We start from the raw sequence: 144,179 nt of genomic DNA on the forward strand, positions 1-144,179 counted from the left end.
AGATGTATTTATATTGTACTAATACCGTACAGATGTATTTATATTGTACTAATACCGTACAGATGTATTTATATTGTACTAATATCATACAGATGCATTTATATTGTACTAATATCATACAGATGTATTTATATTGTACTAATACTATACAGATGTATTTATATTGTACTAATATCATACAGATGTATTAATATTGTACTAATACCGTACAGATGTATTTATATTGTACTAATACTATACAGATGTATTTATATTGTACTAATATCATACAGATGTATTTATATTGTACTAATACTATACAGATGTATTTATATTGTACTAATACCGTACAGATGTATTTGTATTGTACTAATACTGTACAGATGTATTTGTATTGTACTAATACTATACAGATGTATTTATATTGTAATAACAATATACAGATGTATTTGTATTGTACTAATACTATACAGATGTATTTATATTGTACTAATACTATACAGATGTATTTATATTGTACTAATACTATACAGATGTATTTGTATTGTACTAATACTATACAGATGTATTTATATTGTACTAACAATATACAGATGTATTTGTAGTGTATTAACACCATACAAATGTATTTGTATTGTGATACTAGCCTTACAAGAATAAATTGTAGTTATGGTTTAGTGCTATAATACGAAAGTAAAGTTCACGTATCTATATGACTAACTGTTGCTTTAGAAACACAACGAAATTCCTTACGTATTAGAAAGCAAAGGCCAGTGACAGTGGGTTACTGTACTTCCAAGGGTGAAACATTTTCACAAAGCAACAAACATTTTAAATTAAAGTTGGGAATTGTCAGTAGTTTTGTGACGAACAGTTGTAATGAGATGTCACTTTACCGTTACATCTGAAATTAGGTAATTCATCATTACAAACTCATTAGTATATATACATACTACCAGTCGCGTGGCGCTCGACTCGTAAACTGAGGGTCGTGGATTCGAATCCCCGTCGCACCAAACGTGCTCGCCCTTTTAGCCGTGAGGGCATTATAATGTTACGGTCAGTCCCACTACTCGTTGGTAAAAAAGTAGTCCAAGAGTTGGCGGAGAGTGGTGATGACTAGCTGTCTTCCCTCTGGTTTTAGACCGCTTAATTAGAGATGGCTAACGCAGATAGCCCTCGTGTAGCTTTCCGCGAAATTAAAAACAAACACTTTGGGAAATACACTATAACTCATGAAACGATTATGAATGATAGAATGGAACTAACATAAATATTCTACCCCTTAAAATATTCAGACATAGTTCAGCATTGGAGAAACTTCTGTACAGAATTCTAGATTGGAAACCGTATTTAAGAATGTATTACACTAATTCTGAGAAGTCTCCTTGTTTTTATTATATATTATTGGTTTATTTTGTGAATCGTTAAGAGTTTTTGGAAAACAGGTTTTTTCATTTTAGAGCAAAGCCACGCTGGATCTCCCGCGGGGATAGAACCCAGGATTTTCGTGCGGTAAGCTTACGGATATTTCCTCGGGGAACCCACGTGACTCTAATGCTCTAGTACCAGTAGTTCTATTCTAAATCTAGTAATTCTTTCAGCCGAAACTCACTGCAGCACGTGATGTAACATTTGTTAAGGGACTTGGTCATCATTTCTATTCGTCACCACATCAAAATTCTGGAATGGATCCTCCCCTATCATTTTTAACACCATGTTTTATAAAACATTTATGCAAAAAAACTGCTTGAGGTCTGTGATTCTTTGTTTTGGTTCCTAATAGCATACGAGTTCTTACAAAATCACTAAATAACTTTGGTTTTCTATTTATTTTGATTTTAAAAAGAATGGTTGAATTTATTCAGTTCTAAAAACCCATGAGTAAAAACAAAAGGATACACATATCTGGAGCCGACTAGTGGTACCAGAAATCATCAAGCCTGCTGGGATGCGACAGATGTGGTAGTGTTCCAGGCAACATATTATACATATGTAACCAATTTTTATGAAAACAATAGTTTCGGTGTAAATTTTATTTATAAATAAGCGACATTGTAAAGTTTAGGTCAGTTCTTTAAAATGGGTGTTATTGTAACAGACAGAAGCAAAGTTACTCGATATAACAGAGCCTGTGGATCCCACCGGTTGTAAACGGTGTAAAACAAATTAAGAAGGTAATTTGACGGTTACAAATAACTGATTTAATCTAGAAACTACAGGAGCCACGAATGAGACCTGACACAACCATTGTTCAAGAAAAACGCATCTGCACATAACTGAGGAATTTCGTTCGTACTAAATTATAATAAACATTCCCGGTCTTAAAACTATTAAATATTACTCACTTTTTATTATCGTACGAGTCCCCAGAGAGACAACTCTAATGTCCTGACCAGGCCCCCTCCATCCTCCAAACGGAGAAGGCATAGCTGAGCCGCTCGTGCGCCACGTAGCTGCAAGGACTAGTCATCTTTCCATCCTGGTCATCATTTTTCAAGACTTGATAGAGGAAGTCGATGTATCTAGCTGCTAATTTAAGGGTCTGTATTTTACTCAGTTTATCAGAAGGTAATGTTGGAATGATTTTTCTGAGGGCAGCAAAGGCTTCGTTTAAATTCTGTGTCCTCTGACGTTCTCGAACATTCGCTAGAATCCTTTGGTTTTGTAGTTCCTCGAAATTTTGATACGACCTCTTACGAGGATGCCGCGTGGATTCTCGCGATCCTTGACAAGTAGGGTCACTCTTCTTTCCGGGTCGACGTTTTCCGTGTATCTTTCCGTCACCTCGGTCGTCAGATAATGTAGATATTTTCACTTCTCTGGCGGCTATTAAAGGCCGGGTTTGGAGAGAGTCCTCTATGGGATAAGTGTACAGATGAGACTGTGTCATCTCGTGGTGATCGGTATTTGGGGGTTCGGACTTTATAGGGGCAGACCAAGAAGTGTAAGCTGAAGTTGTGGTGAAAGTTGCGCTTCTATCTGACAAGGGAGAAACCGAAATTTGATCCGTGGAAAAACTGGACTCGGGAGATTTATCTGTGGTCAAAATGTCGTCCATATTTGGAAGGGCGTCATCTCTGCCCGAAGCATTAATTAACCCTTTTGCTCTTTTGTGTTATCCAAATCAGCTCACGCAAGCAGGTCACTTTGATACTAACTGGGTTCAAATGTTAACCAATAGCTTCAGGCCAGTTAAACGCGTCTAGCTACTTGCACGTGCATCACCAGATTTAACGTGAACGCCCTCTTGCTTTACACAGCGTCCCTACTCAACCACGTGACATATTTTCCATCCAGTTGTGAGTCGAGGTTCGAAAGTGAATGAACCAATACGGGGAGTTAGAAACAACAAAGGTATGACAACATTTCCTTAAAGAAATAGGAAGTACTGAACATTGAATTTCAAACTAACAATGTAATATTACACATTTACAATCATAGTTTATATAAACATAAACGTGTTGCCTAGTATTTTATCAACTATTGACCATTAACACTATAAACATTGTAAAACTGTTTAGTTAACTAATGACAATATATACAATAATACTGTTTAGTTAACTGTTGTCTATAAATACTAGAGTATTGTTTAGTTAACTCCTGTCTATGGTTACAACAGTGCTGTTTAGTCACCTATTGTTTATGTCTACTACAGTAATGTTTAGTTAACTATTGTTTATGTCTACTACAGTATTGTTTAGTTAACTATAGTTTGTGACTATTACAGTATTGTTTAGTTAACTATAGTTTGTGACTACTACAGTATTGTTTAGTTAACTATAGTTTGTGACTATTACAGTATTGTTTAGTTAACTATAGTTTATGACTACTACAGTAATGTTTAGTTAACTGTTGTTTATGTATACTACAGTAATGTTTAGTTAACTGTTGTTTATGTATACTGCAGTACTGTTTATTTTACTACTGACCATATATACTACAGTAATGTTTAGGTAACTGTTGTTTATGTATACTATAGTGATGTTTAGTTAACTGTTGTTTATGTCTACTACAGTAATGTTTAGTTAACTGTTGTTTATGTATACTATAGTGATGTTTAGTTAACTGTTGTTTATGTATACTATAGTGATGTTTAGTTAACTGTTGTTTATGTATACTACAGTAATGTTTAGTTAACTATTGTTTATGTATACTGCAGTACTGTTTATTTTACTACTAACCATATATACTACAGTAATGTTTAGTTAACTGTTGTTTATGTATACTATAGTGATGTTTAGTTAACTGTTGTTTATGTATACTACAGTGATGTTCAGTTAACTGTTGTTTATGTATACCACAGTGATGTTTAGTTAACTGTTGTTTATGTATACTATAGTGATGTTCAGTTAACTGTTGTTTATGTATACTATAGTGATGTTTAGTTAACTGTTGTTTATGTCTACTACAGTAATGTTTAGTTAACTGTTGTTTATGTATACTATGGTGATGTTTAGTTAACTGTTGTTTATGTATACTACAGTGATGTTTAGTTAACTGTTGTTTATGTATACTACAGTAATGTTTAGTTAACTGTTGTTTATGTATACTACAGTAATGTTTAGTTAACTGTTGTTTATGTCTACTACAGTAATGTTTAGTTAACTGTTGTTTATGTATACTATAGTGATGTTTAGTTAACTGTTGTTTATGTATACTTCAGTGATGTTCAGTTAACTGTTGTTTATGTATACTACAGTGATATTTAGTTAACTGTTGTTTATGTATACTATAGTGATGTTCAGTTAACTGTTGTTTATGTATACTACAGTGATGTTTAGTTAACTGTTGTTTATGTATACTATAGTGATGTTTAGTTAACTGTTGTTTATGTATACTATAGTGATGTTTAGTTAACTGTTGTTTATGTATACTATAGTGATGTTTAGTTAACTGTTGTTTATGTATACTACAGTGATGTTCAGTTAACTGTTGTTTATGTATACTACAGTGATATTTAGTTAACTGTTGTTTATGTATACTATAGTGATGTTCAGTTAACTGTTGTTTATGTATACTACAGTGATGTTTAGTTAACTGTTGTTTATGTATACTACAGTGATGTTCAGTTAACTGTTGTTTATGTATACTACAGTGATGTTTAGTTAACTGTTGTTTATGTATACTACAGTAATGTTTAGTTAACTGTTGTTTATGTATACTACAGTAATGTTTAGTTAACTGTTGTTTATGTCTACTACAGTAATGTTTAGTTAACTGTTGTTTATGTATACTATAGTGATGTTTAGTTAACTGTTGTTTATGTATACTTCAGTGATGTTCAGTTAACTGTTGTTTATGTATACTACAGTGATATTTAGTTAACTGTTGTTTATGTATACTATAGTGATGTTCAGTTAACTGTTGTTTATGTATACTACAGTGATGTTTAGTTAACTGTTGTTTATGTATACTATAGTGATGTTTAGTTAACTGTTGTTTATGTATACTATAGTGATGTTTAGTTAACTGTTGTTTATGTATACTATAGTGATGTTTAGTTAACTGTTGTTTATGTATACTACAGTGATGTTCAGTTAACTGTTGTTTATGTATACTACAGTGATATTTAGTTAACTGTTGTTTATGTATACTATAGTGATGTTCAGTTAACTGTTGTTTATGTATACTACAGTGATGTTTAGTTAACTGTTGTTTATGTATACTACAGTAATGTTTAGTTAACTGTTGTTTATGTATACTACAGTGATGTTTAGTTAACTGTTGTTTATGTATACTACAGTAATGTTAAGTTAACTGTTGTTTATGTATACTACAGTAATGTTTAGTTAACTGTTGTTTATGTATACTATAGTGATGTTTAGTTAACTGTTGTTTATGTATACTACAGTGATGTTCAGTTAACTGTTGTTTATGTATACTACAGTGATGTTTAGTTAACTGTTGTTTATGTCTACTACAGTAATGTTTAGTTAACTGTTGTTTATGTATACTATAGTGATGTTTAGTTAACTGTTGTTTATGTATACTACAGTGATGTTCAGTTAACTGTTGTTTATGTATACTACAGTGATGTTTAGTTAACTGTTGTTTATGTATACTATAGTGATGTTTAGTTAACTGTTGTTTATGTATACTATAGTGATGTTTAGTTAACTGTTGTTTATGTATACTATAGTGATGTTTAGTTAACTGTTGTTTATGTATACTACAGTAATGTTTAGTTAACTGTTGTTTATGTATACTATATAATTAGTGATGTTGAGAAAACCCACTGGCAGAAAAAATATATATGTAAAAACGGCTCGTTTGGATTGAGAACATTTTAGAACCGACACACAATTTAAAACAGAAATCCACCGAAAAATCACCCATACTGGACTATACATTCCTTGGGACTCAGCACATGAAACAAAACAAAAACTCAACATACTAAGAAACCAAATAAACACAGCCATAAAATTTTGCTCACCAGATAAAATTAACGATGAATTAGACAAAATAAAACAATACTTCATCAACATCAATAAGTTTCCTCCACAAACCGTAGAAAACATTATATGCACACACCCAGACAGAAAGCAAAATCAACCAACTAAAGTAAATACAGCTCACGAATCAAAAAATCACGAAACCATATACTGCTGCAGACCATATGTTCCCGACACAAGGAGAAAAATAACCAACATTTGGCAAAAACTAGTAACAAAATATGACATTCCAGTTAATACCAAATTTATTCAAAAACCAGGCACAAAACTGAGGTCTATACTATGTAAAAACTACACTGACAAACACCACACCAACATTATTTATAAAATACAATGTGATAACTGCCACGACTTCTATATTGGAGAAACAAGTAGAAAAATGGAAACCAGATTCAAAGAACATAAAAAGTCACCTTCACACGTTTTCGAACACTGCAAATCAAATAAACACAACATAACAATAAAAAAACACTCAAATACTAAATAAAGAAACAAACATAAACAAACGCAAAATAAAAGAAGCCTTACTTATACAACAACTTAAACCCAAAATAAACCAATATAAAGGAACACCTTTATACCTATATTTAAAATAATATAATAAAATAAATGATATAAAGTTATATATTCAAACATCTAAGCACGCCCTCCACATTCCGACACTCAGTTACACAACCCCTTTCAAACATGTGGTCAGTTTCCGGTCAGTTACCTCTTCCTTTCTTTGTGAACCTGACGATGACCGAAGAAGGTCGAAACGTTGTTCACTCCTCTAAGTAAAAAACTTTCTCAACCAAAAAGATCCGTTTTTACATATATACAACAGTAATGTTTTGTTATATATCGTTTCTCTGTATTTTAAAATTTTTTTGTTACGTATAAAACACGGATCTTTTCTGTGCTGGAGTTGTTTGTTTTGGACTTCGTGAGCACCTTGTGAACATGTTTAAAATCACACAAAAAATATTCCAATAGTTTAAGGTATTGGTTCGTTACAAAAGTGACAATAAAATCCTCAGTGTAAATAGTGGGTGATAGGGTGCTGATGATGACTGCAGTTAAAATTAGGGACGACGGCCGATAACGTGACTTACTTTACCATAAACACAAATTGTTTATGTTACCTGTTCTTCCTGCGACACTGTCAAGTTATTTACACCAGTGTTCTGTAACGTTTCGTTTCCGCTGCTTCACGTGTTTGTCGTCATGACCGAAACCAAGTGCACTGTAAATGATTTATTTTTGTAAGACTGAAAAATAATAACAATGAATCTATATAATTATAGTAAACCGTTCTTCTCAATCGGTCATTTTCTATATAATAATAATAACAATGAACCTATATAATTATAGTTAACCGTTCTTCTCAATCGGTCATTTTCTATATAATAATAATAACAATGAACCTATATAATTATAGTTAACCTTTCTTCTCAATCGGTCATTTTCTATATAATAATAATAACAATGAATCTATATAATTATAGTTAACCTTTCTTCTCAATCGGTCATTTTCTATATAATAATAATAACAATGAATCTATATAATTATAGTAAACCGTTCTTCTCAATCGGTCATTTTCTATATAATAATAATAACAATGAACCTATATAATTATAGTAAACCGTTCTTCTCAATCGGTCATTTTCTATATAATAATAATAACAATGAACCTATATAATTATAGTTAACCTTTCTTCTCAATCGGTCATTTTCTATATAATAATAATAACAATGAATCTATATAATTATAGTAAACCGTTCTTCTCAATCGGTCATTTTCTATATAATAATAATAACAATGAACCTATATAATTATAGTTAACCTTTCTTCTCAATCAGTCATTTTCTATATAATAATAATAACAATGAATCTATATAATTATAGTAAACCGTTCTTCTCAATCGGTCATTTTCTATATAATAATAATAACAATGAACCTATATAATTATAGTTAACCTTTCTTCTCAATCGGTCATTTTCTATAAATATAATAATAACAATGAATCTATATAATTATAGTAAACCGTTCTTCTCAATCGGTCATTTTCTATATAATAATAATAACAATGAACCTATATAATTATAGTTAACCTTTCTTCTCAATCGGTCATTTTCTATATAATAATAATAACAATGAATCTATATAATTATAGTAAACCGTTCTTCTCAATCGGTCATTTTCTATATAATAATAATAACAATGAACCTATATAATTATAGTTAACCGTTCTTCTCAATCGGTCATTTTCTATATTATAATAATAACAATGAACCTATATAATTATAGTTAACCGTTCTTCTCAATCGGTCATTTTCTATATAATAATAATAACAATGAACCTATATACTTATAGTTAACCGTTCTTCTCAATCGGTCATTTTCTATATAATAATAACAATGAACCTATATACTTATAGTTAACCGTTCTTCTCAATCGGTCATTTTCTATATAATAATAGTAACAATGAACCTATATAATTATAGTTAACCGTTCTTCTCAATCGGTCATTTTCTATATAATAATAATAACAATGAACCTATATAATTATAGTTAACCGTTCTTCTCAATCGGTCATTTTCTATATAATAATAATAACAATGAACCTATATAATTATAGTTAACCGTTCTTCTCAATCGGTCATTTTCTATATAATAATAATAACAATGAACCTATATAATTATAGTTAACCGTTCTTCTCAATCGGTCATTTTCTATATAATAATAATAACAATGAACCTATATACTTATAGTTAACCGTTCTTCTCAATCGGTCATTTTCTATATAATAATAATAACAATGAACCTATATAATTATAGTAAACCGTTCTTCTCGATCGGTCATTTTCTATATAATAATAATAACAATGAACCTATATAATTATAGTAAACCGTTCTTCTCGATCGGTCATTTTCTATATAATAATAATAACAATGAACCTATATAATTATAGTTAACCTTTCTTCTCAATCGGTCATTTTCTATATAATAATAATAACAATGAATCTATATAATTATAGTTAACCTTTCTTCTCAATCGGTCATTTTCTATATAATAATAATAACAATGAATCTATATAATTACAGTAAACCGTTCTTCTCAATCGGTCATTTTCTATATAATAATAAACAATGAACCTATATAATTATAGTTAACCGTTCTTCTCAATCGGTCATTTTCTATATAATAATAATAACAATGAACCTATATAATTATAGTTAACCTTTCTTCTCAATCGGTCATTTTCTATATAATAATAATAACAATGAATCTATATAATTATAGTAAACCGTTCTTCTCAATCGGTCATTTTCTATATAATAATAATAACAATGAACCTATATAATTATAGTTAACCTTTCTTCTCAATCGGTCATTTTCTATATAATAATAATAACAATGAATCTGTATAATTATAGTAAACCGTTCTTCTCAATCGGTCATTTTCTATATAATAATAATAACAATGAACCTATATAATTATAGTTAACCTTTCTTCTCAATCGGTCATTTTCTATATAATAATAATAACAATGAATCTATATAATTATAGTAAACCGTTCTTCTCAATCGGTCATTTTCTATATAATAATAATAACAATGAACCTATATAATTATAGTTAACCTTTCTTCTCAATCGGTCATTTTCTATATAATAATAATAACAATGAATCTATATAATTATAGTAAACCGTTCTTCTCAATCGGTCATTTTCTATATAATAATAATAACAATGAACCTATATAATTATAGTTAACCGTTCTTCTCAATCGGTCATTTTCTATATTATAATAATAACAATGAACCTATATAATTATAGTTAACCGTTCTTCTCAATCGGTCATTTTCTATATAATAATAATAACAATGAACCTATATACTTATAGTTAACCGTTCTTCTCAATCGGTCATTTTCTATATAATAATAATAACAATGAACCTATATACTTATAGTTAACCGTTCTTCTCAATCGGTCATTTTCTATATAATAATAGTAACAATGAACCTATATAATTATAGTTAACCGTTCTTCTCAATCGGTCATTTTCTATATAATAATAATAACAATGAACCTATATAATTATAGTTAACCGTTCTTCTCAATCGGTCATTTTCTATATAATAATAATAACAATGAACCTATATAATTATAGTTAACCGTTCTTCTCAATCGGTCATTTTCTATATAATAATAATAACAATGAACCTATATAATTATAGTTAACCGTTCTTCTCAATCGGTCATTTTCTATATAATAATAATAACAATGAACCTATATACTTATAGTTAACCGTTCTTCTCAATCGGTCATTTTCTATATAATAATAATAACAATGAACCTATATAATTATAGTAAACCGTTCTTCTCGATCGGTCATTTTCTATATAATAATAATAACAATGAACCTATATAATTATAGTAAACCGTTCTTCTCGATCGGTCATTTTCTATATAATAATAATAACAATGAACCTATATAATTATAGTTAACCGTTCTTCTCGATCGGTCATTTTCTATATAATAATAATAACAATGAACCTATATAATTATAGTTAACCTTTCTTCTCAATCGGTCATTTTCTATATAATAATAATAACAATGAATCTATATAATTATAGTTAACCTTTCTTCTCAATCGGTCATTTTCTATATAATAATAATAACAATGAATCTATATAATTATAGTAAACCGTTCTTCTCAATCGGTCATTTTCTATATAATAATAATAACAATGAACCTATATAATTATAGTTAACCGTTCTTCTCAATCGGTCATTTTCTATATAATAATAATAACAATGAACCTATATAATTATAGTTAACCTTTCTTCTCAATCGGTCATTTTCTATATAATAATAATAACAATGAATCTATATAATTATAGTTAACCTTTCTTCTCAATCGGTCATTTTCTATATAATAATAATAACAATGAATCTATATAATTATAGTAAACCGTTCTTCTCAATCGGTCATTTTCTATATAATAATAATAACAATGAACCTATATAATTATAGTTAACCTTTCTTCTCAATCGGTCATTTTCTATATAATAATAATAACAATGAATCTATATAATTATAGTAAACCGTTCTTCTCAATCGGTCATTTTCTATATAATAATAATAACAATGAACCTATATAATTATAGTTAACCTTTCTTCTCAATCGGTCATTTTCTATATAATAATAATAACAATGAACCTATATAATTATAGTTAACCGTTCTTCTCAATCGGTCATTTTCTATATTATAATAATAACAATGAACCTATATAATTATAGTTAACCGTTCTTCTCAATCGGTCATTTTCTATATAATAATAATAACAATGAACCTATATATTTATAGTTAACCGTTCTTCTCAATCGGTCATTTTCTATATAATAATAATAACAATGAACCTATATACTTATAGTTAACCGTTCTTCTCAATCGGTCATTTTCTATATAATAATAGTAACAATGAACCTATATAATTATAGTTAACCGTTCTTCTCAATCGGTCATTTTCTATATAATAATAATAACAATGAACCTATATAATTATAGTTAACCGTTCTTCTCAATCGGTCATTTTCTATATAATAATATTAACAATGAACCTATATAATTATAGTTAACCGTTCTTCTCAATCGGTCATTTTCTATATAATAATAATAACAATGAACCTATATAATTATAGTTAACCGTTCTTCTCAATCGGTCATTTTCTATATAATAATAATAACAATGAACCTATATAATTATAGTTAACCGTTCTTCTCAATCGGTCATTTTCTATATAATAATAATAACAATGAACCTATATACTTATAGTTAACCGTTCTTCTCAATCGGTCATTTTCTATATAATAATAATAACAATGAACCTATATAATTATAGTAAACCGTTCTTCTCGATCGGTCATTTTCTATATAATAATAATAACAATGAACCTATATAATTATAGTAAACCGTTCTTCTCGATCGGTCATTTTCTATATAATAATAATAACAATGAACCTATATAATTATAGTTAACCGTTCTTCTCGATCGGTCATTTTCTATATAATAATAATAACAATGAACCTATATAATTATAGTTAACCTTTCTTCTCAATCGGTCATTTTCTATATAATAATAATAACAATGAATCTATATAATTATAGTAAACCGTTCTTCTCAATCGGTCATTTTCTATATAATAATAATAACAATGAACCTATATAATTATAGTTAACCTTTCTTCTCAATCGGTCATTTTCTATATAATAATAATAACAATGAATCTATATAATTATAGTAAACCATTCTTCTCAATCGGTCATTTTCTATATAATAATAATAACAATGAACCTATATAATTATAGTTAACCGTTCTTCTCAATCGGTCATTTTCTATATTATAATAATAACAATGAACCTATATACTTATAGTTAACCGTTCTTCTCAATCGGTCATTTTCTATATAATAATAATAACAATGAACCTATATACTTATAGTTAACCGTTCTTCTCAATCGGTCATTTTCTATATAATAATAGTAACAATGAACCTATATAATTATAGTTAACCGTTCTTCTCAATCGGTCATTTTCTATATAATAATAGTAACAATGAACCTATATAATTATAGTTAACCGTTCTTCTCAATCGGTCATTTTCTATATAATAATAACAATGAACCTATATAATTATAGTTAACCGTTCTTCTCAATCGGTCATTTTCTATATAATAATAATAACAATGAACCTATATAATTATAGTTAACCGTTCTTCTGAATCGGTCATTTTCTATATAATAATAATAACAATGAACCTATATACTTATAGTTAACCGTTCTTCTCGATCGGTCATTTTCTATATAATAATAATAACAATGAACCTATATAATTATAGTAAACCGTTCTTCTCGATCGGTCATTTTCTATATAATAATAATAACAATGAACCTATATAATTATAGTAAACCGTTCTTCTCGATCGGTCATTTTCTATATAATAATAATAACAATGAACCTATATAATTATAGTAAACCGTTCTTCTCGATCGGTCATTTTCTATATAATAATAATAACAATGAACCTATATAATTATAGTAAACCGTTCTTCTCGATCGGTCATTTTCTATATAATAATAATAACAATGAACCTATATACTTATAGTTAACCGTTCTTCTCGATCGGTCATTTTCTATATAATAATAATAACAATGAACCTATATAATTATAGTAAACCGTTCTTCTCGATCGGTCATTTTCTATATAATAATAATAACAATGAACCTATATAATTATAGTAAACCGTTCTTCTCGATCGGTCATTTTCTATATAATAATAATAACAATGAACCTATATAATTATAGTTAACCGTTCTTCTCGATCGGTCATTTTCTATATAATAATAATAACAATGAACCTATATAATTATAGTTAACCTTTCTTCTCAATCGGTCATTTTCTATATAATAATAATAACAATGAATCTATATAATTATAGTAAACCGTTCTTCTCAATCGGTCATTTTCTATATAATAATAATAACAATGAACCTATATAATTATAGTTAACCTTTCTTCTCAATCGGTCATTTTCTATATAATAATAATAACAATGAATCTATATAATTATAGTAAACCATTCTTCTCAATCGGTCATTTTCTATATAATAATAATAACAATGAACCTATATAATTATAGTTAACCGTTCTTCTCAATCGGTCATTTTCTATATTATAATAATAACAATGAACCTATATACTTATAGTTAACCGTTCTTCTCAATCGGTCATTTTCTATATAATAATAATAACAATGAACCTATATACTTATAGTTAACCGTTCTTCTCAATCGGTCATTTTCTATATAATAATAGTAACAATGAACCTATATAATTATAGTTAACCGTTCTTCTCAATCGGTCATTTTCTATATAATAATAGTAACAATGAACCTATATAATTATAGTTAACCGTTCTTCTCAATCGGTCATTTTCTATATAATAATAATAACAATGAACCTATATAATTATAGTTAACCGTTCTTCTCAATCGGTCATTTTCTATATAATAATAATAACAATGAACCTATATAATTATAGTTAACCGTTCTTCTGAATCGGTCATTTTCTATATAATAATAATAACAATGAACCTATATACTTATAGTTAACCGTTCTTCTCGATCGGTCATTTTCTATATAATAATAATAACAATGAACCTATATAATTATAGTAAACCGTTCTTCTCGATCGGTCATTTTCTATATAATAATAATAACAATGAACCTATATAATTATAGTAAACCGTTCTTCTCGATCGGTCATTTTCTATATAATAATAATAACAATGAACCTATATAATTATAGTAAACCGTTCTTCTCGATCGGTCATTTTCTATATAATAATAATAACAATGAACCTATATAATTATAGTAAACCGTTCTTCTCGATCGGTCATTTTCTATATAATAATAATAACAATGAACCTATATACTTATAGTTAACCGTTCTTCTCGATCGGTCATTTTCTATATAATAATAATAACAATGAACCTATATAATTATAGTAAACCGTTCTTCTCGATCGGTCATTTTCTATATAATAATAATAACAATGAACCTATATAATTATAGTAAACCGTTCTTCTCGATCGGTCATTTTCTATATAATAATAATAACAATGAACCTATATAATTATAGTAAACCGTTCTTCTCGATCGGTCATTTTCTATATAATAATAATAACAATGAACCTATATAATTATAGTAAACCGTTCTTCTCGATCGGTCATTTTCTATATAATAATAACAATGAACCTATATAATTATAGTAAACCGTTCTTCTCGATCGGTCATTTTCTATATAATAATAATAACAATGAACCTATATAATTATAGTAAACCTTTCTTCTCGATCGGTCATTTTCTATATAATAATAATAACAATGAACCTATATAATTATAGTAAACCGTTCTTCTCAATCGGTCATTTTCTATATAATAATAATAACAATGAACCTATATAATTATAGTAAACCGTTCTTCTCGATCGGTCATTTTCTATATAATAATAATAACAATGAACCTATATAATTATAGTTAACCGTTCTTCTCGATCGGTCATTTTCTATATAATAATAATAACAATGAACCTATATAATTATAGTAAACCGTTCTTCTCGATCGGTCATTTTCTATATAATAATAATAACAATGAACCTATATAATTATAGTAAACCGTTCTTCTCGATCGGTCATTTTCTATATAATAATAATAACAATGAACCTATATAATTATAGTTAACCGTTCTTCTCGATCGGTCATTTTCTATATAATAATAATAACAATGAACCTATATAATTATAGTTAACCGTTCTTCTCAATCGGTCATTTTCTATATAATAATAATAACAATGAACCTATATAATTATAGTTAACTGTTCTCAATCGGTCATTTTCTATATAATAATAATAACAATGAACCTATATAATTCTAGTTAACCGTTCTTCTCAATCGGTCATTTTCTATATAAATACCCTAAACAACATTTCTCCACCTGTTGTATGAAAATTATTGTACATAGACACTATTTGTATACGTACTATAACATTGTTATCCACTTATTGTAGGTATATATCGAAACATTTCATTTATCTATTGTTCTTTCCTATTACATTGTTATATAAACTAGTATTCTGAAAGAAGACATTTTATAGCCTTACTAACACGATGTTTTATGAGTTTTGCTCAACTTGTATTACAAACGAGTTTACATCAATAATTCTGTTTGGATACCTGGTATCCACAAATACTGTTTTAATTATTTTGCGAAAACTGTAAGTACTGTGCTATTGGTAAGTATAGTGTGGCCATTTTGCTTCGAGTTGTTATGTATGTTTTATGCTGCCACGGATGCTATACGAATGTTATATTTTCTGTTGTCGTCGGTACAATAACGTTATGTGATTAATTGTTCTTTATAGTGTGACGGATTTAATATTATATATCTATTTTAATATCGACGTTTGTTTAAGTCAAATTTCTACTTAGAAATCTACATACCTTATAGTGTTAAATCTGTATTGCGAAATTCCAGCCTATTCAGTAAAGCTGTAAAAGATTCTCGAGTGTAACAATCAACAATATATGTGTGTAGGTAAATATTAGTGTATCGTCTATATTGTCGTGCAGGCTGAAACTTCTGGAAACTCTCCTTACGCCTATAAATGTAACTAACGTGACGCGCCAAAAGACAGTATATATTGTTGGGTTGCTGCAGTTGGTATAATATAAACCTCGGAAGCTTAAGTGTGATAAACTTATTAACCGGGAAACTTAAGATATTTGGTCATAAATGTTTATAGAGCATTTCAGGCCACTTAAACTTCAGTGGATTCACATCAGACATTAATATTTTTACAAAAGCATTACATACCTTCATCGGTGGAAAACTCGACGTGTGATCAGCGAAGAACACAGAGCTAGCTAGCTCGCTGTTAAGCGAATTGTACTTCCATCAACCCGAAATTAACTCGCTCATCGTGAACCCTCGATAAGACATCAAGAAAGTTCCAGATCGGAAAGAAGTTTGTAAGTTTGTAAAACGTTTGTACATTGATCATTATTTGTAATAACCGTTATTCTAAATTGTATAACTGTTTGTACTTATATAATAAAATATATCTATGCTAAAAAAGAAAACCGTACGTACAAATCTTGTTGGTGTCATGAACGAGTTATATATCTACCTTTATCCAACTTCTAAGTCTAAATTACAGTGTAACTCAGTTTTAGGCTATTTGAAATTGTAATACGTAACAACAGACAGTATAGTGTCTAATGTTTAGAGAATATATTTAATTTTGTTTATTATTAAAACAACAGCAATATAATAGACAATATGATCAGTATTTAAAAGAATTTCATCATTATGGTTTCGTAGAAGATAAATGTATTTCATTGCACAGAGGTACGCAATTGAGACAAGTTACCCGGTTTCTTATTTCACATATACACTGGAATATTGTTGCTAAATATTGTTTATCTACACTCTATGGTTGATTTGTTTGTGAATATTATAAAACATTTTACCTGCTTACTTGTTCTATATAGTATTGCATGTGCACGCGAACGCGCCTGCGCGCCAACTACTTAAAATCTCGTGCCCTTTTCTGAAGAATTTACATGTATCACGAAATCTACCACACAAACACACTACCTGTTTAAGAACGCGGGTACATCTCTGAATGATGTAAAACAGGGGTTCCCAACCGGTGGGTCGCGACGCCCCAGGGGGTCGCGAAGCCTTGGCAGGGGAGTCGCGTAGCCTTATTAGAAGTAGCTTGGGATAACATTAATTTTATTTCATCAATTACACTTTCATGCTCTTATTTTTTTTTTTTTGTTTCGTTGCAAAGCAAAACGTGTGCTACGTTAGTTCAATGTCATTAGGTGATATTATGGGTGTATGTATGCGTAACTGTGAGTGAATGTGCCTGTGTGAATGTGTATGTGTCTGCAACTGTATGTATGTATGTACTAGTGAGTAGCGAGTATGTGAGTGCACGCGCATGTACGTATGCTTGTGTGTCTGTTTAGCTGTGATTAAGTGTGTGTGCTCGCTGTCGACACGTGAGTCACATGTCCGTTGCTGATTGGTGGATGACGAATCGCGCGACTGGCCACGCTCCCTTCCCTCCCAATACTTACCCCATCATTATTCTACCTGCACCCCCCACAAGTAGTCAGTGTAAGATCTACAGTTGCCAAAGCGTTCATTATTCAACATTTTTATTTTATTTTATTTTAACAAGGAGATAAGTAAGCAGTAGAGGTGAGTTGTGTCCATGGCTAAACGGCGCAGATACTCAGAATGCTACCTCAACATTGGCTTCACCACTGTGCTCGCCAACGACGGCATCGAGAAACCACAGTGTGTTTTGTGCCATGCTGTCCTGAGTGCAGAGTCAATGAAACCATCAAAACTCAAGCGTCATCTCGAGACGAAACATCCAGAACACGCAAAGAAGGGTTTGGATTTCTTCAAACGGCATGAACGGTCTCTTAAAAGCCAAAGAATCGATAGAAGTGGGTCGTTTCAGCAGCAGAGTGCAGCCGTAGTGGAAGCTTCATATGAGATTGCATTCGAAATTGCTAAACAAAAAAAAGCCTCACACGATTGGAGAAACACTTCTTAAACCCTGCATGATGAAAGCAGTAAATCTTATTCTTGGAGAAGCCAGTGCAAAGAAGATGCAGCAAGTATCCCTGTCAAATAATACTATACAGAGGCGCATTAATAAAATGTCTATGGATGTGAAGGAACAGGTTTTGACTGAAATCAAGGGTTCCTCTTTGTTCTCCTTTCAGCTCGACGAGTCAACAGATGTAAGTTCATGTTCTCAGTTGCTTGTCTTCGTGAGATACATTAATTCAGGTGACATCAAAGATGAATTCTTATTCTGCAGTGCACTTGAAACCACAACAAAAGCTGATGATGTCATGGATAAAGTTTCAACTTTTTTTCAAGACGAAGATCTTCAATGGGAAAACGTGTGTGGGGTTTGTACGGATGGAGCACCGGCTATGCTGGGATCGAAATCAGGATTCCAGTCGAGAGTGAAGAAGCTAGCACCTCAAGGAAAGGGCATCCACTGCATGATTCACCGATATGCTCTCGCCAGTAAGACTCTCCCTGCCTCTCTGCAGGAAGTGCTTGAATCTGTAATCAAAATTGTAAATTATCTGAAGACTCAAGCACTCAACACTCGCCTATTCAAAGAACTATGAAAAGACATGAATGCTGACCACGAAGTCCTTCTCTTCTACACAGCAGTACGTTGGTTGTCGAAAGGAAACGTTATTAATCGTGTCTTTGAAATGAAAGATGAAATAAAGCTATTCCTGGAGACTCAAGAAAGGAAAGATCTTGTAGCTCACTTCGAAGATGAAGCATGGAATAAAAGGGTTGCGTACCTAGCCGACATTTTTGACCAGCTGAACAAGCTCAATTTGAAGCTTCAAGGAAGGGAAACACATGTTCTCCTTTTTCAAGATAGTCTTCGGGCCTTTGTTTCCAAACTGCAGAATTGGCGTCGGAAAACCAATCTTGGAAACATCGCTATGTTTAAAAAACTTTGTGGAGTGACGGATGAGTCTCAGATCCAACTGGATCAGTTCCTCAAGGATGAGATTACCGAACATCTTCAGTCTCTAGAAAAGGAAGTCGATCGTTACTTCCTTGAGCTATCACAGGAACAGGAGGCCCTGGTAAGGAACCCATTTTGTACTGAACTTGATGTATCCAGCATCCCAGATGAAATCCAAGATGAATTTCTGGATCTAAGGAACGACTCTTCAGCTCGTGATCTCTTTAAGATGAAATCCGTGACTCAGTTCTGGTGCGCTATGTATCAGTCATATTCCAAAGTCAGCATGATAGCTTTACGTGTCCTTGTTCCATTTGCTTCTACCTACTCGTGTGAGGCAGGATTTTCCACTCTTGTCAATATAAAAACAAAGAATAGGAACAGATTGGATGTTGGAGATGACATGAGACTGGCTCTAACAAACGCTCGGCCACGAATTTCAAAGCTTGCTGCTGAAATGCAACATCAGGCATCTCACTAGCTGGGTTGGATAGCTGTTCAAACCTATGTTAACATTATTTTAAGAAATATATGTTCTTTTTTGTGAATTCAGGTTGGACCAATGTGATTTAATTTGCTGATAAATAATTACAGAATTTTTAAATATTTTTTTAGATGTTTCTTTCCCTCTCCTTCACAGAAAATAAAAGAAAAATTAAGCTGCTGATAGTAAGCCCTAAGTAGGGGGTCACATGGGTTTCAAACTTTTAGGTAAGGGGTCGCGAGTGCCAAAAAGTTGGGAACCCCTGATGTGAAAGGTAACTCCAAACAAACACGCGCACACGTGAGCCCGCTTTACTCGTCTCGTTATATAAGCGTAATTATCCTGGGAACTACTAATAAATATCACACAGCATCTATAACATTGTTAACGTTACAGATAATACAAGAACCACATGAAAATATAAACAACACAGCAGTTAACCACACTAATTCCTTACATGTTTCCAGAAATATTGCTCAAATAATAATGAACGATTTTATCAAGTGTTATTTATCTATCTTTTTTTTTTACACTGTGTTTTGTAACAGGCAAAAATAATATGATGGAATTTGTTGAACCTACCGGTAGTAAAAGGTGCAAAAAACAAAGTAGAAATGGGTAATTAGAGGGCTACACGAGCAAGTAGCAGAAGACACGTGATTTTACAGTAATTTCTTAAACTTCTGAGAAAAAAACAACAAAAACCACCAACAACTGAAGGCTAAAATAAAAATACATGTTAGAAATCGAGATTTACAACATTTTCACGTGATACAGCTTGTGCAAGGCACGAGAACTGCGAGAAACGGTGATCCTGAGAGACAATGTCGAACTGTTCTTAGCAGTGAGGGGAGAACGCGTGTGTTTGTGGAGGGGAAGATATTAAGTTTTAATGAGCCACAGCGACAGACTTGTCGGCGACATTACGTCAATTTTGAAGAGCACGAGACCTTGACCCTACTGAACTTGGCTAAACGTGGAGCAAAGTTAAATGAAGACTATACTTGTAGGTGCTTAGCCGTTATCCAATTTCACAAAACTTGTGTTTAACCTTTGATCTCACACGAACGTAAAATCACAACTTATTCGTGTGGTAGACATTGACCTAATTACTTGAGTTTCTAATGCACGAAAATTTATGATATATATCCGAGAAGTAAAAGTGGAAACAACAGTCATCTAAACGATAAGCAAAATAATATTGTTATTTAAAAAAATAGGTCAGCTTAGCCTACTTGTTTAAAAATATACGTTTTAATGGTTATTGAGATATCTTGTTTTAGTAAGAAACTGGTCATTTGACGAAGAAAAGCCATGACAAAGAACAATATAACGTTTTATTTTGACATAAGATTAATGGGTTTATTTATGCTGCATGTTCATATCCCTTCAAAACGCATTGGAACTCTTCACTTCATACGAATATCGTACACTAACAGTTCGTGATTCTTCTAAACCGTGTCATGATTGTTCACGCGCCTGGATACCGTGTTATCATTGTTCAAATTCTTTATACACAGATTAATATTCGTGTACTGAGTGTCACGTTTAACAATCTCGATTCTTGTATTCAAACTCCTGCTGTGCGCTTGCGCGTTTTATGTTTCATTAATCTGGCAATAATCACGAGATTGATGACGTGCTTTGAATACTGTACCTCTTTCACGTGCAGCCAGTAACGTGCTTTGAATTCTGTCATTCGTTCTTCCCAGTCTCCCTTTTTTTTCAGTAATAACTGTCAACCTGTTAGTGCACATCGACTTAATTCATCTTAAGCCTAACTGATAGTAACAACACATCAGTCAATTTATGTAACTGGTTATTACAGCAATTAGAGTATACTGTCATCCGCGTTATCAATGAGTTCACTTATATTCTAAACTTATATATTTTCTATGAGTCCAGTTCGGAAACCAGATAACCATCCAAGGATCACGAACACCAAACAGAAGACTTATCTGATTCGTGTGTTTTACTGTCTACGAACAGAGTTAAAATGCTAATTTTGACTTTGAGTAAAGACACAGTCAACAAGATATTCGTTCGTTTTAATAAGAAACGTCTTCATAATTTCAGAAGATTTATTTGTTGGGTGTTTCACAGCAAAGTTACATTGGCTTATCTGCTGTTGCTGTGTCCACAGCAAGGAATCGAACCCCGGATTTTAGTGTTGTGAGTCCATAAACGTGTCGCTGTTTCACTGGGGGACAGACTAACAACAATAACAGAGGTAAGTAACAATTATATATTTCATATGCTTTACAGTATAACAAACAATGACACTGTTGAAGTGTGGTCACGTGTCTATCATTAACAAATAATACGATGACCTTTAAACTCTAATATGAACCTTGATAAAGTAACGTATGTGACCTTGACCTCTTCACAGCGACTTATTTGTACGTGTTTAATATTTATATGTCATCTTCTCTTGACATCACCTATTAACTTCGCAACTTACAACTGTGGCATTGACATATCCTCGATATTTTTGTTTCAATTCATAACCTGATAACTTTAACAACTTTGGTCTGTTTGCACACACATACACACAAAAATCTAGTTAAATACTCATAAACTTGTTGACAGTGCGGAAGGTTAGTGTGATAATAGCACTTAGAAACGTAATTTCTTGAACGCGGAAGAATATCACGGCACTAATACATTTAGAGATCTGAGTTTTTGACGTACAGTCTAGCGTTAAGTACGAACGCTTATAATTATAGCTTTGCGTTCAAGAACAAACATAAAGAACATCTTTTCCGAGAACCGTGTGCATTTAATCTGTATGATAAGCCAAAAAATTCCAGTGAAACCTGACGCAACTTCGAACAAACGTTAGGACAAGTTTATATTAATAATTACTATGTGTATAATTCACTTTAAGTTACAGGTAAAAGAAACCTAAGTGTTTCACAATGTTAGTTGTCATGTCAACCAGATGGAGTTCTTCAGACACAGTCGTGGAGGGCAAGTCTTAGTATTCATATTTGCATATAATTTAAAATTATTTGTATAACATTTAAACTTATTTATTACCTGGTGAAAAATAAAAATACAAACCATAGAGGGAGGCATGAGTGCATGTTACTGCTCATATAAATTGAAGAACTTAGCAAGATAACTTAAATCGGAATATTTATGTTTTGAAAACCTAAATATATCAAAAAACGAGAGAGAAAAAAGAATTACAATAGTAGAAAATCAAGCTCTGAAACTTTGATGTTTTAGTCATAAAAAACAACAGCATAAAAACGTGGTTTTGAAATCTTCAAATAAGTAATCAAGACATTGTAAGGTGCTTGCTATTTTCTCAGCACAAAACTACATGATGAACTGTTTGCTGTTTGTCCATTATGGGGAATCGAACACCCGGATTTTAGCAATGCAACTTCATAAACTTGCCACTGATTTACGGCCCGGCATGGCCAGGTGTGTTAAGGCGTTCGACTCGTAATCCGAGGGTCGCGGGTTCGAATTCCCGTCGCATCAAACATGCTCGCCCTTTCAGCCGTGGGGGCGTTATAATGTGTCGGTCAATCCCACTATTCGTTGGTGAAAGAGTAGCCCAACAGTTGGCGGTGGGTGGTGTTGACTAGCTGCCTTCCCTCTCGTCTCACACTGCTAAATTAGAGTCGGCTAGCGCCGATAGCCCACGTGTTGCTTTGTGCGAAATTTAAAAAAAACACTGATTCACCAAGGGACACATGCCAAATAGAAATTACTTGCATGTTTTGAGAAAAGTCGTTTATTTCGTAGCTAAAAATCTAAAATGTAAAAAAAAAATAATTAAAAGAATGAATATGTGTAAAACTTGACAAATAACGTTGATGGTAAAATAACCGATTTAATTATAGAACTTAGAGAACGTATTATTATTATTATTTAAATAATGTAATTAATATTAACTAGTTTAGGTGTTTAGCCAAAAGGGGAGTTTATTCATGTTTTACTCTTCGTTTGAATTTTTATTTCGTGTTATAAACAGTATTACACATGTATTAAGTGTTATGTAACCCATTCTTAAGTATTGCATATACATTTAGAAATGTTATTAGAAAACGAGTACTTCTGTTAAAGTTAGCGTTTTCTTGTGATTTTTTTTCAAACAAACACATTTCACATCTGGACCACAAGAGGAGAAACTTTCGTTTGTTACGTTAAGGCTGAGTGACTGTAAATTATTTCACACAATAAAACCATTACATATCTGAGTTACAGGGTAGGTGATCGATGTGACGAGCTCTCTTTATAACGTATCGATAAGTGATAGCAGGGTAAATAGGCAATAAAACAAAGTGCTAGGCCTAGCGAACACCACTAATATGGTTTTAAAGACGACGTGAGTATCTGCAGTATTTCTAGTCTAGGGCTATTCTGTTAGAAATACTGTAAGTACTTTTGTAACCTTTCCTCAAAGATGCCCGTAGGTCACAAGCTCGTGCTAGGTTAACTTGGTGACATCACACTACGGACACTCACAGCCTTGTTTACATGTCGTAGTTAAACGTACCATGTGATATGTAATTGGAACACTAAATCAATTAGTGTGGAACTAGGCTGGAACTGCGCATGTGCATGACGTCATCCTTGTGAAACCCGTATTTTGAATGTCCTCTTTGACCGTGTTGTCCAAACATAAAAGAGATGTATACTTTATTTAAATAACATAAAAAACCTACACTTCTGATTTAAAAAACAAAAACATTTTTACCAGTTCCACATAAAAAGTGCGTTAAAATATCCTTTTTGCAAATATTGATATACGTATACATGTGTTACTCGTTAACCCTAAAATCACTTTGTGTCTTCAGCCTACTTACTGAATAATGCATTGTTTAAATCTGTAAGAGCATTCAAGACAAGTGTTAAAATCTGATCAAAATAGTTAGGTTAGACACCGCACGTTTTCTCCGTAAAATATATAGTGATCTAAACAGTGGCAAAATTCTGGATATTTTTGTTCATATTTCTTTTATGTGACTCCAAGTTATTGCTAATAAGGTAAAAAATACAAGGTCCTACGAGCAACTGACGCAAACAAATTATTTTACATAAACATCTTTCTATAATTCTGTGGTTAACCCTCACTTTTCAGAAATCTGCATATTCAGAAATTAGACACTAGAATGAAGCACCGAAGTGAAAACTCGTGAGAACACACAGAAAAATATGAACGGTTAGTAATATCATAATACATCTCTTGTCTATAAAATACTTAATAAATGTAAAATAATAGAGACATTCGGTTTTATTTTTGAACTTCTAATTATCTAATATATGTTCTACGATCCTTTTATTGTAAATTTTCTTATTTTACTGGGTCATTATCATAATAATCCTTTCTAAAATAGATCTTTCGTTGATTTAATTTAGCTTAGTCTGTTTTTGAATATCGCGCAAAGCTACTAGAGGGCTATCTGCGCTAGCCGTCCCTAATTTAGCAGTGTAAGACTAGAGGGAAGGCAGCTAGTCATCACTACCTACCGTCAACTCTTGGGCTACTCTTTTACCAACGAATAGTGGGATTGACCGTAATTTATAACGCCCCCACGGCTGAAAGGGCGATTTTGCTTAGTACTGAAGCGTTAAGATTAAGTGCTTAGTAGCATAAAAACAAACAAGCATACAAAGAATAAACCCGACATTAACAAAATAATTAAACAAGCAGATATATATAACAGACTATTTGTAGTTGTATTTCATACACTGGTTGGTCACACTGTCTTCGCTTTTCTAATATTGTAAAATCGATCTGGCCTATACTTCACAAGATGCCAGAAGGTGACGATTTGTTCTTAATTTGGTTCACAGATTATGTTTGCGAAATGTGATGGAAAATGAGTCGTACAAGACCAGTCCAATGTATGAAAAAGGCCTAGGACCTATTAGTTCTGTTACACAAGAAAAGTGTTAACAGCAAACCCACATCGGGCTATCTATCGTGCCCATCGAGGAGAATCGAACCCCTGATTTTAGTGTTGTAAATCCGAAGACTTACCACTGTTCCAGCGGGAGACAAAGACAGAAACACCACAATGTTTATGACATTATAAATTGATATTTAAGTGTTGTAATCGAGCTGTTATCTCTCAAAACTCAAAATTCCCTTTTATCTGCCAACAGGAATCAAGTACTTTTTTTTGGACCAGTTTTTGTCTTCTAATCACCACTAAGGTTGTACTTCTGTACTTGCATCCGGCTTGTTTCGAAGTTACATCAAACTAGTATATATAATTAACCCCTGGTGAGGGGTCGGCATAGCCAGGTCTTTAAGGCAGTCGACTCGTAATCCAAGGGTTGCGGGTTCGAATCCCCATCACACCAAACATCCTTGCCCTTTCAACCGTTGGGACGTTATAATGTTACGGTCAATCTCACTATTCGTTGGTAAAGGAGTAGCCCAAGAATTGGCGGTGGGTGGTGATGACTAGCAACTTTCCTTCTACTCTTACACTGCTAAATTAGGGACGGCAAGCGCAGATAGCCTTCGAGTAGCTTCGTACGAAATCCAAAACAAACCAAACCCTTTTCGTTTGCTTTCGTGGATAAATTTTGACGACACATACTTTTGAACAGCCAGCCAAAAAAACTGTATGTCATAGTGAATCTTGCTAAAAGTAACCTACTATCACACCCCTTTGAAAGTCGGAGGAACTGTTGCTTTTTTTGTATTTTAGACAATTATTTTATTATTTTATCTTTGCATATATGGAACTTCAGTAATAACTTGAACATATCAAATAATTACACCATATTACACATGTAAATATGTGGATTTTGTGTTTGTTTGCAAATCTGTGTGTGTTTTAATAATTAATTTCTGACAAACGTCTCCTCTAAAGTATATCGTTTACTTAAGAATAACATAATTGTGGTTATCGTATTAAAGTAAAGAAGAGGTGTGCCTCATATAACGCGTTAATATATCGATTACACTTCTACATAATGTGCTAGTGTATGAATACCACACCCTAATAGTATCATAGCGTATAAAACACGTTATTTAAACAATTTACTGATTTACAAACGTAGGCGTCCGTAGGGAAGGGGTGGGCAGGAGAGGCACTTGTTTCCCTGGAAAATTAGAAACAATTATCTTGATTCATTCAGTATATGTGTACGGGGTATTTTTTTAAATCACTTCACAATTTCACATTACTTTGCTTCCCCCCCCCTCCTTCATTGGAAAAATTTCTGCGCGTGCCCATGCATTAAGACCATATCGGAACGAGTGTGACCATCGGTTAACGAGTCGGATTCTGGATATAATATTTGTGGCCGGTTACCGCATTTAAAAACAATACGCTCCGAATTTTGAGATTTGAGGGTGCACTATAGGGGTTGTTTGTTTTGGAATTTCGCGCAAAGCTACTAGGCCTGGCATGGCCAAGCGCGTAAGGTGCGCGACTCGTAATCCGAGGGTCGCGGGTTCGCGCCCGCGTCGCGCTAAACATGCTCGCCCTCCCAGCCGTGGGGGCGTTATAATGTGACGGTCAATCCCACTATTCGTTGGTACAAGAGTAGCCCAAGAGTTGGCGGTGGGTGGTGATGACTAGCTGCCTTCCCTCTAGTCTTACACTGCTAAATTATGGACGGCTAGCACAGATAGCCCTCGAGTAGCTTTGTGCGAAATTCCAAAAACAACAACAACAACAGCAAAGCTACTCGAGGGCTATAGGCGCTGGCCATCCTTGATTTAGCAGTGTAAGACTAGAGGGAAGGCAGCTAATCATCATGACCCACCGCCAACTCTTTTACCAACTAATAGTGGGATTGACCGTCACATTATACGTCCCCATTGCTGAAAGGGCGAGCATGTTTGATGCGACGGGGATTCGAACCCGCGACCGTCAGATTACGAGTCGAACGCCTTAACCCACTATTCAATCATACAAGAGTAGCCAAAAGAGTCGGCGGAAGGCACTGTTGACTAGTTGTTTCAATTTAAGTCTGTCAAACTAAAATTATGAATACAGATATCTCTCCGATTAGCGAATTTCTGGAATCAAGCAAACAAACTATATATCTGTAAAACCTAGTAACTCGTTACGGATATAAGATTAGATTTACCTAGCATTTCGTTTGAATCAAAACGTTTTAATTTCATAATAATGAATGGAATTATTAATAACGTGTGCGATTTCCCGAACTGTTATTTAGTCATACAGTGTAAATTTTACTCTTTAAATATTTTAATAAAAAAGAGAAATTCTAATTTTATTTTAAATATTTTTTCAGTTCTTCATATTAAATAAGTTGGTAATCATTGGAGTCATAAATAATAAATTATACGTATGATTGAGTATCTATGTTTACGTAGAAACAAGTCTTTCCTGGAGTCGACGGTGAGTTTACTTACAACGCTATAATCCATAGTTCAATCCCTGTGGTGGACAGAACTCAGCCAACTGTGTAGTCTTGCGCTAGACAAACGGCGTAGAAAAAAACTTACTTTCTTTCAGGTGAGAATTAATGGTGCTGCCATCTATGTAATTTAACTTGTACCTTAGGCTGCAAATGTGGCTTTCACGTTTCCGCATGTTTAATACACAATACTGAATAGAATAAATTAAAGGTAATAATTCAAACTTAACGAAACATAAAAAGTAAACCAAATTAACTATAGACAACATTAATGTCGAGCATTAAACGCGTAACAGAAAATTTAAAAATCAAACCAACGTGAAATAAGATTACGTTGTTTGTTTTAAATTTCGTGCAAAACTACACAAGCGCTGTCCGTCCCCAATTTAGCAGGGAAAAACAAGAGGGAAGTCATCACCACCCATCGCCAACTCTTGGACTGTTCTTTTACCAATGAATAGTGGGATTGACCATAACATTATAGCGCCTCCATAGCTGAAAGGGCGGGCATGTTTGGTGTGACGGCGATTCGAACCCGGGACCCTTACATTACGAGTCGGACGCCTAAACCCACCTGGCCATGTAGGGCTGTTCACGTAACAGAAGCATGCTGTTCACCCATCTGTCCACCTATCAGCCTCTCAGACTTGAGAAAGAAAAATGTAAACATAGATCTTACCATTACCAGTGAAAGCTTTGAAACAAGAGAAATGTTTTTTATCACATTTTTAAATTAATTTTCCGCTTTAACTGTAACTTCTTCCATTCTACTATGTCATGATCTCAGAAAGTGGTCCTTCCATGTAACTTATTCCATTCTACTGTCATGATCTCAGAAAGTGGTCCTTCCATGTAACTTCTTCCATTCTACTATGTCATGATCTCAGAATGTGGTCCTTCCATGTAACTTATTCCATTCTACTATGTCATGATCTCAGAATGTGGTCCTTCCATGTAACTTATTCCATTCTACTGTCATGATCTCAGAAAGTGGTCCTTCCATGTAACTTATTCCATTCTACTATGTCATGATCTCAGAAAGTGGTCCTTCCATGTAACTTATTCCATTCTAATGTCATGATCTCAGAAAGTGGTCCTTCCATGTAACTTATTCCATTCTACTATGTCATGATCTCAGAAAGTGGTCTTTCCATGTAACTTCTTCCATTCTACTGTCATGATCTCAGAAAGTGGTCCTTCCAAGTAACTTATTCCATTCTACTATGTCATGATCTCAGAAAGTGGTCCTTCCATGTAACTTCTTCCATTCTACTATGTCATGATCTCAGAAAGTGGTCCTTCCATGTAACTTCTTCCATTCTACTATGGAAGGACCACTTTCTGAGATCATGACATGTAACTTCTTCCATTCTAATGTCATGATCTCAGAAAGTGGTCCTTCCAAGTAACTTCTTCCATTCTACTATGTCATGATCGCAGAAAGTGGTCCTTCCATGTAACTTCTTCCATTCTACTGTCATGATCTCAGAAAGTGGTCCTTCCATGTAACTTCTTCCACTCTACTATGTCATTATCTCAGAAAGTGGTCCTTCCGTGTAACTTATTCCATTCTACTGTGTCATGATCTCAGAACGTGGCCCTTCCATGTAACTTCTTCCATTCTACTGTGTCACCCACACTTGATTAGTTGTTGTGACTGGGGAGAAATGATTTTGTGTTCTCATAGGACAAAAGAAAAAAAAAATCCTTCTTTCAAATCAGACAAAGGGTTCAAATACAGCATCCCATAATCTAAATTCTGTAAGTAACTTACTAATTTACATAAATTATAGGAAGGAGACCCCCCAATTTATACCAATTTGTACAAGTATGTTTATCATCTTTTGAAATATTTATCGTGTAACAAATGGTAAGGATTGTTGGCTTTGCATATGGTTCAATCATATTAATGTATTACACAATACATGGTTCTAGCTTGAGGTGAAGCATATGACTGAATTTTAGTGTAACAGTACAGTATACATGATTAGACCTATTGGAGGCAGATGTTTGAATCTTGTTAATATATTATTACACTATCCATTATTCTAACTTAAGTTAGATGTTTGAATATTGTTAATGTGGTCTTATGCTATCCATGATTCTAACTTAAGTTAGATGTTTGAATATTGTTAATGTGGTCTTATGCTATCCATGATTCTAACTTAAGTTAGATGTTTGAATATTGTTAATGTGGTCTTATGCTTATCCATGATTCTAACTTAAGTTAGATGTTTGAATATTGTTAATGTGGTCTTATGCTATCCATGATTCTAACTTAAGTTAGATGTTTGAATATTGTTAATGTGGTCTTATGCTATCCATGATTCTAACTTAAGTTAGATGTTTGAATCTTGTTAATGTGGTCTTATGCTATCCATGATTCTAACTTAAGTTAGATGTTTGAATCTTGTTAATGTGGTCTGATGCTATCCATGATTCTAACTTAAGACAGATGTTTGAATCTTGTTAATGTGGTCTGATGCTATCCATGATTCTAACTTAAGACAGATGTTTGAATCTTGTTAATGTGGTCTTATGCTATCCATGATTCTAACCTAAGTTAGATGTTTGAATCTTGATAATGTGGTATTATGCTATCCATGATTCTAACTTAAGACAGATGTTTGAATCTTGTTAATGTGGTCTGATGCTATCCATGATTCTAACTTAAGACAGATGTTTGAATCTTGTTAATGTGGTCTTATGCTATCCATGATTCTAACTTAAGACAGATGTTTGAATCTTGTTAATGTGGTATTACACTATCCATGATTCTAACTTAAGTTAGATGTTTGAATCTTGTTAATGTGGTATTACACTATCCATGATTCTAACTTAAGTTAGATGTTTGAATCTTGATAATGTGGTATTACACTATCCATGATTCTAACTTAAGTTAGATGTTTGAATCTTGTTAATGTGGTATTACACTATATTCAAGTGTCACTCTGAACTCAGCAGTTGTTACTTATTTCCCTCTATTAGTTATTTGTTAATCTGCATTATATTATATAATTTCTAGTTAGTGGCTTATTTTAAGAATAAAAATAATCTTTGCATTCATATCGTATTAAAGATGGACTTATCTAAGATTAGTTTAACACTTAGATATAAGATACCCATGAATATTCATAAAGTGGTACAAAGTTTTATTGCAATCTGTTGTTTAACCACAGTTACATATAACAAAATGGATATAAATCATTTATATTATGAAACATAAATAAAAAAAGAACTGTTTATGACATTTTTCTGTACAGTACCAAATATTCTCTTTTGTTTCTCAGTTATGAATTAATTTTAATGGGCACCTAGTCCCACAATTACCTACAAACGTTAGACGTGTAATGGCCGTCAGATGCTGAAAATTTACTGTGAACACTAATGCTACAATTCAGCTTACGTATCACCTGCAATAATAATGAATATTGCTTTGTTTAATAAATAATGAAAAAATACAACACCAAATCATGAACTACTTAAACATAATTTCTGTAGCTAACTTCATGTGGAAAATAATCTTTGCAAGTCTGAAAACAGCCAACAGAGAATATGAAACCTTAGAACTGGTTTTACTTGGAAGTATTACTACATCCCCTTGACAACCAGAGCCACAGGTCACATCAGTAAAAGGTAAATGTGGCAAGGCCACAAGTCATGCCATTGGAAGTTAAATGCATCACGTCCACAATTCGTGTCAGAAGAAGTTAAATGTGGTGTTAAAAAGAACTAGTCATTCCAAGTATACGCATTTCTATTCTACAGATCAAATACTTAGGAAAAACTGTCTTTATCATAATTGGTTTTTGATTCTAAACATGGTTTTAGTTCATCAGTATCTCTTTGTTCTTTCATTTTTTCTAAGTCTTCTCGTTGCTTCCTCTTGAAAAACCCTAACTGCAAAGAAAACAAAAATTCAATTAAGTGAAACAAACCTTCCATGAGAATGATTACAAATTTACTTAAAAAGATAAAACTGGCTCTGTTACTTATGATACACAAAACAAATTCAGATACATAGGTAAGACTGTTCTTTGTATTTGGTACATAAGAAAGATGGTTCTTTGTATTTGGTACATAAGAAAGATGGTTCTTTGTATTTGGTACATAAGAAAAATGGTTCCTTGTATTTGGTACATAAGAAAGATGGTTCCTTGTATTTGGTACATAAGAAAGATGGTTCCTTGTATTTGGTACATAAGAAAGATGGTTCCTTGTATTTGGTACATAAGAAAGATGGTTCCTTGTATTTGGTACATAAGAAAGATGGTTCCTTGTATTTGGTACATAAGAAAGATGGTTCTTTGTATTTGGTACATAAGAAAGATGGTTCTTTTTATTTGGTACATAAGAAAGATGGTTCTTTTTATTTGGTACATAAGAAAGATGGTTCTTTGTATTTGGTACATACGAAAGATGGTTCTTTGTATTTGGTACATAAGAAAGATGGTTCTTTGTATTTGGTACATACGAAAGATGGTTCTTTGTATTTGGTACATACGAAATATGGTTCTTTGTATTTGGTACATACGAAAGATGGTTCTTTGTATTTGGTACATAAGAAAGATGGTTCTTTCTTTGGTTGCTTACAACAAAGACTGCTTTTTTTTATAAAGACATGAGTGAAACTGAAGTAAAATGTATACAGTACTGATGAAGCCACTTGCCTTTTACTGGGATATTTCAGACATGTTGAAATACCATGGACATAGTGACTGTTGCTATCCACACACAGTCACGTGTCATTAATTGCTTGAACAACAATCATTTTAGTGCAAGCAATTTTTATAAATTTCACTCATGTCATTATACACCAGAATTTGGTTTATGACTTTTATTAACATCACTTTATTTATCAACTAACATTTTATTGACTTAAAAAAAGTAAAACTGGAATTTATACAAAATAACGTAAAGATTGATTCTATTGGAATCCTACATATTGTTTACCCACTATAAAAAACTGATGAATGTTACTTCCATTGCTATAATTTTACAGTTCATTTGCAATACACAGACATTGACTAATCCAGATCTCCTAGTGGCCCAGTGATATGTTTGTGAACTTACAATGCTAATAATTATATTTTGATGCCAAGTGGATGCAGCACAGATAAACTGTTGAGTACATTTCTATGTAACAACAAATGAATGATACTATATAATTAAACTTTTCAATTTCAAAGATGTCGTATTTATAAAATATTATCTATTTATAAGTAAGTATTTAATTGTACATACATACTTTATCAGAATTTTTTTAATGGTATAAAGGTGTATAATGTGGGAGTCTAAATACCCCAGTTGATAACTTGTTATGTACCTTATATATCACATATCTCAACAGAATAAACAAGATAGTCCCAACTATAACACTGACAGCTGATATCCCACTTGGTACTTTCTTTATACATCAAATATCTCAAGAAAATAAACAAGATAGTCCCAACTATAATACTGACAGCTGATATCCAACTTGGTACTTACATTATACATCAAATATCTCAAGAAAATAAACAAGATAGTCCCAACTATAACACTGACAACTGATATCCAACTTGGTACTTACTTTATACATCAAATATTTCAAGAAAATAAACAAGATAGTCCCAACTATAACACTGACAGATGATATCCAACTTGGTACTTACTTTATACATCAAATATTTCAACAAAATAAACAAGATAGTCCCAACTATAACACTGACAGATGATATCCAACTTGGTACTTACTTTATACATCAAATATTTCAAGAAAATAAACAAGATAGTCCCAACTATAACACTGACAACTGATATCCAACTTGGTACTTACTTTATACATCAAATATTTCAACAAAATAAACAAGATAGTCCCAACTATAATACTGACAGCTGATATCTGACTTGGTACTTACTTTATACATCAAATATTTCAACAAAATAAACAAGATAGTCCCAACTATAACACTGACAACTGATATCCAACTTGGTACTTACCCTATACATCCCATATCCCAGCAGGAGAAGTAAGAAAATCCCAACTATGATGCTGACAATATATATCCAAGCTGCTACTTGAATTGGTGGTGGTGCTCCAGCAAGAACTAGTTGAGTTTTTGCCTTAAAAATGATTATAACACAAATATGTGTCACAGAAAAGTGATGCAAGGGCTATAGTTTATTTGTTGTACAATTATATATTAGCATGGAATAAAACTCAGTAAATGTATTTGTTGTTTTATTATGTTTGGGAATGATAATATTAGGCTGGTGTTTTAATCTTTAATATTTGATTATTATGTTTCAAGTGCATAAAATATGAAACTGCTCATTGTGGGTCATATCCTCAAGGTATCACAGACCCACCAATGAATAAAAAAGATTAATCTTCTAGTGAGAGGAATAGTTGATGAGAAAATGTTTTTAAGCAAGCCTAACTTTTAGTTTAAAATTCTTTTTTTGTACAATATCAAAAACTTACTTTGTGTTTTGGAATATTAAGTAGTACAACTAGCTCATTTCATTTTACAGAAATGTACAATAACATTTTATAATTATCTTTAAACTTAAAACATAATTCTTACAGAGGATGTGTAGTCTGGTGGTACATTTGGATCATAACCTGCTGGGTCTGGAATCCAAACTTTTGCCTCTGACTTTATTGTTATGACATCTTTTCTTCCCTGTAACCAACACAAAATTTATATAAGTCAAAAATATACATGCAGGATTAGATAGCACTTGTTAACAGCATTTCAATGACAAAATAAAACATTGACATGTGCACAGTATTTTTAAGGGATGGATGTTTGGTCTAATTTTGTTAAGCCACAAAGTACAAGACTGATTGGTTTGGTAACCAAAATAATATTAATAATTGATAAATTTAAAAATAGTGTATTGGTTTTGGTTTAGTTTAGAAAGGAAGACCTAAATGTATAATAATATTAAGGCATGTCTATGAGTCTGAGTGTGTGTGAGACCACCATAGCATCAAGACGAAAGAACCTAGAAACCTGAAATCCTGAAATTTGGCACCTGTACTAAGTAGACCCAGAGGGTGTGCACCTGGGTATTACTACTTATATTAACCACATGCATGTGTGCACATTTTTTAATGAAGTAAGCTAGCAAAAAACAAATAAAAAAGAAGTGGTTCCTTATAGAACAACTTCTAATATATAGAAAAGCCAGTGTTTTTTTGTAACAATGCATTCCAACAATGGCTTTTATACCATGTGGTTTAGCAATAGAAGTATAACATAATATTGTTGCTAAAAGTCTATGCTGAAAATACAAAATGAAACGAATAAACTACAAAATTAAAAAAAAAGTTTTGTTTAATTTAAAGGCTCTGTTAATTAGAGATGTTTGTTTTATTATTATTTGTATTTCAGAATGGCTGATATGGGTATTAACACTTTTACTGATAAGCAGAGAACAATGTTTTGACCTTCTCTGGGGGGTTTCAAATAACACATTAAAACAAACACAATCACAAAACACCCATAATCAGTTAACTTGTCAAGTTTTAGTAAGGGATGAAAGGCCTCATTATCTGTGGCACATAAAATACGGTTGAAATGTGTTATTATAACCTACAGCTTTTTACTGGAAACCTGCATAGGGCCAGTAAAGCAAAATATTGTAAAATTGTTACATGTTTTATTGTGATGCATTATCACAGAAATTAATTACTGATATGTCATACTTTGTCATTCTAGGTATTATATATCCATAATTAAAAGATAATTATAACACTTTAGAGATGTTAATCTGTAAGATAATTTACTCAAAACATTTGAGTTCAAGCTCTTCATTGGCTGGACGGACTTAGGTTTCTTTTTATTGTAAATAACACTTTATGTTAACACATCAAAACAAAATACACTTACCAAATACATATGTCATTTACATACAGTAGCTAAAACATGCCCAGTTTCATTATTGTAATTTAACACATAACTAAAAGCAATGCTTATTTCTAGAATTAATGAAACACCAAGAGATTACTTATGCATACTCCTGTGTAATATTTTCTTACCAAAGTCTTCTTTAGTGCTTCTGTGTCAACTTCCCCAACAATTCGAACTTTAGCCACCTTTCTGATGTTGGAAAATGGTCCCACGTCACAACGAATTTCTCTACAAACAGCTGTTTTGCAACTCTAAAAAAAAAGAAATATCTAATAACAAGAAATAATTTTAAAAAATGAATTAATAAATATATAAAGTATTGTACAAAACACGTTCTTAACCATAAATTCTTCAATGTAATTTTAAATTTTTATAAAATGAAACGATAATATGGTACTTTCAGAAGAGCTTTTGATTTTACAGTTTCAGCATAACCCGTAAATAACAAGAGACCAGAGCAGGATGTGTACTGTGAAACTGAATTCTCTTGGTTTTGATTCAGTGTACAAAAAACGGAGAGACAGGACATAGTATAAAGCAGAGTAAAACAATATTTTTTCAATAAAAAAAAGATTGTTTGGATCAAGGGCACCATATTTAGTAAAAGTTTGAAGGCTTTCAGAAATGTGGAGATCTTTGCAAGTAGACTGTGAAAACAACATATACATAGTTTTATAATACTATTTTGCTCAGTTTTGGTTCTTTACCTATCCACTGTTAATCACTCTCATTGAAAGGTAAGTGAGGTTATACACGTATTAGCTGACTCATCGGTAGAAATGATCACCAACAACTTCTATATAGCTTGGGAAAATAGATTCTGCCTGGTTTCTATAGTTACAATATTTAAGAATAACACCACTTTTCAGCAGATTTTAACCAATTATTAGATGGTTTTCATTCAGTTTATTATTACTTTCATAATTGTTTTTAAGTTAGTATCTAACAGAAACCTTCACTTTTTGATGTATTTCTTTTATATTATTACTTTTGTTAAGAGTTGAGTGACAATGTTTACCTTTAATTCAAAATTTTTTGTTGTTCTCATGATTTTGTTGTTCTCAAGATTTAAAGTGCTGTTGTAACATCGGTTCACGTTCGTACTATAAATATCGTTTGTTAACGTTAGTATTTCTTGTATTGTTGTAACATCGGTTCACGTTCGTACTATAAATATCGTTTGTTAACGTTAGTATTTCTTGTATTGTTGTAACATCGGTTCACGTTCGTACTATAAATATCGTTTGTTAACGTTAGTATTTCTTGTATTGTTGTAACTTTAATTCACATTTGTATTATAAATATCATTTGTTAACATTAGTATTGTTTGTTCACATTAAGAACTACAAGATTTAGAGTGGTGATGCAACATCAGTTCACATTTGTATTATAAATATCATTTGTTAACATTAGTATTGTTTGTTCACATTAAGGATTACAATATTTAAAGTGCAGCATTTGGCTCTATTAATTAATCAGTTTTACAATCGATTAGTATATTCATGATGACGAGAAACCCACTTGAAATAAAAATGTATCTCAGAATGGCTGGTATGGGTATTAACACGTTTATTGATATGGAGAGAACAACAATGACCTTCCTAGGTCATCTTCATGTTTAGTATATTGTTAATTGTGAATGTGAAATTAAACATTAGTTCTTGATATAAATCTGTGTCTTGTCACTTAACTGTCACAACTCATTGTGACATTTTAATATCAATGTTTGTTTTGGTTAAGTATATATATTTAGAAATGCATGTAATTTGTTCCCTTAAATATGTGTTGTGAAATTCACATTTATTCACTAAATTTATAGAAGATTCTCAAGCGTGAGAATCAACAATATATGTTTTATGAAAGCACTAGTGTATGGTCAGTATTGTTGGGCCAACTGAAATTTGTAGAATCTAACTTGTTTAATACTTATAAACAAATGTGACTCACTAAGAGACAGTGTATATTGTTGGTTTGCTACAGCTGGTATACTATAAACCTCAGAAACTATAACTGTGATTAATGCCTATCAATCAGGAACTACACATTTAACTGGAAACTTTTATAGATTTCACACATTACAAACCATTTAACTTCAGTGGATGAACATTGGACATTAGTGTTTTTACAAAGACATTATATAATTTCAGCTGGAAAAACTTGCATGTGATCAGCAGAGAGCTAGCTAGCTCCCTGATAAGAGAATCATACCTAATTCAACTCGAAATTAATTTGTTCATCATGAAGAGTCAACATAATGTTCAATTAGAGGTCAGATAGAAGACTCAATATTGTGCATTTGTAAAACTTTTGTATATAAATCATATTTGTAATAACCATTATTAAAAATTGTATTATTGTTTGCATATTAAAATATATTTGTCTTAAGAAAGAAAACTGTACATCAATCTTGTTGGCAAACATCATAAATATAATACATCTCTATATTTAATTAACTTCTAGATTTAAATTACAATTTAACTCAGTTTCAAGCTATCTGAAACTGTAACATGTAACATAATAAACTGGAGGTTTGTACAAGAGAAATCGTAACGTGTAACATCAGGTCTAACTTTTATATTCTGTTTGTTATTTGTGAGGGACCACAAACCTAACTTTGTATCAGTCTGTATAATACATGAAGTATCCATAAGTATTCACTGTTTGGTATTACAGGTTAGAAATAACAACATCATAACTTCTCGGAATATATAATGTACGTTAGCTTACCAATATATGTTCCGAATCTGTTTGTTAGCTACTAACTTACCAATATATGTTCCGAATCTGTTTGTTAGCTACTAACTTACCAATATATGTTCCGAATCTGTTTGTTAGCTACTAACTTACCAATATATGTTCCGAATCTGTTTGTTAGCTACTAACTTACCAATATATGTTCCGAATCTGTTTGTTAGCTACTAACTTACCAATATATGTTCCAAATCTGTTTGTTAGCTACTAACTTACCAATATATGTTCCAAATCTGTTTGTTAGCTACTAACTTACCAATATATGTTCCAAATCTGTTTGTTAGCTACTAACTTACCAATATATGTTCCAAATCTGTTTGTTAGCTACTAACTTACCAATATATGTTCCGATTCTGTTTGTTAGCTACTAACTTACCAATATATGTTTCGAATCTGTTTGTTAGCTACTAACTTACCAATATATGTTTCGAATCTGTTTGTTAGCTACTAACTTACCAATATATGTTTCGAATCTGTTTGTTAGCTACTAACTTACCAATATATGTTCCGAATCTGTTTGTTAGCTACTAACTTACCAATATATGTTCCGAATCTGTTTGTTAGCTACTAACTTACCAATATATGTTCCGAATCTGTTTGTTAGCTACTAACTTACCAATATATGTTCCAAATCTGTTTGTTAGCTACTAACTTACCAATATATGTTCCAAATCTGTTTGTTAGCTACTAACTTACCAATATATGTTCCGAATCTGTTTGTTAGCTACTAACTTACCAATATATGTTCCGAATCTGTACGTTAGCTTACCAATATATGTTCCAACTCTGTTTGTTAGCTACTAACTTACAAATATATGTTCCAAATCTGTTTGTTAGCTACTAACTTACCAATATATGTTCCAAATCTGTTTGTTAGCTACTAACTTACCAATATATGTTCCAAATCTGTACGTTAGCTACTAACTTACCAATATATGTTCCAAATCTGTTTGTTAGCTACTAACTTACCAATATATGTTCCGAATCTGTTTGTTAGCTACTAACTTACCAATACATGCTCCGAATCTGTTTGTTAGCTACTAACTTACCAATACATGTTCCGAATCTGTTTGTTAGCTACTAACTTACCAATATATGTTCCAAATCTGTTTGTTAGCTACTAACTTACCAATATATGTTCCAAATCTGTTTGTTAGCTACTAACTTACCAATATATGTTCCAAATCTGTTTATTAGCTACTAACTTACCAATATATGTTCCAAATCTGTTTATTAGCTACTAACTTACCAATATATGTTCCAAATCTGTTTGTTAGCTACTAACTTACCAATATATGTTCCAAATCTGTTTGTTAGCTACTAACTTACCAATATATGTTCCAAATCTGTTTGTTAGCTACTAACTTACCAATATATGTTCCAAATCTGTTTGTTAGTTACTAACTTACCAATATATGTTCCAAATCTGTTTGTTAGCTACTAACTTACCAATATATGTTCCAAGTCTGTTTGTTAGCTACTAACTTACCAATATATGTTCCCAATCTGTATCATCAACATCTGTACCAGTCTCATCAAGTTCATCTACTGTGCGTATGTTACAGCTACCCGATACATAGGTATTTGAGCCATCTCCAACCTAAAGACAAGGAAAATCAGCAATGAAATTGAGAGATGGAAATTAGACAAAACTAACAAAGTACAGGAGTTGTAGGTAAGATGATCGATCTAGATAGAAATAGTGTACCTTCAATGCATTTTTCATATACCTGTGTTTCAAATTAAACATAACTAGAGATAGGCACAGTTACTTAGAAAAATAGAATTGACTGTTCTGTAAAGATCTCACCACTATTAATAATGATACTTTAGTTCAATATTTGATTCAGATATTTGTATAAGTATCAGACCAAAGTGCACGTGAATTTATTTTAAAAATGGGTTGTTTTTTGTCAGGGAGATTTTTTGTTACCTCAACTTGATGGACATTAACCAATTGTTGAGTATTTCTACCAACTGATGATGGAACAGATATAATAAGGGTGACAACACTGATTGGACTCGGTGAAATCTTTGAGACCTGGAACAGAAAACAAATCGTATAACATAATTCTAAATGTAAATATATCTTTATGGAACACCTTTTTAAAGAAACTTACTTAATTTACCGTATTACTTGACGAAATACATAACCCCTGTATATTTATTTTTATAAAGTGGATGTATGCCAAATCTTCTTTCATTGCAGTAACAAAATATTTATCATATTTTTCCTCTGGTGGGAATCTTAACATCTGGGATTTGATTCCTCACTGTGAACACATCAAATGGTCCAATATGGCGTTATTTTGTTTTACTTTTGCACGAAGCTACACGAGAGCTATCTGCACTAGCCGTCCCTAATTTAGTGGTGTAAGACCACCCACTGCCAACTCTTGGGCTACTCTTTTACCAATGGGATTGACCATCACTTTATCATGCCCTCACAGCTGAAAGGACGAGCATGTTTGGTGTGAAGGGGATTTGAACCCGCAACACTCAGGTTATGAGTCGAACGCCTTAACCCACCTGGAATATAGCTTTACTTTAAAAACAAATATTTTCATGTTTTTATTTTATTTTATTTCATTTTTTAATTATACAGAAATGATAGTGGACATTATGACAGTGGTCATTAGATTTTGTGTGTGTTTCCAAATCTTTCGTAACTTAATTGCTGTACATTCTGTCATCTTCACTGGAAACAGTACTGTGTTGTATTTAAAACCTGTACACTGAAGGAAGGTGCTAACAGGAAATACATGCATGAAAGTCCACTTATTGCAACTGATAAATGTTATTAATGCCATGAAATTAGTGCATAAAATAAACCAATATTTTGGTGTTAAAAAATTCTTTCAAAACCTATTGTCACTCATTGATTTTTGTCTTGAAATTAAAATTCCCTTTGTATAATATCTACCCTTCTCTTTCTCTCTCTATATACACACACACACGTATATACACACGCACAAAGAGTTTAAAAGTCTAATAGCTTAAAGATGTTTTATTTTGTTCACATAAAATAATAAATACACTAAACATTTCTGTAAAATAATATTTAAAAAAATTGATATATAAATTGTTTTTGCAACTTGTTTTATGAGAGCTTTACAAGGTCTTCGTCTGCACATACTTCAGATTAAATGTTTATTTAGAACAAACTTAACTATATATTGCCAATTTTAAAAACTGTAAAAACATTCTACAATAAAATATCTGAATTTCATATAAAACAGTAATTTTCTAGCACTTGCTTTTCTTCTAATGTTTCAAAATATGGTAACTGTACTGCTGTTGTTTTGTAATAAAAGATATTATGGGTGCTTATGGTATATTTTGAAAGTGTACAATGTTATATCACCTGTGATAAGGAATGGTTTATGTTAAAGCTGTCACACTTTATTAAGGTAGGATAGGTTACCAAGTGTGTATTTATTTTATATTGAATAAACTAACATTAGGAGTTTAGTCTTAACGTTATCAACCAAAGAAACAAAACTTACCATATAACCTTGTTCCAAAGGAAGTACACCTGGTTGTCCTGGCCCATATAATATTTGTTCTCTCTGTGAACCTATTAACAAGTTCAGTATTTTAAAGATTGAAACATCATAATTCTACAATATAGTAAAGGTAAAAGCTTTTTAAATGTTTTTATACAAAAAAATGTATCATGTTAAAAAATTTTCCTATTATTCACCTACTTGTGCAATCAATGTGTTTTCATCTATAAGTGCAATTAATTTGAAATTACATGTAAGAAGTTTTCTGACATGAAATTTGTTCATGTCATATTTTCATAAGGTTTTGTACTTACCAGCTTTTTTATCTAACACAATACAAGAGAATGAAAACAATGGTGCGTGATGACCCACTTGAAGTAAAAATGTATCTCAGGATGGCTGGTGTGGGTATTAACACGTTTACTAATAGAGGTTAACCTGAAGATGACCTAAGAAGGTCAAAACGTTGTTCGCTGCTTTATTAGTAAAAGCAATGGTGGCCTAACATAGTAATTCTGTCCTTCATATCATTAATATTAATTAGGCTTAAGAGAAACAAGGAAACAAACATCATACCCTGTAATACTGATGTGGGTTTTAGCAATGAAGGACACAATGACACTGACACTGTTGTCCAATAGATGTTGTTCTTTGCTCTGAGAAATGACATTGATATCAATCTTAATCTCTTTCGACTTTCCCGTCAACTTTGAAGTGTCCAATTTTACTTGAAATTTAACCTGAAACAAGGAGAAAATTACACATTTAAATTCTATATCTAAAAGTTCAGATACTTTTGACTGATTTCGTTCCTTAACTCTGAATAAGAATCTTGAAAGTATGTGATAGATAGGTCATAACTTTCACGATGATGAGAAACCCACTTGAAGTAAAAAATGTATTCTCAATATGGCTGGTATGGATACTACAACTTTAGTTGACTTTGCTTATCTGAAGATGACCTAAGAAGGTCAAAACGCTATTCTGTACTTTATTTTAATTAAAGTTTTAATACCCATACCAGCCATCTTGAAAATACAAATCATAACATGCACAAACGTAAAGAAATTAGACCTTTTACTTAACAAATGAACTCAGTAAAACTTATTTTAGAAAGTAGAATGCCACTAAACTTAGTATTATCAAGTAGATATTAATGAATTATCAGTTACCTTGATGTTTTAAAAAGCAAGTAAAAAGCAGCCCATTCTTAATGAATGGTAGAACTAGCTCCTATATAATATTAGAACAAGAAAAACTCCAAAATGTTTGATTAAGAGAAACTTCAAATGTAACACATTTAATCTTTTAAGCTTTTAATGTTCAAGTTAAACCAGTTTATCTTGGGAACCAGAATGGTTTTATCATGTGCAACAATCTAATTTAACTGAGGAAGGAGAATTATGTTACCTTGTGCAAAACTCTCAGTTTGTTCTATGATATTTTAGATTCAAAACAGAATTTGTATTTTGGTTGTTTAAAATAATAATTTATAACACACACACACTTGATGATAGTTACCTACATGGCTTTTGTGTGAAATAATATTAATGTTAGTTCAAGATATCATTAGATTCACACACATATTATAAGCATGCCTTTCAAAGGATAAGCAAAATACACTCATTATGTCTCAAATAATAAACAGGACACTATTACCCTTTCTAAATAAATATCTCAAAGGATAAGTAGGACACATTTACCTTTTCTAAATGTCTCAATGGATAAGTAGGAAAAATTAACTTTTTCTAAATGTCTCAGAGGATAAGTAGGAGACATTTACCCTTTCTAAAAGTCTCAAAGGATAAGTAGGAGACATTTATCTTTTCTAAATATCTCAAAGGATAAGTAGGAGACATTTACCCTTTCTAAATGTCTCAAAGGATAAGTAGGAGACATTTACCCTTTCTATATGTCTCAAAGGATAAGTAGGATACATTTACCCTTTCTAAATGTCTCAAAGGATAAGTAGGAGACATTTACCTTTTCTAAATATCTCAAAGGATAAGTAGGAGACATTTACCCTTTCTAAATGTCTCAAAGGATAAGTAGGAGACATTTACCCTTTCTAAATGTCTCAAAGGATAAGTAGGACACATTTACCCTTTCTAAATGTCTCAAAGGATAAGTAGGACACATTTACCCTTTCTAAATGTCTCAAAGGGCAGGAAGAACACTTCTACTGAGTTAACACAGTATTTCAGTCATATGGGTTTGAAAGACATAAAATGCTTGTTTATTTAAGATGTGTCAGAGAATCTACTTACCCCCCATCAGGGCCTAGTTACACTTCCTATGTTTCAGTAGCATTGCATAGCACCAAACATCTTCACAAGGGCTTTTCTGTGTAAAGGCCATGCATTCCATAAAAGAATTACTGCACTTTTCAACTTGGACATGCTAGCTCCATAATGACCATGCAGAAACCAACCAAACAGTGAACTGCCAAAGAGATGCCCCAAGAGACAATCACTAGTAGATATGTGTTACATAGCCACCAATGAATGGTCACAACTAGAGCTTGGATATTTCCATGTGGAGTTAGAATCTGGAGCATCCTAGACCAGTGGCAATCAGCCTGGACTGAAGATGTAGAGACTGGGCAGAGGATGAAACAGAAAAAAGCTTGTCACTTGTTATCATAGCCATAAGTGGTTCATAAGCCACAGACAGTAAGAGAGCTGTTTGAACCTTCACTGGTTTATCAACAATATTCTGCAAAAGAGTGGTGGATAATTTAGGCTTCTTACAGGCAGCACAGCAAAATGGAAACCATAAAACACGGTGAAAACAATGAATGCATAGACAGGTCCAAGAAATTAATATTTGCATCTGACTTGGAGACAGTACTGCATCAGAGTAGTTGGTCTCCAGAAGGATGGCAGAGAGGAAAGGAAGTGCATGGTAAGACCCTTACCTGAATGAACATGCTAAGTCTTGGGTAAGAAAGTCAACAAGCTTGAATGAGAAGTCCCTGTATCAAATATGCCATAACCACATTGGCAGGATATCTACTGCCTGTGCACTACTTAGGCAAAAAAAATAACCATGGAAGGTCTTCATGAACATTCAGAAGGAAGGATACTATTAAACACAAAGTACTGTATGATGCAACTTAAAACAGCAAAAGGTGGGGAATTATTAGAACACTACACAGCCGAAAAGCTACTGGTAACATCAGTAAAGAAACTTTTACTTCCTACAAGACACCTTATTTCTACTTATCAGGTCACAACCCCTCAGATCATCACCTAATGCTCTACTCAACTCAGAATCTCACGTTTCCAAACTTTTCTTCAAAAATATGCAATAAGACGTTTATTGCTTCAATTTGTTAATTACATATAGTTATTAGTTTTTTTAAAGATCACAAAAACGTTAAAACAATTAATGTTCCCAAAGATGATGATTATTTCCTAAATAGATATTATTACTGAGTTTTGTAGTCGATAAATGGTTTCCAACTAAAGTTCTTTATTATATATCAATAAGTAGTTCCCTATCTTTGTTCTGAATAATTCTCCTCAAAATACTTTACAGCTATTCAGTTGTCTTAGTTTCAATTTCAGAAAATCATAATGTTGTACTTACAATATCATTGATGTTTAAGGGATTTCCAATATCGCACTGTAAAGTGTTATCACTGTTCCCAGTAATAATGTAACATCTGTCTTGGTTCATTACAGCGACATCTGGTGGTATTTTGATAAATGCTTTTGCATCATGTGCTGGATTGATTTGATTGGTTACTTGAATTTCTAGAGTCAAACTAGTATTCTGACCAATAACTAAGGTTTCTCCCTCTCTATTAAAAAAAAAATGTGGACATCAAATTTAAGAAACAAAGTGTAATAATTTTTCTTTTTGAGAAAGTGACTTACATTTTGTAATTTCATCTATTTTAATAATTTTTTCTTTGCTTAAGGATAAACAGTTTTTACTGGTTGTTCTCAAATTTGTCACAGTTAATCTAAAGAACTCATAAGATTCTTCTATTTATTCCAAGCCATCTCTTCTATCTGCATTATATTCACAAATATCTACTTTTATATTCCTTAACTTACATGATTTATATAGAAACTCAATAGAAATTTATTTCAGTTACAAAAAAGAAAGAAACACAAGTTCGTGAGATCTTGTTCTTAAAATAATTAAAGTACAGGAAGATAAAACTGATATAACTTGATTTATTATTCTTATCAACAACAGCTACTGAGAAGCAAAGCTGTGACACAAATAAAAGTGTATGCATAACTGACTAACACGGTTGTATTTTTTAAACCTCACATACACCCCAAGCTACAAAATAGCTATTCGTCTTTTTTAAGTCACTAGGCAATTGAAAGATATTGAAACACTTAAAATAGTGTAATAAAATTGAAGTTGAAATAATTTCAAATATATACATACTTATAGTTTAAAATGTTTGCAGAGACCTTTAAATCAGAGACGCATTCCTCTTTTCCACAAGAAATATAAAATTTTATCTAAAAAGGAAGGATAATAAAAAACATATTATAACATATATATACATTTTGTGTTCATATATTTTTCAGCACTATGATCACAAACATAAATTACACATTATTTATTTGTAGTTAGCACAAAGCTACACAATGGGTATCTGTACTCTGCCCACCATGGGTATTGAAACCCAGTTTCTAGGGGTGTAGGTTCACAGACATACCACTGTGCCACTGAAGGGCCACATTATCTAGATCAGTGTGTCCCAAACCTTTTGTGCTCACGTCACATCAGGAAAACAATGTTAACTTTGAGGCACACTTGTCTGACCCTGCACTCAAAGAGTACAGTTTTTCTGATTAAAAACATGAAATACACTAATTGTGGGGATATTTTTATAAAATTTCATGGCACCATTAGAATAGTTTTGCAGCACACTATTTGGGAACCACTGATACAGGTTGTCTAGAAGTTTCCCAGTAGCACAGTAGTATATCTGTAGACTTAAAACACTAAAATTTGAGTTTCGATACCCATGGAGGGTAGAGTACAGATAGCCCATTGTCTTACTTCAAACAAACAACAAACACAAAGTACACATTATTTATAAGTTTAACGAAATTGCCCAAAACTACCTACACATCTTCACTAATAACAGAATTAGATATAAATAAGAATAATAAAAAATCTCATATGGTAGAAAATACAGAGATAAATGGTTGTAAGGTGTATTTAATAAAGAAGTATCTTCATATTTGTACAAGTAATTTTAGGACTAATTTGAAAGTTTCTATCACATGCAACTTTTTTATTATCAGATAAAAATTTAATATCAAAACTCACAAATAATTTTGGATTATAACATCTTTAAAATACTATAACACCCTACATATAAACACTATTTTTAGAATTTTGAAAGCTTTTCTGCTCTTTTTTATTTGTTCCTATTATATGTTAGTTTGTTTGTTTGTTTGTTTTGAATTTCACGCAAAGCTACTCAAGGTCTATCTGCACTAGTCGTCCCTAATTTAGCAGTGTAAGACTAGAAGGAAGGCAGCTAGTCATCACCACTCACTGCCAACTCTTGGGCTACTCTTTTACCAACGAATAGTGGAATTGATTGTCACATTATAACGCCCCCACGGCTGAAAGGGCGAGCATGTTTGGTGCGATAGCGATTCGAACCCACACGTTATATATTAGTAAAACAAATTGAGCAACAAACAAGAAGTCTACATTTTTAATTTATTGGGAAAAACGTTTTACTTTTCATCAGATTAGTAATCACTGAGAAAATTCCAAGAAAGACATTAATTTATAATTATTTTAAAGATTTATTTGCCAGAATCAATATTTTATATACCCAAATTTTAGAAATAATTTATTTATATACATATCAAAACACTTATATTGTTGTCTAATCACATCATTTCTTAATGGTAATTGGGACCAAGCTATTGTGTACATTGACACAGAACAAATGCTTGTTATATTAAAGAATAGCTACTTTAAGATATCATATTTTGTACGTCCATCTTACTTTCAGTGAATCTGGTGATACCAGTGGATTGTGTCTATTGTTTCTTTATATTTAAAATAATATGATATTACATGGTTTTTTTAAATACATTTATACATGTGTATTTACATTTAACATCTAAGATGTGTTAGCTTCCTATCAAAGAGACATTGTATAATAGTTGGAAAAGGAAAAAAAAATTACATTAATTAATAGGTAACATATTTTTAACCAGCTAAGATGCAGCATATGTGTACTTTGTTAATATGTTTCTATAATATTCACTCAGTAATGAAAGGTTGCCTTATGTAATAGAAGCTATTCCTAAATAAACCTGTGGCAACAAATATCATATTCATGTAAGTGCTATGTACATTATATAGAGAGTTAAATATGCAAGTGACATGGAATGGTACATATCGGAACTGATATTTATATGCAAAACGGCTCGTTTGGGCTGAGAAAACACTTTACATAGAAGAGCGAACAACGTTTCGACCTTCTTCGGTCATCGTCAGGTTCACAAAGAAAGAGGTAACTGACCGGAAGCTGACCACATGTTTGAAAGGGGTTGTGTAACTGTGTGTCGAAATGTAGAGGGCGGTATTAGATGTTTGAATATATAATTTTATTTATTATATTAATATAGGTATAAAGGCGTTCCTTTATATTGGTTTATTTTGGGTTTAAGTTGTTGTATAAGTAAGTTACACAACCCCTTTCAAACATGTGGTCAGCTTCCGGTCAGTTACCTCTTTCTTTGTGAACCTGACGATGACCGAAGAAGGTCGAAACGTTGTTCGCTCTTCTATGTAAAGTGTTTTCTCAGCCCAAACGAGCCGTTTTTGCATATAAATTTCTCAACAAGTGGGTTTCTCGTCATCACGGAACTGATATTGTTTGGTATTCTGTAGATAGTGTGATTTATTACATAGCCCCTTCCAACATAAAATATTCATACACTCAGATAATAAGGATGTGTTCTGATTGAAGATTTAATTATTTCCAACATAAAATATCCCTTGTACTTAATTGTACTGTAAGATAATGGAGCACGAATCATCATGGGACATCAGGAAAATTTCAATAAGTTTTACACCTCTTTGGGTAAGAAAGGTGCAAGATCTCATAAAAGATGAGAATCCCAAAAGCGACAAATGGTTACACATCCCAGCTGGATAATGAAACAGGTTTTCATGCTATTTTATATGAACAATATTAGTCAGATTATATGATGTATCATCTATGAATTTTTGGAACCAAGTAAGCAGCTAAAATAAAAGATTCAAACACTGCCCTGTTTTTAACAAATATTCTAGAAAATTAAAGAGAGTATGTGTGTGTGTGTATGTGTATATTTATATTTTTTTCAATCTTTTTATATTTGTATTTTTCTTATTTTAACTTGGGAGAACAGACACCTTCCTGCAACTGTCGGCAGGTGGTAAAGGGTGATATAGACGTGGGACATTGTGGGCTTGAGCACCCACATCTTGCTTTCCTAATTTCTAATTTTCTATGTGAGACTAGCGAATTGGAGGTTAAGACTGATAGACAGTGTATCCCCACTGCAAAGTGGGTCCTACTTCAGCAGTCACCTCCAAAACCTAGGATACATTTTATAATCCCATGTTGTAGTTTGTACTCTAGGATCCTTTTCAAAAATATGCACTGTATTTTGTTTGTGTCTTAAAAATTTATGGTTATAATATACATATATACAATATATGCTTAATGGTTTGTTTTAACATTTATACCTTATATAAGCTAAATATTATTGATAGTTAAGTAAATCATTGAGTTTCTCATTGTAACCATGCTAAATACATCTTGGTTCCATTTTGAAGAAAATGTCATGAAACTACACTATTTGTTCTTTGAATCAGCCATGAAAAAAATCATAACTTTTGTTTTCAAAACTCTGTACTACTACAGAGCTAGAATTAATTACAACGAAGTATTACAATTATAAAACTCTGTATTACTATAGAGCTGCAAACTAGAATTAATTACAACAAAGTATTACAATTATAAAACTCTGTACTACTATAGAGTACAAACTAGAATTAATTACAACAAAGTATTACAATAATAAAACTCTGTACTACTATAGAGTACAAACTAGAATTAATTACAACAAAGTATTACAATTATAAAACTCTGTACTACTACAGAGCTACAAACTAGAATTAATTACAACAAAGTATTACAATAATAAAACTGTACAACTATAGAGCTACAAACTAGAATTAATTACAACAAAGTATTACAATTATAAAACTGTACAACTATAGAGCTACAAACTAGAATTAATTACAACAAAGTATTACAATTATAAAACTCTGTACTACTACAGAGCCACAAACTAGAATTAATTACAACAAAGTATTACAATAATAAAACTGTACTACTATAGAGCTACAAACTAGAATTAATTACAACAAAGTATTACAATTATAAAACTCTGTACTACTATAGAGCTACAAACTAGAATTAATTACAACAAAGTATTACAATTATAAAGCTGTACTACTATAGAGCTACAAACTAGAATTAATTACAACAAAGTATTACAATTATAAAACTGTACTACTATAGAGCTACAAACTAGAATTAATTACAACAAAGTATTACAATAATAAAACTCTGTACTACTATAGAGCTACAAACTAGAATTAATTACAACAAAGTATTACAATTATAAAACTGTATTGCTATAGAGCTACAAACTAGAATTAATTACAACAAAGTATTACAATAATAAAACTGTACTACTATAGAGCTACAAACTAGAATTAATTACAACAAAGTATTACAATTATAAAACTCTGTACTACTATAGAGCTACAAACTAGAATTAATCACAACAAAGTATTACAATTATAAAACTCTGTATTACTATAGAGCTACAAACTAGAATTAATTACAACAAAGTATTACAATTATAAAACTCTGTACTACTATAGAGCTACAAACTAGAATTAATTACAACAAAGTATTACAGTTATAAAACTCTGTACTACTATCGAGTACAAACTAGAATTACTTACAACAAAGTATTACAATTATAAAACTCTGTACTACTATAGAGCTACAAACTAGAATTAATTACAACAAAGTATTACAATGATAAAACTCTGTACTACTATAGAGCTACAAACTAGAATTAATTACAACAAAGTATTACAATGATAAAACTCTGTACTACTATAGAGCTACAAACTAGAATTAATTACAACAAAGTATTACAATAATAAAACTCTGTACTACTATAGAGCTACAAACTAGAATTAATTACAACAAAGTATTACAATGATAAAACTCTGTACTACTATAGAGCTACAAACTAGAATTAATTACAACAAAGTATTACAATTATAAAACTCTGTACTACTATAGAGCTACAAACTAGAATTAATTACAACAAAGTATTACAATGATAAAACTCTGTACTACTATAGAGCTACAAACTAGAATTAATTACAACAAAGTATTACAATGATAAAACTCTGTACTACTATAGAGCTACAAACTAGAATTAATTACAACAAAGTATTACAATAATAAATTATATATTACAAACTTTTTTCATCATAGCAGATGGCTGATCTTTATTCACGATGGGGCAGTTCTTACAGAAGACAGAAGATGGTTCTGACAACAGAGCATATGACAGGGTGAAGGTTAGAGGAGAAAGATCATTTAAATTGTTCTGAAAAATGAAAACATGACACGTGTGAAGTCATGAAAAACACAACTCATAACTTTATGGTAAAGTATTACAAGAAATTTTAATATTCCTGTTTATTCAAGTAGTTGAGGATACAAACATCAGTGATACTCATTTTTCTTTGAAAATGGCTAAATACTGTTTTAATAACTGGGAACTATATTTCTTTAAATAGTGTTTTTTGAAAAAATTGTTACTTAGTTGTTAAATCAGGTACATTACAAAAGAAAAAATTATAAAAAACAACAGTGCTAACAATCTTTAAAAAACAACAGTGCTAACAATCTTTAAAATACTTTGAACCTTTCTTATTATACTTGACATACAAACACAACAGAAACATATTTTACTATCTTTAATTATATATGCATGAGTACTGGTCCAAGTACACATGTCAAAACCTGCATGAGTACTGGTCCAAGTACACATGTCAAAACCTGCATGAGTACTGGTCAAAGTACACATGTCAAAACGTGCACAAGTACTGGCCAAAGTACACATGTCAAAACCTGCATGAGTACTGGTCCAAGTACACATGTCAAAACCTGCATGAGTACTGGTCCAAGTACACATGTCAAAACCTGCATGAGTACTGGTCCAAGTACACATGTCAAAAGCTGCAGGAGTACTGGTCAAAGTACGCATGTCAAAACCCACATCTGGTCAAAGTACACATGTCAAAACCTGCACAAGTACTGGTCAGAGTACATATGTCAAAACGTGCACAAGTACTGGCCAAAGTACACATGTCAAAACCTGCACAAGTACTGGTCAGAGTACATATGTCAAAACCCACATCTGGTCAAAGTACACATGTCAAAACCTGCACAAGTACTGGTCAAAGTACGCATGTCAAAATGTGCACAAGTACTGGCCAAAGTACACATGCCAAAACCTCTCAGAGACTGCCATTCAACATGATATAATGTGTTTGATGTCAGAATTATAAACTGTCCATTCTTACCTTGCATCATTTGATTTAGAGATATTTTGTTAGAACGAGTAAGCACTAAATACAACATACAGAAATACTAAAGAAACTCTAGGTACGAGTTTCGGAGGTTATAGAGTTATTCAAACTGATCACAAAGAAAATATTATTTGTATTTTTCACATGACCATTACCTCACACTCCCACTTACCAATCCGATTCGTGCTGACATCGGCTATTTACAAATATATCTTGAGTACAAATATGTTTACAACACTGAAAGTTCTGTCGTGAAGAAACAAATGAAAAAAAATAAATGTACTTATCAATTCCAGATTATTTACCTTTAAGAAAATTTAAAAATTAACAATTCAGGTGAAGAAATAATATATTTGTACAGTTTTGATAGCCACAGAAATCTTATCATAAGAAGTGATTTCACCAGATGGGAGAAGAGAGGGCAACTTAACAATTTTTTTTTTTTACATGGATCCACATGCTGTCCCCTGGTGGAACAATCATAATTTTACAATATTATAACCTTAAAATCGAGAACAATTTATAGCAATGTGACTTTCTTATAAAACAAACAAAGATTTTCATGCTGAAAACACTCAGTAAAACAAATCACAACAGTTTTGATTTCTATAGAATTACAAAATGAGTTTGATGTTACTACATTTAGTATACATATAATACACATATATATATCTATATTAAAAACTAATGTAACAAAACATTTAGCATACACACAAACATATATATATTAAAAACAGTAATGTTACAAAACATTTAGCATATACACAAACATATATATATATATATATATTAAAAACTGTAATGTTACAAAACATTTAGCATACATACAAACATATATATCTATATTAAAAAACCTGTAATGTAACAAAACATTTAGCATACACACAAACATATATATCTATATTAAAAAACTGTAATGTTACAAAACATTTAGCATACACACAAACATATATATCTATATTAAAAAACAGTAATGTTACAAAACATTTAGCATACACACAAACATATATATATATATATTAAAAAACAGTAATGTTACAAAACATTTAGCATACACACAAACATATATATATATATTAAAAAACAGTAATGTTACAAAACATTTAGCATACACACAAACATATATATATATTAAAAAACAGTAATGTTACAAAACATTTAGCATACACACAAACATATATATATATTAAAAAACTGTAATGTTACAAAACATTTAGCGTACACACAAACATATATATATATATTAAAAACCTGTAATGTTACAAAACATTTAGCATACACACAAACATATATATCTATATATAAAACCTGTAATGTTACAAAACATTTAGCATACACACAAACATATATATCTATATTAAAAAACTAATGTTACAAAACATTTAGCATACACACAAACATATATTTCTATATTAAAAACTAATGTTACAAAACATTTAGCATACACACAAACATATATTTCTATATTAAAAAACTAATGTTACAAAACATTTAGCATACACACAAACATATATTTCTATATTAAAAAACTAATGTTACAAAACATTTAGCATACACACAAACATATATTTCTATATTAAAAAACTAATGTTACAAAACATTTAGCATACACACAAACATATATATCTATATTAAAAACCTGTAATGATACAAAACATTTAGCATACACACAAACATATATATATATATTAAAAAAACAGTAATGTTACAAAACATTTAGCATACACACAAACATATATATCTATATTCAAAAACTGTAATGTTACAAAACATTTAGCATACACACAAACATATATATCTATATTAAAAACCTGTAATGATACAAAACATTTAGCATACACACAAACATATATATATATATTAAAAACAGTAATGTTACAAAACATTTAGCATACACACAAACATATATATCTATATTCAAAAACTGTAATGTTACAAAACATTTAGCATACACACAAACATATATATCTATATTCAAAAAACTGTAATGTTACAAAACATTTAGCATACACACAAACATATATATCTATATTAAAAAACTAATGTTACAAAACATTTAGCATACACACAAACATATATATCTATATTAAAAACCTGCAATGTTACAAAACATTTAGCATACACACAAACATATATATCTATATTCAAAAACTGTAATGTTACAAAACATTTAGCATACACACAAATATATATATCTATATTCAAAAACTGTAATGTTACAAAACATTTAGCATACACACAAACATATATATCTATATTAAAAAACAGTAATGTTACAATAACTTACTTATACTTATCTATACTTTTTTTTAAAAATAGACCTAACACAAAAGTAGAAACTATTATAGGTTTTTACAAGGTTACTGAATACGTTTTATACCTTGATGTAAAAGTTTTCCCTTCCACAGTATGGTGAATCATAAAGTAAATTTAGAGCCAATATAAAATCTTGTTTTCTTTGCTGATCTTGAACAAAGAAACCTCTAGAGGGTTTTCCTGACTGTGTAACGTCTGATGTTATTTTCACTTGCAATGCTAAAAAATATAATTTTATTATTCAAAACATTTTTGAAATAACACCAATTCTTCATTATGTAATAGCTTCTGCTTGAATAGTTCTTAAATTCTATGATATTGATGGTAAATACCGATAAGCAGTCTTAATTAAGAGTAGCAGACAAACAACAAAAGAACTTTTACGACTATTTGGTCATACGTTATTAGTTGTGTATGGTCACAACGAATGATGTTTTTATTTACAAATAGACAACGGTCTCCTTCACAGAGCAAAATAATGCACTTATTAATTATTCTAACAATACCACACATATGTCGAAGATATTTGCTCTTCTGGATATAAAAAATGTCTACAAACAATATTATTACATTTTACTTGTTTGTTATTAACATGAAACTAAGTACACAATACTATCACATGGTTACTTAGTCCATAATACACACAACTAAATACATATTATGGTTTCTACTTCCTTGTTTCATGTCAAACATAAAACTTATGAGTCCCCTACCTTATAAAGTCCTTAACACTTTAATAAATAAAGACTATTACGTTTCATACACACTGAACTAAACAACAAACTATTCAAGATACACTTGTGAATAAATGTTTGTTAGAGATTGGTATAGATTTTATGTTCAGCAAGAAATATGTTTACTACAGCTTGAAAACATCGTAGCATGTTTAAAAATCGTTAATAACATTCTTATGTTCAACTCAGTATATTTTCAGGACATAGCTAACGTCCAAAGACACATAATGGAATGAGATCTGTCTTCCAAGAGCATCCCACTTGTATTCAATGAGACTGAAATCCAGAAAGTGTTCAGGATATGATCTGTACAGTATGAAGTGTTAAGATATCATTATCCAAAGATGAGATGTACTCCTTCTCCAACATCCTCAGCACACTTTTATATAAAAATGAGATTGGACCAGACTGTAAGTTCTTTCTGAGAGAGTATTAACTGTTTGCAGTGCGAATGTTCTACGTGTCACTGGTACACTTCAAGTGTACCTGCCTCTACTGTACTGTGTCTTGCTGTGGGTAAAACACAATTTACAGAGAGCCTAATATACTGATAACACTTGTGAAATGTATTACTAATTGTCTTTGCCCCAACAAGAAGTCCAATTCCATCTAAGATCATCTGATTCAGTCTCAAAATAGGTACCCTACAGTAGTGACAAGTCAAACTGGACAGAGTTATTTGTATTGCAGATGATGAAGTTCCACATCATTGTAACTGTAGTGTGGGAGGGAAACATCAGAACATTTTCAAGGTCTAGCCATAATTCACAAACACTTTTGGAGCATGTTAAACATTCCGGTTCACTTCAATCTGACAACTGAAACCACTACATATAGCGTAGGTTGAAAGTGAGTCACATTTCAGATTGTATGATTGACCATATACAGAATAATGAACTAAAAAGTGATTGACATTATTTTACAACAATGGTTTTTGGTGTTCTATAGCAAAAGTTTATGAATCCTAATTGCCCTTTAACTGTTTTGACCAATAACGTACAACGTTCTTGACCTTTGACATTTTTATACTAACTTTTTATCATAATCATTTTTGTGAAGAGAAATGTTGTCCTCATCTCTTAATTGTTTATCTGTAGTTAAGCACGAAGCTACACAAAGGGCTATTTGTGTTTTGCCCACCATGCTCATCTCTTAAACAAGCAAAGCATTACTAAAACAAGTTGTCATTTCTGTTAGGCTAACTTTGTAAGAAATTAAACTGAAACACCCATCTCTCTACATATATACACCCTCATATCCTGTTGCATAACTAATATTACCTACTGACACTTTAAACTATAATATTGATGGTAAGTAACTAAATATCATTTTTCTTAACTCACTTAAGTTCATTTAATTATCCATCAAAAATAAGAAGAAACTCTGACATCAAATAATTAAATATACTTTTTTTATCTAGTGCTTTCGATTTGTTTGTTTTAGTACCAATCCACAATGGGCTAGCTACCTCGTCCACTGCAGGGAAATCAAACCCCAGCTTTTAGTACCATGAACTTATCGCTCATCCATCAAGGAACAGTATGTTTTATATATTAGCTACACAATATTTTTTATGTATTTAAGTACAATACACTTCAAAAATTGAACTTGGATGACAGACTTCAAGATATATTTTGATAAAAGTGTAATGAAAATGCAACATTTGATAAAGTAATCAGTTACTTCTTAGTAATTACTGGTAGAGTAATTCATTCTACTTAATTTCATGGTTGTGAAGAGTGCCATAAAAACATTCATCAATGAAAATTTAGTTGCACAAAGATACTTTCTGTGTTAAAGACAACAAGCATTTTTAATGGTTTCACTTACTTTGCGATTTTGGCAAGTTACGACCATTGTACTGGATACAATAGTTCAATTCTACACATGAATATTGTTCATCATTGTAAGAGCAATCCAAATGATTTCTGTCTATAACATCCTTATTAAAACTTAAATTACATTCAATATGTGCCACTGGGTTGGTCCTGCAAAAGAAAAACACATTGCTAGTAATCAAATATAAGTTTGAGGTTAAATGAACTACATATCAGTCATTCACTTATAAATTTGTACACTAAAAAATACCATAATATGCTTTATAGGTTAATATATATAACAAATATTGCTAAAACTTGTACAAATCATCTTTAAGTGGATTGAAATAAGATTAGAAACCTCAATTTCAGGGTAACTGTGATAGTTCAAGCTTACAAAACTTTGCATCTAAGTTAGAAGTCACTGTCACAAACAGCTGTGAGGAATTAGAATACTTTACAATGAAACTGTTGAAGATACACATATACAACCCATTGCTCCTAAACATGAATATTATCTTGAAGGAACACCAATCAGAAGAGTACATAACCTTGCATTACCAGATGGCAAATAGGCTGTATTTCTTTAAAATTGACATATTTACAAAAACCTTATTACAGTACACTTTCCAGATGAACATAATGGTTATTCATAAATAAAGCTAAGTTCACTTTTATAAATGAATATAAAAGACAATTTGCTGTTGGTTTCTCTTTTTGTTTTGTTTTTAAAATCACAAAGCTACACAATGGTCATTTATCTGCACCTCAAATTTTAGCCTAGGAAGTCCAGAAACTTGCTGCTGGTTCACTATGGGACTGTTATTAGACTTTTAAAAATAATAACCTGATACCAAAGTTAAAAAGATTATGATTACAAATCTCCTCACCTAAGTAGAACGGCATGTCCAGATTCATGGGCACCAATCAACAAATCTTAAAAAAATATATATTTATTATAAATAGTGAATATCAAGGAGACAAAATAAAAGAAATTTCATCTAGATATCCTGGATATGTTTCTTATCAATCGAAACCCCTAACTGAATAAAAGCCAAATTTATTATCCTCAGTATTCTACAGGCTATTAAAAGTATAGATTTTCTTGTTTTACCAAAAGTTATAACAGAAAGGATTCAATGTGTTTCATTTTTATTTTGTTAAAATATATTTAATATGATTTTATTTACATTAAGAAAAAAGGACGTTTTCCAAAGTATTGATCTCACATATTTCTAAAGAATCTTTATGTGCATCTATGTTCACTTCACTTCTAATGAACAAAATATTCCACCAAACCATATTCATAAGAAATTTTATCCTGTGAAAATTATAATAATTTTTTTAAGTATTTGTTATACAAACAAATGCAGTATTATATAAGGCTATAGCACTTATTCATCACTGTAAGTTACTCCTCATTTTTTAAAATGTCTGTGGAAGTCCTGTACTTGGATGAAAATTTGTTAAAAAAAATAAAATAAAAATTAAGGTAGACTTTGTACATAATGTTTTTTATTACATAAGTATATAACTTGTATGGTTGAATATATAAATTGGTTTTGCCCAATATTCATCACAACATCTGGTTTATTTTCTCACTATAACATACAGTTTTTTGTATTCCATTTATCCAAGATCTACTAACTGAATCAAAATACAACAATGTGGTATTGAACTGCTAACAAGAAGTTTAAATACAGCTACACAGTGAGAACTCAGCAGTGATGATTTATAGCAACCAGTTGATGAGATGACCATGAAGTATTAGTTCCTGGGTGGAACATCCTAGTTCAGATGACCATGGAGTATTAGCTCCTTGGTGTAACAACATCCTAGTTTAGATGGCCACGGAGAGAGAACATCCTAAATGAGATGTCCAAGGAGGGTGTAACTCCATAGAGAGAGAGCATTCTAAATGAGATGTCCAAGGAGGGTGTAACTCCATAGAGAGCGAGCATTCTAAATGAGATGTCCAAGGAGGGTGTAACTCCATAGAGAGCGAGCATTCTAAATGAGATGTCCAAGGAGGGTGTAACTCCATAGAGTGAGAGCATTCTAAATGAGATGTCCAAGGAGGGTGTAACTCCATAGAGAGAGAGAGAGAGCATCCTAAATGAGATGTCCAAGGAGGGTGTAACTCCATGGAGAGAGAACATTTTTAATGAGATGTCCAAGAAGAGAGAACATCTTAAATCAAGAACTTGTTGGAAACTATTATGGAGGAACAAAGATTAGGCTTAAGAACAAACACCTCTACTATTGCTTTATTTGCTCTTCCATCTTCTGTCCAACTTCTACTATTACCATGACCTAACTGAGTTCTTAAGGTAAAATGAATTTAAAAACATCAGATTACATTATCTAGCAACAGCTGTTAAATAGGTAGTAATTAATAGGTAACTGAATGTTCCAGAGGAGTCATAACAAATACCTAAAACTAACCATTCAAAAGCGCCTAGCAGCATTAAAAAAAGCACCTAGCAATGTACCAAAGCTCAAGTCTTCTGCCAGGGTTAATGATAATAATAGATATAGAAATGAATAACTGAATGATTATACAGACATGTTTAAAAATATTTCAGCATTTATGTCAAATTTAATCTCAAAAAGGAAAAAAAATGATATACAAAGTCATGGTCAACTGCTTTGACAATAAGAAAAACCAAAAACTAGACTGAAAAGGCAAAAATAAGGTACAAACTCAAGACAGAATAGTGAAATATATTTCAGAAGGAAAGATGTATCTTGAGTGGTACTATCCACAAAATAGTGGGAACATAATATTTGACGAGTTTGACTTATAACTGGAAACTTCATGTGTGGAAGGAGATGAGAAATTTAAAGTTAAGAACAGATGTTGAGTCAATTCCCACAAATGTTTGAAAATAATTTAGCATTTATCTTCTATAACTTGATACAAAAAGCTAGAAGTTTCCGATGAAAAAGAATAAAAACAAAATTAATAAAATAAAAGAAACCACGGAAGTTGGCATTCAAGCCACAGTAATGATCCTATAAACTGAAATTAACAAAACTGAGGTAAGTTAAAACTCATTAATTCAAATTTCCAGAGTCAATTTAGATTTGTATTATGTACATATTAGGTTTACATACGACATATTTTATTTTACCTTGGTAGAGGTTATCATCCACGTCGATACTTTTTGCAATACTGATTCCAAAACCTCTGAGATTGTAGTTCTGATCAACATCAGCAGCAAATATACGCTGAAATAAAAGGTTAAATATTTCTTTTATTACTAGTAAAAACCATAATGTGGAGTCCTGAATAAGTAAACTGAGGAAGGATTTTAAAAAAGGAGAAGAGACAAGATTTCTCTCAAGGTGAAATAAAATACAATAACCTTCATTTTGTACAGCTAAAAGTATTAAAAAAAATCACAGTTTACAAATACAGAAAACAAGTAACTTATTTTTGTGAAAACAAAATAAAAAATAAGAGAATTTCGAGACATGAATTAAGTGCCTTTGTTTTAACGTCAAATTAAAAACACATAACTTCAAATAAATGAGCCAAAAGCATTACTTTTGTCAAGATCGAATACAATAACGTAAACTTAAATATAAAAGGAAAAGTTTAATTACTGTTGAACTAATATGTGACAAAAATAAACAGATATAGAAATATTACAAAAGGTTCTTGTATCTTACCAGATAAACATTGTGAGTAAAATAAAAATGTTTATTCTGTATGACCAATACAAACTTTTGTGAAATATAAACTGAAACAAAAACAGACTTATTTTTAATATTATATTTATTAGGCAGAGAAATAAACACACTGGGATGATGACAAAATCTAATAGTTACCTGACTAAACTTGGGTTTTAGGCCTGTTTCTGGACTGCCGTTATATATATACACAGCACCTCTATCATCTTCATAAGGTGCACCAATTGCAACATCTAAAGAGATGACAGATAATTAAGGTTAATTGCACGAATATTTATGCTACAAAAACACAAATACGAACAGACATACCAGTAAGGTTGTGGTAGACAGAAATATGTTTTTTACTATCTTTACTAATATAGACATTTTATAAATAGTCTGTTTCTATACAGTTTTTCTATAAAAAAAAGATAGCCCAGAAAACTACTGAACATTTTTTTTTCTAGTTAACTTTGTTTCTTTATAGTTGTTGAAAGCAAATAGTATCTATTCTGCCTGCAGGGATGTTGCAAAAATTTTATACATTAGTGTAGGAAAGAGAAAACAACTGCAATGTCCTTCACTGGCCAAGCAGATGTAGCCAATTCATTATTCAACAAACACCATGAAAGAATGACCAATGACATGACAATACTACTACAATGAAATGATACTAGGTTTACTGTATCACTACAAAATCTTAACACTTCCATTGTTCTACTTAGTGGATAACTCTCCAGATATTTGTCTGAAAGGAAGAAATCTAATGATCTATTCATAGATCCAGTGAAAATAATTGTTTAAGTGTCTATGCAGGACATACATGGTCATTCCAATTTATATCACACCTGTCTAAACTTCTTGTTTTTCACATAGTTTAAAATTGAATAGGTTTCATTTAAATTACTTTGCAAGTTTCCTATTCAGCCACCTCACATTATTCAGCTGACCTATCCATTACATAGGAGCAAATCAGTTCAACTGATAAAACCACAGATAAACAAACAAATGTGTTAAGTATAATTTTTTTTATACATACTATATAAGTAAATATACACCCAAGCTGCTTATAAACTAGTAAACTGGTAGTTTTGGTAAAGTCTGGTAAACTTTTTAAATGTATAAACCAATTGCTCTGAAGTTCCATAATTAAAACAAACAGAATATCAGGTTTTAGAAACGTTATCAATCAACAATGAAATACTATTTCTGCTAATTAGTAAAAAAAATATTGTTCCTAGATAGTTAGAAATAATTTTAACTATTAACACTAAAATGTTACTTCAGAAAAATATGAAACAATAAAAAAAACTATTTTCAAAACTACCTCAAGCTATAATAAGTTTTTATTTTTTACTAAGTTCTTTATTATTTCACTATAAGCCCCCCAGTTTGTCTGCAAACTTACAATGCTAGGATTCGGGTTTCAATACCTGTGGTGGGCAGAACACAGACAGCCCATTGTGTAGTTTTGTGCTTATTTATAAACAACAACATTTTACTATAAAACTGATTTTGTTTCTGATTTATCACATTTCTAGTATTTTTCTTAAGTTCCAGTCTTAATACTTATGTAACATCTTGGAGTAAGGTTAATAAGAAAAGAGGAATGTAAGTTTAAAAAATTACAAGAACATTTATCAACAAAGTTAAAACTAAATACACACATAACAATGATAAGCTAACAAAACCACCGACTGACAGATGAGTCTGGGCATGCTGCCATATGATGTTTATTATTAGTTAATTAAATACAAATGTTCTGATTATAAAGTTTTGGTAACAGCAAAGTGTCAGGTCTCATTAGTAATGTCCAAAAATTTAATACGGAAAGTGCATCATTTCTGTCTTTGTAGAAGGTTTTAATGACAAAAATGTGTAGTGTTTGTTACGTGTATAAAAATGTTCAGACAAATGAAAGAATCTAACCCAACTCAACTTTTACAGACCATTAATTAAATAAACCCTTTTGAAGATGGATGTGTTTGAGGAACACATTAGGTATATAATGTTTTATGAATTTAAAAAAGACAATAGTGCAGGAGAAACTACACGAAACATTCAAGGTGTTTATGGTGTGAAGTCTCTCAATGAAAGAAAATGTCAAAGGTTGTTTCAGAAGTTCAGATCAGGTGACAACAGCTCAAGTGATGCACCACGTTCAGGTTGTACTGTTGAGTTTAATGATGACTTGCTGCTGGCTACACTTGATGAAGATTGTGCTGTAACAGTTGAAGAACTAGCACAGAAGCTTAATTCAACCCATTCAATAGTTTACCATAATCTGAAACAGCTTGGAAAGGTGTCAAAACTTGGAAAATGGGTCCCCCATGATTTGACAGAAGCCAACCTTAGAGCAAGAATGGACATTTACACTTCTCTTTCCTCTTGTGAACGTAACTCACATTTTTTGGACAGGTTTGAACACATCAAGATGTCAAAACTTCCCTCTCTACATTCTTTTCCTCCAAAACCCAAGAATTTTATAGAAGTTACATTCAGAAACTTGTGAATCATTAGCAGGAAGTAATTAATAATAATGGAACATACATTATTGATTAAATAACATTAAAAGCGTTTGAAATTCTCTCTCTTTTCTTGAACTTAAAATTGGACATTACTTAAGGGATGACCTGATAAATTATCTTTTTTTTTTTTTAATAACAGCCAGTTAAAATCATCTTATGATACCTAAATAAGTGGTAATAGTTGAATACACTGATGACAATAAACAAATACTAACTATTAACAGTTGAATACAGGATGTTTGAAAAACTACAGTTATCTGATGAGAGCCACGTAAAACTGTTAGTTGATGCAAACGTTTCTTAATGACTACAGGAAATGCTAATCTACCATTCTCAACTGATTTTAACTACATTAACACTGTGTTTTGTTTCTTTAAGATTATGTAGTTAGTTTTTTACAGTTTGCTATAATTAGATGGCTAACTTACCTAAATATCCATCTTGATCCAAGTCACCGACCTTGGCTAGTGTTGAACCAAACCGTGAGTTATATGTCTTTGATCCAATTAATTTTACAGATGAAAGCTGAAGCCCCTGTCCCAAGATTTACATGTAAAAAATTAGGTTTATTTATGTTACATACATGAATTAAATAAACCTGTTCAGATCAAAACATCTAACTTTGTAAGTCTTCACAGGTATTTGTTTTGTATGACTTGCAATTAATGTAAAGATAATGGTTTGCTATCAAGGAATAAAGAAAGGTAAAAAATGTACTTTCCACAATGAATGAAATTAGAACACACTTCAAACAGATAAAGAAGATAAGATAAACCAAAGGTATCATAAAAACTGTTAGACATGATTGTTTTCAGATATTCCTAAAAATAAAACAATGACTTAGTAAAAAACTGACCATGATTTTGAAAGAAAAAAAAATGTTTGGTAAAAGAAGCATTCTGGAAAACATCTCTTACTGTTTGAATAAAATGTTTTACGTCACTGACATTAAGAATATATAGGTTTTCCTACTGTTATATATGATAAAATTTCAGTGAATAAACTTACCACTCCATCACTGAGATAAAGATACACTCTGCCTTCATCGGAACCACTTTCTAGGGAGAACAGTGGTGCTCCCACAAGTAAGTCCGAATATTTATCATTATTTAAATCAAGTGCTAAAACTGTAGCACCAAAGTACTCTCCCATCTGTAACACAAACAAAAAGGTGATAAATGACACTTTACATCTTGTAGCCTATTATATAAAGGACATGAAAGCTTCTTCTAAAGTTTGATAATTTTTGAAAAATTACTGTATTTGGGTTGAGCAGAAAATGTCCTAAAAAATCCAAATATAACCTACTAAAATGATGTAGTTAACTATCCACAGTGCTGCTTCAAGTATGCAGTGTTATTCTCAGAACAAGGTATTACAAACAGTTACTACAGTGCCCATTTTGTTTTGATTTTGATCAGTTCACAATAAATATTTTGCACAGAATAATACGAATATTTCTAACTGCACTTTTATACAGAATCAGAAACACTGTTCCTAGTGTTGTTATAAAGTGTAAAATATTAATGTGCATACAAAAATATAACACGAACTTTTTCGTGCAACACAAATGTTTGAAACTCTTAAGTTGTTTAATTTTACGAGTTACATTTTTACCTCCCAATGTCCTTACACACATATACACTGGTACTTCACAAACATGTTCATTGATACAAAGAACAACAAAAGTTTATCTCAGAGGCACATCAACAGTAGAATGAAAATTTCAATTTCATCTTCAAATACATTTACGTACGTGCATATTGTATACCTCCTCACAGGAAACAATAATTTATATTATTTGTTATGTACAGGGTAAGTAAAAAGTCTGGGTGCTCCCCTTCAAATGAAAAGTGTACTAGAATGAAACAAGGTATTAATGTATGATAACTGATACAGACTAACAAAAGGTTCTGTTAATAATCCAAAATGCCTGTCTGTTGGCTTTGATGTTCATGACATAGGATGATACGACTTCATGTGCATGCAAGTCCTCTTTAGTTTATTAGGGATGACTTTAGTGACACTTTAAAGGCTTTTTTTGTTTCAAAGTATCAGTTATCCATATCACAATCATTACTAAACAGTGAAAGAATAGACTGTTAATATGAGCTTTCGATTAAGGAAACAGGGGAATAGGCATTTTTTTTGCTCACCCTGTGTAATGTTGTATAACCTACCTGGCTACCTTCAAACTTGGCTTCTTCCTTAAAGGATTTTGATGTAAAAAATGCATATCCACTAATGATGTAAACCTATGAAAAAAGTTACAAGAAACTTGTTAAATTTTACTTAACAACTGGATATATGTGTATGCTATACAGGAAAATAAATATATTACTTAAGTGTTTTCCTACTGAAAGTATAATTTCAGGTACTAGTTTTGGATTAAGTGCATGTCTGTTGTATTTGTATTTGACAGGCAAATGTAACTAATGTGGATATATATACATATATGACATGAGCATGAAACATTTGAGAACCACTGATATAGAGTATAATTCCCTGTCTGTTAACTATGATCTTAAATAAACAATAAGATCTATAACTATGTATAAATCTGAATATTTTTTTTACCAGATATTTCACGTAAACAATTGTTTGACAGGATAAGAAAACTATTAAATCATATTATAGCTTATAAGCATGGATATGCTGTGAACCTTGAGGTCAAAATTATCTTATTAGGCTTAATTTAGACCTCTAAAATAATTAAATATACTTAAAAGGAGATTACCCATCATAAAGTTCTAAAGGAATGAAAGGAAACTCTCAAAAATTCTGAACAAAATAGTTCTATAGTAATTAAAATTTCTGTGCATATTAAAATAAATTGAATATAATATATAAACACACCAAAAGGGTGTTATCAGATAACTCTGCATCACAAGAGGGAGTAAATGCTGTACACACAAAAACTATAAAATGAATACATTTGTAAGCATTTATTACCTTTTGGTTTTCTTAAACCTACTGAAGCTGATTATAATCTATAAAGGTAAGGAGTACAAATCTCATAATTTTTACCTTTCCACTTGCATCTGAATCTCTTGGGGCACCTAGGACCACTGATTCTGTTTCACTAAGTTTAAAGAATTTTCCTGTGGTCACAGAGTAACCTAAGAATATAATAGCAATTTCTAAGTTTAAAGGTGAATTTTCAACAAATTTAATAATTGCCTTAGAAACTGTACTTTGGTTAGGTATAATTCCTGTGTGGTTGCCATATTTTTAAACACTTTAGTTTTTGAGTAAAAAATTAAACAAAATATGCGGGTCCTCGAACTCAAGTTCCTCTCGGTCATTCGGCTGTTAACGTGACGTTTTACAACTATGACGTAATAGTTGCCAAACGCGCTTCGTTGCGCGCCGACCATTTTGTTCCTTTCAGTGCTGGTGTTTTATGTAAATTTATCGGAGCTTTTTTCGTTTTGCATACTTTGTGAGACTATTTTTTGTCTTGATATTGCTACTTTATGTTTGTTTTATGATAACATGGTTTACTGCGTTGCTAAAAGTTGTAAAAACGGTCCGGCATCGGGCAAAAGCTTCTTTTCGTTTCCGTGCAAAGAGAAGGAACCGCCAAGGTGGCGACAGTGGGTGTGGATGGTCAATAGGAAGAACTGGACTCCTTCACACCATGCAAAGCTTTGTCAAGATCACTTTGAATGCTCATGTTTTGTGTCGGATCTCAATGTTTTGGATTCCATGGCTTTCAAGTAGGATCATAGTTTTGGATAAACAGTATCTTTAATTGTAGGTTAAACTCAAATATACTATTTTAGGTTTAACTGCATCTTGAAAAATACACACTCGTGACTTGGCTCCTCATCATTCAAGTCAACAAATTCATAGTATGATGCTTCCAAGACATCGATATTCAGTCAATTTCCATCAAAGCCTCGGTTTGAGTAATGCACTCTTCATCTTTTAATCAGTTTGGCACCTTGTCATCTGAGCGATAACAAACGCACTCTCTCCTGGATGGCATCTGCTCGCATAAACCACACCTACACCTTGCACAAACATACGGAATATGTCATATAAAGTATGCATTTATGGTAAATATTAAATTAATTATTCAGACTGCTACATCTAGTTTGATTTTATAGACAGAATTATGACGAGTTTTGTTACGAGTCATAAATACTCGGTACAATGATTGTGGAAGGGCCGAGTATTAGTTACCATAGCCGGCAATGTATAAACAAATAAAACCCAGTCTGTGAAACCTATAATTTATAAACACCAGACAGGTTCACGTGCTTAAAATTGCACGTAAAATAATACACATCATATTTGTTGTCATGACTTAGGCTTACCATTCTTCCACTGGATGTATGACCGACTCGCAACTGGCCTGGGCGCTATCAGTATCACTCACAGTTCCGCTACTCTCGCTCGTGGAACTGTCCTCATCACTAGAACTTGTCAGATCTATATCAAAAGTAACTGTTCTAGGTTCGTTCAGAGTAGGTTTGAATTGATATGGTGCTACTCAACACTGTTCCGAACACAAAGTCAAAACAGACTCCGCCTCTGTTTCTCTGTATGCACTGGCCATGTTTATATGCATTCAACGCGCTGGCGTTGGCGGTTTGTTTGGCAACTATTACGTCACAGTATTTTTCCTAGCGGCAAACGTAAAAATTAAAACGTTCGGATTGCTGCTCGGAAAGGGTTCTTTCTGCACCAAGTTCTATTTTTCATTTATTAGCACATATTTTTTATAAAAAATGTGAACCTGCAAAATTAATCAATATGAGTATTTCTTTTGACTGCAAAGTTTTCTTTTTTCTGTAAAATTCACCTTTAATGCTGTTATAAATACTTCTTTGTTTTAAATGAAACACAAACACAGGAACTTTAAATCAAGATTTTATAACAACTTCCTCATAATTTTGAGCTATAGTTTAAGATATTATACTGTTGTAAGTTCTTTCGTTGATGTGTTTTGTTTTAAATCAAATGGAAAACAATAACAAGTCAGTTGTTTTTTCCTTTAACGTTTCTACAAGCTTTAACACTTTATATTTCCGTAAATTCATTTAGGCCTACGTTACAAATGACTGTCAAACCTTTCTAACAATACTAGGGTCTAGTTTCAAACGTACGAGGAAAACCTGACGTAAGTTATGTTCACTTTCCAGGCATATCTTATCATGCGTCATTTACTTAACATACTAAAATGTCACAATGAATTTAACACACATTATATTTTTGATATTATTTAAATATTAAATTAAAATGACATTGAAAAATATAAATAAATATGCAACAGATGTTGTTCATTGTTAGTGAAATTTGACATCTAAACGAACTTGGTCAGATACTTGCCTATATAGGGGTACTTTCGGTACACGTAAGTTGGATTAGGTATTATGGGTTTACTCAGTTTGCCTGATTCTTCAACTTCATAACCTAATCCAGTACCTGAGAAAAATATTTTAATTTTTATTTAGATCAATCACCGTTTTTACTTTTAATGAAAATAACAAGATTTGAAAATAAAATTTTATAAAGAATAACTAAAATCAATAAAACTTAAGATGAAAGAGACTCCATAAAGATAAAATTGAGTAATTGTATAGGTTAATTTCACCCTTGTTTGCGTTAGTTTAGGCCTAAACGTACAAGTAAGGTGATGCCCCCATTGGACAGTGGTAAACCTATGGATTTACAACAATAAAATCAGGGGTCGATTTCCCTCGGTTGATATAGATGATACTCTGATGTGGCTTTATTATTAAATATACACACACACATACAAGTAACGTGAGACCAATACCTCTGTCTAGTCCCACTATTCGTTTGTTTTTTTTTTTTTTTAATTTCACGCAATACAACATGCAACCTATCTGCACAAGCCACCCCTAATTTAGCAGTGAAAGGCTGGACTGAAAGCAGCTAGCCATCATTACCCACCATTATTTCTTGGGCTACTCTTTTGCTAAAGAATAATGGGATTGACCTTATCATTATAACGTCCTCACGACTAAAAGAGCGAGTATGTGTGGTAGAACGGGGACTAAAGTACGCGACCTGCAGATGCGAGTCGAGAGCCTCCTAACCATCTAACCATTCCAACCTTGTTCTACTATTTACCATGTACTTTTTTTGTCGATTTCCTGTTGGTATTATGTTGGCATGTTGTTACCTATCCATACTATATGTAATAAAATGCCTAAGCATTTTAAATAAAACATGAATGTTTTAATTGTCTGCACGTATGTGCAGGGCTTGGGTGTGTTTTGCAACAAAAAAGTATGTTTTAGATAACTGACTTAATTTCGAAAATAAATATTTCAGGCCTATATATCATCATCACCACATCATAAGTTTAGCTATGAAAACTAACACAAAACACTCGCGTTCTTTTGCGGGGTTAAAGTCTCATCCTAATTTACAGAGGACCCAGTCTCCTCCAATATCCTCAGTTACTTCAATAGCTACACCCAAACGGAGTCTGTAACAACAACAACAAAAAAAGGTGTTAGGACACTTGCTCTTGGTACCTGAGCATATATGCCAAATTTTATTCCATTAGCTGAATGGGTTTATGAATATGGTTTTCTGGTACTTCCAGGACCTCAAAATTCAACACAACCTAATTCAGCAATCTTGCAAACTTACTCTTAGAACCCTGTCATCATTGAGTGACTTCCCAGGGACATTCTAACATCACTAATACTACCTTAAATTCAACAACAGCACTAGGACTACCTTAAATTCAACAACATCACTAATACTACCTTAAATTCAACAACATCACTAATACTACCTTAAATTCAACAACAGCATTAGGACTATTTAAAATTACCTAATACAGCTTTAATTATCAAACTAACAACACTAAAATCTATTAAAAACATTACAATATAAACTATACTTAGGCCCGGCATGGACAGGTGGGTTAAGGCGTTCGATTTGTAATCCGAGGGTCGCGGGTTCGAATTCCCCTCACACCAAACATGCTCGAGCATTCAATCATAGGAGCGTCATAATGTAACAGTCAATCCGACTGTTCTTTAGTAAAAGAGTAGCCCAAGAGTTGACGGTAGGTGGTGATGACTGGCTGCTTTTCCCCTAGTCTTATACTACTAAATTAGGGACGGCTAGCGCAGATAATCCTCGAGTAGCTTTGTGCAAAACAAAGCAAAAAAAAAACACTAAAAACACTTATTACAACAATCGAAAATATGGGAATATGACGGCAATTTAAAATTGACTAAATTAAAAGACTGAAACCAGTTCTTAAAAGTTGTTAGTTCAATAAAGTTAACGATTTGAAACAGCAAATAACATCTGTTAAAGTAATCCATGATGACGAGAAACCCATTTGAAATGAAAATGTATTCTATAAAAGGTTAGTGTGGGTATTAAAAACTTTAATTAAAATAAAGTACAGAACAACCTTTTTACGGCATCTTTAGGTTAAGAAACTCTCTTTGTTTACCTAAAGATGATGTAAGAAGGTCGAACCTTTGTTCTGTACTTTATTTTAATTAAAGTTTTAATATCTATAAAAGCTGTCTTTAGAATACATTTTAACATCTGTTAAAGTGAATGTAATTGTTTAAAACTTAAGACTGAAAACAGTATCTAACACCAATTAAACCAAACCGAATTACTAGAAACAGTGGTTATCATTAATTAATCAGTTTATTAATTCATTACTAATTGCCACAACACTAACCCATTAATAAGCTTGCAAAAATGACTTTAAAAATAATCGATTCACTGATATCCTGCTGTGTAATCATGAATCTTCCACTTATTCCAATTTTTACACATATTTTGAGAAGCAGATAAGTTCAATTATGGGTTTAAAATGTAACATTTATTTTGTTCGTATTTATGACGAATTTCCGGGTAGTTCTCATATTAAATGGTGGACCACAATACTTGTCCAAATCCTCCTAACAGACAGAATTCTCCTCCAGTAAATCATTACTGAAAAAAACACACACACCATTGAAAAAAAATGGTGTAAAAATATTTACCTGTCCATTCGAAGAACCCAGGAGCACCAAACACCAAACGTTTCTCGTCCTTCAAAAAAAAAAGAAAAAAAAGTAAGTGAATATTGCCGTTTAGCCTAATTTTCGTTTGACACAAGTGTTCTTCCGTTTTATTCGATTGGTTTACATTTTCTTTAACAAACAAATATAATAATAAGAGCTTTTTTTTCCCGATTTGTAAAAAAAATTTTATGTGATAGAAAAAAATTAATATTATTTTCGAAATCTGCGTAGTTGAATTATGGAAAAATCTGTTATTCAAACCAAAACAACTTTTATGATATTTAAATTCGTAGGCCTATGTCATTGTTACGCTGTTATTGCACGACACACGCTTCAAAGTCCAAGTTAAAATTTTTTCCATATGTGTGTGTGTGTGTAAAAAAAATGTACGTACACAGATTTTCTGATGTCAAGATTCCAGATGTATTATTTTAAAGATAATTCATAAAGGAACTGTTTTATTGGGGCGTTTAATATATGAATATGCTACGAACACTGTATGAGACTTTTGTTAAAATACCATTGTTTATGCCTACCAAAATAAGATCATATTATATACATGATAAGGACAACGGGGAATTTTGATTTTCAAGTTTTACATTATATATCAATATTTCTTAACCTTTCTTGGGTCACAAACCCCTTTGAGAATCTAATTCGAAAGCTACGAGTCCCTTCCCCAGAAAAATGCACATAAACACATACACACAAATTACTGGAAGGAAAAATATTTTTTTGCCCCGGTTTACAGACCCCGCTATACACTAGAGATGTTGGAACTGAAGTGCTGGTGTGCTTTTGCACCCCGAGTTTTACACATTTTACTTATATAGGAACTGAAAATTATATTAAATAGTTTATTAAAGGTTATTTATATAAATATATCTCTTACTAAGATATTCCAGAAAAGTTATTTGATACGAAGTTGTGGGATAAAATTAAATATTTGGCATTATTCGTAGAGGTTCTAAAATTGTGGGCCGTAACGGTCCTTCAAGTGGTCCAAGGCTGGTCCCAACTGAAAGTCTCTGACACGTAACGCCATTGCCAAGGCCATACGAAATAACATAACAAGTGAATAAGAATCGGTAGGTGGTCCCAGGGGTCGCTTGTGTCGTGGAGGTGATTAACGGACGAGAAAATTCTGAGAGCCATTATTTCACAGCAACCCATCGATACAAATACATCACTGCCAAATCATATCTACCTCTTTATTATTGTTACTCTAATTTGTAATTCTGGAACAAGTATTATATATATACACGCTGTATACTTATAGTTGTATATTCTGTTAGTATAATTTTTTTTTTCGTAATAACCTGAGTGAATGAAGTAGATATTCCAAATTGGCCATACTGGTAGTAGTTCACTTGGGTTGAGTTGACGTATTTTGTATTCTTGGCTGCAAAAAAACAAACAAACAAACAGATATATAGTTTCAGTTTTACAGTTTCCGTCTCCTTGAAAGAGCTGTAAAACACAACCACTCCTTGATGACAATATAAACATTTTACTTCTATAAGTATCCGATCTTAACTTAATATTTCATGAGTCACTTGCACCTTCTAATATTAAAAAAAACTACGCTTTTTATAACAACTGAAACGTAGTGACGAATATAAACTAATGAAGCTCCCTCTTGTGGTAGCTGTACATGTTTTTTAAATCTCCATAATATTTTCTAAACCATAATCGCCCACCACCAGTAGCACAGCGGTACGTTTATGGGCTTAAAACGTTATAAACCCGATTTCGACACTCTTTGTGGGCACAATACAGATAGCCTATTGTGTAGCTCTGTGATTAACTACAAAAAACAACAACAAAAACACATTAATTTGTGTAATATTTCAAAGGGGGATAATATAAGAGTCAGGACTCCTTTCTTTCCAGAACAAACAAAAGACGAGTATGGGCGATTTATTTATCAGTTTGTGAAGGTTTGAAATAATTCCTGATTATATCGCACCAGTAATAAGAACTAGAACAGAATATACCATATTATTCTTAAAACAATGACCGCATACGTTCATTTTATTAATTAACATATATATAAGATTCAGTGTTTATATGTGTATCACACAACTTCTAAAAAGCTGTTCACACCAACTTCTAAATGGTACCAAACGAATCGTCTCGATTTTTACAAAAGTAAATCTTTTCACTAACCATTTAGGAAACACCAAGTAGTTCTCGAAAAAAAACAAAAAACAAAACGTTTACTGGGATTTCCCGAAAGCGGACCCTAAATTTAGCATTGATTTACTTGTCCTAATTTTGAACATTGTCAGTTTAATTATAGTATCTACATTAATTAAGCTGACAATGTAAATGTGGGCCTTAAGCCTAAGTTTGTTACTATTGTGAAAGAAGTAGTAATCGACTCGTTTTTCGGAAAACGTAACTAAATGCAGAACACGAAAATAATAAAGGAATCATTTATTATTTCTTGACGGACAGAGAGTTTTTTATTGAAAAATATACAATCTTTACTTGATTTTATTTTAACTATTTCATTTGTACCACATTTTTCATTTTCTTGTTTTGTAGTTGTATATTCAAATTATTTACGTTTTATGTTTATATTCTTATTGTAATTACAAATACAGTGGTACTTCGGTTCTCGAACGATCCCCTTCTCGAACAATTCGGTTTTCGAACATATTGTTTGAGAAAAAATGTCTCGGTTGTCGAACATAAACTCGGTTCCCGAACAAAGCTGTGGTGGCCCGAACCCCCAAAATAATCCGACTGATGACCCGAACGACCCTATGACCATTTTCGGCCCACGCCAATCTTGCCCAAAACATTTTACCCGCACCTGTCACTCAGTCCACACCCCCGCTAAAATCTGATGTGAACGTTCTCGTTTTTCTTTTTTGTTGTTTTTCTAAATATTCTGATTAAATAAGCCACCATGGGGTCAAAGAAGGATAATGAAAGCAGCAAACCAAAAAGAAAAGTTGTTAGAGCCACGATAGAAGTGAAAAAAGATCTCATAGAGAAGTATGAGGGTGGTGTTCGCGTGTCTGACCTTGCTACACAGTTTGGTATGGTGAAGTCTACAGTCTGCACCAAACTGAAAAATAAAGAGGTCATCAAAGGAGCTGATGTTGTGAAAGGAGTGACAGTGCTTACGAAATAAAGATCACAAACAATGGAAGAGGTAGAAAAACTGTTGTTGATTTGGGTAAACGAAAAACAGTTAGCTGGTGATAGCATTTCTGAGACCGTCATTTGTGAGAAAGCAAAGCAGTTGCATGCTGACCTCCTGAAAAACACCCCTGGAATGAGTGCTGATACAAGTGATGCCTTTTAAGGCTAGTAGGGGGATGTTTGAAAAATTTAGGAAAAGAAGTGGCATACATAGTGTGGTGAGACATGGGGAGGGTGCCAGTTCTAACAAAGACGCTGCTGATAAATTTGTTAGGGAATTTAAGGACTGTGTAGAAGCTGAGAGTTTTATTCCCCAACAAGTGTTCAACTGTGATGAGACAGGCCTCTTTTGGAAGAAAATGCCAAAGAGGACCACATCACCAAGGAGGAGAAGTCACTGCTAGGACACAAGCCAATGAAGGACAGGCTAACTCTATTGTTATGTAGTAATGCAAGTGGGGACTTAAAACTTATGTCCTGAAAAGCAAACTAAATGTCATGTGGAGGGCTAATGGTAAAGCATGGGTAACCAGGCAATGTTTTACGGAGTGGATTGACGAAGTGTTTGCCCCAAGTGTAAAGAATTACCTCACAGAAAAACAGTTGCCACTCAAGGCCCTTCTTGTGATGGACAGTGCACCAGGCTTAGAGAACGGGTTGGTGGAGGAGTACAGTTTCATTACGGTGAAGCTCTTGCCCCCCTAACACGACTCCTCTCATTCAGCCCATGGACCAGCAGGTCATATCGAACTTTAAGAAACTCTACACCAAAGCACTGTTTCAAAGGTGCTTTGAAGTGACCTCTGATACAGAGTTAACCATCAGAGAGTTCTGGAAAAATCACTTTAATATCCTCCATTGCTTGAGGATCATAGGTAAAGCCTGGAGGGAAGTGTCTTTGAGGACCATGAACTCAGCCTGGAAGAAATTGTGGCCGGACTTAGTAGCAGATAGAGACTTTGAAGGCTTTGAGGCTGAGCCTGTTGTCGAGGATATTGTCTCACTAGACAAGTGTATGGGCTTGATGATGTAGAGGAGTTGATGGAAGACCACAACACAGAGCTCACCACGAAAGAACATCAAGACCTTTAGAGGGAGCAGCAACAGAAGGCAACTGAGGAAGTGTCTTCAGATGAGGAGGAGGGAAGGGAAGATGTTCCTGGTTCACTAATCAAGGAAATGTGTGGAAAATGGGGAGAGTTACAAAGATTTGTGGAAAAATTTCACTCTGACAAAGCTGTAGCAAACTGCAGCATAAACCTTTTCAATGACAATGCCATGTCCTACTTCAGAAACATTTTAAAATGCAGACAGAAACAAACCTCATTAGACAAGTTTTTTAGTGAGAAATAGGTCCAGTGAGTCTCAAGCAGGTTGTAGCGGTGCAAAGAGACAGAAAAGAGAAAGAACCCCATAAGGTGAGTTACCTGACATTTTTATGGAAAATGACTCCCTTCCAAACAATAATAACCCTCCTACTCTCCACGTTCCTCACCACCTTTCACTTACGCCATCAGCTCTCCTCAGCACAGGTAAAGTGCAGTTAAAATTTCATTTATTGTTTTTATTGTGTTTATAGTTTTGTGGTTAACATGTAAGTATTATTATACAGGTATAAATAAGCAATATTTTTACTTAAATTTCTTCATAATGCGTAATTTTTAGAGGTCTGTAACGGATTAATTTTTTACAGTATTTCTTATGGGAAAAATTGATTCGGTTTTCGAACAGCCTTCTGGAACGGATTAAGTTCGAGAACCGAGGTATTACTGTACTGTTCGTTTGTTGGTTGTTTTTATTTGTACCTCTATATTACTGATGAGGGAATTATGATGATTTCGAAACATTTAACAAATTTCTATTGTCACGTTCCTGTTTTACTTTATTATTAAGGAATTTTATCTATCGTTACAACTAGGCCTATTTTTCACTAAGTATATATATTCTAGTCCAAAAGTCAGTTCTCTCTCTTCCCAAAATCTGCCACTAGTCTCTGTATTTCCTTCTTACATGACGTTTATTTTCGCTCTTCTTACTGTACAATCAGTTTCAAACGTATATCATTTTTTACTTTTGTTTAAAAAATTAGAGTTTTTGTACACAATGTTCTTAATTTCAAAAATAAATTGGTTGCCGTCGAAATCTGAAGCATACTTGGCACTCTCTGTACTTACAACGGTCGACAAGCGGTAGGTATTTGTTCCCATTCAAAAGCGTAAGGTCTTTAGTGAGCAAGTAACAGACGCCATTAGCCCAGTAATCCGAGAACTTTTGGTTTTTCCAAAGGTGTCCACAAACCTGTGAAAACAGAGAGGATATTTTTCTATGTTTTAACTAAAGAAAAACCTAAATTATAGAAGGGTATCCAAACAAATATTTAGTTTTAGAAAACTGATAATTGTGTTCAACTTTCATCCCAAAAATTAAGAAAAAACATATACCTTCCATCTTGTACACTGGAATATTGTTAAAAAAACAGTGAAGACGACGACGCTTAAAAAAATTTCCGTCTGCAGACGAAAGAATTTCTGAAATTCGTCCTTTACCATCCATTCCACTGTATTCATCATACTGCGCCTAAACAATCTGTCAACGAATTATTATTACGTTATTTGAGACCCCATGACGTCACGTTGCTTTAAAATCAAAACACAGTGCGTTTACAATAATTCTGACGTTACTAAGAAGCCCCCCAATGGGTCAGCAGTATGTCTGCGGACTTACAACGCTAAAAACAGGGTTTCGATACCCATGGTGGGCAGAGCACAGATAGCCCATTGTGTAGCTTTGTGCTTAATTCAAAACAACAACAGTTACTAAAAATATCAATTTTTTTCATGTTTTTGGAACAGTTAACGTATGTTCATTTGAACTTTTGGTTATCTGTCATTGTGCATGCTGTGGTAAAAGTTTGTAACATTCATTTTAAAAACAACATGTTACCGAATTTGTGGGAATAAATGTTTTAACTGCTTGGTCTTTTACATGCAACTCAAATATTCCTCCTAGGCTTAAAATATCTAATATTTGTGAAATACTTATTAAAAGGTTCAAGATCCGAATTTACATGTTACATATATCAACTTTTATTTCTTAAAAAAAAAGTGAAATTTCGGTCACAAAATTCCGGATTCAGATTGGGATTAGCACAAAGAGATGCTTTTGAAGGGTCTGAAAGGCTTGGACAAGATTTTCTTGTGGCGCCCTCTCTACCTTGTAATCTTCCACACGTAATTCTAGACGCATAATTGTTTTCTTTCTTTTCTTCTGTCACTTAATTGTATAAATTTCCACCCCCTTTTATGACATTAAATTCAGAAATAGAAGTTGTGACATTAAATTCAGAAATAGAAGTTGTGACATTAAATTCGGAAATAGAAGTTATGACATTAAATTCAGAAATAGAAGCTGTGACATTAAATTCGGAAATAGAAGTTGTGACATTAAATTCGGAAATAGAAGTTGTGACATTAAATTCAGAAATAGAAGTTGTGACATTAAATTCGGAAATAGAAGTTGTGACATTAAATTCAGAAATAGAAGCTGTGACATTAAATTCGGAAATAGAAGTTGTGACATTAAATTCAGAAATAGAAGTTGTGACATTAAATTCAGAAATAGAAGTTGTGACATTAAATTCAGAAATAGAAGTTGTGACATTAAATTCGGAAATAGAAGTTGTGACATTAAATTCAGAAATAGAAGCTGTGACATTAAATTCAGAAACAGAAGTTGTGACATTAAATTCAGAAATAGAAGCTGTGACATTAAATTCAGAAATAGAAGTTATGACATTAAATTCGGAAATAGAAGTTATGACATTAAATTCGGAAATAGAAGTTGTGACATTAAATTCGGAAATAGAAGTTGTGACATTAAATCCAGAAATAGAAGCTGTGACATTAAATTCAGAAATAGAAGTTGTGACATTAAATTCGGAAATAGAAGTTGTGACATTAAATTCAGAAATAGAAGTTGTGACATTAAATTGGAAATAGAAGTTGTGACATTAAATCCAGAAACAGAAGTTGTGACATTAAATCCAGAAATAGAAGTTGTGACATTAAATCGGAAATAGAAGTTGTGACATTAAATCCAGAAATAGAAGTTATGACATTAAACTCGGAAATAGAAGTTGTGACATTAAATTCAGAAATAGAAGCTGTGACATTAAATTCGGAAATAGAAGTTGTGACATTAAATTCAGAAATAGAAGTTGTGACATTAAATTCGGAAATAGAATTAAATAGAAGTTGTGACATTAAATCCAGAAATAGAAGCTGTGACATTAAATTCGGAAATAGAAGTTGTGACATTAAATTCAGAAATAGAAGTTATGACATTAAATTCGGAAATAGAAGTTGTGACATTAAATTCAGAAATAGAAGTTGTGACATTAAATCAGAAATAGAAGCTGTGAAATAGAAGAAGTTGTGACATTAAATTCAGAAATAGAAGTTGTGACATTAAATTCGGAAATAGAAACAGAAGAAATTGTGACATTAAATTCAGAAATAGAAGTTGTGACATTAAATTCGAAATAGAAGTTGTGACATTAAATCAGAAATAGAAGTTGTGACATTAAATTCGGAAATAGAAGTTGTGACATTAAATTCAGAAATAGAAGTTGTGACATTAAATTCAGAAGTTGTGACATTAAATTCAAAATAGAAGTTGTGACATTAAATTCGGAAATAGAAGTTATGACATTAAATTCAGAAATAGAAGTTGTGACATTAAATTCAGAAATAGAAGTTGTGACATTAAATTCAGAAATAGAAGTTGTGACATTAAATTCGGAAATAGAAGTTGTGACATTAAATTCAGAAATAGAAGTTGTGACATTAAATTCAGAAATAGAAGTTGTGACATTAAATTCGGAAATAGAAGTTGTGACATTAAATTCAGAAATAGAAGTTGTGACATTAAATTCGGAAATAGAAGAAACATTAAATTCGAACCAGAGAAGCATTAAATCTGGAAATAGAAGTTGTGACATTAAATCAGAAATAGAAGCTGTGACATTAAATCTGAAATAGAAGTTGTGACATTAAATCCGGAAATAGAAGTTGTGACATTAAATTCAGAAATAGAAGCTGTGACATTAAATCTGACATTCAAATCCAGAAATAGAAGTTGTGACATTAAATTCGGAAATAGAAGTTGTGACATTAAATCCGGAAATAGAAGTTGAAGTTGTGACATTAAATTCGGAAATAGAAGTTGTGACATTAAATCGGAAATAGAAGTTGTGACATTAAATTCAGAAATAGAAGTTGTGACATTAAATCCAGAAATAGAAGTTGTGACATTAAATTCGGAAATAGAAGTTGTGACATTAAATTCGGAAATAGAAGTTGTGACATTAAATTCGGAAATAGAAGTTGTGACATTAAATAGAAGTTGTGACATTAAATTCGGAAATAGAAGTTGTGACATTAAATTCGAAATAGAAGTTGTGACATTAAATCCAGAAATAGAAGTTGTGACATTAAATCCAGAAATAGAAGTTGTGACATTAAATTCAGAAATAGAAGTTGTGACATTAAATCGGAAATAGAAATAGAAGTTGTGACATTAAATTCGGAAATAGAAGCCAGATGAATTAAACCCAGAAACAGAAGTTGACATTAAATCTCGAAACAGAAGTTGTGACATTAAATTCGGAAATAGAAGTTGTGACATTAAATTCAGAAATAGAAGTTGTGACATTAAATTCAGAAACAGAAGTTGACATTAAATTCGGAAACAGTTGTGACATTAAATTCGGAAGCAGAAGTTGTGACATTAAATCCAGAAATAGAAGTTGTGACATTAAATCTAGAAGTTGTGACATTAAATTCAGAAGCTGTGACATTAAATTCAGAAATAGAAGCTGTGACATTAAATTCAGAAACAGAAGGAAGTTGTGACATTAAATTCAGAAATAGAAGTTGTGACATTAAATTCAGAAATAGAAGTTGTGACATTAAATTCGGAAATAGAAGTTGTGACATTAAATTCAGAAATAGAAGTTGTGACATTAAATTCAGAAATAGAAGTTGTGACATTAAATTCTAGAAGTTGTGACATTAAATTCGGAAATAGACAGTTGTGACATTAAATTCAGAAATAGAAGTTGTGACATTAAATCTCAGAAATAGAAGTTGTGACATTAAATCCGGAAATAGAAGTTGTGACATTAAAAATCGTGACATTAAATTCGGAAATAGAAGTTTGTGACAAAACTAGAAGCCAACATTAAATCTCGAAAAAAGAAGTTGTGACATTAAATCGGAAATAGAAGTTGTGACATTAAATCTCGAAATAGAAGTTGTGACATTAAATTCGGAAATAGAAGTTGTGACATTAAATTCGGAAATAGAAGTTGTGACATTAAATTCGGAAATAGAAGTTGTGACATTAAATCCGGAAATAGAAGTTGTGACATTAAATCCAGAAATAGAAGTTGTGACATTAAATAAATAGAAGTTGTGACATTAAATTGGAAATAGAAGTTGTGACATTAAATTCGGAAATAGAAGTTGTGACATTAAATTCAGAAATAGAAGTTGTGACATTAAATTCGGAAATAGAAGTTGTGACATTAAATTCGGAAATAGAAGTTGTGACATTAAATTCGGAAATAGAAGTTGTGACATTAAATTCAGAAATAGAAGTTGTGACATTAAATAAATAGAAGTTGTGAAGTTGTGACATTAAATTCGGAAATAGAAGTTGTGACATTAAATTCGGAAATAGAAGTTGTGACATTAAATTCGGAAATAGAAGTTGTGACATTAAATTCGGAAATAGAAGTTGTGACATTAAATTAGAAGTTGTGACATTAAATTCGGAAATAGAAATAGAAGTTGTGACATTAAATTCATTAAAATAGAAGAAGGTGACATTAAATTCGAAATAGAAAATAGAAGTTGTGACATTAAATTCTGTGACATTAAATCTGAAAATAGAAGTTGTGACATTAAAAATAGAAGTTGTGACATTAAATTGGAAATAGAAGTTGTGACATTAAATCTGGAAATAGAAGTTGTGACATTAAATTCGAAATAGAAGTTGTGACATTAAATTCAGAAATAGAAGTTGTGACATTAAATCTGGAAATAGAAGTTGTGACATTAAATTCAGAAATAGAAGTTGTGACATTAAATACATTTAAAATCAAACCAAAATATAAAAAAATATCAAAATATATAATTATAGTTAGTAAGGATAAAGTATATTATTAGCGAGCAATCTTAACACACTGCAAAAATAGTTCTAAATTAAAAATTATAATTAGCAATATTGCTAAGTTTTTCTGCTTTGCATCTGATTGAGCACAAAGCCATCCAAAGGGCTGTTTGCGCTGTGCTCATCACAAGTATTGAAATCTGGGTTTTGGTTTCGTCAACCTTCAGACTTACCGTTGAGCCTCTGAAAGACTATTACCAAGTCAATTCACTAGTTTAATATCATTTTTTAAAATGAGAATAGGGATTATGGGCTTGTTCGTGGGCACAGCACAGGTAACCCATTGTGTGTAGCTTTGGGCTTAACAACAAACAAAGAAAACCAGTTGCCACATTGATGCGTCACCTGCAAACACCAACTTCACTTGAAAGAGTGGAAAACCAGAACGATTGTAATCAAACTAGAAATAATAAGTTAAACCGTACATGATATATATTACTTTGTAAACGAAATAAACCACATTACATAAGACTTGATTTAACAAAGAAAATCGGCGGATTCTTCTATTTCATAAATGAATTCATGAAACTTATTTCTAGTTGAAACTGCATCGTTGGGGCGAATTGTTTACATAACTTTCAAAATTTGATTCTACCATTATAAGGATTGTCTACTTGAAGACGAACCTTCCTTACTTACCACAACATTGTTCTGTCCATTATGTTGCACGTCCATTGAAACACCGAACCACATTTTGTTTTTCAAATCTTTATAACGGACAAAGTCACTCTCTTTCACTTCGTTCTCATTACCTGTACAATAGAAGGGTTTATACAAATACTGCACAATAGTACGTAGAAGGGTTTAAAGAAATACTGCACAATAATACGTAGAAGGGTTTATAGAAATACTGCACAATAATACGGAGAAGGGTTTATAAAAATATTTGCACAATAGGAGGAAGGATTTATTAAAATATCTGTACAATAGGACGAAGGGTTTATAAACATATTTGCAAAATAGGAGGAAGGGTTTATTAAAGTATCTGTACAATAGAACGAAGGGTTTATTAAAATATCTATACAATAAGACGAAGGGTTTATAAAAATATCTGTACAACAGAATGAAGGGTTAATAAAAATTGTTCGTTTTTTTAATTTTGTGCAAAGCCACACGAGGGTTATCTGCGTTAGCTGTCTCTAACACTAGAGGAAAGGCAACTATTTATCACCACCCACTGCCGACTCTTTAACTACACTTTACCAACTATTAGTGGGATTGGCTGTATCTTGATGGAAGACGTCATTTTTATATAAACAGAAGGTGACATAAAAATTCATACAGATCTAAATATCAGTTTGTTCGACAATGTATGTGTTAGAATATTCAGCCATATAAGGTCATCCATCACTCAGGGTTACTGAGAAAACCTTCGCCTTCTATTATAGTTTGATATGCCTCAAACGTAAATAAACGTTTGAAACGGCACACTTTTAGCTCGTGAACGACTTGTAATAGAATTTTGTGTACTTCATCAATAACGTGTCACAACTTAAAAGTTTCAAACGACGCTTTTTAAAAACAGAAGTTAAAATAAATAAATAAATTATCAAAACCAATGAACTAAATTAGCAACTGTGTAAATCTCCACGAAGTGAATTTTTATCTTGACATTAGGACCTTGAATGTTTTAATAATTCAGGGTGGAAACGTAATTTTATTCCAGTTTAGTATTATTAATCCATAATATATCTAGATGGCACGAAAACAAATGTAAATAAAGGGTCAAATTCTCAGAATCTTCCAATAATCACTCAAAACTTCTTAACCTATCAGTGACTTTAAACCTGTTTTTTAGACGTTTCTAAGCACAAGATGTTTATTGTGGTCTTTATAACTGCCATCGTTAAGGCACTTCTGTCAATGTATCGAAAAACGTCGAAGCGTTACTAACGCCCTCACAACCAAATATCCGAGTAAATAAGTATGTTCCATTTTAGTGCAAAACTGTACGATACTCATGGTGTCCCTCGTACGTTCCTAACTATAAAGACTGAGATAATAAAAACACGCATCTCACACGATCGATTTAAATGTTAAACCTATATCAGAATATAAAACTGAGGAATGGGCTATCATATGTTGTAGAGAAGCTTTGTTTTTACAAGGGATCTTCCTTTCATTAATGTAACAAGTATTTATTCTGTTTTTTGTTAGCTCGTTATTAGTATCCATAGTTTTTGTTATATATTTTTACTTACGTGTTACTTTGTTTTTATTTCATACAACGGTCAAAACAACACTCAAGTATTTTTTATATATTTTTCTTTCCTTTTGTTTCTCTTATCTATTTTTTTATGTATTTCTTTCGTAATTAACAAAGTAGTTCTCCGGTGAGACAGCGTCATGTCTTTGGACTTACAGCGCTAAAATCAAAGGTTCGATTCACTTCGGTGGACATAGCAAATAGCACGATGTGTTTTTGTTATACGAAAAACACACACACACACATTAACAGAGTATCAACAGATACTTTGATACTCATATGGTGAAACCTGGAACCAGATCAAAGTAATATGTTACCTGTGGTATCGATTTCAACTTCGTTACAGGTGGTTGTGGATTCCCCTTCTACAAAAATACATTTGTACAAAATTCCAGGTTCGACAACATCAGATCCGAAAGCAGAGCCATTAGCTTTAGGGGCCGTCACCAAAATACTAAAGAAAAACATGATAACGTTTAAACAAGTAGGTAGAACAGGGGGTTTACTTTGGAAAAAAAAATACTTATTTAACTTCATTGACTTGTGTACATTATAAGAATGAAAATAAAAACCAACCATTCAATTAAAGTATCAAGACGATATTCGAAACAAGCAAAATCAAATACTTTATATTGAAATGCCCCCCTCCCTTCAAGAAAGAATTGAAAGCATCAGTGTATTATTTAATACCAAACAAGCCCGTCATATACTACATAGTGGTATATCTGCGGACTTATGCCGCGAGAAATTAAGTTCATATACCCGTGGCACAGACAGTGCTTTGTGTGTCTTGACCCGTGATAACAACCAATAATAATAAATATTGATTAGAATTAACGTAACTGTTAACGTAACTCAAATATGTGGATAAAATAAACAAATAATTCACTACACTCATAAAGTACTACATAAATACTACACATCAATCACTACAGTCATAAAGTACTACATAAATACTACACATCAATCACTACAGTCATAAAGTACTACATAAATACTACACATCAATCACTACAGTCATAAAGTACTACATAAATACTACACATCAATCACTACACTCATAAAGTACTACATAAATACTACACATCGATCACTACAGTCATAAAGTACTACATAAATACTACACATCAATCACTACAGTCATAAAGTACTACATAAATACTACACATCAATCACTACAGTCATAAAGTACTACATAAATACTACACATCAATCACTACACTCATAAAGTACTACATAAATACTACACATCGATCACTACAGTCATAAAGTACTACATAAATACTACACATCAATCACTACGCTCATAAAGTACTACATAAACACTACACATCAATCACTACATTCATAAAGTACTACATAAACACTACACATCAATCACTACACTCATAAAGTACTACATAAATACTACACATCAATCACTACAGTCATAAAGTACTACATAAATACTACACATCAATCACTACACTCATAAAGTACTACATAAATACTACACATCAATCACTACACTCATAAAGTACTACATAAATACTACACATCAATCACTACACTCATAAAGTACTACATAAATACTACACATCAATCACTACACTCATAAAGTACTACATAAATACTACACATCAATCACTACACTCATAAAGTACTACATAAATACTACACATCAATCACTACAGTCATAAAGTACTACATAAATACTACACATCAATCACTACAGTCATAAAGTACTACATAAATACTACACATCAATCACTACACTCATAAAGTACTACATAAATACTACACATCAATCACTACACTCATCATAAAGTACTACATAAATACTACACATCAATCACTACACTCATAATGTACTACATAAATACTACACATTAATCACTACAGTCATAAAGTACTACATAAATACTACACATCAATCACTACAGTCATAAAGTACTACATAAATACTACACATCAATCACTACACTCATAATGTACTACATAAATACTACACATCAATCACTACAGTCATAAAGTACTACATAAATACTACACATCAATCACTACACTCATAATGTACTACATAAATACTACACATCAATCACTACAATCATAAAGTACTACATAAATACTACACATCAATCACTACAGTCATAAAGTACTACATAAATACTACACATCAATCACTACAGTCATAAAGTACTACATAAATACTACACATCAATCACTACAGTCATAAAGTACTACATAAATACTACACATCAATCACTACACTCATAAAGTACTACATAAATACTACACATCAATCACTACACTCATAAAGTACTACATAAATACTACACATCAATCACTACACTCATAATGTACTACATAAATACTACACATCAATCACTACAGTCATAAAGTACTACATAAATACTACACATCAATCACTACACTCATAAAGTACTACATAAATACTACACATCAATCACTACAGTCATAAAGTACTACATAAATACTACACATCAATCACTACAGTCATAAAGTACTACATAAATACTACACATCAATCACTACACTCATAAAGTACTACATAAATACTACACATCAATCACTACACTCATAAAGTACTACATAAATACTACACATCAATCACTACACTCATAAAGTACTACATAAATACTACACATCAATCACTACACTCATAAAGTACTACATAAATACTACACATCAATCACTACACTCATAAAGTATTATATAAATACTACAAATCAATCACTACATTCATAAAGTATTATATAAATATTAAATCAATCACTACACTCATAAAGTATTATATAAATACTACAAATCAATCACTACATTCATAAAGTATTATATAAATACTACAAATCAATCACTACATTCATAAAGTATTATATGAATATTAAATCAATCACTACACTCATAAAGTATTATATAAATACTACAAATCAATCACTACACTCATAAAGTATTATATAAATACTACAAATCAATCACTACATTCATAAAGTATTATATAAATACTACAAATCAATCACTACATTCATAAAGTATTATATAAATACTACACATCAATCACTACATTCATAAAGTATTATATAAATATTACAAATTAATCACTACATTCATAAAGTATTATATAAATATTAAATCTATCACTACATTCATAAAGTATTATATAAATATTAAATCAATCACTACATTCATAAAGTATTATTAAAATACTACAAATCAATCACTACATTCATAAAGTACTACATAAATACTACACATCAATCACTGCACTCATAAAGTACTACATAAATACTACACATCAATCACTACACTCATAAAGTACTACATAAATACTACACATCAATCACTACACTCATAAAGTACTACATAAATACTACACATCAATCACTACACTCATAAAGTACTACATAAATACTACACATCAATCACTACACTCATAAAGTACTACATAAACACTACACATCAATCACTACACTCATAAAGTACTACATAAATACTACAAATCAATAACTACACTCATAAAGTACTACATAAATACTACACATCAATCACTACACTCATAAAGTACTACATAAATACTACACATCAATCACTACACTCATAAAGTACTTATATAAACACTACACATCAATCACTACACTCATAAAGTACTACATAAACACTACACATCAATCACTACACTCATAAAGTACTACATAAATACTACAAATCAATCACTACATTCATAAAGTATTATATAAATACTACAAATCAATCACTACATTCATAAAGTATTATATAAATATTAAATCAATCACTACACTCATAAAGTATTATATAAATATTAAATCAATCACTACACTCATAAAGTATTATATAAATACTACAAATCAATCACTACATTCATAAAGTATTATATAAATATTAAATCAATCACTACATTCATAAAGTATTATATAAATATTAAATCAATCACTACATTCATAAAGTATTATATAAATATTAAATCAATCACTACATTCATAAAGTATTATATAAATATTAAATCAATCACTACATTCATAAAGTATTATTAAAATACTACAAATCAATCACTACATTCATAAAGTATTATATAAATATTAAATCAATCACTACATTCATAAAGTATTATATAAATATTAAATCAATCACTACACTCATAAAGTACTACATAAACACTACACATCAATCATTACACTCATAAAGTACTACATAAATACTACACAGCAATCACTACACTCATAAAGTACTACATAAATACTACACAGCAATCACTACATTCATAAAGTACTACATAAATACTACACAGCAATCACTACACTCATAAAGTACTACATAAATACTACACAGCAATCACTACACTCATAAAGTACTACATAAACACTACAAATCAATCACTACACTCATAAAGTATTATATAAATACTACACATCAATCACTACACTCATAAAGTATTATATAAATATTAAATCAATCACTACATTCATAAAGTATTATATAAATATTAAATCAATCACTACATTCATAAAGTATTATATAAATATTGGTTTTCTGTAGTAAGTAAAGTCTTCAGAAAGTATTACTTCGGTGAATATTTTGTAAGAAGTGTAACAGTTTGTACCTCAGTAAGGTATCAAAACTTTGGTAATACGTTATTTGTATCTTGGTTAATGTTAATTTTAGGGAACTGACGCTAATCCTAAATGTCACTTAGCTTCCGTTGTGGTCACCTCACCCAAAGGAAAGTGCTTAGTGTTAAACTTGGTTAATTTCCCAAATGCTATAATACATGTTCTCACAAGATATCAAGTGCTGCACTCTACCCCACCTCAGTCCTCTCAACGGCAAGAGGCCGGCACCGCCCCTGTTTGTAGGTTTCCTCGTGATTTATCAAATAAATGAAGATGTTTTGGGGTTTCAAATGGTCATTTCATTATACGGCCCCATGCGGAATAAATAAAATGAACTTTTTCACAGATCAGTTACGTTATAATCACTTTCAGTGTACGTTCCAACTAAGACTAGATGGAAATAAATTTGATATCAACATTTTATTAGCTCAGATTACGTAACAGTGCGTCTGAGATAGAGAGTTACGTAACAGTATGTCTGGGGTGGAGGGTAGGTCCACTTAGAGACCAAGCCTTATTTTTCATATTCGACAGGGTTGATATTGTGTCTTGACCAATGAAAGTTTTCTGTACTTTCTTGTGTCTCTGAAGCGATTGACCAGTAACTAATTTTAACGTTTAAAACTTAAGAATTTTGAAAGGACACTTAATTAATCATTTTTATCAACTGTAATTTACTGATTTTCATAACTAATTTTAATCCATCTTGTTTAAAGAATTCATATTAATCTGGAGTTTTGAGGTATTTAGTATTAATCCACTCTGTTTAAAGGATTTAATGTTAATCTACTGTGTTTAAAGGATTAACTTTAATCCACTGAGTTCATGGGATTTAGTTTGAACATACACTGTTTTAACTTTGATCCAGTATGCTTTGAAGTATTGGCGATAATCCGCTCTGTTTTAAAGGATTATCGTTAATCCACTACGTTTTTTATTTAAAGATTAGCGTTAATCCTCGCTGTTTTAAAAGATTAGCGTTAATGCATCGAATTTTTGGGATTTAGTTTTTAAATTACACTCTTTTAACTTTGATCCATTATGGTTTAAAGTATTGGCGATAATCCGCTCTGTTTTAAAGGATTATCGTTAATCCACTCTATTTTAACAAATCAAAGTAACGAGTTCCTCCGAAGTTCTTGAAACAATGTCCCATACATGGTCTAGAATCATGCAGCTGTGATCACGTGAATATCTAAGACAGAATTATTCCTGTAATTTGTTGATAAAATAACTAAAAGTAAAGTTAATTTACAAAAATGATTCCAGTTAATCTGTATTTGTCTTTCTTTTTAAGCGCAAAGCTACAGAAAAAACTATCTGCGTTGAGCCAATCGCGGGATAAAACCTCGAATTTTAGTGTCGCAAGTCTCTCCCGATTAAATCAAGAATTTAACATGCTTTTTTTTAAGTTTCTCTAGGTTTTCACGAAACACTAACCTTCAAGGCCACTCGGCTGATACCAAAGTTTAAATCAAAAATCAATAGAACCAGTTAAATGCCTTGAAGGAGTATTGGTTTGTTTGAATTTCGCGCAAAGCCATTCGAGAGCTATCTGCACTAGCCATCCCTAATTTAGCAGTGTAAGACTAGAGGCAAGGAAGCTAATCATCACCACCCACCGCCAACTATTGGGCTACTCTTTTACTAACGAATAGTGGGATTGACCGTAACATTATAACGCCCCCTCGGCTGAAAGGGGTGTAACAGGGATTCGAAGAATACGAGTCGAGTGCCTTATCACCTGACCTTGTAGGAGTAAACGAAAGTAACCTGCTATAATAAATGATCGTCAAATGATTATTTTAAGAGAAAAGCTCAGGGTGCGGTTTCTAGGAGATAAAGACACATGTTAGTTTGAAACTGTATGAACTAGATATTAAAACAAGCGTTTTAATAGGAAAATAAAATGAAAAAACTTTGCACTAACTTTTCGAAGTTTGTACTGGTTGAAAGTGATAATATTTACAAACAAACAGACACAAGATAATATGGCCACAGAAATACAGAAAAAATAGTGTACTTTGTTGTGAAATATATTGCAATTCTCTGTGTAATTCGAAAACAGGAACTATCTATACACACATGTTGGGCCCACGTTGTAAGAGGAACATACTGGATTTCGATTCAGATCATAATAATAAATTCGGTTGTTAGATAAGTATTTTTATTTAGTTCAAGCCTTCTGAATTGTACTGTAGTCCTTAGAGCAAAACTTAGTGACATTAGTAACGAATGAAAATGTACTTGGTTATGATAAACGATCGGTTACCTTGTAATAAATATTATTTTACTCTATATATAGCGTCTGAGTCTTATTCGTTCAAAAATTTATAGAAAAGCATTGTATAATAAACTGACAAATAATTAAAAACTTACATTTTTCCGGCGTCGTTTCTATGAAAAGCTACAGAAAATCCAAAGTAAGTGTTCTCCGAGTTCCACACTGAATTCTTAAAAACGACTGGATATTTAGTGTCAACGTTAAATCCACGTACGTTATGAACGGTACAAATAAAAATTACAAGCAACCAATAATTTCTGATTGAGAATTCCACTGAAATACGTTCAAACGTATTTCTCGATGTAGAGGTTTGCTCATTAAACGCCATGAAAAATAAAAGAATGCAATGTTTACTCCAAGTTCCACAGGTTTATAGTTTGCTCGAGTTTAACTTATTTGTTTAGCTTCATAAATTTTGAAAAGCTTGTTAATGTTCGAGGTACAAATAGCAGTTATCTGTGCAGTGAAATCAAATAAAAAAGTAGAAGTATTATATTAACTAGAATGGACTATCCTGTGCTCTGAGGTAAGTTTTTTATATTATGACGCTGCTAACAGATAAACTTATATATCGTTCTTCTAAGAATCTGTAAAACTGATATAAATGTACGTATACGAGAGCATGATAAACGTCATTTAGCGTGAATGAATACACGAATAACGTTGCGTCCGGTGGCACGTTGTTACTGTCATGCGTATAATATGTATATTTATCTATTCTACAATTGTAGCCGGTGAAATTCGCAATTTCCTGTCAAACTTTACTCAATATCCAAAATGCAATATGTACTCTCACCGCCCACACAAAAAACACAAGCTTTTAAAATTATTCAAATAAAGATAATTATTTTTTAATTCACTCGATTTCTACGTATTTTAACATTAAATCCCGAATATTTTAAGGAGGTCAAACTGTTTATTTGTTTTAAAACCAAGCCACATTGAGATTTCTGCAATATCTACTACAGAGAATCGACCTCTGGATTACAAGTCTTAGAATGAGATTGAACTATTTAGAAACATTGTCAAATTTTAAGGCTCAAAGGTGTTTATAATTTCTAAATTTTGGTATATTGTAGCGTCACTTGTCAACACAAAAATAAATATAGAATTTTATAGCGTTATAAACAAAAGCGTTTAATTTCTGTTCCTTATAACGTAAAAACTGAAATAGTTAAACCTAGTAATAGTTCAGGTTCTCAAGATATTCAACTGGAAATATTAAACGTTCCTCAACCAGGTTTTGGTAACCTAAATTTTCCTAACCACCTGACGTACTAAAACCCGTTGCTATTAGACGTTACTGGTTAGGAAATGTTATCTAAGGTACACTGGCTGTTTTCCTGTTTATTTTGTCACAGACTTTGGAATCAAGTCAAAGTTCAATATCTGATACTAATTGTTCCAATGAAACCAAGAATACAGCATAATTCAAATTGCGGTCGGACTTATTCGCCCTCTTTGGTTAAATATGAAACAACCGAAACGTGACCGTATTACTCGGCAGAGGCCTAAAATATAGCCACATTTACCTACAGCGAACATGTCTTTCTTTGTTCCTAAGCGCAAAGCTACATAATAGAGTATCGGTGCTAGGCCTATCAAGGATATCGAAACACAATTTTTAGTATAATTATGTATCAAACATACAGCTGAGCCATTAGGGTAGAAAAGACTGGAGAGCCAGATCCTGGCCATGTTATATAATTTGTTTGTTTGTTTTTGGAATTTCGCACATAGCTACTCGAGAGCTATCTGTGCTAGCCGTCCCTAATTTAGCAGTGTAAGACTAGAGGGAAGGCAGCTAGTCATCACCACCCACCGCCAACTCTTGGGCTATTCTTTTACCAACGAATAGTGGGATTGACCGTCACATTATAACGCCCCCACGGCTGGGAGGGCGAGCATGTTTCGCGCGACGCGGATGCGAACCCGCGACCCTCAGATTACGAGTTGCACGCCTTAACGCGCTTGGCCATGCCAGGCCCGTTATATAATTTAAGAAACGATCCACTTGTAGACTTAAGAATGATCGTACCAGTTCGTATCTGTTCTAGAAACAAATTTTCCTTACTGTAAAAGCTCTAAGTTGTAATAAAATAATACCTAATCAGTAAGTAGGGTCAAAGAGAAACTGTTAGTTGGAACATCTTTGTATTACTGACATTAAACATAATATTATAACAAAAACATGCAGTTGTAGCGAAAATAGGTTTAAATAAAAACTTTTTCTATGTTTTTTTTATTTGCTGCCAAATAGTCGTTACAATCTAAAATCTAAAGCACGAACCTACTTATGCATCAATCTTATACATATATGTATGAGTTACAAGACAGTTAATTCTAGGCTAAGGTTAACGTTTCACCATCCACAGTCTACACCTATTAATTTCACATTTCAATCATGACAAATAAATTTACATTTAGATAAAACTTCTAATACAAGGACATAGGCAAAAATACATAAAGTGAAGATATAAAAGATGTAAAATGAGTGGCAAAGTTACATTGGTTCTTGTTTGTTTGAATTTCACGCAAAGCTACATGAGGGTTATCTGCGCTAGCCGTCCCTAATTTAGCAATGTAAGACTAGAGGGAAGGCAGCTAGTCATCACCACCCACCGCCAACTCTTGCGCTAGTCTTTTACCAACGAATAGTGGAACTGACCATTACATTATAACGGCTGAAAGAGCGAGGATGTTTGGTGCGATGGGGATTCGAAGTCGTGACCCTCACTTTACAAGTCGAACACTTTAACCCACCTGGCCATGCTGAGCCTAGATTTGATGGTATCTAAAGCTGTTTTACACCACTTAAAAATGTTTCACACATAAATTAGTACATTATCCTGTCTATGCACATGTACTACAGAAAAAAATACAAACACCAACGAAAACAAAAAACGTAACAGTCAATAGGAGTCGGTCATCGTCAGGTTAGAAGTAATGAATGTTTTACCAGCTTTATAGTATACGCATTGACCAGGGTCGTCTGTCATGATATAAGAGATTGTTTAATTTTAATACTATTTTTTTTGTGTCTGAATGAATATTTTAAGATTATTTAAATTTATTTTTTTATTATTAGAGAGTTTAACGCAGACGAGTCTTGGAAGTTGTGTTTGTAACTCATTGATGAAGAGAAAAATGGTGGACAGACGATTTAATAAGAATATAAAAAGTACGAGAAGTGTAGGAACAAGCAGGCAGACAGGATTAGAAGTGAGAGCAAAATCAAAAGAAGCTCGCCCAATGTTAACTACGGTAAAAGGGAAAAACCTAACGGTTAACGTGTTAAGAGGAAAACTATTAGTGCACTTTGACAAATAGACAGAAGATTCTCGGATATGCAAAAGAAAAAAAAAATGCAGCATTCAAGTTTAAACGTATCGAGTACAACGGTAGTAACTCAATGATAAATAAGTGAATTATGTTTGTATAGTTCGACTTGTCAACTGAAATTTTTAAGTAATTGAATAGGCTTAAGTAGACTTTTGACAAGAGGAAATTTTGTGGGTGGGAAATCTTGGGGTGGCTAAGTAGTGGCTACAATCAACTAAGTGCCAGTATTGGACCTATGTCCTACAAAAGGTTGTGTAGACATTATGTTTGTTTTTGGTGCTTTTTAAAAAGTCTTTAATTTTAATCATTAGAAAAATAAACCATATGTTGTTTTATATATTACACTTATCTTTAACTTTGAATTAATTTTGTTTCATTGTTATTACAAACGTTTTATTTATGACACAGAAACAAAGCTAAAACACCAACAAAATCCTTCTCCTGTGGATATTTACCTTTTCTCAAGTATCAGCTTCGTGAAATAAAGACAAGTTATCAACTCTTATCAGGAATTTGACAGTCGGGGTCTCAAGAAGGACGAAAGATACATAAATTCTGTAGTTAGTAGTTGTATTTAGTATCTATTCTCAACTCTCCTTAGTCATTGTATCGTTCATGTTCAAAATATCTCCTAGTGGTTCAGTAGTAAATCTGTGGACTTATGAGGCTAAAATTAGGGTTTTAATACCTGTGGTTGTTATAGTACAGATAGATCACCGTATGGTTTTGCGTTTAACAACAAATAAACAGACTGAAAATACCAATACCTAAAAAATAAGGTAATTTTGCTCTTTTAGGATATAAGTTGGTACCAAGATTTTTAAAGTTAGGTTAGAAATTATCTACACACATTAAGTGCACAAATTAAATTAGTAATGAAAACGACGTAAACCAAGTATAACATATTCAAAAAGCCTAGTGTTCAAACCTATCTCAATTTAAATGTTTAAGCTTATCCACCACATTAGGCTTACCCACGTAACAACCAAAGAACACCAAAGGACGCATGAATATGATAGCATAAGAGAGTCTCTCAACAATACTTGAAACACCGTGGTGTTTTGTGTCCAACAATTTAATAAATATGGTATACACAATTTTGATATTCATTCTTTTCTGTTCTATTTTCCATTTTCTTGTAGTTTGTTATATATATTACGTCAATCACGTAGAAATTTAGTTGAATTAGATAAAGAGGGAGTTTGGGAAAACCAAGTTTCTTTGAAAGTTCTGAAATTGCGATAATCAGTGATGTCGAGAAACCCACTTGTTGAGAAATTTATATGCAAAAACGGCTCGTTTGGGTTGAGAAAATATTTTACATAGAAGAGCGAACAAATGAAATATAAATGAAATTGCGATAGTTTCTTTTGTCTGTTGAGAAGCGCAAAACACCAAAATCTAACTTGGAATTTTAACGTTATAAACCTTCAAACTTACCACTGAGTCAACAGAAGAGAGTTAATTGTTTCTAACCTTAGAGTTGATCATTGACGAATAACGTGCTACTCTTGTCTATTTAGCGTAGTATCGATTAAAATTTGGAACAAATAATGATATATTGAGACTTATTTTAAAGCCACCTAACTCTTGCACAAACATACAAGATAGTATACAACTTCTAAAAAATATTTATTTTACATTTTTGCTGTATGATCAGTCTATTTCAAAACTTACTAGTTTGTAAAAGAGCTAGTTTACTTTGAATATCGTGGCTAAAACAATGTTTATTTTAATTTCAGCGGATCGGTGCTCGTATGTTTCAAACTTTATGAGAGGGGGCGTTAAAGTCGTGTGTAAACTATTCACGATTTTTCATATAACCATGTTCTTATATCTACTGCGTCGCTCGAGTTATGGCCTTGGAATTTTGAGTCGTCTTTTTTTTTTCTTTCTTTCCTCCTTGACTGTCCCTAATTTAATATAGTAAGACGAAATACGATCCACCAGTTTAGTTAATGTAATTTATAATTTTGAACTCTATCACTCAGTATAATGCAAGCCAGAAGATTTACCCAGCTGACATTATTTTGTAAATCAAGTACGAAGTTTAGTAACACCTTGTATACAAAAATGTAAGTAAATTTAACTGAAAGTTAGAATTTTAACAAAAATTAAATTACTGTATTTTTATTGTGTATGGTAAATATTGATCATTCATGGGTGAAAACCAAAAACCCAGTATAACTTTTTAAATTTTAAAAAGTAAGTTTTGACTTATATAATAGATTTAATACTAATTGTTAGGGAAACTATAGCGTAAATGATAGTATTTTGAATTGTATTTTACTTGCCACAGTGAACCTATATCGCATTTGTAGAATACGTAATATTTCTTGCAAATTCTAATATTATTGGTTATAACCATATCATTATTTTATTCTACTAAAAATTATATCTAATGTCTTGTTACATTGACAACCTTAGATGATAATAGACAGGTGATCAGTTAATGTTAACCCATGAGACACGTTTCATAATAAGTGTTACTGAAAATTCTTGTCTGAGGTAGAGAGTTTGACTTGTCAAATAGGTTTAATTATGTAATGTTTGTATAAAATGAAGAGTTAAATGCAATTGGGATAAAATCCCTTGGTATAACTTCTAAATAAAGATTGATTTAATAAGTGTTTGTGAAAACAAGGAAAACTGTAGTACCTAATTAAAATTTATAATGTGAATAAATAGTAGGCATGTGAAATTTGTGATTAAATGACACCAACTGCGTGTTTTTAATGCTGTAATTTGAGAGAACGGGAAATGTTGACTTTTAATACATTTTACTTTAATATAACCCAGGCCAGTATTGTATTATTGTAAAGAGCTGTGACAATAGAATATTTAATTGAAGTTAAATTTTGAGAATAATAATTTATTAAAATGGACAAGGTACTTAATATTTTGAATAACTCTTTTCTTGGTCTAAAGTAGTAACAGTTTTAAAACCTCTAAACTTGATTTCCAGAGTTAATCTTAAACTTGATTTCATGAAAATGTATATCCGATTTTAGTATTTAGTATACATTTTATCAGCTTTGTTGAGTTATATCCTGAATAAGGAGCTGTAAATATTCTTAGAATTGTTCTTACTATAAATGTTTGTTGTAACTGTGGTAGTAAATAGAGGCTACATATATTCACAGCAGTGTATTTATGTACATATTTTTATCAAACATAACCTGTGGATAACAAGGGACTTGTTTACTCCTTCAAGTCTGTCCTTACCCACTCACCACCAGGAAAAGTATAAATTAAATCCACCCTATAATTTCAGGAAATCATTGGTTCCCTAAATAAATTTCTGTAAAATGATGGCTTCCACTATTGCTGACAGCAACTTCCTCCTTAAATCAATCTTTCATAATTGGATTCTTGTCTGTCTTTTATAAATCTTAAATTTGTTTCCTGTTATCCAATTTCTTCCAGAATATAGCACAAAGAAATGAATGAATCTTATTCAATCCTGAATGACCTTGTAAGTTAAAACAAGATCATCTCAAAACATTCCTATCTCAAGTAAAAATAAATTAACAGATCTTAACCTACCCATTAAAATACTCCTGTGTTGTTAAGAGAAAGTATAAATATTCACAGCAATGTTTTTATTACAGCATGTTATTTAGATTGGTGAATTCTTTTGAATTATCAAGTAAAAACAGTATGAACTTTGGTTCATGAAATGATAACAAATCAGTTTATTTCTTATCATTTGCTACAGGCTACTTTCATTTGTACTAGTAGACCCAAATTCACAAACAATGTTTCAACAAAAATTCCAAGCTAGTTAAACTTAACTTGCTTCACAGTGAAACAGTGGAATGTCTGCAGACATACAATGCTAGAATCTGGGATTCAATACCCATGGTGGTCAGAGCACAGATAGCCCATTGCGTACCTTTTTGCTTAATTACAAATAACAACTACTATACCTAACTCACAAGTAAACTTACAGAATTCCCTTACTAATCATTCAAGTAAGTGAATAGATGAAATAGATAACCTCAATACTGAACTGAGGACAACTTTTCTGATACTAAACCCTCACTGAATCCTCATTAACTTCATTAAACGCCTATTTATATGACAGTTAGTTGACAACCTGGACCAATAATAGTAATGCTTAGTGCATAGGGAAGGACTGTATTATGTATTGCTCATCATTGTCTCAAATCTTTCTTATAACAATGTAAGATACTAGTATAAACATGTGACTTAGGTTTTGAAGTTTCCAAAAGTTATTAAGACCTCCATTTTAACAACATTAGTAAAGTAGGGAACCAGCGAGCAGCATAACAGCCCATTTCTGCTGATTGTTCAGAATTTGACTTTGGAATGGTGTTTTAGTAATTTTAACACCGATGTCCATCAAGACAACACATCACACTAGGCTAACACGCGATGTCCATCGAGACAAGTCATCACACTGGGCTGGAATTCATTTAAAAAATGAAAGAGATGATACAAGTAATTAAAAAAAAGAAAAGTTGATGGCACAAAAAATAAAGAAGCTGTTTCAGTGTTACGAGAACTGGACATTGCAAGACTTTATCACACTATCCAGTTTAAATGTTTTTATTCAAACATAACTCAAGAGAACTGACAGTAATTAAACATTTAGTTGTAGATAAGTTATTCTTGGAAACATTTAGCTACTTACTTTGGTATTTTGTAAGGTGTATTCATCCTGACCTTATTTCTGTACTTTTTGGTATTGCCATATCTTTCTAATTGCTACATTGTCATGATTAAAAGCTCTTTCTAGAAGGTAACAAAGTTATAATATTGAAAGTATATTTTACAACATTTAGTGCACTACTTAGCAAAGAGGAGTTCACAACAGTGTGTGTAGTTTATATGAAGAAAAGACATACACAATGACAAGTTTGGTTTTAGTGAATTCTGATTTTGGCAGTATTTTCAGATAAAGCGAGTGATATTTTTTCAAAGTAAAATCAACTTACTTGGAAGAAAGTTGTAATTGTCATCAGCATTTTACATTTCTTGTCCATTATTTTTAAAGTTTAATTTGGTTATTTTATGTTTAGTAGTAACACAGATGTGTGTGCTACAATGCTTTACTGCATAGGAGTAACCTGACTGGTTGATAATGCATCAGTTTTGGAAAACAGTTGTGCATGCATACTTAGATTAAGAGTTTTAGATTTTTTTCTTTTTTCTTTTTTTAGTTGCTGTAGACACATCTTTAGAAGTTTAGTAACTTCTAAGAAAAGGGTAGAACACTTGACTTTAACTGCCAAACAGTTCCGACAAATGGTGAGATGAGTTTCTCTGTGTTAATGGGTATTGGTTACTTTCACATTAATTTAAAGCAGGAATCAAGTACATGTTTAAATATAAAATGTTTAAATTTTATTTATAATTAAAGAAGTTTTTTTTAGGCACAATGGCAAAACTTGTTAAAATTTCTGTGACAACTTTTATAGTGATAAAAGGTAACTGAAAATTTCAGACCAGTAGGTATTCAGGGTTATACCTGTTTGGTGAAAGGTGACCTGAGAATTTCACAGACTAGTAGGTGTTCAGGGATATAGCACAAGTGTATTTATAATTTATATGTGCTGGTTTTGTTTATCATCTTTTAAAATTTTTCCATGTATTGAACTTTTCATAAAGTTGTATTTTTTATTTTATGTCAGTATCCCACCAGTTTTTATCTTACAGAGAATATTTAAAGCATCAGTGCAGAAAATTGAAAATTCGTCACCATCCGTGAGAAAGATTTTAGTGAGAATAGAAGAACCAGGATTTGAATACAAAGCAGGACAATGGTTTGTAGATTTCTTGCAAAAATAGTGAAGTTAAAGTAGTGGCTTGTGGGCTTGCAAAAATGGAAGATGGTGGTTTACAGAAATGTGACCATAAAGGAAGTCGTAGGTGTTTAGACTTTTAACATTTGAATCTAAAGTATGTAAATGGAGAATATTTTCAAACATTTCAGTGTAAGATTTTAAAAAAAGATAAGAAAAGAGTAATTTGAGGGAGGGATGTTGAATGTGACAAAAGATACAAAGTTAAACTTTCCAAAAATATGAACAGTTGCATACACCCAAACTAAATATCTCTTTTCCTAAGCCTCTTTGAACAAAAGCTTCAAGAAATTTCAAAGTAATAGTATCCATTTCACACGAAAACAATTTTTATAAGTAATATTTTCAAATACTAGATCTCTCATATACTGTATTTATATTTCTTAACATTTAAAACTCTTTCTCCAATCTTGTTTTCTCATTCCATTAGTGGTGATCTGTTTCTGAAATATTTAAAAATCTTTACATTCTAGTTCATCATAGAATAAAGTTAAAATTGTCTATTCTTAACTGAGATTTTTGAAATGAATATTTCTAGCATTTTGTTCTTTGTGCTTTTCAGCAGGTCACCACCAGAGGGGTGGAGAAAGTCTGCTGTATCTAAGTAAAATATCTCTTAAAGTTTTTACAAGATTACAATAACCATTTTTTTATTATTACTTTAAAACCAAAATTATTAAACCCATAAATCTGTTTCAAGCTTTTGTACACACTACGATACTGTATGTCCTTCTGGATAATTAGTCTTTCTCTATACTTTAATATTAAGAAACCTTTAAACTATTTTTTCCTAAGTATCTTTCCAAATTGTGTGTAAAAAAATAAAAATGGACAACAAAGGTACCAAGACAAACCTCCATCTGCCATTTTCTTCCAGCAAAATGTGTCCAATCAGTACCATGTTTCTTTATTTTATTTTATTTTTATCATCAAACCAATTTCCTGGACTGCATCCAATTTTACCATCAATTTCACAAAAATCAAACTAATTACATCTAAAACTTACTTTATTGGAAGCCTACTAGAAGTCAAGATACATAACTTGTCTACTTAGGAAAAGAGAAACCTTGACCGTGTTAAATAAACAATAGGTTAAAATAAGAAATCCATTTTTAAAATGGTCAGAAATACATTGAAGTTAAGAATATATTACCTATTACATTTTATTAATTAAGTGTAAAATATTTTTTTACTTATTTGTGGAAAAAAAAAGTAAAAATTTGACAGTAAACTGTTAAGGTGTGGTAAAAGTTAACTTGTATTTCTTCTGTGGATTTTATTGCTATTTATGTCCAAGAATAAATGACAAATTATGTTCCAACATTTTATATAGCTATTAGATCTAGTAAATTGTTTTCTTAGGCCTTTTAATTTTACAATGTACTGTTATATTTAAAGGAAGCTGGATGCAATGTTTGGTTCAAGCTCTAAGCTAATTAATAATTGTTGTCACATTAAGATTTGAAGTTTCTGTAAACTATCTATAAACAAGATGGTGACACATTTTTCTAACCCTAAGATTGTGTTAGAAGTTGTAGTGCTGTACCTGGTAGCACTGGAAGTGTTATCTAAACAAGCTCTGTAGAGCTTTGAGAAAACTTGAACTTTATATTGATTTCCACTGCTGTTTTTGGTTAAGTTTTGAAAAAGAAAAATCAACATTAATAAACAACTAAAGTGACTTGAAATATTAGTTTTGTGTACACCACACGTTTCATAGTAGGCCAAAACTTAAATATTAAAAGCTTGCATTCATTATTAATACGAACTTGTTATAAGACACTGATTGCATGGCAGCCAGATTAGTTTTGGTGTATGAAAATCACAACTGATGCATTTCATATAGTAATTAGTTTTTTAAAAAAATGAGCAATTTGGAAATAAAACATATTTGTTATCAAATAAGATACTTTTGAAGGTTTTGTTTACGGTTAATTCAATCTTTCAAAAGTACGTGCTGTAGATATTACGTTCACCGAGGAATTGTTACCACTAACAAATTGGATTTTAAATATTAATATTGAAAACAAACTTCAGTACATGAAATTTAAAATAAAGTAATTTTTATTTTTGTTTACTTATTTGCTAGTTTTAGTGTGTGTGAAACTAATGAGTGGTTCTAAAATGTTGAAGGGTGGATTTCTTCATACCTGGAATAGAACAGGTGGCAGGATACAGTATGACATCAGCTCCCTCTATGGTTCAAGAAGCTGGTTTAATGGAGTTAGCCATACGGTATAGTGACTACCCTCCGACTCGCTGGATACACAAGGAGGTATGTACCAAAGGATGTATCAAAGTAGTTATTCTACAAGCACACAGTTTTTATATGAAATCCTCAAATGAAAGAATTTTCTCTTGATTCACAGATCCCAATTGAAGTAAAAACAGTAAAAAGGAAATCAGATCTAGTCTGTGAAGTACAACTTTTTAGCATGTAACATCATCCTGTAATTCAATCAATGATACATTTATGTATACAAATAGTAAACTAGTTTGTAATTGTTGAATCATTTCTAGAAATGTTTCTATGTACAGCTGGTCCAAAATTATTAGTTAACTAGATCAGGAAATACAACCATACAGTTTTTAATATCGTGTAGCCCAACTCAATTGGTTTGTTGTAACATTTCATAAAACTTCTATATACATATAAATTGTTATTGTAAAATGTTTTCAGGTATAGCACATCTAATTCGTTTTAAAGAATTGTTCTAAGTGGACATTTGAAGTTTTCCAGCTGTGTATTATCGTAGATGACCGGTTACTGTTATTGATACAAAATTCTCAGACTTCTACTAGGATAAAACACAAGTCAAACTGTTGTTTACCACTACTTGTGTGTGTGTGTGTAATAAGAAATCCAAAGTAATTTAAAACTGTTGTTTACAACTACTCGCGTGGGTGTGTGTGTAATAAGAAATTCATAATAATTTGAAACTTGTTTACAACTACTCGCGTGTGTGTGTGTGTGTGTGTAATAAGAAATCTAAAGTAATTTATAAACTTGTCGTAAGTACAGAAACAGCAGTTATAGTCTTGGTAACAACAGAATTTGTTAATTTTGTGATACTGTCTGGTAAGTTTTTCCAACAAGCATCAGACAGGCCAATCTCCATATAACAGGAGCTTTGATCAAGAAGTAAGGGAAGTGTTCTGTAATAGATAACCTAACTCTGTTTCTTTTGGGTGTAAAATAGACTTTGGTCACATGTATAAAAATACCAAAATCTATTGTTACAGATAAACAGAGTACAGTTGTGTAGACATAATGACAGTTGGTTTTGCTAGGGTGTATTTATTTCCACAGCTTTCTCTCCAGTAGATATCTTTGAAGAACTAAAATACATTGTTCACAAAATGTTTTTTTTTTTTTTACTTGCTGATCTCACTGAATAAATGTACCTAAATTCAGCAGGTAAACTCATTTTCTTTGTCCAGTTGACTGTATCATTCAGATATTGTTAAACTTGACCAGTAAAGGATATTACAGTGTTAATCCTTTCAGCTTGAATGCTCCATATTATTGTGACATCCCGTTTGTAGAAAAGATGTTATCTACTTTAGAGAACAAAGCATCCATGACAAATCACCATCAACGTTTTGTACCATGTGTTGCCAGTATTATAGCAAGGAAACCAAATTACTAAAAAATTTGAAAAATGTATACTACCAAAACAGGTATAAAATATGACTGCATAACCCAATCTCATTTTAAGATCTGCTTTCTTTATTGGTAATTAATAGGTACTCTTTAAAAAGTTAGCTTAACTTTTTACATTAGTATATTACTTACTACTGTGCAGAAAGAATACATGTTACTATAGACTGTGTTTAGGATTAGAAGAAATTTTGTGGCAGAAAGATTTATGTCTTAACTTTGTAGATTAGTTTGGTTTTTGGCCAGTTTTGAGTATGATTTATCATATGTTATTTTTCACTATTTTGAAACATTTTTATTAGTGTTAAGAAAACATTTTGTTTTAACAAAATTCTACATGGTGAGTTTTTGGTCTGTCTGCAGGGGTTGAACCTCATATTTAAACATTATAAGCCCTGAAGCTTACTGCTGAACCACTGTATTGCAAAGGGAACAGATATCTTGAATAGTACTTAAAATGATTTAATTTTTTTTTTAAAAAAGGCAACTTGTAATAACAAATAACATCTCAAAAACACTAGCTGTATTATCTAATTTCAAAATTTGAAATAAAATAGATTTGTTACTAAAATGTAAAACATGTAGTGCGCTCTCCTAAAATTACGTCTCTTTCAGTGTGAGCCAGGAAAGGAGATATCGGTGAGAGTTGGTGGTGATTTCTTTTATGATCCACAACCAGACAATATTGAAGCAAAATGTGACATTTTACTCATTGGAGGAGGTGTCGGGATTAATCCAGTAGCCTCCATTACTCAACATTATTGTTACCTGAAGAGTGAAAGCTCAACTGATCCAGTTATTCAACCAGGAAAGCTGAAACTATTTTACAGTGCTCGTACTGAAAAGGAGCTTATATACAGGGTAAAGATGTGGCTTTCCTTAGTCGTCTATAATATTTAGAAGATGGCTTTCCTTAGTCGTCTATAATATTTAGAAGAATTATTTCCTAATCTTTCTTTAGTTGGAAGGTGTCTTGTAGTGTAATGATAAAATTGGTGTTTAAAATAGCAGCTACAATACATGTTTTTTTGATATTAAATTACAGGCTGATTTTGTACACTTGAATTTTTGTATTTGTTAAGTGGAGATGCTACTGAGTTGTGTTCAGTTAGTAGTAGGTTACTGGTAGTCACTACCCACTGAGTTTTATATATTATTAACAGATTACAAATCTTTTAATTACGAATTGTAAGAGAACCTTTGACTATTTTTATCGTATTGAATTAAAAGATTTGAACTTTTAGGTCAATTATAGTCATGTAAATGTTACACACAGGATGGTTTCAATAATTGATGTCTAGTATCATGTCTCCCAAACTCTAACAGTTAAGACACATCTGTAACTACTAAATAAATTTAATACTTTAAACAAAGTGAGAATGAAAGCACACACACACTTGAGAAGCAAGCAGTAGTTAATACAACAAAGTTAGCTATTGTATTTTCACTGGTCATCATACTAAAAATTTGGAGAAAGTTTATTTTAGTTATCTTTATATGGCTATAGAAAATAAATTTTTTAAATACTGATTAGTTAGTAGGAAATATCTGAAATGGCTGGTTTTAGTTGGTTTATATGTTTGAGTGACTGAAGGAAAAGGTGTAACATGTTTAGGGTACACTGTTATGTTGTAGTGAAAAGTTTAGAAATCACAGTTTGTTCCTGTATAGTACGTGTTATTTCTTAATTGCTTAGTACAGAAAATGACCATTATTCCCTTCAAACTTTGCTTTTGTGACCTGGATGATGAAATTTAGCAATTAACCTATTTTCTATATAAAAAATGGACAAATTTGCACATTTTCATTTACATAAGGTCTGAATAAAACAACATATGAATCAAGATTTACATGTATTTATACTAAAGTTACACAAAAAATGTTTAGAAGTGAGTAGTTTTTCAAGATTTGCAACTGTAATGTAAATCACTTTCACGTATCAGCCCCCAAATATAGTCTCCCATCATGTTTTCATTACATGTTCCCAGTTTACGAAAGTAAATTTTCAAGAGAAAAATAGGTCTTTTCCATTTACTTTAGGCATAAGCAATTGAGAAATAACACTTTCTGTCCAGAAAACAAGAAAAAGTATAAATTTTGTTACATAGTATATATGCAAAAATGGCTCATTTGGGTTGAGAAAATATTTTACATAGAAGAGTGAATGTTTTGATCTTCTTTGGTCATCGTCAGGTCAAAACATTGTTCGCTCTTCTACGTAAAATATTTTCTCAACCCAAATGAGCCATTTTTGCATATATATTTCTTTTACAGTTGGGTTTTCTCGACATCACTGATTTGTTACATAGTGTTATTTGATGTATGGTAAAATAATTAAACAGCAGTTTTGTTGCACAAACATTTTCAGACTTTTGCATAAGTGCTATTTATCACTTGTTAATAATTGCTTAAAGAGTTAAATCAATGCATTATTATTATTTTTGTAGGACCTCTTTAGACATCTGCAGTCTACCCATTCCACCATCAGCTGCTACTTTTTTGTGACAAGAGAAAGAGATAAGTCCCACATATCACCTGACACAAAAGGTTAATTTTTCTTTTGTTTTATAATCTAACACTATTTAAGCAACTTTCATTAGAGTTCATGTGATTAGTTATGCATTCAGGTTTCTGTTTTGTTTCAGGTGGTCGAATAACTAAAACCCATTTAAAGTCGGCACTTGAGGACTTGTCTTCCAATGTTGTATGTTATGTGTGTGGTCCATCACCGATGATAGATGACATAGCTCTTCAACTGGAGGAATTGGGCATAAAAAAGAACAGGATTAAATATGAGAAATGGTGGTAACACTTTAAACATGAATAGTCTGGTAATCAGCATTGGTTCTTCAAAGTGGTAAAGTTTGAAACATGAATAGTCAGATCAGTTGTAGCTGTTTGACTTGAATTATGGTATTAGCTAATTTGTGTTTAGACTTCACAAAGGTGGATCTACATTTTCATTTTGCTCACCATGAGTATTGAATCCTGGTTTTTATTGTGTGAGACCTGAAGCTTTCCATTTAAGAATAAAAGTAAAATTTTTTTGAGAGGTTACAAGATTTAAATGTAACAAAAGTCAACTATCATTATTAAATATAATATTAGTGTCAACATACCTTACAGTCATTGTGAGAGATCTCTATATGCTGGATGGGTGAAATGAAGAAAGTGTCATTGGCTACTATTCAGTTCTTACATTATAGGGCTGACCAACAACACATGTATAATAAATAAACTTAGTATTCTAAAAATTGTAACTACAAAGCACATTCACACCAACAGTATGTTTAATACTTTTCACTATGATATAGGCCTAACTTGTGTTCAGGGTTACTGGTGAAAAGTGGAATTCTCCAGTAGTTGTATAACTTAACACACATTGATTAAAGTACAGATTGAACTGGACCTTTCTTAAATTTTGAGATTAAATAATTTTTCAAATATTAAGTATACTTATTAGATGTTATTAGCAGTGGTTGATGTTTTTAGTGAATTAAGAATTCTAATGTATCAAGGTATTGGAATTTGAATGTAAAAAGATTTTATTACTGTATTTTGAAAGACAATTTTACATATTAGGTTTAGATCTTATGCTTTAACTATTCACTGAGAATAACAACCTTTATGCCCACATAGTATCTTGAGCATATCTTACTTTCTTTTAAGTAATAAGGTATATTGATAGTTGCACCTATATTAATTACCATAAATGATATTTTTTAGAACTGCCTACCATTATTTCTTACCATGGTTGCATCTAACCAATCTATGTATCTGCAAACTTCACTCATTTGTTTATTAGTATTACTATCTACCAACTTTAGTGTTGTAAATGTTTAATGGTTGAATAGTACAAGGTTGCTTATTTGTATTCATTGCTTTTCAGTAAGAAGCTATACCTTTGTTTTGTAGCCCCCATAACTTCTGTTGAGCTAATCACTGGTTGTGTTGTGGGTAAGTTCTGGTTCTCTTATAACCAGCTTTCATGTTTCACCATGTTCGCTGCTGGTACAGCAGTAAGTCTGTGGATTTAGAATGCTAAAATTGGGGGTTCAATTCTTCTCGGTGGATTTGGCCGTTAGCCTCATGGGGCTTTGCTATTAGAAAACACCTTTCAACAAAACATGTACAGTTTGTTATATCTTATTTAAAAATTCAAATCTTTTACCACCTTATCTACAATTATAAGTATCCATGAATACAGCAAGTTACAGACATGGGGTGTAGAAATAATACATCTTTATTTCTATAATACAGTACACTCAGAGCTTCCCTTCATACTGTGGTAGAGCTACACATCTCAGAGTTGGCAACCTGGCTTTCAGTCCACTAACACAGCAGGTTCTCTTTGTTTTGTTTATTAGTTCAAACTAGGGCACACAAGTTTTATGTAATTACAAATCGTGGTTGACTTGTAAGTTAATCTTGTAAAGTTCTACTTGGCACAGTAGAAAATGACTTCTTAAATCTGGAGGCTACAAACACTTAAAGAAAAATGATACCATACTGTATCATACATACTTCAGTCCATACTAATTTGCACAAGTATCTGTATCATCTCTTGAAGGCAATATGAACTCATGGTAAAAGGGTGTGATACAGAAACAAGGCAGGCCTTAGGGTGGGTTCTTACCGCTGGTTTACAAAGATGTTGCTAATCACAAGAATTTGTACTCTATGGTTTAGGACAAAGCACATTCGAAGGGTAACATGTAAGTACCACTATAGAGCAGGCCCCATGGTGGTACTAACTTCCATCTTGGGGTGTATCAAAACTTGCAACACTGCAAGTAAAGTTTACAGGCACTGACACCTTCCTTACCACACGCATTGCTCCCTTGAAGTAACTCTAACATGGTATGGGTTTTAAAACTTTTTAAATGTGTAAAGGCCTGGAGGAAACACAACAATAGTATTTTGTGACTTTCCTAGTTATCATAGCAGGGAAGTGGTTTTACTTTGTGTAATTATTTTATAAAGGGAGTGTATGATGTAATGAGGTGCAGCCATTTATAATATTGTGAGTAAAATGTGTTTTTATAATCCTAGTAATTACTGCAGTGCCAATTATTTGCACTTCAACAAACTCCATAAAGTGATGAATAAATCTGAAAAACCCTACCATAATTATTAGTAACAAATTCTTAAACAGACTTAAAAATTACTTCAATGCCACCAGATGCCAAGTAATCTTTTAAACTGATTATTACTAGTATTACTAAGTAATAATACTTAGTATTAAACTTTTTACCCTTTTAAGAAAATGGTATACATAATATTGTTTTAACTAGTGGTCCACCATCGGCAGGTGGTTAAGGCACTTAGCTCACAACCTGACGAATGATGAAGAAGCAGAATTTTGTTGCATGATGCAAACATGTTAAAACTATCAGCGAGTTTTGGAACTGTTGCATGTTTTCATATTTTACTGTTTTAAAGCAAAGTTATTACAGGATCTTTGGTAAATGTTTGTTTTAAGTCTGATTTATATATTATGAATAGTAGTAAACAGGTTTGGGGGTTGAGTTGGGTTTTATTTAAAATTGTATAATAATTTTATTTTGTCATAAAATGTTTTAAATAGATTACTATTTGTGGATTAAGATCACACGAGAGGAACCATCCTTACAAGATATTAAAATCTTGTTAACTGGTTCAATATCGTGTAGTATATATAGACATACTAAACTGGACAACAGCAAGGTTGTCTTGAATCTAGATACGATTTTCTTTTACCATCCACGTTTATTGTAAAGTTGAATCTATATGAAAAATTGTTTGTTAGTTTAGTTCGTTTTACTGGTCTTTTAAGAAAACTCAATAAGACAACTTGCCCCTGTTCTATTCTAATTGAACAACTACCCAGTGTATTCTGTAAAAGTGATTTAGATAAAAGGTTACACTATATATATAGTTATAATTTAATTAGTTGTTCGAATTTGAGTTTAGTTACTGATTGCAGTTTTCTCTGCTTACGTTTACCTATTTAAAGTTTTTCAGCCGTCGACTCTTATTTTAAACAATACTGGTCGTGAAAGGGATGTTACCCCTACCTTAGAATCATTTTATTCTAATTTAATGGTCGTATCAGATACTGATATCTCCTACTTAGGTAAAGGATTATGTAGTATGAATACTTCACGTTGGAAGAATTCACACGCCACCGATCTTAACGATGACCTATTTTCTTTTTATCACCAGAATTAAAGTCCATCTGTAAAATGATTCTTCTAGGTTTCATTAATGGGAAGGTACTTTATTACATCGTAGTAGAGGAAGGTGGAAAGTGATGTTGTGGACATTACGTTACATGTAAGTCTAACATAATAGAAGTTTTGAGTATGGAAGAGAGGTTGTGGCTAAAAACCTTTCCCCATATTGCTATAATTACTTTTATCTAGCTCACTTTCACAGTTCTGGTCAAACAAAGTCCTACCACTTTCTCAGGATGTTGGGGTTATGAAATTCTAATTGTTTATAGGGTACCACCAGCTCATGCCATGTAGTTTTAATCAGGTGGTTGTTGGGTATTATACTTTAGTAACTCTCCTGGTCTTTGTTTTATATATATACCAATTTTAATGTAGTACAAGAGGGCCTAAGTCACAGCCCTTAACATCTTTTAATCCAGTTGTGTATATACAACACCCAGCGTGGTTGAACTGATGACGAATCAACAGTGTTTACAAACCTTTGAAGAATGTTTTATTGTTAATTGGAATGAACAGATTTTTTGACGCACCAATCACTGGCAGCTATTGGTGAGAGATTAGAACCACCTCTACCACCTAAACCCATCGAGCTGGAAGCTTCTTAGGCAGGTGATGACTTGATCAGTTAGGGCTGTCACAGTTACTTGCTTGAGGAGCGGTGGTTCAGACAAACTGGTGACTACGCATGGTGCGACCAACTCAGCAATTCCTTCTCAATAGCATTCCAAAGTTGAACATAACCATACAGTCCGGTAAAAGATGAGGTTATGAAGTTGGAGAATGGGTTAAGAACAGGTTAACGTGAAATTATTCTAAATTATAGCTGTGTTTGAATGGGACGTGTTGCACCAGCTTAAAATACGACGTTGTGCTTAGTTCTAACATGCAGATAGTTTAAGGCTAAGTTCTACAGTAGACTAAATTCATCCGGTCCTCTGTTTAAAAGATGAACACGTAACGTGAAGCACAAATTTCATTAAGGGTAGAAGGACCAATAACCACCTCCAGTAAAAATAAGAATTCTTGTGGATGAACGGGTTCAGATGTTATTAATTTTACGAAATTACGATCAATAAATCTTATGTAAGAAATTGTGAAGAGGAAGTATGAACATTATTTACTGACTTGAAAGTTAATAAAAGTGTTCTTAGTCTGTTGAGGCTGCAGGTATTGTTCTTGCTTGGTGCAGGAGACGTGTGTACAGACATTTGTTGTTAAAAGCATGCCTAAGGGTTGTTAAATGTAAATTAAAATCACATATTTTAAAGGATATTGTTATAGTTTTCCTAGAGTGTAAATATTTGGTTTTTAGACATTTTTAAAAAATTCAGAGTCAGAAAATAAAACGTAGAAGTTTACAAACCTTAACAAAATCAAAAACCGTAAGGTGATGAACATAATCATAGGAGAATTTATGGAAAGAAACGCTATTGCTTCGTTTCAAATTTAATCGGAAGTATTTCGTATGGAATATCTAATCACAAAGTGATCGATGAAAGGAGACAGACTACAACATTTCTTGCAAATTTAACTTCAAGCAAAAGTGAAATCGATGAAAGTACATTAATTACGAATTAAATTAAGCTGAATGGAAACTAATAGTATTAGTATCGTACTTTTAGGGATGGTTTCTTTTAAGTTAACTAGGAACACTTCAGTATACATTCCCTCTTCACACACAACTCATTCTCTAACCTAAACAACGCTGGACGAAGCAGGTGGTATTTTCTATAGAAATAACATCACATCTTTCTTACGCACACGGCATTTACGCTCTCTAGCTTTACAAATATAAATTACAAAAAATAGTTATATTAAAACTAGTTCTAGAAACACTTCCAACGAAGATTCCCAATAAGACACAATTACCGTAAAAATTTAAGGAAAAGTGAAGCGTTAGCTTACATAAAAGTGCGACTTAGGCTATTTTGGTGGAATACTTAACGACGGAAACACGATCGATTATTTATTGTCACACTTAAAACTGAGTTTGTTACTAAGTTAAAAAATAAAAAGACTATCAAAACTAATACTTCGATACACTAAGCCTTCATTTCGAAATTTTTTATTAAAATTGATATTTTACGTTACCATCGGGATATATTTTAAACAAAAGGTTCGATGCAATGAAGTTAAACCGCATGAACTACAATTTTCTTTAGTACAAGATATTTTGTATGTTACGCTATAGATAAAACGAACTTTTTGCTGATTGGTAAAAATGCTCATTTACGATCAGTTTGGTTTCATTCAATTTCGCGTAAAACTCCAGGAGGGGTATCTGCGCTATTTACGATCGAAATAGCGTATACCAACAATTGGATCCCAATTTGGTTTCTTTTCATTCAAAACAAAGTCGGGAACATAACTCCAGTTATTTCTAAATTCTAACTAGTGTTTAATAAACAATTGTGTTTAAGAACAAGTTTTTCGTCACTTTATAAAAGTTGGGCGATGAGTGAAAAATAATTTTCATTAACACACGTTCCATGAAGGTATAACTGAGAAACTATTTTCCCTTAAAGTAAATTCAATCATTATTCTAATTTATCCAGTTGAGTTTTAGTACCTTCCCACAAACGTGTTTTTAAAATACTTTGTCAAGTTTCTATAAAGATGTTGCCATGTTATCACTGTTGTATAGTGTAAACCATCCAAGCTGTTTTCGTGTTTTCACTTTATTATAATATTTATGAAATTTGGAGACAATCTGCTGGTATTTATAATTGCTTGGTAAACATACAACTTCACAATAAGATCTGGCAACATACCGCTCTGTGGGTAAAGGTTTATTTAATTATAAGGGGCTATTAACAATATTTAAAAAACTACACTATCCTTCCAGATAAGTATTGTCAAACCAGGGTCAGAACGGCTTTTATTGAGACGTTTTAGAAGTTACGAATTTATTCTAAAGATATACATTTACCAAACTTATAAAACGATTTGAAACTAACGTTTTTTACCAGCTAGATGAAATTTACACGTTTATATTTGAGGACAATTTGTGCTGGCCTACCCTAACTTAACTGACAACTAGATAAAGCAGTTTACCAACGAATAATGGAATTGACTGACAAATAAGTTAATAGAGTACCTTATTGTTTCAAAATAGAGAGTTACAGTTGCGGTCTGAAGGATACGGCTAACATTTTTTCTCCTAACAAACACCACGCAGTATCATTGGTTTTTATTTACATGCGTGATACAACGAAACAAAACGAACGAATATAAAATTAGTAAACTAAGTTATTTGACGATATAATTACAAAAACATAGACATTCTATCCAATGTTCTCTACCACTGAACAATAAAACTGAAACCCATATAACTCGCTCGTTTTCGAGAGGTGGACTTCGCTTCTTCAGGGGAAATCTTACCCTCTGAAATTTATAACGCTCTTTGTACTAACCATGAAAAATGTTATTAGCATTTGGTCAAACCAAGAATTCCATATAACTGAAATAGAGGTTGTTTTCAGACAATATGGACATCGATTTACATATATTTAATAACGTCACATTTCCTATGTTGTATTTCCTATGGAATAGCGTATACCAGATACATCTGAACTAGGTCCTAATACTTTGTTTCTCCTAATTACATAAACGAGAAGTGCAGCGTTATCATATTTGGATCTCAACAAATACGAAAGTATTCATCGTTGTCAGACTATTTTTGGTATTAAAATTTGAATATTCTACTACGTCAAAAATCTGTTCCCATATTAATATATTTTTCTATATAATTTTGATCTCGAGTCCTCGATATCTAACAGCTTTTAAAATCGTACAAATTTTTCGTCCAAATCCAGTCACTCGTCTTTGACAAATACTTTGTCCGTCTTCCATAGCGTGAAAAATAATCTTACGTTGCTGACATAATAGTTAACACTATCACTGCTTTCAGTTTGCACCGAAATTGTAAATTATCGTGTCTAGATGCATTGACTTTGATTATAAGAGCACAACCAACTCCTGCTTCGACTACAAACTGATTGGAAATTAATGGCATTCGGTTCGAAACACCAGCTGATCATAACTAACCTTCAGCCTAAACCCTTGACAAATTACAATGGGGCAATAAATATTTCGTAAGGGTTCATCCAGCGACGTTTTTCTTGTTACTTTTGTTGGTTTGCTATGCCAGTTACCTAGCGGAACTGTCTGAATACTTAGAACTAGCAAGCACACTAAAAATGTAATTAAAACTACAAAATACTAAGTAATGTCAAGCCATAAAACATGACTTACAATGTTTATCATGTTAAAATGACAGTAAGGTTTATCCAACAATATTCTTCTATTTGCAACCAGAATCAGGTGGTGGTGGGGAAGTGTTGATATAAATACACAGTAATATCAATAAACATCGAATTAATACAAAACGTATTTTCTACTTGTTTTCACCCAGAAATTAACATATTACAAATTTGATTATGGTTAATCCCGTATTTTTGACACAACCACACGAACATTTGCAACGAATAAACAAAATCCAGAGATGCCAACTATTTCAAAAGACTGAGCGTAATGATTATAGACAGCCCTTTGTCATTTGCGGCTACTAGGCCTTACCAATGTCTCTAAGCTGTTTATTATTATAAACATTATTTATTACTGCTATAGATTGCTCATTTACAACTGTTTTGTGTATTTAATAAATAAATTTTAAAAATTTCCATATTCTGAATTCTTACTCATAAATGTCGTTATCTGCATCGTTTGTCTTCGCCTCAGCCTTTGGTTGAAGAGATGCCGATGTTGTGTCTGGAACAATCGTTTATACCGCCATGCACCACAGAAAAATCGATGTAACAAACTGTACAAAACGCACGACTGTCACTGACTTTTGATGCAATGACCGGATATTTTGCACTATTCTCTTTCCTAAATTTTTGATTCACAGTTTTAGTCCTTAAGAGTTGCCAGAAACAAGACAATCTGGTGAACGAGGTCTCTATTTTCCATCTTGTGAACAATCTCATTGTTATTTCTATGCCGCTTAGAAATACCCATCTACGCCAGCGCTGATTGGCTGACAAACACTGATGACGTAACTATGGATTCCCCCACGTACCCAGTATGGAGAAGCACCGCATTCAGACTATTGGTAGACGTCGGAGGTACAATTATTTTTTATTATTTCAAGCACAAACACGATTATCACAAGTAGCCATTTGGACTGTCTTTTATTTATTATCAAAATTTATTTGTATCTCGCTAGAAATTTTCGTTTCACCCCTTTCAAGCCCTGGGGAAACAATTTATCACTTTATTGTATAGGCCTATATAATATATAATAATTTGGTAGTTGCAACAAGTCGTAATATTTGTCTGTAAGAGTATAGTCGTAATGTGTACACCACAATCGTAATGGTTGGCATCTCTGAAAATCCACCAGTCAATCTCAAAATTCCAAATAACCTACACGTTACCTTACAAATGCATGCATATAAGCACAAAAATTTCACCATGACGATTGATGTGAACCAATTACGATCAGTCTTGAACCCCACTGCACAGAGAATGACAATCACCCATACTTTCAGTCACCACCCAACATTTTTCTAATATAAATTTTGGATTATTAGTTTTGATATTTAATTTACAGTGTTAAAACTTCTAACTAGCTCAATGTTAATATTTTTCTTGTGATATATTAATGTCAATGAGGGAATTTAAGGCAATTCAGAAACTCCGTATTAATTTTTGGTATAACCGTGTTTTTTGTATTTATGAAATAGAACTCCTTTGTTCCTAATAAATTTAAACAAACCACATCCACTACATCGAAATCAGTCGATACAAGTTACGCTCGTGTCCAACTTAATATATTATCTTTACCTTATTACTTGTTCAAAATACATTTTAACGTGTTGTGAAGGAGTAATCACTTTCAATTTATTGTGGTGCTATCACGATTTGACCTAAACATTTAGTAGAACGAAAAAATAAACGATACAGGTATACTTCAGTGTTTGTAGATATAGATGTACATTTTCACACCTTCCGCAGTCTTTTGTTCACTTTGCAAACTAACCTATTACAGTAAAACACAACAATTTCACATAAACTAAACTTTGTTTTTAATATATACTTCACATTACAAGGCTATTCTGAGGTTATTAAAGTCAAATTTTCAAATTTGTAAAACTACAAACTTACCTTGTCCCAGTGGGCTTCAAGTTTCAGGCGATTCGGTTTCATACATTCTCGACTTCGAAAGAATTCCATTCATTGTATGAAAGAAATCTCAAAAATAACTGATTTTGTTAAATACACGTTACACAATTTGTTTAACGGACACTCTGCCGCGAAACAATCAGTGCCCATTAGCAAGCGATATCCTTCATACTGATAGGGACAATATCTACCACCACATCTAATCTCACGAAGTAACGCGAGGCCTAAATTTTAGACTGTACGTTACTGTTTTAGCTACACGACTACCGAGTAAGCCTGAAGTACAGAACACTCGGACCGATTAGCGTAGGAATATCAAAATAAAACAAACTAAAGCGTGCAACAACTTGTTTAAATAACTTTCACGTGGCGTACGAAGTGCGAAACGCGTATCATACTCATATGAAGGTATGTAAGAACACACAACTTCCAAATTCTTTGTATCATTTCTTGTATACACGATTGTTAAAGAATCCAGTTAAGACTGAGTAATATTATACAATAGGACTGATTAAGCAAATATTTTAACGCGTTAAATAGTTGTATTACCGAAAACCACCCAATCCACTGTTATCTTATTTACATAACTTGAACACAGTACACATTTAAAGTTACACGCGAACATAACAAAATAAGCTAATTTAATCTGTGTGAAATGGAGGTGTTGAAATAGGATGGCTGGTCTCGGTAAAACGGTAAATAAAAAGAAAACTGGATTCAGGTTGACTAAGTTACGGTGACGGCGTCTTTGGGGTCAGTGTTTATGCTAAGACTTGTTCCACATGCGAGCTGTCAATCAGTTTAGCAAAACCAGTCTCGCAAGTGAAAAACAAAAGTTCACTTCAAAAGCACCACGTGATAATTAACGTAATTTCTGGAATAACTAATTGTTACAAACACTATCAATTGTACTGTGTTACAATTTAAATATGAATTAACACCAATTGCCAGTTTCAGTGTTAACAACTGATGTCAGCTATTTTTTCTACTTTACATGTACTTGGAATGACCATAGTTGGAAATCCGGAATTATTTTCTGAACATTAAACTTATGGGTCCTGGTGCTGGGAGACAACACTTAACACAGCAATGTGGTTCACTAGTTACATGAATTTATGAATAATTACTAGTGTTTAAGATAAGTATATTCTTACTGGTTCTTTATTTCTTCAGAATAAATAATTTAATATTAAATCATCCGATATGAACAAAAATGTCAAACCAACTAAAGTGTAATTACCAAAATAAGGTTGAGGTCAGTTGAATGTTCGTATATTGAAACAATTGTTGTTCAAACAGTTTACAATATAACGTCTTATTATCTCACAGTTGTGAAAGTCTCCAGGAAACAATGGTTATAGTACACGTGGTTTAGACATTACACTTTTACTGTCACCGATTTAGTGTTTATAATTTACCATCTAACTACACACGTGTGTAACAAAACTTGGCACACACGACTCCCTATTTCAGCAATGTTCAGACCTGATCTTTGGACCAAAACAATGGAGAGAGAAAACATCACAGCCAAACAAACCCAAATTAAGGCTTACCCTTTGTTTTTTTTTTAATTTCGCACAAATCTACACGTGGGCTATCTGCACTAGTCGTCCCTAATTTAGCAGTGTAAGACTACAGGGAAAACAGTCATCTTAAACAGTGGAATTGACTGACAAATAATGCCCCAACAGCTAAAAAGGCATGTTCGAGGTAATAGAGATTTGAAAGTACTTTTCACAATTATTACCAGTCCGTTGCACAGTGTACTTTTAGCCTAACGTTTTAAAATGGTGTTACAAGACAGTTCATACAAGCTACAAATTTTGCTCACTGTAAGACCATTTCCCACCTTCAGCTTACCAAACCTGCACACCTGTTAGCAGTTTCATTAACCACACACCCAACCAAATCCTAATTTATACGTTTTCTTTCAATGTTTCATGACAGACAAGACCATATCCATCCCTACATCATTTTTACTGTTACACCATTACTTTTGTATCAAATGAAATATTCACATTAAAGTGACTAAGGTTGTAGTACAAAGCAACCGTCTTCTCTAATAAATCTTTCACTTTGTACAAAATATTCCTTTGATATTAAGTAATGTTTCAGAGATTTTTGATACACTGATTTTAAGTCTCAAAATGTTACTTGCTTCTAGTTTATCTAAAACATGACCACAACATTTTCTATCTAAATATCTTAAGACCTGTAGCAACCTTTCTCCATTCAAGACAAGAGAAACATTGAAACTTAATAGTAATATACTCCACTAGAAACATTTATCTAAAATTAGACATTTGAATACATTTCAGGGGAGATTAATGCACCTAACCAATAACACCAACAAAGGTTGACTTTTTTAAATCCTATACAAATTACTGAAGGAAGTAGGAAAAGACTGAGTTTATTGTGTAGAAACAAGTATACCAAAGGTCATTCCATCTTTAACAGATGTCAAGAATAATCAGTTCACGACATTACAAAATGTTAAGATCAACTAGCCAAACCCAACCAAAAAACTTAATATAACTTTCCCCTTACCCCAGCAAGCTTTACTTAGCAAAATAAAGCCATAGAAAAATATCACTGGCTCAAGAAGGCATGGCACAGATGAAAAACCATTTAAGACTACACACAGCATATCAGATGTGCTGCGGTCTTGTTTAAACCTTGACAGATGTACAAGGTGTTAATATATTTAGCTATAGTTTTTATATGATGCTGCAACTACAAGATGCTCTTATATTTAGTTTTATGATACTTCAAACTGATAAAAACTGCACTGCTTCACAGAAATGCTGCACTTTTACCAGCAAAAACAGCTTTAAATAGCTTGAACTTTGCAAGAGCTTTGGATTTTAAAACAGTAATTGCAACAGCAAAACCCACTAAGTTTAAATTGCTTCTACACATTTTAATTCAGTCACGTAAGAAGTGCTCGTTATGAAAAATGAAGCGAAACACTGACTTCATGATGTTTGTTTATTCAAACATCACTCGAGCTTTCATTCTTCAATTTCTTCGTGAAAGAATTTCATCCAAATTTTCTTCAACTTCTCTTCATATTTACTACACATTTATCTTCGTGCTTAAAGCTTCTTATAGCTGAGAACTTCATTTTTCTTTATTTTCAACCCTTCCAGATTTGTCTCTTCATTAACCAAACCCACTTCTATTCTTGCTACACAAAGATTATTTTCATCTTCGCAATCATAAATCTTCATCCTTTATTTCTTTCTTCGAGCCCTTTTAATTCAGAACAAAGAAATAAGGTTAACAAAGTTCAGATGTGAAACAGTTTTTATTTAAAACACCACGATATGCTGGTGAAAACAAATATTACAGTTTTGGTGCAGCTCGTAAGCCTACCCCACGAATACAAAACAGATTAAAAGGGCTGAAAAACAATACAGTTAAATACATTGAACAGAGGACATCTGCTTTTATTTCCATCACAAAACTCAACTAAATTAAATCTTATTATGGGAACATCATCTATAATCTTTGTTACCTAGCTATCTAAAATAGCATGTCATATACATAAATACTGAAACTCTACATAGAATCTGTGCAAAGACGTTAGATGTTTACTTTCAAATTAAACTAATATTAGAAATGCTAACATTACAGAATTACAAGAATGAACATTTACAAAGATTAATAGAAAGGTTACAAAATCTGCTTTTCTTTAACAATGAAAAGATAATTCTTGATAATTAAAACAATTTGGTATTTCAACTACAGTTTGCCTGCAGAAATTAAAGAATGCAAGGAGTAACATTACTTGTATAAGAAACACCACGGACGATTTTGGGCAATTAAAACCCACACTGTTTATATATCAAATTTGTTTCAAATCAATAGCATTTTTACACACTCTTTTCTGCAAAAACAATAAGAAATTCTGATTTCAACACCCCCCCCAAAATTAATTTATATCTAGGTTTTTCAATATAGAAGTTTACAACATACATAACTAACAAAACCAAACCTTCTAAGCATGAATACATCCAACAATCTGATTTTCGAAAATGGTTCATCACTGTGTGAAAGAACAAAAAAATATTTACAATAGGTCAAGGTATTGAACAAGTAGCAACTATGTTGAATATCCTTTTCTAGTCCATTCTCAGTGTCCTAGTAGTAGTACTTACGGGGAGAGTAGGAACGGGATCTGGACCTAGAATACCTGCGTCCACGATAGTACGGTGATGGAGAACGCCCTCTGTAGTTACTACTGCCACCACCATATCTTGGACTTTAAAAACAATAAATCATTAATACAATGTTACATTAATTCTGTATTTCAAAATGAAACATTAAGCTAAACAACATGACAGGATAACCTCAGCTACAGACTTGCCAATATTAAATAGTGAAACTAGTACCCCTTCCCCCTGTAACTGGAAGAAGGAATAAAAGAAAATATAAAATGGTTTTGCTGCTATATTTTATTTATTCACAAAACACAAATGATGCATCTTACATAATTTGAGGATAATACATTATCAATGACACCATACCCACATTTCTGCTTACTATAAACTTGGTGTCACTGGGGATAAAAATAGAAAATTTTCCCCATTTTCCTCTTTAAAAATTTTTTACTGTGCATGCACCGAGACTATTTCAAAACTCTGCAAGATACACAAAGTTCAGATTGATGAATTATTTCCAGAAAAATATTAACAGAATAGGTTGGTGAAAAGAAATCTCTTTTGCAAGTTTACATAAAATCTTGTGCAAGGTATAAAAGTTTCAGTGAACACAAAGCAAGAGAAATTTGGCAGCTACTATGTCAGTTATGCCAGATTTACAAAGAACCTTTATGTTGAAAAAGGTTTTTCTATATGCACTAAAACTTTTAACCTTTCCAATCAGACAAATTAACAGTCAGTTACAAACTGCATCAACAGGGTTTTTCAATACAACTGATACAATCATGAATTTGTTTACTAATTTAACTTCATTTAAAAGTAATTATGTAGTCTAGTAAATATGAAATTTTTTTTTTTTAATTGGGAGTTTGGAAAGCTGGCCCATCACTTCATATCATGTTTATCACACCATAACTGACCATTACCAGTAAGATTTAGGATGATGAAGTATCGGTATATCACTTCAAGTGATTAAAAACAGTATTACAATGACTTGGTGATCTTAACACGATTATAATTTTTGCCCTTCCTGACCACAAATGAAATTGGGCTTAAATATACCTTACAGTGGCTAATGTGAACAGCAACCTGTGTAACTTATTGTACAACTAGGGCCCACTACCTTAGGTTCCAGGAAAATAAAACTGAACAAGGACTGAGTCACATCACTAGGTGATTATAAAACTATCCATACTAGGAAGTTTACTTTGGGAGTGTTCCAAAAAATAAAGTAAATAAAACCAAAATTAACAGTTACGTATTGTTACTTCTTGCTTTTGAAGTTCATATGTCAGTCATTTTTAATTTTACACACTTTTGTTTAAAAGTACATAAAATATACCACAGTTACACTCATTTACACTTAATAATATCAATCTTTTCTGCCCAGAAACCATTTCAAGCTGTTTCTATTAATTACCAGAATAGACCTTTCCAACAACAGTATGCTCAAGTTTACTTAAATTGGTTATACACACATCCAAGTTGATATCACAATAAGGCAAGATAAGAGGAAGAAATTTATATCAGGGTTTGTTAGCATGTACAGAATGAGTTTGTAACCAGTTCACAACTTGCATAAAACTTCCATTACCTTATATAATCCAAAAATTAAAAACAAACGTCAGCACTATTTTGTATACTAATCAAAACACTGTAACCTACTAAACTTTCAGTTATATTTTCACAGTTTGTATCTTATACAGATGTTATAATTGCATGAATACTATCATAACATGGTTTTGGTATGAAGTTATTTTATGATAAGTTTAGACAATGGGATAAAAAAAACCACAGCAAGTGATATGAGCTTAAGACAATTTAGACATTCATGAGACTAGAGGGTCCATTTTATGCAAGTAAAATACTAACATATACATTGAAACATTTTTATTGTACGAATGATTTACACAAACTACATAAAGATATTAAGCTTAATGTCAGAAGTTTATTAGCCATGTGTCTTTTCTATCAATGTTTAAATAACAATGTAAGATGTTATAGTTGACCTAAATGACAACCTTTTTAACAGTTGCTTTGTAATATGAATAATAAGCAACAAAACATATCAATCAATCAATAAAGCTCATGCTTCAAAACCTGTTGGGCATTTCAAATATTTTCACATGAAATTGTGTGTGTGTGTGTGTGTGTGTGTGTGTGTAAAGTAACAAGATCAAATCACATTCAGGCTTCTCAATTCATTTTTAACACAAAGATTACTTACTGAATAGAGGTTTTATACATCTCTCAGAGACGTATGTTTGAAGTTCAATGCGATTTAGTTTATACTACCAAATCACTGGTATGGATAGGGATAACTATTCATTAAAAGATACATCTTTTTTTGTAAAATTACCAAAAACTGAATATCCAGTACAACCCTGAGGGTACAAATGAAATCTTCATGAAGCCATGGTACTTACAAGGTAGGCTTCCCCATGTATATCCCTGGAGTAGGGGTGTGTGCTCTTTTTGTAATTGAATAGTCAACTCTGATTTTCCTGCCATCAATTTCTAGTCCATTGCATCTCTCTTTAGCCTATTGGATTCAAGAGAAAGAAAAATGGCCAACATATCTTAATTTAACCTATATTTAAAATACAAATCACTCTTTCAAAGGCTACCTACTAATCAGCTAGCCCATTTGTTGGTGCTCCTACAATTATTACAGGAATTAAAACCAAACAGTCCTTCCCTTTTATAATGAAAGCATAAGATTTCAGAAATTAAAACATGAAATGCTATATAACCCTACCATCATTACACTAAATATACAGCAGTAGATTGTTTGTAATGGAATATAATAAGCACACATAGGTAAAATATTATGTTAACACAGAGCAGTAAATACTGAACATTACATCAATTCTTTAAACAAAAAGAAGTATCAATTACACCAGACAACATAGGTGTATGATGAAGTGTTCACCAAATTTTGATTGGAAATAACACATTATGGAACATGAATCTAACATGGTGTATACTTCATTCTCTCTTAAAACAAACACCATTAAATCTTACCTCTTCTGCATCTTCCTCAGTCTCAAAATACACGAAAGCAAATCCACGGGACCTTCCAGTCTGGAAGAAGTAAAGTATGATCAATACTTTAAAAAAATATTCCAGTGTGACATGCACGTTAGGTAGAGGTTCTGTTACAAAACATTTCATGTGGGTCTAACTGCATACCGCTTTTACCAATTTAGGTGTAATAAGTTATCATTACATAACAAAAACTGGTATGTCACTTTATATTTCACTTTTAATATTATGCATGTTTCAATTTCCAAATATAAAAGGAAATAAAAATTAGAAACATGAACTTTAGACATTGGAAAGCTATAAACTGAAAACCTCTCACAACTTTGAGTCATTCAGAAATCAATTTTTTGAGCAAATCAAGTACTGTTGCACATCTTTGTACTCCACCTTTTAGTTCCACCTACTCATGTTAGGGTGTTTTTATAACCAACAGAAGACATGTATTTCATGTGATTCTGATAGTTGTTTGTACAGAGCTTTGAAATGAAAGTTATACAACCTAATTATGTAAGTGTAACCAAGTATTTACTAACAATGTACAATTACAGAATGTTGTAAAACAACTGTTCAATGATGTGAATAGCTTTCAGAATACCAATCTGAACAAGAATGATTTCCACAGCAGACTAGACTTGTAATGCTTGTGAAACTAAACATGTGATATAGATAAATGAAACCTGAGCTCAAACATCTTTGGTTATCATATTGGGATGTGTAAGGATTTAGTGGCCCAAGTATATAATGTTCAAAGAACTACAGTATTTACTATACTACCTTATGAAACTTTGATGTGATGTGAACAATGTAGGCTACACAAAACATGAATTACACATCTTGTTGTCAACACAAACATTTTCACTCATTCTTGTCAGTAAAATTAGTTTTGCAAGAAAATATTTTAGCATGTATAATCCCATACATTAGACACCCTGTTGTCAAGAGTAGGAGTCTTTTTACTCATGCTTTCAGTGTTACTGTATTAGTGTTGTTGCATAAGTAGTTTATTAAAACAAATGGAAACTTGCTGGTTTACTTTAGATGGTGATTGTGAGATATGTAGCACTTCAACCTGGTAAGATGTGCTTAGAAACTTGGAAGCCAGTGTTAATGAAAAAAGGCAAAGCTGTCTTTTTTGTTTTGTTTTATTTCTAATTTTAAGTTTATATTTTCAGTATACTTTCATGATCTGTCTACAGGCTGAAGACTCAGGTATATCATTAAAAAATGAAAAAATACAGTTTTACTAAAACCAAGTGTTTGAAATGTATCTAGGAGGCTGAGGTTATTACACAAAAGAAATTGAGATTTTTTTGGTAATGAATAGTATATTTAATATTAAAAATCCCTTCTTACTTAGACTTAACAAAACAGATTCAATACACTCATCAACAAATGTTTGGTAAAATACTTCATTAAAAAATATGATTTGTATTCAAAACATTCAATGTTTGCTAAAAAGGTATACCAAATCTCGAAGATGTACAGACTGAATTAAAAAGTTACAGTATAAATACTTAATAAACATAAACAAGCTTATGCATTTTATACAGAGCCTATTACAAAATAAACAATATGTAATTATCTAGCCAACCAGATCTCTCATAACTCTTACAATTTACTTGTATGCCTAAACTTTTTTTGTGAAACAGGCTACAGAGATTAATTCACAGTCCAGCATGCTAACCACACACCATTTAATACCTTATTTGGATCTGCTGGAAACTCAACTTTAAAATTTGTAAAAAACATTATGCTCATAACTTGGGAAAATTAATTTAGAATTTTACCAAGTAAATTCTTGCATTCAAAGTAGATAACTTTCATGGAAATAACAAGTACATAGTGACTGATGCTGCACTGAGTAAATGACCAATTCATACTTATTTACCTGATAAACCATAACAAGTTGATTCATAAATTTAACTTTGCTGTGGAACTTAAAGATACCTTCAACTAATACAACAGAACAGACTATCGTCCCACTACTTTACAGCCTATGGGCTATTTGAGAATCAAACTCCAAAGGAGGCAAATGACTGTTGCTGTGTACAGATTAAAAACTGATAACTGCCAATAACAACTTGAGGTTAATGAGATACATTATATAAAACCACAGTCCAGAACCAATCCTTTTAAAAACCCTAAAAGTAATGGTATATGACAATTTATAATAAAAGATTAAATTTGTGATGAAGAGCCAACTTATGTCAGATTCTGTTTGACTGATTCAAGATCCTGCTTTACAAGTTTGTTTTTTAAACATATCTACTGTAGCCTGCAGTTTCAATACATTATAACTCTTAGCTTTACAAGTCATATATCTACATTCATCGTCAATTACAAAATAGAAACTGCTGGCACCAACATCTGTCCTACACTAATATAAACAATACCTTCCAACTGTTTTAAGTTTAATTTCTCTTCACAATAGTTTGCTGTTAGTAACTAACAAACTTTTGTATGTGGATCAGTTGTCTGAGTAACTATTTAAATAGCCTTTCAACACAGAACTTTTAGCTTACTAACCTTAAATATTCTTGGTTTCTTACACAATATTCCCACACAATTAAAACACAAAAACACTATTATAAGCAAAACAATAGTCAAAATAAAACAAAATTTCTTAGTTGTTCAAGGTTTTTAAACTTTGCATTAGAATGTTTGTTTTGCTCCATGACAACCACCACAACTCACTTTTAGAAATCATATATTCAAGTTCAGTCAAGTTATTTATCTTACAGTTATGTAGAAAAGAATGTTCACAATCCAACTATATTTAGCCATTTGTTCTATTTTATTCAGATTAATATTTATTAGTCACTGCTCACCCTGCTTTTCATTCTATCATAGAAACCTTACAGTTTAAGAAACCAGTCATTAATGCAAGTTAATAATCAACTATAGATAAGTATATGTAAGTATAAACAGTCCAGGTAATTTTAAACTCAAAATCTGTAGGAGCCTGATGTGAAGGTATGTAACAAGTTTGAACTACAGAAACATTTCAGTATTATAATAACGTTACACAATACTAATCTAGATATCTTCAAATTGTTGAAATAGGACTAAAGCTAGTTTAAATTTAATTGTAACATCTGATAAAGTGCACCCTTCAAACCTGGAATTGCCCACTGATCACAAAATGTTTAAAGCACTTCTAATTGAAATTGATATTACTGAAAGAGAAAGATGGCACGTTTAGCAGAAAAGAACATTTGAAACAATGTCCCTTCTTGTGAATTTTACTGGTCATTTGTAACAAAAGTCATTTAGAGACAGACCACATATACAAAAAGAAAAATATCCAAAGCTACAAACAGTGATACCAATACATTTATTTTATGAATTATGTAGAGTTGAGAAAGTTAAACAGATTCTTGTGTATAATAAAATAGTTTTTTTTATTATTATTGCAAACGTATTTATTCAACTATAAATATACTGAATGACTGTTCACAAATGCCCAGTAAAATAACCCATGTAACATTACAAAATTTAAGTGTACCAGCAGAAATAACACCACCCCATCGGCTGTTTGTACTAATTACAGCATTCATAACTCACTGGAAGAAAGTGTTTTCTTTTTTGGAAAGTACTGCTCAGAAAGGGTTCAGATAGTATCTTCAGTCATACTGAATTCACTGCATCAAAATAATTCAATGCACAGAGTTAAAACTTAACATGTTTACTGATCTAAAGTAATATTTTAACATTAAAAGTGATACATTTTAATGAAAAAATACTTTCTTTAAAAACACCAGTATTTCACTACATTTAAAAATTACATCAATAAGTATGTAATCAAACCCTGACATACAGCCCTTGTGCTAAGTAATGTACTTGTGAGGAAAGCACTTTATTTAGAATTGTGCTATTATGTTACCATAGTTACTTTTATAATTGTCTGAATCTTCGATACTCGAAGTGTTATATTTTTTTTAATGGAGTTGTGGTCGTGATGCCTTCCAATAGATGGCACTATATTTCATAAGCCTCAATAATGTTCCCCATCGCATTGAGATTTATTTCAGCATAACAGTTTAAAGTAAGATGCAATACAGGAAAATGTCAAAAACACTTAATACAATCCAGTAGTAATAAATAAATTCAATTATGATCACCAACGTTTAGTTTGGTCTACATGTAGTTTGTGCTTTGAACACTCACCTGTGCATCATAAACTACTTGAACTTGCTCAATTGGACCATACTTAGAAAACACTTCTTTCAAGTCTCTTTCCTGTGTGTACAAGCTCAAACCAAATACACCAAGACATCGACAGGGTTCTGGGTTGTCCTACATGTGGTTAAAAAGTTTATAAGCCTAGAATCCTGAAAGTTAGTTATTTAGAATTCATGTATGCCAAAAGGCAAATGTACATTATAAGTTTTATTGTATAGCAATACACAACTAACAAAATGTGATAAACTAATGTTTAGTTAAAATTACATTAAACATTTTACAAATTCTCTGGGAGTGAACATTCTATGAAAAATACAACTATCCTTAATGTCTAGTAATTTATAACCAAAATGTGCAATGTTTTAGATGTAGTCAAGTTTGTTGTGATAATACTCTACATTCTGTCATAATTAGGTACAAGCTTATATAGATTACTAGTACTACTACAGAAGTATTACGAATTAGTGCTAAATGAACATTTCTTTGAAAGAATAAATGATTTCTAAAACATTAAAAAGTATTTTATTAAATTTTGTAAAAAACATCTTTTGGAAAATTTCACTTAAGTTACCATCGCTGCTACTACTAGGTTTAAAATGATTGGTTTGGCACCAAGATGAAAACTACCTCATTACATACATACAAACTGTACACACCCACTCTTGAAAGAACAGTTTTAACCAACATCTGTGACAATAAAACAAACTATGCATCAAAATAAACATGTAACAAAAAACCAATTATACAGGCACATTCACATGCTTTAAACTTATCTCACAACATTACAAAATGAAGGAATTAACCTTTAACCTCTTGTTGTTAAAGAAAATCTTATAACACTATGCATATTAACCTTCTTACCCTAAACTTAACACTTCCTGTAATAACAATGTATCTGAAATCAAACTAAAGAAAATCCAGACTGGCTGAATGATAATAGTCCTTTAATGTACAGCCACCAATTCACACATGGACACAACAGCTCACATTCACTCTTCATTACTCCAACAAGTGTCTTTGGGAATATTTACAATTAGTTCATTTTTTAAAAGATGCTATAATCATAAAATCTGGTTCTGTTTGACCAAACAGTGGACAAATGTTTTAATATCCATGTTTTAAAGAACAGATAAGCCATATGCAAATTAAAGTGTATTTTAGAATACAATAAAACCTCATTAATTTGTACCTAAAGTATCAATTAATTTTACCAAAATTGTTCTAGAAAACAAACACCAGTTGTTCACCTGCAAACTGCTTGAAGTAACCTGGCTACACTTCTTAAGTGTAGTTAGGTCTATTAATGTTTTAGTTAAAATGGATTTAATACCAGCCAACAATAACTCATCTAACATACAATCTTGTTTCACCAGAGTGAACAGACCTCTGTTTATGGGTAAGAATTTAGCTAAAACTGTACAAAAGAACACGCTAAGTTAAAGACTACAAATGACAATTTCTTTTACATAAAAACAGTTGCATGCTTTGTAATGTAGGCCATAAATAAAATAAAAAACAAGTAACAAATAAAACAAATGGTATTATTAAAACAAGTATTAAAGTATACTGAAGAGGACTAAATATATTTTGATTCTGCAAGATGTCATTGGTAATTTTACTTCTGAATGTCAGGACAAATTCTCCCTTCTTCACATCTTGAGCTATTAAAGATTCATATGCATTTATCAGGTAATATGACATACACTGAAATTTAAGACTATAACGAACAACTGCCTAGATTTTGTACATGACTGATTACAAACTGATATTCAGAAGATACATAACCACTACAAGTATCACTTAGATTTCACTCAGTTAAATTATGCCTAAGAATCTTTATACACTTGAATTGATAGCAGGAGTTTGTTTTTCAGTTTGGTCAAAAGTGATTTCTGAAGTACAGTTACGCTGGAGAAAGTCATACTTTATTATTAAAACACTTAAGGTTAAAAGCAGCTTACAAATATAAATTTAAACTAATTTCCATACTCCACTAATGTAGTTAACCAAATCTTGTCTTTCGTGTTTTGAAAGTTTACATTTTAAAAATTAACTCTTTGAATACTGCATCAATCAACTGAAAGTCATGATGTTAAGGTTAAAAATTAGTTTATCATTATGCCAATAAAAATAGCATCGGAGGGCAGTTCATAAGTGAAATAATGTTATCAAAATTCAAAAGAAACTTTCATATTACTGATCTTCACACCTGCAGTGTGCTTATACCTTCATCCCCCTATTTAGTTTGTGTAACTTCAACAGTGTAGCTTGTACAGTTCAGTTAATGTAAAAACAGTGAGATGTACTTCACACCCTTACATTATTTACTAAGTCATCACATCACACCCCAAACTATCCTATCTTTAAGACAGTTTTTAAGCCACACTGTTTGATGTACACATCTCTATCAAGCAGATGAAAATTTTCTCTCAAATCTTCCAAATTTCATGATAACAAATTTAAAGTAACAAAGGAGGTAAACATCAAATGTGCACATATGCAAGTGAAATCACTGGTCACAATAGTGAATGTTTTATTATGTTCTATTTAAAACTTTGATAATTAGATGATAGTTGAGGAACATCCTACCCTAATGATAAATGTTTATGTTCTAAAATGTATCCACACAGTAACTTCTGTTTGTACAAAACCCCTATTTAGCAATGCATTCCATGATATTTATATCACACTTTACACACTAAAAACACATTTGGTTAACAGCCAAAACTGCTAAAAATAATTACTCTAAGATGTGGCAATAAATTTCAAATTAATTAAGAAATTTGAATTATTTCATAATCTACTTAATTTTTCATTTCAATGTGCACTGATGATTTTGCTACAGTTATCATTATGGTAGCAATCATAACAGCAAATATAAAGTTTTACCAAAAAATCTCATTAATTTAAGAGGTTCTAAAGCTATTAAAGTTAAATATAGTTGTGTACACTTCAATAAGAGACAAACATCTACTGTTCTAATAGTAACACAAGTGCTACATGTAACAAGAACAAATTCCACATTACATATAGTAACTACCTAATTAAAGTCATAAGGAAATCTGCTAAATGAAAACAGGTATTTGGAAGTTACATTAACTCCTTTCAGTTTAATATTTTTTTAAAATACAAAAGCAGTTGATAAATCCAAGCTTAAAAACAACAAAAAATATCTGCTTATCCTGATTTAGATTATTTCTCCTAAATACATTTTTTTAAAATTGGCATAGACATCCATTTAATTTCTTGTCTGCATCTAAAAAACTTGTCAAAATAAACAGGCATAAATGTGTATTAGATATTTGCAAGTCAAACAGTTGATTTAAAACCCCCTCAACCCAAGTAGAATATGTCACTTCACATCACACACACACACACTGATAAGAACATTGAAATATTTTCAAGCTTAAGACATTAAATGGAAGCCATGTTTTACCAGTTAGTCATTTCTGCACCTACAAAACCACTTCACTGGAAACATGACATTAATAAAAAATAAAGTTTAAATATGAACAAAAAATGAAGACTTATTAAAATGACATGCAGTCACTAGTTTAACAAAAACATTTAAGACATAACAGAAACTAAGACAACAGGCAACATTTTTAAAATACCTGAAAAGAAATTTCACAAGAAAAGGTTCTACATATTAAAATAATTGTATCAATGTTAAACCAAGTTATTTTTGTGCACAAACTATATTATATAGAAAGTGTACAATATTTTGTGAAATTGTTATACACAAACAAGTGAGGGATTCCTTGTGGTCTAGAAAACATTAAAAATAATTTCATTACACTTGCATAATAATGATTGACACAAACTGAAAAAGATCTTTATAGTAGAATCACTAATAATAAATAGAAAAAAAATGCAGTAATAACTATGTTTTAAATGCTATAACATTTATAAAAAGATGTCAATTACTACAAAAATACAAGAGAAATTATATACTAATAATATGAGCTAATGATACCAGATAAAAGAAACAAAAAGAACACGAGATACAATTTAATGAGGTTTTGCTGCACTCAACAATTCATTATTTTAATGCCAAATAAATGAAGTTTAGAAAAACAAGTGATAACTCACACGTTTGAAGAAACAAATCAGTGCACAGCTTAAAATCAGATATAGAAATTTCTACTAACCCTAAAATCCTTGTCTAACTGAAATAAAAAAGAAAAATTTAACTCAAAAGGTATACATGCTTTGTTATAACTATTAAGCAGAAAGCTAAAATTATCCATTTATATATTTATAATGAAACAAAAAATTCTGCATGATGCAAGTTATTTTTCATTCATTTACATCCAATGTAATATTGGATATAAGTTGGATGTATCTGTAAATTTTATTTAAGTAAAGGTTAAATTCTTGATAACTGACAAACTAATACCTACAACATTGTTACATCTTTTTACTAACAAGTTTAAAAAATCTACAAATTTAACATACAATGAAAATTGTTTATATTCACAAAATATTTCATACCTTATAACAGCACACTCATTACATTTCACACTAGCAATTATACATAGAGTTGAAAGTAATAAAAACACAAGAAATGCTAAAACTTTCAAACAGACACCACTCATACAAAAGCTACAGATAAAGAACTACTTACCCGACTTCCAAGGTGTCGTCGCCGACTTGACATGGGGGACCTGGTCCGGCTCCTGCGAAAGTCATGGTCACTATAACGATTTCTGTAATATGGCGATCGCCGCGGACTATACCTTGGCGAACATGATTGCTTTGGCGAGTATGAATAGCTGGAACAGAGCACAAATGCCAGCTCTGGTTGTGAATTTAGGTTGTCACCAATTTTTAGGTTTAAAGGAGCTTGTGATCTAACTTTAAAGTGCTTTAAAGGCTACCCTGAAAAGGATGCCTTTCACAAAGTCACTGAGCAATTTTGAATAAATGCCAATGTAATTAATATAGAAGATTTCTCTGATGTTATAGAACAAAAAACTAAACTCTCCCATTTTCTTACCTAGAAAAAAATACTAGGATTTACAATTTATCTACAAATTTTGAGTTTAAAGAATAACGAAATACGGTGAAATTATTAATCCCTTTCCAACATCTTGGATTTTGTAAAAACACCAATTTTGAAAAATCTGACACCTCCCCCAAATTTTCTTTGAAATATATCCAAAATGTTTAGTGTTTTAAATGAAGTTTTTGTTGGTATTTGTTTTAGATAAATCTAAAACAAGCCCTAATTGTGAAATGCAATAAAATATTAAATTTGCACCTCATGCTTATTTTACTGAAGTAATTTTGGAAGTTTACTTTCCATTTACAAGAGTTTTGTTACTCAGTCATCAAGCTCAACTTTATTTCACTCTAAAGCAATAGGTGACATTTTTCAGCTATCTAAATTAAAGAATTACGTGTAGGACATACCGAGATAAATATTATCAACTGATATCAGTTTCAGTACTTTAGTAAAATTTCATTTGTTCTTTTAACAAAGTGGCTTGGTTCACAATGTTTTTAGCCCTACTCTCTTACATGCAGGAAAACTGGCTTAAGTTGTGGGTCATTCGCAAATAGCATAGCAGTGTTAATTATTACAAATTGACAAAGTAAATTTGAAACAATTAAACAAAATCTTATCACAATGGTTTCTTTAAAATCTAAGCATGTCTTGTGTTTTCAATTAACTTAAAACATTTGCAAAAGGAACTGCAATTGAAAATTACACAATGCAATTAATAAAATAAATTTAAAATCAGTTATGAAATACAAGTGTAACAAATTTCTTTGCAGTTCTAAGATTAGTTTAATTATGTATTAAATATATAACTTAAGATACATAAAAATAGAAAAGGAACCAAGTGTAAATTATGTTAATTTGTTCTAAGACAAAAGATTAAATTTTTCTCAGAAAAAAACCACCAACCCAAGATATTAAATACATCACAACTTGAGCAATATATTCCAAATCAACACTTACATTAGCTCTGAAAAACATTTCTTTGTAAAGACACTAGAAACTGAAGGTAACTAAACAATTACATACCTTTTAGGCATCAACTGTCAAGTTTATTTTAAAACTATGCTGTACAATTGTTACCAATTAGATACCATCTTAGCAACATCAAAAAACTTTTATTTTAGAAACAGTAAAAATCAGTTAAAACCCTTAATAACCAAGCTTTAATTATGGACCCATTCTCATTTAAACATACACTAACCTCCAAACCATACAAAAATCAAGAACTTACCTCCTGCTTCTTGAGCTAAAAAACAAACAAAAACAATCTCACATTAAAATCAGAGTTTAATATAATCAGAAAAACTACATGAGTATGCTTAATGAAACTTTCCTTTTGGTAAAATTTTGTCTCTCTTTACATTATCAATTTCTTTATTCCTTCACAATAAACAGTAAATAATCAACTAGGTTATCTATATTAATAGGTGAAATTCTTAACTGGGCGAAGCTGTTTTATAATACCTTTTTTACTATGTTTACGTTACTGCGCTGTGTTCAATTTCACTCCAACATGCCCATGCAAGTCAGCCTCACTACACTGATAATAAGTGTAAACACGTGGTTTAATAATTAGTTAGCATTTGAGAAACTTGAAAATTAAGCCAGTGAAGCCTCCACCTTGAATAACAAGGTCTGCTGGATCCAAAATATGAACCGGTTTATTAGCAGGTTGAACAATGTGACAAAACTTCCTACCACAAGTAATACTGAATCTTCATTTTGTATCTTTTAAACATTTTTGTACCTTCTTTGATAGATTGTTTAGGCAGAGTATTCATGATGAAACTACAGAATGGATGGCAAATGCCTTTCAAAATGTGATCCTCTATGCTTGTGTTTCCACAACAGGCAGTTGTCATCCATTCTACAAATTTATTTTTGTACCTTCACAACTTGACAAAGATGTCTGGTAAAAACTAAGTTTTGTGTCAAAATAGCATCTATGTGCTTTTTAACAGATATTAACAGCTTAAATGCAAATATCAATCACTCTTACGAAATAGATGGAACAAAATGTAAACTAAATCAATAACAAAAAAGGTATATTTCAGTTATTACTGTTCAAACATTATTTCAAATTATGTGAAACTAAGTCACAAGATAATGTAATTCAGTCAGTTTATGAAAGAATTCTAGAAAGTCATTTTTGGAATTTTACTATGTTGTAATTAGAAATGCTAATAAAAATAACTTCTTGAAATGATCAAAATCCATTTTATCAAACCTCCACCCCTCTATTTAGAGAGGGTGTCATAAAATAAAAAAGATCTTATTTGTTATTCCAAAGTTATAAAACTGAACTACACTTATTCCTACTGCTACCCATATAAAAAAGCTGCCCTATATCATTTTATCTTTATTCTGCATAAGAAACTGCAGACAAAGCTTCCATTTTGCACACAAAATAAGTGGACTAAGGACATGCACCTAGGTATTTAATTTATTAACTAGCATATCTTTTCAACAACAGAAGATAACAAAAAACCCACAAATAGAAATCAGACACATGCGAGTGTGTGATTGACAGCTTCAAAAATTGTTTTTGAGATTTTTTAATTTATATATTTCATGCTGTACTTAGCAAAACTTAACATAGGTTTACTTTTATTGCTATACAACTTAAGAGCCATTGTTAGAATGCACTGTTGCCAAAATTCACTCACTTCTCGAAATTAGAAATATCAAAAAATTAATATATAAACATGTTTGCGAGTCTACAATTTTTTTGACAAAACCAATTCTGTCTAACCTGAAGCAATGCAATAATAAAATATTGTACGAGGTTCTGATAAAGTGTGATGGAAATTTGAAATATAAACATAATGATAAGAAAGTTTTATCAGTTCTTGATTTATTGTAGTTTGGTTATGTTTCTTGAAAATAAATGTTTAAAAATTAAACTGTTCTTTTATGCTACAGTAGTTCAGAGTACACACACATACTGAGTCATCTAGAATATTTTAGTCTAATATCCTGAGCAAAAACAAGTACTTTCACCACTTCTAAATACTTAATGAATGGCTATTTATTTTAGCCTAAACAATACTTACTACCTCCTATGTCTTGGTGTCCTGGATCTAGACCTCGATCTGTAACGACGATGGCGTCTTCGAGAACGTGAACCACTCCTACATATATAAAAAATGAGGCTCAAACATAGTGGAGTTGCATCTAATTACTGTATGCAATTAGTTGTTTATTGATGTCTGATGTTGGTGTCACTTCTATGTATTCAAGTGTAATATGTTTTATACTGGATTTTACCACTACCAAAGCGAGCAGGCACGTATAAAAACTTTCTAATTTACACTGCCTATTAAAGGTTTGGTCAGTTTGACTTCTGATATCCACAACAAAAAGTTGCCTTTTGTTCTACAATAACTACAAATCACAACATGAAAACTAAATTGTTTAGATTTCATTTTTTATTATACTGACCTTTCAGCTATGCCTGTCTTAACTATACAGGAGTTACAGTAACATGGCTCATGTGCACTCATGTTATCACATTCAACAATATGAAACTGACATTTAGTCTTTAAAGTAATTTGTCTTAGTTGTTTTAGTGGACTTGTGCTTTGTGAAAACACAAGTAAACTGGTATATATAATACGTACACACTACAATTTATATACAAGTTTTCAAACTTTTACTTAATCCAATTGCAACAGGTCACTGACCAAAGCCCATATATTTATTATTCACACACACAAGCTTCCAAAAATAGAAAGAAATGAGCAAGTCCACTGTCACTGAGGAAATCAGTGACATCTCAGCAAATAAAGATGTTCTTATTTTATGTTCTAAGTCATCCCCAATTCACAGAAAAATATGAACCCTTCATTTTGAGAACAGTCATCTAATTTAAACCAGTGCTTCATTCAACATACCATGTGACACAAAGTGTTTACTACTTACCTTTTAATTATAATATACAATGATACACATTCACAAAATACTTGTTCAATAGAATTTTGAATGTGGGTCAACAAATTTTGATCACATGGCCTCTGACATGTAACCTATGTGGAATGGGTTTAATAGAAGTTTACAAACATTTATGAACAAATATTTGAACTACATATCACAACAATCATTGGACAATTGAAATAAATTTGATTTGTGTGATAAATTTATGAATAACAAAATAACTAATATGTACCACCCTGTCTGAAGCATGTCTGTAACTAGAGGCCACAATGAACACTAGCATGGTAATCTGACCAAGGGAAAGAGTAAAGATAGTATTGTTTGAACATGTATATTTCAGTAAGAAAAAGTAAAGGGTGGGAAGTACTATTTTGACAAGTAGGGACCGATTTAGAATATGCAAGTAACCTAACATGCTACAGTAATACAGAATGTTAACTTTACCAGAGACAATGTAGGGATGGATTGTTTATTTATTCTTCATAGTTTTGATTTCCTTGTCTTAATACTTTTTGTGTAGCATTAAATCTTTCTATATTACTATAGCTATGTTATATACATGTTGAATACACAATTTAAATTGTTTATTGTACTTTTGTTTCCCCTTTCACTGGATAGATTTGTGTTTCAACAATGCTAGAGTAAACATATACCTGATTACATTTTACTAATAAGTATCTCTACCAACCTATCCTCAGAATAATTATATGCTCAAAGTGGGGCATAATTATACACACATACACAGGTATCCTGTTTGGTACAAGAAATCATTAATATCCTAGACAGAATAGCTCTGAAAGAATCAGAGTTAAGGTTCACTGTTTCTTCTGTATGCTTGTCTGAAAGTTAAGCGAAAATTCACTGAAACAGTGAAACCGATTCACTACCTACACACTTGTATAAGGATTTAATGGATTAAATGTAAAGTAAGTTTCAGTTTTGTTTAGTCAATACTGTGAAATTGCCATTCTTAGCATTTAAACATTATACAGGTAGCTGGAAGTATAAACTATCACCACTATTTTGTTTTATCCCGATCTCTATTAAGCACCATCAAATTTAATACATTATTAATGATTTAAAAACTTGTACGAATAAAACAGACAACATAACATTTGGTTTATTACAGTACACTTGAAAACTATTTTGGGTCAACAGTTACGAGTTACACATGCAAAATAGTACTATAGTCATGTTAGAGTTTCCTTCTTTTTAAATATTCTATAAATCATTGATTAAACAAAAAGATTAAATTTATATTTTAAGATGTAGTGTGTAATGAGACGTGGCAACTTGTAAGGTCAGGAGGTCAAAGGGCATGCCACTGCATTTGTTGACTTGCATTCAAAATTTTATTGTACTAATATTATGAATTTATGTCAAAGTTTGGAATAAAACTGTAAATAATTCAAATTAATATTATATACGAGTTAATTTCTTAATTCAAAAGTAAATATTAAAAGAACATCTAAATACAGATTTGTGAATTACATGTTTGTGATGTCAAAATATGAAGCTTGTAGCTTTGTACAAATTAGAAATTGAAATTACTATTATTGTGAAGGTAGAATATAAAATAAGAACATTATTAATTCTGCCGAGATATGGGTTATGTACTCAAACATGGCGACTTCATTCAACCCTTTATATGTTGAGAACAGTCTCCCATAAACACCTCAATATATGACATGTGAATAACCAATCAACTAAGAATGTCCCAAAGGTGGGACAGGCATTTTAACCTGTGAAAAAGCCACCCTATTTTAACAATCCAAGAATAAGGAGGTAGGTTTAGGTGTCTTTAGTATGCTCAAAGGTTCATATTTTTAAATCTAAATATGTTATAGTTAAGTTGAATTAATTCTATATTATCATTGTGATAATTTTCTGGCTATTCAATTACATATCTTCCACATGCAGAATTTTAAAAGACAAACCTACATTCAGCAATACCCAGGTACAAAGGTCACAGCAAGAAGTTGTTTGCTTTACTTTATGTTTTACAAAAACAAGTTAGTTTATTTCTGAACAGTAATAATCTAGACACATCTCACTTATTATACATGTATAATACAATACTAGTCCACTAAAACAGAACCAAAACATGGAAGACTGGAGGTGATTTTTGTATTACTGGAAACAACAGAAATGCACATGGACCTTCTCAATACAAGTTATGTAATGTTAGCTGGGCATGACCAGAAGTATAATAAAATTACATGTAAATGTAATGTTAAAACTTAAGGTACTTCAACTAAACATTTGTACTTGTTATAATTTGTAGTTATTTAACACGAAAAAACAATTTATACTTCCTTTTTGTAATGATGGTTGACAAGTTGGTCAAGTGACAGACCACACAATATACAAAATAAGTCTTGCTGAAAATGTCTGAGAAGTATTTAGAAAGTTTTAAAGATTACACAAATTTGAGTTTTTGGGACAAAATTGCTTTTTTAACCATAAAATGAAATCAATTTTACCCTCAGACTAGTAATGAAACACTATTTTCACAAAGAAGTCTTTAGTTAAAATATTTCATTAAGTATCTGATTTTTTGTACACAAAATACATGTAATGTTTACTAAAAATCTAAAGCTTGTGAAGATACGCATGCTGTATCAAAAGTTACATTGCAAATACTTAAGTGTGCAAATGCGTAGAGCTTGGGTATATTATACCAAGCCCATAGCAGAAGGGTTGAAGAAAAAAAATGGTACTAGACCATTAGTACATTTACTTTCTAAATGTATCATTAAAAATGAACAATTTCATATATTACACAAGCTAAATAAGTCACGAATTCAGAACTGGTGGAACTGCATTGCAAAACTACATGTTTAGTAACTGTTTGCCACATCTCAAAACTTGTTTCCCACTACCTGAAGCCTACATGAAACAACTGATATTACTAAAAAGTATAAAACCAACCAACCCCAAAATATATGTGTACAATGTTCCATGAAGTATAACAAAGATAATACAAAAAAAGGCATGTATGAAAGATTCCTCTGAAAAAAAATCTTGGATCTGAAGCTAGACCTACAGTTCGAATGGAAAGCCAGATGAATAATTTTTTTACAAAGCACTGCACTTGCATGCAAATTATTTAATCACTTACTGCAAAACTTACTATAGTTTCCAGGAGAGGATTTTATTTTCACTTTGTACATGAACCCTAACAAATACCCAAATTACTAAACCCCAAAACAAATAAGAACTAGTCACCCTGCCACATAATATTAACTATATTAAAACAGATCCCTACCTGGACCTAGAGTATGAATGTCGGCGTCTGGAGTAGGACCTTGATCTTGAACGTGAATGAGGGGTACGACTGTGTGATCTAGATCGTCTTTCTTCTCTCCGACTTGGAGAATGATGAGGGGATGGACTTTTCTCTCTTATATGCTGGGAGTCATTTTCTTGTTGGTCAACACTTCCCTAAAAATTTAAAAAAGTTACTGAAAACATTTCTCAGGCAGCACATGAGAAAAATTTGTTAAAAGAGCATTTTACTGACCAAATAAAGCTGCTGGATCTCTAAACAGAAATGATTGGTCTTATTTGAGTGAAAAGTGCATATTAAGCAGAAAATTGCATGCAAGTTAACTCACCCATGCTATTGTTGGTTGTATAACAAAGGAAAAAACCTAATGAAAACACTCGAATGTTTTAAAGAAATAAAAATGGTTACTTTTGTTATAATATCTCCCTTTCTACTTAAATCCCTCTAAAGCTTTCCAATAGTTTAAATTTTATAAAAATTTTCCACTTTGAATAAGAAATTCTTGTAGTTTGAATATTGTCACAATAACCAAACCCCAAAAATGAAAATATTACCAAATCATAAACAAGTCTATTTTTAAGAGTAAATCAATTTTCACTTAAGTTTTAAGCCTCTTTTACTCGTGTATATTTTTTCTTCCATTTTTTACCAGTTTCTCCTGGTCGCTAACAACCTAAAAGAAAATTGGTCAATGTCAGCAAAAAAATATTTTATACAGCTAAATGCAAACTTATGACCAAGCATAAAAACTGAACCTTAAAGTTAAAAGGTAGAAACTGTTAAAACATATACAGCATTGTTATAGTGACTGCCTTTTTCACAACATTATGTAATCAAGAAAAACCAATACATAAATTACAAGCAGACAAGAGTTAAACCTAAGGACATTTCAACTTCACTTGGGCAATTATACAGATCTAATGAAATGAAAGATTTAATGAGCAAATACACAATTCTTCTAAAACAGAAAATGATTTAAGTAATACTTGCATAAAAAAATATTCTAAAAATAATTTAAACACATTATACGGACAAAAAAAATGTGATAAACATTTTAATTATATTAGTATTGTAAACAGCTCTAAAACCATTTACAAATTACATCACAAATGGCAGTTATATATGGTCATAAATTTATTTTTAAAATCACTTCCCAATAAACACTAAAAGTTGTTCTAATTAATATCATTAATGTTAAAAGTGATAAAACCTTATAACCAGAGCACTTTTGAAAGGTAAAACATCTTTGTAGAATGTATTTGTACTTTTAAATTAAAGTACTAAATGAGTATGGCATGAAAGCTGTAGCACACTATTTAGTTAGTTTACAGATACACCCACATTAATTCAGTTTGAACTTAATTACGAGTTATCAATAACTTATAAATTTCAAATTTAACAATAACATTAGAGTAATTATATCTTATTACAAATTCAAGTGTGTAAAACCTAATACTACTACCATTAGTGATAACAATATGGTAAATAATTGACTTAAAATCATTGCTAAAGTTGTTCCATAAACGGAAATAGTTTTAAGTACACCACCTAAAACTAGTAACAATAATGTTAAAATAGCTTTTAGTTCAACTATTTAAACTTCTCCTATGTTTTAACCTTAAGCCTAAATTTACTTTTTACCTAAATCAAACATGGCTACCTAACAAAATGGCGCGATCTATCTCAATTACAATGAACTTTATTATCTAACAACATCCACAGTCATAGCCTAAATCCATAATAAAAACCTGAAATAAAGCAAACATAAAACACTTCTCTGGAGATATTTTGATATATTTTTCACCCAACTCAAAATAATAAAAATGAAATGCATCATAGCTATTTACTTTCATTTCAACCTACCACTCAATACTTTTCACTGTTACTGTTAGGGTTAGCTATAAACTTAATAGATAAGTATGATTATTTTTCCCAAATTAAGAAGACGTAAAACATACCATTATTAAATAATAATAATACTTACTTCTCTGTCACTGTCACGTCCCATTTTAATTTTTAAAACACCTTTTGGTTTATAATCTTTTTAAAAGTAAAATCCAACGCCAAACGAGTATATTCTCTACTACGTATCACAATCAACTAAATATCCAGTACCGTACACAAAGCTTCGGCTCTTTCTACTTTCGTCGTTGCTGATTGGTGGGGATAATATTTTTTTTAATCACTAAAAATTTATTTACAAGTTTTTGCTATCACATTAAAATCCCAAATATTATCTGCCACAAAATAAATAGGTAGTTTCACATAAATTTTTCAATTGTTTGGTAATGATTTGATGAATCGAATAGATGATGAGTATTAAAAAATAAAATTATATTTAATTAACAGACATCCAAGCCCTCTGCCTCACTGCGATAGATGTATTATAATTGACTGACGGAATATAAAAACTGTATTATCAAAAACTATGCTATTTTTATGTCTAAAATTGAACTGTGTTACGTTAACTTTTTTTGTATTTCTATTTATTTATTAGTATTAAAATTGTTGCAAGTCATCTTCCTAAATTTTGAAATGATTAAAAAAATATTTAGCCCTAAACTGATCCAATTAAATTGTTTATAAATAAAAAGTTTGATTGTTTCCAAATAAGTTTGTAAAGTTACATTTATTCTTTTGAAATTTATTCTGTCGCTGGGTGGACCCTCTTAAATTGTTTGGGGGAAATTAACATGAAACCCGAACCCCGTAACTATAGCGAATTAATTTATTTCTTCAATAACGTTTTTTCTGTCGACGGACTCGGTAGATAGCCTGATGTGGTTTTGCTATAAAAACACATAAACACGATATCGTTTACTACAAGCTAGTTTTACTTTGACACTAATCTTGCACCAACTTTCAAAATCAAACTTTAGTACTTAAACTCTTAAACTATTGTAGGTGTAACACACTAATAACGTTTATTGGAAATTTACTCCATTAGTAACAGACCCAACTCACTAATTACCTTTACTCGATCAGTTTTCTCTTAATGAACAACTATTTGATTTTTCACACACTAAATGCTTCAAAAAATTTTCAATCACTACTCAATAACTTATCAATAACTACTTTAACAACTTGTTATCCAGTTGTAACACTTCACTAATTACTTGTATTTATATCTATGTACTGGCATCTAGCTTTTAAATTCTTGACATCCTCGTTGTTGCGAATTTTCAAGGTATTCTAGAACTGTTTTTATAAACTTACTTTTAACGTCATGCGCTCTCTAGGTAATGTCAAAATTAAACCATTAAAAATATAGTTTGTAACACTTCTTTCTTTGTTGTTTCTAATTATTACTATAAAACAATTTCCCAAAAGGAATTTCTTTCTCTCTACAATAGCAGTCCATATCAAAGGCTTTCGTCCAAACAAAGTATCAATGTTTTGGCTACGTCGATTTTAAACTTAGAAGTACTCAAACT

The 144,179-nt window shown here is 31.5% G+C and overlaps 4 protein-coding genes and 2 long non-coding RNA genes across 19 annotated transcripts in view; 3 read left to right on the plus strand and 3 right to left on the minus strand.

Moving 5' to 3' along the window:
- LOC143234526 (twist-related protein 2-like) overlaps positions 1–3,040 on the minus strand; it is an 8,508-nt gene extending 5,468 nt beyond the window's left edge. The window contains exon 1 of the mRNA XM_076471945.1: positions 2,328–3,040. Coding sequence (XP_076328060.1) covers positions 2,363–3,040 — 678 coding nt within the window. The 3' untranslated portion in view covers positions 2,328–2,362. The remainder of the gene's footprint in view (positions 1–2,327) is intronic.
- Positions 3,041–22,798: 19,758 nt separating this feature from the next.
- LOC143234528 (uncharacterized) lies at positions 22,799–39,048 on the plus strand. Its single transcript, XR_013018695.1, has 4 exons — positions 22,799–22,921; positions 25,183–25,263; positions 28,408–28,549; positions 38,500–39,048. It is a non-coding gene; the product is annotated as an uncharacterized LOC143234528 (long non-coding RNA).
- On the minus strand, positions 36,558–92,552 carry LOC143234527 (integrin alpha-9-like). Of its 2 annotated transcripts, none has more exons than XM_076471946.1 (24): positions 91,989–92,552; positions 85,299–85,435; positions 83,415–83,527; positions 77,717–77,840; positions 73,706–73,788; positions 72,366–72,414; positions 69,700–69,795; positions 67,390–67,481; positions 66,543–66,617; positions 65,371–65,514; positions 64,791–64,896; positions 61,994–62,088; positions 61,294–61,390; positions 59,050–59,095; positions 58,173–58,330; positions 55,673–55,827; positions 52,176–52,304; positions 47,020–47,096; positions 46,201–46,414; positions 43,186–43,349; positions 42,610–42,680; positions 41,037–41,144; positions 40,593–40,703; positions 36,558–36,603 (listed from the first exon to the last, which is right to left on the minus strand). In XM_076471946.1, exons 1-22 carry the CDS (start codon positions 92,219–92,221, stop codon positions 41,074–41,076), a joined length of 2,529 nt encoding a protein of 842 aa, XP_076328061.1. In that variant the 5' UTR covers positions 92,222–92,552; the 3' UTR covers positions 36,558–36,603; positions 40,593–40,703; positions 41,037–41,073. The 2 variants fall into 2 exon arrangements, with proteins under 2 accessions (XP_076328061.1, XP_076328062.1); XM_076471947.1 differs by lacking the exon at positions 91,989–92,552 and adding an exon at positions 89,807–89,934.
- On the plus strand, positions 92,283–95,294 carry LOC143234529 (uncharacterized). The gene is made up of 2 exons (XR_013018696.1): positions 92,283–92,419; positions 94,982–95,294. It is a non-coding gene; the product is annotated as an uncharacterized LOC143234529 (long non-coding RNA).
- Positions 95,295–97,033: 1,739 nt separating this feature from the next.
- Positions 97,034–112,094, plus strand: LOC143234530 (oxidoreductase NAD-binding domain-containing protein 1-like). Of its 2 annotated transcripts, none has more exons than XM_076471948.1 (7): positions 97,034–97,310; positions 100,422–100,509; positions 100,918–101,024; positions 103,197–103,338; positions 105,340–105,585; positions 107,172–107,271; positions 107,352–112,094. In XM_076471948.1, the coding sequence occupies exons 1-7, from the start codon at positions 97,231–97,233 to the stop codon at positions 107,531–107,533; spliced, it is 945 nt and encodes a 314-aa protein (XP_076328063.1). In that variant the 5' UTR covers positions 97,034–97,230; the 3' UTR covers positions 107,534–112,094. The 2 variants fall into 2 exon arrangements, with proteins under 2 accessions (XP_076328063.1, XP_076328064.1); XM_076471949.1 differs by having other exon boundaries at positions 107,370–112,094.
- Positions 112,095–120,099: 8,005 nt separating this feature from the next.
- Positions 120,100–142,886, minus strand: LOC143234532 (transformer-2 protein homolog beta-like). Of its 12 annotated transcripts, none has more exons than XM_076471951.1 (12): positions 142,730–142,861; positions 141,395–141,418; positions 140,725–140,900; positions 136,580–136,654; positions 134,755–134,769; positions 133,143–133,290; positions 132,667–132,684; positions 128,501–128,629; positions 124,313–124,372; positions 123,715–123,830; positions 121,286–121,389; positions 120,100–120,377 (listed from the first exon to the last, which is right to left on the minus strand). In XM_076471951.1, exons 1-12 carry the CDS (start codon positions 142,751–142,753, stop codon positions 120,352–120,354), a joined length of 915 nt encoding a protein of 304 aa, XP_076328066.1. In that variant the 5' UTR covers positions 142,754–142,861; the 3' UTR covers positions 120,100–120,351. The 12 variants fall into 12 exon arrangements, with proteins under 12 accessions (XP_076328066.1, XP_076328065.1, XP_076328071.1 ...); XM_076471950.1 differs by having other exon boundaries at positions 136,577–136,654; XM_076471956.1 differs by having other exon boundaries at positions 133,143–133,194; positions 142,730–142,860.
- Between the last annotated feature and the right edge of the window lie 1,293 nt (positions 142,887–144,179).

Source organism: Tachypleus tridentatus, chromosome 12 (assembly GCF_004210375.1).
Source record: "Tachypleus tridentatus isolate NWPU-2018 chromosome 12, ASM421037v1, whole genome shotgun sequence".
Taxonomy (NCBI): Eukaryota; Metazoa; Arthropoda; class Merostomata; order Xiphosura; family Limulidae; genus Tachypleus; species Tachypleus tridentatus.

Coding starts and splice junctions, on each gene's coding strand:
- LOC143234530 (XM_076471948.1), top strand. CDS start 97,231: ATGCAAGCCAGAAGATTTACCCAGCTGACATTATTTTGTAAATCAAGT. Junction 101,025..103,196: donor GAATACAAAGCAGGACAATG/GTTTGTAGATTT, acceptor AAAATGTTGAAG/GGTGGATTTCTTCATACCTG. Junction 105,586..107,171: donor AAAAGGAGCTTATATACAGG/GTAAAGATGTGG, acceptor TTATTTTTGTAG/GACCTCTTTAGACATCTGCA.
- LOC143234532 (XM_076471950.1), bottom strand. CDS start 142,753: ATGGGACGTGACAGTGACAGAGAA. Junction 136,655..140,724: donor CATTCATACTCTAGGTCCAG/GTAGGGATCTGT, acceptor TTATATATGTAG/GAGTGGTTCACGTTCTCGAA. Junction 123,831..124,312: donor CTGAGGAAGATGCAGAAGAG/GTAAGATTTAAT, acceptor TGAATCCAATAG/GCTAAAGAGAGATGCAATGG.
- LOC143234527 (XM_076471946.1), bottom strand. CDS start 92,221: ATGGCGTTTAATGAGCAAACCTCTACATCGAGAAATACGTTTGAACGT. Junction 77,841..83,414: donor ATGGACAGAACAATGTTGTG/GTAAGTAAGGAA, acceptor CTGTTTTCACAG/GTTTGTGGACACCTTTGGAA. Junction 67,482..69,699: donor CCGAAAGTACCCCTATATAG/GCAAGTATCTGA, acceptor TTATATTCTTAG/GTTACTCTGTGACCACAGGA.